The sequence below is a fragment of the Brienomyrus brachyistius genome, chromosome 5, assembly GCF_023856365.1.
Source record: "Brienomyrus brachyistius isolate T26 chromosome 5, BBRACH_0.4, whole genome shotgun sequence".
Taxonomy (NCBI): Eukaryota; Metazoa; Chordata; class Actinopteri; order Osteoglossiformes; family Mormyridae; genus Brienomyrus; species Brienomyrus brachyistius.
Genome location: NC_064537.1, coordinates 25362188 through 25506366, shown reverse-complemented (window position 1 = coordinate 25506366; position 144179 = coordinate 25362188). Strand labels below are relative to the sequence as shown.

Below are 144179 nucleotides of genomic sequence, written 5' to 3'. Positions count from 1 at the left end.
ACAGGGACACTATCCTATCCTCCCTGGTGTTAAATGGTGTGTGTTTATGTGCATGCAGTATATAGAAAGAAGCATGGGCATTAAGCATTATGGCATTTAAGCAGAAAAATACTCATAAGGATAAAGTCCTAGAACTTTTGCAAAATTACCCTGCAAATTACATATTATATACTTAATGTCAGATTTGTAGTATTATTCTGTGTTTTGTACCTCTATTACTTGGCCTTAGAGGCACATCCCCATCCTCTAGCTCCAGTGATTAATGATCTATGTCCCGGACAATCCTATCACAGAATATTCTTAATAGCCTGACCCAGAATATAGACCATGGTGTCTTTGATGACCTGCATCATAAGGAAGGTGATCCATCCAATATGGCGGAAAGTTCTGCATCTCTTAGGGATGGTTTAAACGTGAAGCTAAGTCTCCACATATATCATCTGGCCGGCAGTAGTCTGGTAAGTGTCCGCAAAGATCAAAGCTCAGGGTGACACTGGGAGGATTAGTGCTCATTGAATTATCTGCAGGAGTGAGTGACCAAACCTCCATGAGGGTTAGGAAGAAAGACAGAAAGTACTTATCAGCAGGAAATATGGTTTCTGGGGCATAGTTACATTTAGCGGTAATGTCTAATCTGTGCAAACTCTGAACATTTATCTAAGATACCGTTGATATACTGAAGATGGAAACAAACTGCATGGTTAGGTACAATTTAATAGGTTATTCAGTCTTCATCAGTGGCTGTGACTCAGAAGATTTCAGATAAAAAATTAAACGTTGCGTACATGGGTTTGCTCAGTTGCTATATGGTTATGTGTCATGGTTATGATCTATCATTAAATCATAGGTATTCATGTTAGTTGCTCAAAATAATAATTATAATAATTTTTCATGTACGGAGAAGCTGACAGTAAAAAGAATAAACAGCAGCACGCAAATGGACACTCTTGGCTTTTAAAAAGAAAAAGAAATGTCAAAAAAATGTTTGTGGTAGCCAGAAGAAAGGAATGGTTGATAGAAGGTCCCTCAGGAGCTAACTGATCTCCCATCATTACTTTCCCATCAATAGGGTTGGATATATGTCTCCTCCAAGCTGCTAGTCAACAAATGTCATAACATAATCAAAGGTTAAGCTATTAGACGAAACTAGGAGATCATAATGTGCCCTGACGAACTGCTGTATATGGAACAAAGATAAATTAATTTACAAGACATCTTATCTGAGTGTCCCATGATACTGAAAAAACACAAAACAAAATTAAGATTGTATCGTCTGAAATAGGAAAAATGAATGCATATCTGAAGTTGTTCACTTGTCCTAACACTCACACACCATTTCTGATGACATTTAATTTAAATTTAACTGTCAGTCACTGTCACTTGGCATAAATTTAACTAGCAGTTTATTTCATAAATGTCTTAATATAATGCGGAATGAAATTTTTACATGGAAACAGAATTTCCCTGAAATCAGATATAGTTTTCAGCTGAAAATGATGCAATAAGAATAAAAGGTGATTAATTGCTGAATAAAGGTTGTCAGAAAATCTTTTTTATTAATAGTTTAAAGAGGCTCTGAAGTTGACGGGAAACGATTGCACCTGCTGATAATGTTATGACTGCATGATGCTTGGATTATGCAGTGTTGTGTTCTGGTATTAGCAGGGACAGATTACGGACCGGGCCAGCGGGGCCGCTGCCCAGGGGCCCTTGGGGTGCAGGGGGCCCGTGGGGCCCCTAGCCCAAAACAATTTGCAACGCTTATCAACAATGTATTTTCGTTTGTCTATTTTAGAGGGCCTACATTCTTTGATCCTCTGCCTACAAGGGCCCCTGACCCTATAGGGAGGGCGTTTGGCTGCCAAGGGCCCTTGAATTGTGGTGGTGGTGGTGGTGGTGGTGGGGGTGACATTAAGCATTTGCCAGAATTCTCCTTTACAATGAATGACTGAACAATGCATTATAAAACAAAAATAAGCAGTCAGTAGTTCTTTTATAAAATATTAATTATTACTGCAGCACCTGGATCTTTAAACCAAAACATAATTTGCAATTCCATTTTTCTGCTGGGTCTGTTTTCACCGCGTGAAATATAGGCCACGCCCATACATACTAATACGCTAACTAATCAGAGTGAAAACAGTGCACGTGTAACACTTATGACCCTATTTTCCACGTAGTAGTGTTACTTGCCAGTTCTAGGTTCGATGGGAGTGGAAAAGATAAAGGGTGCGTTCAACTTCATGCAGCCGCTTGCAGCGCTGGTTAAAGCAATGCATTCTGGTCCTGACGCAATGCATCATGGTTAGATGTTTTTGTCCGACTTCAGCCGGCGCTGTAAAACGTCACCACGTGTCACCATGTCACATGGTACAAAAACTTTGCAAGAGCAAGACAACTTAAGACAGATCATGCAGCGCTGTGGCTGCCCGAACTGCGATCCTGGCCTGATCTGCGAACGCATGCGTGGCATCAGCTACCTAGCGTGGTAGTGAAGTTGTGGGTAAAACAGGAAAAATGCGCGGTCAGACTTTTTTCCAAAATCTTACAAACTATAGGTGCGGTCAACTTGGGCTTAGGTCTCTCTGCAGCTGACGTGACGTGGAGCGAGATCTGCCAGTGGCTGCTGGGGTGGAGCATAAACTGACTGCAGCGGACTTCTACTCCTCGTAGTGCGAGACCTGACTGCAATGGCAGCACTGCCAGAAGGGTGTAGATACATTTATAGAAATATCACCTGCATGCACGTTACTTCTTTTACAATAACCAACTCCTGATCCAAACTGTTAGCAGTGAAAAAAATAAACTATTGTGTATAGTGGACCTGTGTAAAAAGATAGCCAGATAACGCATCGGAACTTCCTGGGATACCAACATCATGCACGTAACTAAACTTTTCAGCTAATAAGGGCAAAGTTGTGTCATCACAGAGGCAGTTCCAGTTTGTGCTGGGAGCTGCTGCATGATCTGTTTTAAGTCGTCTTGCTCTCGCGAGGTTTTTGTACCATGTACCATAACATAAAAGGCAGGAAATGGAATAATAAATTTACCAGAATGCTACTGCATAACCATGTTACTTTACGGTCTAAATTATTTTGGAATTCCTAGTTTGAAAATATCAATTTAGGACTTTAAGCAACAAATATTGCGTAACTAACAAAATAAAAGAAATGCAATTTAAAATTTTACACTTAATTTATCCCACAAATAAACAGTTAAAGAAATACATAAATGAAATATCTGATCTTTGCTCCTTTTGTGGTATCTGCACGGAAACCGTTCCGCACTTGTTTTATGATTGTTTCCCTGTCAAATACTTTTGGATTGAGATAGAACATCTGTTTGAAACACTGTCTGGTTGTAAGAGTTTTTGAGATAGGAAAGATATTCTATTCTATTATGGGAAAAACAACATAAATAATAATTAAGTCTTTATTTTAAATCTGTTCATTTTATATGGTAAATGTTATGTTCACAAATGCAAATGGACCTCAAAGAAGCCTAATATATACTAGTTTAAATTGGAATTGAAAATTTATTTTAACACTTTAGATGGACTAATAAAAAACTGAAAAGCTGTAAAAACTATCAATTTATATAATGCCTTGAAGAATATTTTCTAAATGACAAAGGATATGTAACCCTCTTTCTTTAAAGTGTAATTTGTATCTGTTATGCATCTTGCATTATGTTTGTATATTGTTAAAAAATAATAATAAAAATCTGACCATGATGCATTGCGTCAGGACCAGAATGCATTGCCTTAAGCCAGCGCTGTAAGCGGCTGAATGAAGTCCAACGCACCTTATCTTAGGTCGAAAACTGGTCAGTGATTTCTCACTTAGGGACATGGGTGAACTGCACCATGTATCCCCAAACTATACAATCAAAGGTATTTTAATTTGTATCTGCTTGTGTCACACGGTGCGAAATCGAGTTAGGTACCGGTGTATGTGTTATTATTGAATCCGTATAGTTTTCTTGCATAGAAGTCCCTGCATAGAAGTACTGGTGTTTGTGCAGCCATGTCAAATTCGACATCGATCCATCCAATATTTAGGTTATTTTCATTTTTAATATCGTTGAAAATGTCTTTTACCATCTTGATGACTATGAAGTCAACTGTGTTGACTAATGAATTGCCATGCAATTCTTTAGAATTCTTTATTAAGTGCCTAAAAATTACAGTGGGTTTCTTGTTGATTACTAACAACAGCAGTCTTCATCAGGGACCATGTGCAGTTTGATCTTGATGTGCTATTCCTTGAGGTGAGATAATGGACTTTTTAGATTTTATATTACCCAGTGGACAATGTTTATAGCTCGGTTAGTTTTTTGTACTTCTCAACCAATTGAGCCTGTCCCAGCAATTGATAGCCACAGGCAGAAACAACTCCAGTGGAAACACCGACACGCATAACAAATGCCTTATTTTGACCAGTAACATATTTCCTCATGTCTTTCTCATTCATGATTTGCCCAACAGATCCGAAAGGTTGCCATATAAATGTATCTTGTACTGCATTTACTTTTAGTGGCCTATTAGTTCTTTCATTGAAATACAATGACAACCTTATGATTCTAGTACAATAGTGTTTCATAATGTATTTTCATTTGTTTTGTTTAGTCCATCATCTGTACTCTAGCTCAGCTGACAGGTGTGTCCACACAGAAAGCAGAGAACTTGTTCCTTGCTGGTCCCCAGCACAGCAGAAGGTAAGAGTTGCAGGAAAAGACTTGCAAGGTTAAATGGTGCATGTAACATTGTTACAGTAACTGTGTACTTTTTTGTCTGTTCTATTGAGATTGAAGACTATGACCAGAGAATAACCTGTCAAATGAAAAAGGATGGTCTGCTGTAGGACTGTACATTTTTGTTATTGCTTTTCACTTTTCTGAGTGTTTTTTTCCCTTTCTCAAAAGATCATTTTTACTTTACACTATTAGCAATAAATAATTTATATATAAAGCAAGTACTGACTACCCTCATAGTGTTTTTGCTCTTCACTTATTCTTCACTTTCCACAATAAATGAGTTGCACCCAACCTGAAGATAAACTGATCTTAAACTTATCACTGCTAATGCTATCTGCACACTGACCTAATATTTTATTATGTTCTTGTATTGTTTAGATTTGCATTTCCAGTATTTCTTTTCTTATTGTTTCATTACTTATATACATCTGAGCTATACATAATACACCATTTCAGGTTGACACAGTGATAATTTTGTTTTGCTTACACTATGAAGATCTTGATAACTTCTCAGTACATACGCTGATTTAGGGAGGGCCACAGTTCCCCGCAGCTTAAATACAGCAAAGAAAACGTGAGAGGAACCAAGATTCTAAGAAGCAGTCCTGACAGAGTGAGACTTTTAAGAATGGACACATGCTTAAATGACATAAATGCTTTAATAATACACATTAGTTGTTTATTTATTGTTAGTTACTGTAATGTTGTGCTGCTTTATTTGTTTAATCGTCAAGTCTTTGAAGAAGGCATTCAAGAAAGAATTGCATTGTACTCTGTATATGATAATAAAAACTTTAAATCCTTGAAATAAATGTATTTGATCTTTTCCTGTCAGCTATCTTTATACACAGGGCCACTATACACAATAGTTTATTTGATATCGGAACAGTCCGACAACAATCAGGAGGTATTTTTTATCGAGATATCATGATATTACGGTTATTGTTACATCCCTGCACCCAAAAAATAAGATTCAAAATATAAATCAGAGTATTCCGCATTCTAATGTTAGTTAACCGTATGCAAAATAAACGCATCAACATATTATACCTGTAGATGCTCTCACTATTAAAAGTACTGGCAGTCCCTGGTAAATGGAAACGGATTTGTTTCCAGTAAATACCAAACTGTCACTTTGCCCTTGGATTCTTGTTTCTGATGCACACAGACGAGACTTTGGAATATCAGTAATATAACCCCTTAAGTGTCAGGATAAGTCTCCGCCTTGTCCGCCAATTCCCCGTTTGGCCAGCAGGTGTCGGTGACCATCCCATTTCCCCTGTGTTTCCTTAAGGTTTTGCACTTTTCTTTATACCTCATGTTCCATTTCTCTCTGTGCTGCCATGTGGCTCGATGGGCTAAGCAGGCAACTGAAAGCTGTGAACTCTTTTGTGTGCTCAAGGCTAGCCACAGGACATAAATTAATTAAATTCACGAATTAATTAAAGATACCTTATCTAATTGGCCAGCCTCAATGTTGGACATTTTGAGTTCTGTGAGCCTTTTGTTAATCATGTTATCTCGTATATGTGAATTTCTATATCGTCTGTAGTGATGGTTAAATACCCTCACCTATTTCATGTTGTTCCTAGTTCCCAGTGTTTAGTTAACTGTCAATGGCCCACATCTGTTCCTTCTCTAGTACTCAGTATTAGTGGATATATCTGCCTGCCATTGCCCTGTTCCTGTCGATCATTGTGCGTTTGTTGCCTGAATGTGCTGTTAGCTGTTTCTCTGTGTTTACCCTATTTCTTCCCTGTGTTATTCCCCTGTGTTTCCTTGTGTGTGAGTTCTAGCCTTTGTTCAGACTCCTCATGGTCTCTTTTGCTTCTTGTTCTATAGAGTTCTGTGTCATACAAAGCTCTCAGTGCTTGCAAGCTGCCAATTGGATTGCCATTCACCTTGCCGAAACATTACAATGAGCAGCAAGAACCATTCTCCTCATTACTCCCCCATTGCTGTCCAATCCACAAGACTATTCATTCAAAATATTGAAGATAAAAGAGTTATACCTTCAGACAGTTATAAAAGTGCCAGGATATATTTGTACATGCCATCAAGAACAGGGCAGTAATGAATGACTGGCCTCCCTGACAGAATCAGACATAATCCATCCATCTTCTAGCTGTCTAACTGTTTGCTTGTGCTATATTTCCACTATTATGAATTTCAAACAGTAATGTTGTGCTGTACAGTGGTCACATGCCGCAATCCCAATCAAGTCCTTCGAGAGTCAGTGGACATAAAGTGATGTCAACGTTCCAGCAATTGGTTTCTAAAAAAGAGGGTGGTAGTGGACATTGGAGTGCACTCTGGCCCCCTTCCAGTTACATCTGCTCATCTCGTATGTTCTGCTGCTTTCGTTTAATTGCTGTCATTGCCTTTAAGGCTTTAATATTAGTACTAAACAAATAAGAGCTGAGAAAACAGATTACTCACTGAAAGGGCAACAGCCATGTCTCAAATCTTATACTATATACTTGCGTTTTGCTTCCACTTTACTATATACTTCCTAGTATAATACCTGTATACTGCTCTGTGAGTGTTTATAGTATGTACTTATAATTTTTTTCCAATACAAAAATAGAAAAAATTGTGGAAATATGTTTATTCAAAATATATGCCAAAAACCTATAAATCAAAACATTCCCAGAAAAATGTACTGTGAACTTTTACAGTAAAACGATAAACTTGTTTGACAGTTTTACTGTAAACTATTACAGTAAATTGGCATGCTATTCCCAGTTCTACGGTGAAATCTCACAGTAAATCTCTCAAACAAGTTTACAGTTTTACCATAAACCATGAGCAGTGTCCCAAATAACTGTCAAAGTTCACAGTAAAACTGTAACCTTGTTTTAGTATGAACTTTAACAGTTTGACCATGGATTATTTCACAATTCATGAAGTTTTACAGTGAATTGGCACACTTTTCATGATTCTACTGTGAACTTAACGGTCAAATTCAGTTTCAGCTTAACAGACCGTGTAACATAAAAGTTGATAATTGTATTGGTAATGGGCTTGGATGCCTTAAAACAAAACCAAATGATCTGTATAAATCAAATACAAAATATCACATAAAATGATCACGTAGAGGAATCAAATTTTACAGTCTTATAAATCATTCTATATGACTCAGCAAACCATCATTAGGCCAATATGAGCCCAGTGTGGAAAAAATATTGGCCCCAAATGGGCAGTAGGGATGGGCAATATTGTATCGGTTGTGATATACCAGTAAAACATTTCCCCACAATAATAATTAGTAATCCTGTGACAATAAAGATAAACTCTAATTGATGACGTACAGTACAGACCAAAAGTTTGGACACACCTTCTCATTCAATGTGTTGTCTTTATTTTCATGACCATTTACATTGGTAGATTCTCACTGAAGGCATCAAAACTATGAATGAACACATGTGGAGTTATGTACTTAACAAAAAAAGGTGACATAACTGAAAACATGTTTTATATTCTAGTTTCTTCAAAATAGCCACCCTTTGCTCTGATTACTGCTTTGCACACTCTTGGCATTCTCTCGATGAGCTTCAAGAGGTAGTCACCTGAAATGGTTTTCCAACAGTCTTGAAGGAGTTCCCAGAGGTGTTTAGCAAGTGTGCAAAGCAGTAATCAGAGCAAATGGTGGCTATTTTGAAGAAACTAGAATATAAAACATGTTTTCAGTTATGTCACCTTTTTTTGTTAAGTACATAACTCCACATGTGTTCCTTTATAGTTTAGATGCCTTCAGTGAGAATCTACGAATGGTCATGAAAATAAAGAAAACACATTGAATGAGAAGGTGTGTCCATACTTTTGGCCTGTACTGTATATGTGACGCGCTCACAGCCTGGCTCGCTGCAACAAGTATGGTGGGCGGGGGAGCAGACGCTGAGGAGGAGTTCATTGCTAAAAAAGGGGCTACTGTACCTCCATCATTTGGAACTGGTTTGGTCACAGAAAATTTGACGTGGAGCAAACAACTGTAATATGCAAAGTTAGCAAAAAACAGTGTTTACACAGGATGGTAACACATCCAGTTTTTCCCACCACCTCAAAACAAACTGGAATATGAGGAAAGCCAGAAGATGGTGAGGAGACAGCAAGGTCAAGTAACGTTACAGTTAAGAAAACTTCTACTTAGACGAGAATTGCTGACACATTATCTCACTGCATTCCTTATGATAAGCAGAGAAATGATGGAAAGAATTGACAGAGGCAGTGGCATTTTGCTTGGCTAAAGACATGTTGCTGCTACAAAAAGATGGTGTTGAATTGGAATATTTTTTATTGACATTTAAATCATTATCAAAATAAATACCAGAAAATATTGTGATAACATGCATTATGATAACAAAAGTCTAAATGGCCCATCCATAATGGGCAGCCTACAATGGCCCATTTGGGATACGCACATCAGGCAACTGCCCATAAAATCATTCATTCTTAAAATTACAAAACATAACTTATTTAATGGTACTATTTCAGCTTTTTTATGTACCATCACAAAAATAAGATCATATCAAAGACGAAAACACCATAAAATAAGTATAAAGTATCTATGACATAATAACTTGTGGGCACATCACCAAATAACATTTAAACTTAAAAACAAATCTCTTGAACTCACACAGGATTACAAGTCCTGAAATTTGTATCCATAGGCTTTCGGTAGAAATAGCTCATCCTCCTGGTGTTTACCTTTCTCCAAAGCAGAAATGAGCCTCTGCTTTCCTCCTCCAGATCGGTCTCTGGCATTGCGAAGCCATAGTTTAGCTGCATTTTCAATGGCAGAATCTTGTGTAGCTGAATTTAACTTTTCTCTTCGTACTGCATCTATGAAATGAGAAATGAATATGTGAAATGAAATGAAAAAAAAAATAGTAAAAATTCACAATACAGTCTTTAAGCAAATTTAAACAAATGTCAGCCACAGGGGTCACACACTACAAGATCTTTCACCAGGAGAAATCGCTGACGTGTCTGTCTGGATTCCAAACTATGTTCTGTCACGAAATCACACATTTGAATGACACTGGAAAATCAGAATTTTAGTGTAAACAAGTTACAAATTGTCTAAACAGAGTAATCAAATGACAGCACGTGTCATTTACACGTTTTTACATTTACAGCATTTACAGACACGTCGGGGCTAAAATCGTGCAGATTCTGTCCCTCTTTTCAGGACTATTTTGTTTTGTTTTTTTTTATATTCCCTCCACCACCCCTCCTCTGCGGAGGACTACTTTATTTCTATTTATTTATTTTTATTTATTTCCTAAAGAGAAGGTGAGTGAGAGAGAGGGAAAAAAGGAGAAGAAGGGGGATAGAGAGAAAGGGAGAGGAAAAAAAGGAGGAAAAAAAACAGATAATATGCTTCAAAACCTGCTGAAAAGAGAAAACAAGCAACATCTGTACGAATCACAATGAACATTAAATGTTAAATGTTGTTGAACAGTACATATAACTAGTATTCAGTACTATTTTGAAATACCCGGTGTACACCACTGTACAGTAAGACACAGCTAGCAAGCTAACTGAATGGATCAGATTGATAGCTTTCTGACATTTCAAAATGTGGCACGCAAAATCGTCAAGATTTTTTGTTTACGTGAAAATAAAATTAAAAATGTTAAATATGTGTAAATAGCTACCACAGCAAAAATAAAAACCTTATGTTACCCTTTGGTAATTCAGTTCTTGTCGGCCAATACTCCGTAGAAACCTTGTGAAAAAAAAAAAAAAACATTAGTGGTACTTTTTTGCAATCAAAAAATTCAATCAAAAATAAGCACATTTTGGACTGTCAAATTTATTATAGAATAGACGACTCAATTAAAATGAATTAATAAATTGTTAAATGCTCACTATTGAGAGGTCAGTCATTACATTGGCCCAGCACTACCAATACAAGATTGGGCCAATGAGGGAGCTCTTAACTTTGGTTGTATTTGCATATGCATGGGATGTCTGCAATTAACCCATTGTGGCCACTAGTAGCAGCTCCCACGTTGGGTCACTGCAGGATCTACTGTAAGTCCATGTTGCCCCAATCCTGGCCACATGGGGCCAACGTTGTGTGTTTGCTGGGAATGTATTTAGATCAGACCAAGTGAACCCACCACTTATTATAGTGATGCTAATTGGGAACGTAAAATAAGTAGCAGCTGTAAAGGCCATGTTGAACAACATATGCATTTGATGCTGCAGTAGAAAATCAACCATATGCTTAAATAATTAAATGTTTTTCAGACAGCAGTGTTGCAGAATATGCCATTTTACCATGAAATATCATTAACAGTCTGGTTCATTATACCCTCCTGTACCATGACTTAAAACTGACCGGGCAATATTACCATCAGCTCTTCCATTGTGGAACTGATGGAACTGGCACATATAAATACTCCTAGTTGGCTGTAAACTAGCTACATGCCTTGCCAATCTATCAAAACTTCGCACTTTGACAGTGAAATATATGCAGTTAAATTGTAAACATCATGACTAAGCTGACTGTAAAAAACTGTGAAAACTGAACTTTATAGTGCAGTGGTATCATGTTTATAGTTGAACTGTGAACTTCAATGTCAGAATTATTAAACACCAGAAGAGGAAAAATGAGTGTACAGTTCTACTATGAAACATCCATGGACAAACTGTAAACGTCATAGTAGAATTATGTATAATTAAGGTTAAATTGTAAACATCACAGTTTTACTGTTAACTTTCACAGTGTTTGATTTTCCTGAAACGAGAGTTCACAGTTCAACTATGAAAGGTTTATGGTTGAATTGCAAACTTTATAGAAGAACTATGAGTAATTAAAGTTTAACTGTAAACTTCACAGTTTCACTGTAAACTTATCAGTTTTACTGTGAACTTTCATAGGGCATTTTTTCCTGGGTTCATTAAATTTACCTAGTATCAGTTCAGTCAATACAATGATGTCCTGTACTGTATATTACTGCACGGCTCTGAAATTAATGCATTGCCTTGAATAGTTTCAAGTTTTATTGTTACATGGGGGAAAGGAGGCATAAGGGAATGATATCAGACAGCCTTGTTGCATCACTGTGACACATTTGCTCTTCAAATGCGGCCTTAGAAGGATGCAGCCCCTGAATTCAATCCCAGCTACAGAGCATCATGCACCAGATGGGAAACTATGCACCAACATGGCAGATGACAGCATTTGCTTAGGTTGTGTCCGAATGTAATGTAACGCAATGTAATGCAATGTAATGACTGACCTCTATTTAACAATTTATTCATTTCAGTTCTGTTCGATCTTCGAAGAACATACAAACACTACAGCTTTGCAGAATGCATGAATGATGCAGCCCCAGTGTAGATGCTACAGTGTTATGTGACATGCAACCCCCCTTTTCTTGGTTTGTAGGGTGGGGCGACGTTTGCTAGTTTTGCTAGTGCTTGATTAGAACACGCCAGCCCTGGGTCAAGGTTAGGGTGGGGTAGGGGTTAGGGTTGTGTCACTCATTGATAAGCAACCCCAGATTTTACATTTTAAGTTTTAATTTGGTTGTAGTATTCTTTAGAATAAGCATTTTGTGTCACCTGAGTATTGTGTAACCAAGAAGTTGACGCAGGGAGCCGTCCTGAGCTAAATGTTCCTGACACGCAAAACATGATCTGTTTCAGAAAAGATGCATGCATCTTCATAATAGCAGTTTTTTCCAATGATCATTTATGCAGAACATTGTTTTTGGGGTGACAGGAGCCTATTCACACAGAGCAGTGCACACGTGGATGAGATGGTGGTCCATCGCAGAACATGGAAACACTAACATAGTATGTACAATTTTACGTTGTCCATTCATCTTCTTTTATGGTTTTTACATACTTTGTGGAAAAATGAAACCCGAAGCGCCCCCCGCCACACACACACACGCACACACACACACACACACACACACACACACACACACACACACACACAGACACACACACAGCCAAAGGCAGGCTTTAAACATCAGCCCTGGAGTTGTGACACTACACTTATGCTGACTTATACACCCACATAATGTCTTTTCTTTTTTTCTTTTTTGGTCAACAAGTAATTTATGTTAGCCCAAGGATTCCTAGTCTATATCAGGTGTCAACAGACATTATGCCTTTGAAGCATCAAATGCAATATATTTTTGGATCCCTTGGCCATGATAATGTTTCTTGGAATGCATAGTAAATTACTCCTAAATTGCAGATTTAATTAGTCTTTTGACCTTTCAAAGTGAATTTGGCGTTAACCTGCAATTTAAGTTTTAGTTGGTATATGTTACAGTATAGAGTAATCTTTAAATGTGCATGCACACACACACACACACACACACACACACGCACGTCAAGACTGAGTAAGGTCAAACACATTACAGCATTCCCCCTGTACCCGTGAATGATATGTTCCAAGACCTACTACAGGTAGCTGAAACCACAGATGATAGAACCATCCATGGAGCATTTATATACATAATTTTCATGTATACATGTAAATTTCATTTACATATGGCAATGTTTAATTGATAAGTTACGCACAGTACGACCTTTGCAGCATTAAATACAGTAATAATAAAGTACATTGTATACATTGCTGCATAATTGTTCTCTCTCTCTCGAATTAATGAACAGGATTCTGACATTTGTGAAAACAAGAATGATAAAATATCATGCATCAAGGAATGACAGAGCAATGAAAAGTTTTTACACCACTCATAGGATGAAGGGAGAGTAAAAACTACTGCTACAATTAAAGACACCTTGCTTTACTTAATATAATTTGTTATATATATATATATATATATATATATATATATATATATATATATATAGTACTCTGCAAAAGTCTTAGGCACTCAAAAGAAATGTTTAATGCTATTTATCTGGGTAGTAAGTGCACATTTTCTTAGAGCAAAAAATATAATTTAACATAAGAACAAATGAAAATTATGAGCAACACAATAAAAACTAGTAAAAATGTCTTCTGTTCTCCAAAAAGTTACTGATATCTACTTGGATAGCTAGATGAACACCACTTCAGTTCCCAATCTTCTCCTCAGTGGCACCCAAACCATTCTATGTATTTATTAAATTTTACCACCAGCTCGCGTAATTAATTTACTTAATTAGTTAAAAAAGGGAACTGGTTATTGAATAGATATGTGAGGTGGGCAAGTGGTCAGGTCAAAAAGTACACGGGTGTGTTGTATGGTTGCTGGAAATAATAGGGTTATTTTAGCTGATACACTTTGCTAAGCGTAACAGCATAGTTTTACACCAACATGACAGTTATTTAAACATTTTATTTTTTTGGCTGCCTTGATGGAACTTCCCCTGCCTTGACTTTTGCACAGTGCTTTGTGTGTGTATATATATATATATATATGAACTTCACTTAATATATATGTATTATTTTCCTATTGTGTTTCATTGAATGGACCAGTTGTACTCTATAATAAAACACAAATAAACACCTTAAAAACTGTATAGATTGTGTTTTGTTAGAAAAAAGGTTGCACTTTTAGTTATATTTTGCAAACTGCTGACCCAAAATTACAATAAAAAAGAAAACACAGAAGGATAATTAAGCGAATCGATATCTATTGACATCATTAAAGCACTTTCAGCACTGAGCAGAGGATCTGTTGATGCCAGAAGATGAGGACACACTCGCTGCTACTTCATCCCACGCCAGCTTCACCTCGAAAGGCTTAGGTGGAACAGGGGTGATGTGGTAGATGATGTGCTGGTGGATTTTCATCTCGCGCATGAGCACGTTGATCTGGTTTGCCGGGCAAACACACCATCGTAATAGCAATCTGCCATATATCGTACGCTGCTGTCTTCTAAAGGTGAGGTGACACGCCCTTCCAAATGGTGCTGAAAGACGCCTTTCTAAGAACTAAGCCCTAGAACAATCTTTTTGAGCATTACCCTGACTTAAAGTCAGTTTTTCGCTGTCAAAATAGCTAACTGGATTTGGACACGCCCATAAATGTTAGTTGCACTGTGTGTTTTACGCTGTTGCTGGCGTACACTCCTTTGTTGGCATCGCCACATGCAGTTCAGCATCACATCTTCTATAGTCCTGTAATGTGCCCTTAGTTATGTCCAACAGACATCCCTCATGCATGGCAATGTTACGCAACATACATAGCACAAAGAATGGCACGAATTTCTAGTGGCTGTATTGTAATGTTCTCCCTGACTGATGTAAATATCTGAAACAGAGGGTGTGAAATTGAGGGATGCGCTGGGACCAAACAAGCAAAATAGGGCCCATCGATAAATTCAAGGCCATAGGTCATAGGTCTAGAAATGAACAAGTAATTTATCTTTTTCTTAACTGCAATCCCCACTTTTTTAGCTAACATCTTGTTAGCTGTCCAACAAGGATGGAAACTCCAAATGGATTTGTATGCAGTGCTGAAAAATGTCCATTGTCAGGAAATTCAGTTGCAGCCGTTCCAGAATTTATCGAGTGGGTTTTGTTGCTTTGCATGTCTCCATCGGTAAATGTTTACATTTTTTTAGTAATACTGCAAGGATACAGTAAATGTCATATTTTTGACCAGCACTTTGACTTTGTGCATTATGCACAGGATTCCTGGGTGGGCAAAAATTCATGTTCATTCGAAGGGGAAAAGGATGTTGTGGTTTGAAAAAAAGTTATAGAGTATATCCTTATTTACTATTTCCACTGAATTCTGGATGTGAAGGCTGCAAATGTACCCAAAACTCTCTGTTCCTGTTCACTCTGTCATTGACGCATCCTGGAATGAACTAACTTTTAGCCCAATGTCAATGTGATGTCAAAAAGAAAGAAGAAAGAACTGCTCACCTCTTTGCAGCAGCTGAGGAACTGAAAAATCACTACATCTTGAAATAAGTAAGAAATATAAACTAATGGTTTACTCAGCAGCCAATTAGAGGTGCGTTTCCCAAAAGCATAGTTACTAACTACATTAGCAACAAGCGTGGCTGGAGCTATGCAAGTACACGTAGGTGTTTCCTGAAACCATACAGTAGTTCGCACTTCAGAGGTAATAACGTCACAAACTTACGTAGTATGATCCATCGTTAATTGACACGGGTGAAGTAGTTTTTATGTACTTCTCTGGTCATGGATATGGTGTGATTGGAGAGGATGCTGTTTACCCACCTTGTTTGCGCTACCCACCTATGTTAGAATACATTACATAGATAAATATATATTTAGGGCTGCATGATTATGACATCGCAATATCACATTGAGTAATATTGCAATATGGGTCTAAAACATGGGCAAATTAACAGCTAATAATAATAAATAGCTTCATAATGTGATGCCCGGCTCGTCCGCTCCTCGTGTATGCCACGCCCCCTGATTACCCATGTGTACTTCCCTGATCATCTCCATCTGTGTCTGCTTATTTTGATTAGTCACGTCTTATTTAAGTCCTGGTATTACCTGTTCCCGTTGTCCGTCATTGTGGATCTACTGTGGTTAGGTATGGTGTCGATGTTCCTCGTTCCCAGTTACCAGAATAAACCCCAGTTTTCCCCGATTTCGCCTTGTTTGCCTGGTCTTTGGCCATCTACCCGCACGATCGCCTGTCCGCTCTTCCGCGATCGTGACACATACTAATTGACAGGTTTTATTGCAATATGAAAAACAGAACAAAACACAGAATACCGGTGTTTGGATATGAACCCATATAGTTGTGTAAGTATGAGAGCTGGTATACAAGGGCAGATGTTATGTGCACCTGTCAGTCCCACCAATTCACTAATAGACTAAAGGAACAGGGTTAGGGTTAAGAGTTTACAGTATAAGTGCATAAAGTGCATATAGTGTGATTAAAATAAGCGTAATTACAGATAGAGCTGATGTCACTAAATGCATTGTAGTCTAATACCTAACACATATTTTTTCTCTCTACAGGAAGCATTATATAAGTATCATATTATTATGATGCTATTACTATTTTTGAGTTTTTAATAATATTATTGTTATATAATGCAACAAATTACCAGTAAAAATGTAATATCGGCACTACTGTTGTATTTAGAAATAATATTACAAAGTCTGTGAGTTTTTGCAGGCGACCCGCTGTGAAAGTTAGACCAATATTGCAAGATTTGTTAATTTTGCACACGACCAACCATAAGAGTCAGACCAATCACCTCTGAAAACATTGTACTGTAGTTTTAACTCCGGTGATTCTAACCTGGTTCAAACTACTGTAGTACTAACAAAGTATGATAGTTTTGGGAAACATTCTTCGGTTGTTTGTTAGTTTGAAATAACATTAAGGATGCATCATACTATGTTAACTTCCGTTGTTGTTCGGAAAATGCACCCCAGTTTGGTTGTGTGCTGCATTGGATTGGTTTTCTTGTGCTGAATCTGTTTCAACTCTCTTGGTTTACTAATTCTATAATTTTGATTTGTTTGATTAGCACTCCGGTTTTGGCTTAGCGTCTTGGTTCCTCTTTGCTGGTGACTCGGCTTCGTTTTGTTCTATGACCTTGATCTTGGGTATGTTTCCCAAAAGCATAGCTGCTAGCAACTTACAGTACCTAGCTGGAACCATGCAACTGCATGGTTTGAACCATGTAAGTTGCCAATGGGAACTTTTGGGAAATGTACCCCTTGCTTAGCTGCCTCAGCTAGATCTTGTGCAGCCAGCAGCCCTGGTGCAGTGAAGACTTGGAAGCTGCTGAAGAAGAAAATAACTGATGAGCAGGTGCACAGTTTAGAGTGTGACTTTATGTCTGGGTGAACTGTTAATAAATGCATGTCTTAATGTCCCTTTGCTAGTTACTATACATCTTACAAAAATGAAAGAATTAAAGGGTTACTACTTATTTAATAAGATTGAACTCTAAATATCACGGACACAACATTTAAGACCTTGAACAGCCAGTGCTTTTCATAAGGAAATAAATATGTACTATAATTTGCATGCGACAAATCAGAAATTGCTATTACGGATATTGTTTGCTCATTAACACTGATGAAGCAATGGGTTTAAGATGGCCTGTTTTAGAAAAAGTAATACGATTGATAGAACTACAGAAGTGTTGTATATCTGATACATCATCTTTTCATGGGCTTATAAGGCTATTCTGGATGATGTAGTAGAAAATGCTTCAAGGCATGAGACTAAAATTGGCAATTTAAAATACAACGATGACAACACTATGTGGACCCAAAGATAGATCTCCGGGTCTTAATAGGATCTTTGGGATGGAAAGCAGTGATTTAGGCACTCATTAGAGAGTACTTCCACTGAACACAAATATTCCAGCCGCACTGGTCTCTTAGGTGCCTCCAGGATTGAAGTATTAGTGCTGCCTAAATTTTATTATACAATATTCTACCATATTATTTATATTGTTTTCATTATTGGACAGTTTGTTAATATTATAATATTAATATAATAAATACATATTATAATTTCATTGCAACAGTCACAAGAGAGGCCATTAATATATAGAATAATTTATATTATATGCCTCATTTGTACGTCACTTTGGACAAATTTCCACCTGCTAAATAAAAATATATCAAGAAAATAAATTTATAAAACTGATACGTGAAGCATGGCTCTTTGTCGAATAACTTAAATAGCTTATATATTCAAACAGGTAGCACTAACTAGAAATTGTCTTATTGGCTGCACTTAAAGGATTTATGCAGCTTTTGCATTGCATGTGAAATTTCTCTTTTTTACGGCTTTAAATTATCCTCCGTTACTGTCATACTTTGATCATTTTTTGGTATTGATTTATAATAGCGCCATCAAGCTCCAGGTTTCGAGGAATCTGTAGACCCTCCCCAAAAAATCGATAGATAAATTGTGTGTTAACCACTGATAAGGCTTCGCAGTATATTGCTTTCAGTTTAATTTATGTACATCTGCTCCATTAGTGAAGCGTTTGAGTGGCTCTTTGGGCATTCCAGCGAGGTCAATACTCAAGGAATCAAATAAGGCTGCTGGCTTCCCAGATGGGCTTTTATTTATTTCCCTTTGAGAGGAGAAGATGACACTATCAACAGCTGCCTGTGTGACCAAGACATTTTCCTCTTCTTTTTTGAAGAAATGTGGGGAAACATTGCAGCTCTCTGATAACAACTGAAGCAAGGAAATAATACTTTTGGGAACTGGTTTAGCAGACCATTGCTAAGAGCTGTACAGTTTATACTGGCCACCATCTCCATAAAGCTATCCAACAGTAACTGACTTTCTCTGAAAAGGTTTGCAGTGGCAGTTTTCTTGTTCACTTCCTTGTGAATCAGTCTCCTTAGATAATACTGTGCATGAGAGGATTCACCTGCCCATTTTTGTAGAGATTGGCATCTATTACACTTTTTCTTTCGGAATAAAGGCATTAGGATTCAGTTATTAGCCAAAATATCTTGATTGCCGTGAGCCTTTCTAAACAAAAGCTGAAGAAATTGTGGACATTGTATTTGTTTCTCAAGTGATCCATTTTCTATACCCTATTCTCCTAAGCGGGGTTGTGGGGTCCTGAGTTAATAATAATGCTAATGAATAGAAGACATTTTATACTTTGGAACACGATTAAGTGAGGTATGTGTCGTGACCTGCGCGTCCGATCCTCGTGTGGCATCACGCCCCCTGATCATCACGCCCCCTGATCACCACTCCCCCTGATCATCACGCCCCCTGATCACCACGCCCCCTGATCACCACGCCCCCTGATCATCACACCCCCTGATCACCATGCCCCCTGATCACCACGCCCCCTGATCACCACGCCCCCTGATCATCACGCCCCCTGATCACCATGCCCCCTGATCACCACACCCCCTGATCATCACGCCCCCTGATCACCACACCCCCTGATCACCACGCCCCCTGATCATCACGCCCCCTGATCATCATGCCCCCTGATCACCACGCCCCCTGATCATCACGCCCCCTGATCACAACGCCCACTGATCATCACGCCCCCTGATCACCACGCCCCCTGATCATCACGCCCCCTGATCACCACGCCCCCCTGATCATCACGCCCCCTGATCATCACGCCCCCTGATCACAACGCCCCCTGATCATCACGCCCCCTGATCACAACGCCCCCTGATCATCACGCCCCCTGACCACCACGCCCCCTGATCATCATGCCCCTGATCACCACGCCCCCTGATCACCACGCCCCCTGATCACCACGCCCCCTGATCATCACGCCCCCTGATCATCACGCCCCCTGACATGTGCTTCCCCAGCTGTTTCCTGTTCTTTTCGACTTGTCTTGTGTATACCAGTCCGTGTCTGAGTCAGTTCCCCAGGTCTGTCATTAATGTTAGTACGTCGCTGTCTGCCCGGTCGCCCCAAATAAACCCTCGTTTCCCGCAATCCTGCCTACCTGCCTCATCCTTCCCTCCTTCCTGCTTGCTCGTCACAGTATGCAGATAAATATATGTTTAATGACCAATACTTTGAATGATAATTTAATTAATAATTAAGAGGTGCAACAATATTATGAAATTACAAAAATTGAGAATATTGACATGACCCCATTTAGATAAGATTTGTTCCATTTATCACACCTGAATGTGTTTTCAGTGTTCACAGAATCAGGAGATCATAGTTCTGGTTTACACTTTGTGTAAGGTACGATGTAGGTGCTAATGAGTTTAGATAGTTAATTGAGCTCTTGTAAAAAAATAATTCTAATAAAATGTCAATCCACAGTTAGTCAGAAGCAGTAAAAGAACATTTTGACGTAATTTTAGTAGACCTATCACTTTGATATCGTCTTATGGAATTCAATATTAATTAATCTACTATTCATTCAGCCTTGTCTCTGAACAATCAAACTATATAAATGTGCTATGCTGCTAATTTTCATATCTAATCACTTCTAACCATGAATTCCTAAGATATATACACAGATTAGCAACTGTAAAGCATATAAGGGGTATTGGTATCTGGCTCAGCTGATTAAGCCTCTCTATCTGTGACTAGAAGGTTGCCAGTTTGAATCCTATGCTTGGCTGACTACACATATCCTCACTGGGCCTGGAACCTGGCGAATGTTTTGAAGGTGCTGAAAATACAATTCACCCTGTAGGCCCACCATGTGTCTTGCTACTGGGGATGATCTCCATGGTCCTAATCTGCCTTTACGTCATCAAAAAATGCAATAGTGACATACCCGCAGTTGATCTAGTCTTTTTGATAACATAAATCTCAAGTAATAATAGATATGAAGAGAAGCTCAGTAAGGCTGGTATACATGATCCACACTCATTACCAAGTTGTCTTTTCAACTATCTAGTTCACTCTCAGTCAATACAGGCACAAGCAGTTTAAAGCTTATAAAATTTTAGATGCAAATAAGTATTTTCTGGCTGGTCAAGTACATAGGACTGGCATATGGGAAATTCCCAGAAGTGTTTGCTTCCTAATCATAGAAGGTGAGAGTTTTATCCTAATTATTAAAACTGCAATGTAAAACAATTCTGTATATGACTATATACACTATTACAGTTTGATATCAGTCTAGGGCTGGGTGATAAAATATTTTCTCATGATTTTTTTCATATCAAATTATATTGATTATTACCACAATACTATAATTCAAGTCATTATTTATTCACTTTGATACGCCATTTAAAGCATGGATTCTGCACAAATATAGTCAGGACCATAAATATTTGGACAGAGACAAAGTTTTTGCATTTTTAAGTTCTGTACATCACCACAATACATTTTAAAAGGAACAAGTCAGATGCAGTTGGAAAGTGGAAAGAACAAAAACATTGTATAAAAATGTGGGGAAACTAAAGTAATTTTTCTACACAATCCCCTCCTTTCAGGGGCTCATAAGTAATTGGACAAATTAATATAACTGCAAATAAAATGTTCAATTCTAATACTTAGTTGAAAACCCTTTGCAGGCAATGACTGCCTGAGGTCTTGAACTCATGGACATGACCAGACGCTGGGTTTCCTCCTTTTTAATGCTCTGCCAGGCCTTTACTGCAGCAGCTTTCAGTTGCTGTTTGTTTGAGGGTCTTTCTGTTTGCAGTTTAGTCTTTAGCAAGTGACATGCATGCTCAATGGGGGTGAGATCAGGTGACTGATTTGGCCATTCGAGAATATTCCACTTGTTTTAATAAAGTCCTGGGTTGCTTTTGCTGTGTGTTTTGGGTCATTGTCCATCTGTATTATGAAACACCACCCAATAAATTAGGCCGCATCTGGCTGGATTTGACTCTGATTAACTCAGAAGACCGACTGCTACTGGCAGCCATGCACGCCCAAGCCATCACACTGCCCCCACCATGTGTTACAGGTGATGCGGTGTTCTTTGGATCATAAGCTGTTCCAACCCTTCTCCATACTTTTTTTCTTTCCATAATTCTGATAGAGGTTGATCTTGGTTTCATCTGTCCAAAGAAAGCTGTTCCAGAACCGTCCTGGCTTTCTTAGATGTTTTTTTGCAAAGTCCAATCTAGCCTTTCTGTTCTTAAGGCTTATGAGTAGCTTGCATCCTGCAGTGAACCCTCTGTATTTGCTTTCATGCGGTCTTCTCTTTATGGTAGACTTGGATATTGATACGCCGACCTCCTGGAGAGTGTTGTTCACTTGGTTGGGTGTTACGAAGGGGGTTCTCTTCACCATGGAAATGATTCCACGATCATCCACCACTGTTGCCGTCTGTGGACGTCCAGACCTTTTTGCATTGCTGAGTTCACCAAAGCTTTCTGTCTTTCTCAGGATGTACCAAACTGTGGATTTTGTCACTCCTAATGTTGTGGCAATTTCTCAAATTGTTTTTTCTGTTTTCGCAGCCTAAGGATGGCCTGTTTCACCTGCATACTGAGGACCTTTGACCGCATGTTGTATTGTGAACATCAATCTTCCAAACGCAAACAAGACACTTCAAATCAACTCCAGGCCTTTTATCTGCTTAATTGATAATGATAGAACGAAGGAATTGCCCACACCTGTCCATGATATAGTTTTTACATGAATTGTCCAATTACTTTTGGACCCTTTAAAAAGAATGTGGCACATGTTAATGAGCTGAAACTCCTAAACCCTTCATCCAATTTGAATGTGGATACCCTGAAATGAAATCTGCACTTTATATCCATACCCATTGTATAACTTCAGTTGGAATATATATCAGTAACCAGGAAAAATAGTAAAATTTGTGTCAGTGTCCAAATATATATGAACCTAACTGTACAGAATATGCGTAGGAAATTTTTTTTACAAACACATTAATCAGATAAACTGCACTTTGAAAACTTGTGAAGTCTATAAAGATAATTTTTCTTTGTCCTCTGTGCCTGTGTCAAATGGAAGGGGCCTGAGAGCATTCTCGCTCTCAACTGTGTGGGCCCATGTGGATATGGGCTATGAAAGCTAAAGAATTAAACTGTACATGTGCAAATGGCAAATATAGCGGCATTTTATTAACAGAACTACATTGATTTAAATAGTTGAATTGGTAGTATATTACTTATGATTTACTACATGATTGACAAATTCTGCAAAGGTGTAAAGCTTGGGAGATCTGGGATCCAGGTGCAAGAGAGGGGAAATCTAGTCTAGGTATGAGCTGGAGCTGGTAGGCCAAAAAAAATCTCTCCTGGGGAGCACGGAAAGACAGGTACACGTGCAGTTACTGGGAAGCAGAGACACACGTGCGGGAATCATGCTCAACGGGCAGGGGATTGGGTATCGCAAGGACACAGAAGTACATGGTAGAAAACTCAGGCACTCGAGAGAAATTGGGGAGATAGAAGAACACTCAGTAATTGCAAAGGGGCAATTCCACACAAAGGGTAGAGTGGTTTGAGTAGTTATATACAGAAGAATCAGTACGCCGAGCCTTACATTTGGCACTAGTGTTGTAGTACTTGAGACTGGTCTTGGTCATGAGACCACTTTTTTTGCAGTGTCGGTCTTGTCTCAGTCTTGGACATATAGGACTCAAGGTTTTATTTCAAGACCAGTGAAGACCATTCATCAAAACACCTCAATATTTATCACGAAGGCTTTACATTAAGCATACCTTCATAATGCATTCATAGAACATTTAGGCCACCTTCATAATGCATTCATAAACAGCATGCAAGTACACCTTAACAAACATTAATAACGATTGTAATTTTTAGATCATGGTAGACACACCACAGCACAACATGTCATGTCCTTTGCATTCAATGCATATGTGACATCGCGACATAGCAGGGGACAGCTAATTCAGTGCCCGGGGAGCAGCACTTAGGGGCTTGTCCAGGGTACCTCGCTGGTCAGGGATTCGAACCTACAATCTTTCAATTATAAGTGCAGGTCCCTAACCATTAAGCCACCACTGCTAACCTCAGTCAGTACATGATTATACAATTATAATGTTCCTTATAGTTACAGTATATAATGCTTCTTATTAATATATATTAACGTAGTCTCGTCCTGCCTTGGTCTTGGTCTTGTCTTGGTCTTGATACACCCTGGTCTTAGTAAAGACCAGGTCTCGGTTTAGGTGTTCTTGACTATATCACTGGTTGGTGCCCTGTACTGCAAAATTCATTGCCTTGTGCCCATTGCTTCCTTGGTAGGTTCTGGACTCCTGCCACCCTGCACAGGACAAGCTGTTAAGGAAGATGGATGGATGGCAATATTAAGAAGCTGTAGTAAACAGTAGTCATTTTCTATATCTACATGTAATTCCCAATTATATATAAACATTTATTAAAATCTTAGTTTCATGAAAAGGTGGTCCAAGTATCCATCAAGTATGAAAGCAAGGTGCCCTTAATTATTAGTAAATATTACATCCATCCATCCATCCATCCATCCATCCATTTTCCAAACCGCTTATCCTAATGGGTCGCGGGGGGTCCGGAGCCTATTCCAGAATCAATGGGCACGAGGCAGGGAACAACTCAGGATGGGGGGCCAGCCCATCGCAGGGCACACTCACACACCATTCATTCACACATGCACTCCTATGGGCAATTTAGCAACTCCAGTTAGCCTCAGCATGTTTTTGGACTGTGGGGGGAAACCGGAGTACCCGGAGGAAACCCCACGACGACATGGGGAGAACATGCAAACTCCGCACACATGTGACCCAGGCGGAGATTCGAACCCGGGTCCCAGAGGTGTGAGTCAACAGTGCTAACCACTGCACCACCATGCCGCCCCTAAATATTACATATTAGCAAAAAAAAAAAACGTACACATCCTTAATGATAAGGAAATCTATCAAATAGCATTACATTTTTCAATATTCTGATGATGAAAAATAGCACTGACCCATAGGGGTTTATCATGTTTAACAATTCAAATTATGTGCTAATGAAGTAATGGTTTGGAGGTGATTATTCTTGCTCCCTAATTACATTTGCTTATTTAGCAGACATTTTTGCCCAAAGCAATATACAAGCTTGGGGTCAGAGAGCAGGGTCAGCCGGCCTTCTTGGAGCAGTTGGGGTTAAAGGCCTTATACAAGGCTGTAGTGCTGATATAATTACTCTGCCAGACCAAAGAATTTGAACTTGCCAGCTTCCAGGCACCAATTCCTAACCTGTGGAGCTGCACAACACTAAATTAGTATTTCCAAATAGTTTTTTTTTTCTTAATTTTCCATTTTTATTGTAGACAAAACTCAAACTTCCAAACAGCCTGAAGAAAAGAATTTCTTATATTTTTTAAGCTATATAAGTGTTTTTTTTTAAGTAGGCATCTTCATTCCCAACCGCATATTTATTTTCTTTGAATGCGTTAATGGTTAATCGCACCTGCAGAAACTATTAATAACTATTATAACTATTAATAACTATTATGTCAGCATATATACAATGAGATAAAACAAATTTCTGATGTAAATTGTTTATTCTTATTAAAAACTTATATGTTCTCTATAGCATTTCTTCATTCCAGCAACAAAATTGGACACATTGAACTGAGACTGCTCTCCTAGCAATTTCCAAAGCTCTCCACTGCTTTACAGGAGCCTCTTGGGCAATCATGAACTCCAACTTCAGCCCTCTTGCTAAGCCTGGAGTCAAAGGAATTGCCATGACATGTAATGAATCCTCAGGTAAGTTCTACCAGGTGGTCTAGTAGAATGTTCTGCATGTTAAAATTCTCCCACAAGAATCAGCAGAAGGTCCTCTATTTTATTCATTTAATACTACTTTTTTGGGTTCTGTCATCTCTACCCATTTTAAATTCTACTCTTATAAAATGTGACTCTTATCCCCTTTTCCAGAATTGTAACATGTCTTGCCAACATCTGTTCCTGGATACTAGACCAGCACCTCCAACTTAATCTGTCAAAAAATATTCCAGTCCATCATCCTGGAAGTTCACTATCACACCACACCACATAAGCTAATGGTGTCACGCCCCATTCGTCCGATCCCCTCGTGTGCCACGCCCCCTCGTTAACCTCACGTGCAATCCCGATGTCACCAGCTGTTTCCTGTTTTGTCCATTGAGTCCTGTGTATTTCAGTCCACATTCGAGTATGTTTCCCCTGTCCTGTCACTGACGTCTCTTGTGCTGCCTTGACGTCCCGACGTGTTGTGTCTCGTCTGCCTGTTTTGCCCTAATAAACCCCTCATTCCTGGATTTCTGTTTCCCAACCCTGATTCTCCGCTCCTTGCACAAGCTGTGAACGTGACAAACAGTGACAAAATGAGAGCTGTCAAAAGTATTTTATCATCAGTGATAAAAAGCTTACTTTCTTCAGAAACATACAATATTTGACAGAAGGTGCCCATCAAACCTATTCGGCTAATCAAAAATGGTTTGTATTCAACCTCATTATATTTGAATAGTCTGCATCTATTGGCTGCCAGTTGGAGGTCATCAGACCTCACATTAAACCGAAAGAATCAAAACATCACCCATTTTCAGCTTTCACTCTCTACCCCACCTGAACTCCTGATTATTTAAGAAGGCATATTCTTACATTCTGTTGTACCAAACTGAGTCACGTTTTAACCTTGTCATTCATCATTTCATTTTTGCCTTCCACCCCTTCCGGGGTATGGGCCGCCAAAGGTAGATCTCCAGAGGTTTCTGTCCTGGGCCATTCTTTCTAGTTGACTCCAGGTGTAGCCCATCCTTGTCATTTCTGCCTCGAGGTCTCGTCTCCAGGTGTTTCTTGGACGGCCTCTTTTCCGCTTGTCTTGGGGGTTCCATCTGAGAGCCTGTCTGGTGATGTTGGTTTGTGGTTTGTGGAGGGTATGCCCTATCCATCCCAATCTTCTCTTCCAGATTTCTGCTTCTACTGAAGGTTGGTAGGTCTTTTCCCATAGGTTGGTGTTACTGATGGTGTCTGGCCAGCGGATGTGGAGAATCTTTCTGAGACAGGTGTTGATGAACGTCTGGATTCTTCGGATGTTGGTTTTGGCTGTCCTCCAGGTTTCGGCCCCGTACAACAATACTGACTTCACATTGGAATTGAACAGACGGATCTTGGTGGTCAAGGTCAGTTCTCTGGAAGCCCAGAAGTTCTTGAGCTGGATGAAGGCGGCTCTTGCTTTGCCGATCCTTGCCTTGACGTCTGTGTCTGTTCCACCGTGCTGGTCGATGATGCTGCCCAGGTAGGTGAAGGACTGTACCTCCACCAGGGAACTTCCATTCACGGTGACTGGGTTGTTGCTGTTGGAGTTGGTCTTAAGAATCTTGGTCTTCTCCGTGTGGATGTTGAGTCCAACCTGTGATGATGTGGTTGCCAGCACATTGATCTTCTCTTGCATCTGCTGCTGACTGTGGGAGAGAAGAGCGAGATCGTCTGCAAAGTCTAGGGCTTCCAATTGGCTCCACAAGGTCCACTGGATGGTCCACTCATATGACCTCTTTATGAGCTCATATGAGTTTTAACCTTGTGCTTTTGGGAAAAATGCTATGCAAAATCCATATACTCACTGTTTGTTTCTGGAGAATATTTCTAAAGGGGGTTAAAGAGCTCTTTATATAAATATTATGGCAATGTTTAATGTTTACCTGTTCTCATTTTAGATTATTTCATGTTCTTCTGTATAAAAAGGTCATTATGCAGAGTAAATCTTTTGCACTTTTGAACTCTGTAATATACATTAATGGAAATATGCATTGTTTCTTGATAACAGATGGTTGTGCATTGGCTTGCAAGTTTGGGCATCCTTGCTTCTTTTAATTTTGGTATTTTGTACCTTTGACTGATGGAAATAAATATGTAATGCTGCTTAAAATATTAAAGATATATGTCATCTTTAACTTTATGCCTTTTGGTGAGCCAGACATTTTAAACAAGGGTGCGCAAACTTTTGCATTCCATTGTATCTATATATTTCAGACCACAGGATTCATCCACTGAACAATCCATCCAGTACAGGATTTTGGGGCGATCCTGGGGCCTATAACAGACATCATAAGGCACAAGGCTGGGGAACAGCATGGATGGAATATGAACAATTTTTGTTTGCTTAATAATGCATGTAAGAATATAAGTAGACGTTCATGCTGTAAGTATGTTTTATTGAATCGATTGTTGTAAAATTCAGTTGAAGGATTTCACAGTAACCTATTTTTCACTGTCTCTAGTTATAAAATAATAACCAGGGAATAATACATCTTGAGCATTTCTTGCAGAAATGACAGCCAAGAAACTCAGACGGTCTATCGGAATGAGGATTTCTACGTGATTTTTAAAATGTATCTCTCCATCACCCTTATTAAGCGAGCCATGAGCAGTCATATTACTGAGGTTCTCTAATCCACGTATCATTGAGTAATACGGAAGGGCAGGTGTTCCATTTTCCTTCTAAACCCCATCCATTCCTTATCACTCCTTATCACACAGAAGTTCCAAGAAGACAATGATTTGTACCTATCAATGGAACAGAATTTTCTTTCATAACGAATTGTTTTATTTGAAAGGATGATGAATAGATTAGTCCAAGAAGATGCTGTAAGAACATTTATCTGCATGTTTTTAGACTAAGACTAGTAATCAGTACAATAAGATTTATTTCATAGGGAGACATCAATTGACACTTCCATTACAAATGAAATGAATTATAACTGATTCATTTTACATTTTTAATGAGACTTTAACAGTCATCCGAGTTGGTTGTGATCATAGCTGTGTAGCTATAAAACTGCTACTACTGCACATAAAAGTCTCTAGTGGTAGCTATGCCAGTATTTTCTAGAGATTAGCAGTGGGAGATGAGTGCATTATCCCGAGCCTTATCCCTAGGCATAACCTGACACCTGTGTAACTTGGGAAAACTTTCCTTAAAAAAGGTCCTTCCTGAGGCACAGGGCAGGGTTACGAGCATCCATGCACAAACAGATTATAAGCCAACAAAAACTGCAGAATAATATGTTGCTATGTAGGTAGTACATGATCCATTTGCCTTTTATTCATAACATTAAAATCCATAAGCATGATATTAATATATTAGTATGTTATTATATGGTTATTATACACTTTATTATACACACAGTTCATTTGGTCAGTCAAGCTTGATTTCCTCTCAGTTCAATTTGATTAATAGCATTTTTTTATAAGACCATTAAACTGAAACATTTATGAGACGAAAGCACTTGCTCCATGAAGACACACATTTGATTGAGCATATTAGGTAAATATACATCCCAGCATGTGTTACTACAAGATATGAGAGAAAAATATCATTAGCATATTTTATGCGGGGGGGAATAAATCTGACTTTTGAAATGCTGCCTTAAATAATATTATTTTCTTTAAAAATGCTTATTCAGACATTTTAAAACACATGTGCAACACTTTGGACAATATCCTTAGCTCTAGTCCAATATGTGATTGCTGACGAATCAAGAGTGACAGACATTATTTAAAAAAACAAAAAAAAAACATAGAACATATTTTAAAGTGAAAATAATTAGCAATTGAATTCTGATTCTTAAATTTCCTTTTCTCTTTTTTTCAGTTCGTGTTCTGATTTCCTGAGCACTGAATAATATTCTTGCAGTAGAATGCACTATGTAAACTCTTACATTTCAGAAACTGAACTGAAACCTATTAGCTGTGAGTCAAATAAGAAATAATTCTGTGCTTCAGTTTAGATATGTTAACTGTGTACTGTTAAGAAATAAACATATATTGATGTTTTTTGGTCATGTGAGGGTTTATGTAGTACAGTGGTTACGTTACCGAGTTAAACACATTGTAATATATCTGGGGGTTCCATTAGTACTATAGACATAACATAAACCTTGTTTTAAAAATATATGTATATATTTAATATTTTATTATAATCTGCAGTTTAATCAATATTTAAATTAATAAACATCTGTTGAATCGCTTTATTCAGTGTCCATGATCTGCTTCCAGTACTGCATGCAACTTTACTGCAGCGGTAGGCTTACAAACAGAAATATAAATTTTCTGGAAATACTAAATAGAATACATTAGACAATTCCACAGCATATGTGTCTTACGGTTGACTGTACAGCACTGCCTTGTGATGTAAAAGGTGGGTTTCTGGCATTCAGATGCTCTCAAGGGCAACGAGAGCTTCTGTGGATTGATCTGATTCCTTGCAGTACCAGCAGACTGACTCGACACACCTGAGTAACAAAACATGGGGTGCCACAGTGAGCCGAATCAATCTCGCACGGCCAAGGCAGAGGCATCGAAGCCAGGGCCACCATTGACAAACATTACACCAATATTGATTGTCTCACGTTGTGCAGAACTCAGAGACAGTTACCACATAATGCGCTGTAAATGAAAAGCGATAGTATGATCATTAAATGACACTCTGAGTATTCTTAACCAGTGCAAATATGAAATACGCAATTACACATTTCAGTCTTAAATGACATGCCTCAAATGAAATGCACATTTAACCCCATCATTGCCTTTCTAATAGAAGAACAGTTGACAAAGCAATGTTGTTCTTTTCTTGGAATTCATTATGTTCAAGAAGCAAATCACTTATTAAGGACACTTAGCATGAACTGTTGCACATTTTTGCCTCGATTTTTGTACCCCTAAATATTTTGAAAATGAAATATAAAATAATCTTTCATTTACAAATATTATTTACAATTATGGATGCCACTATGGCCACTGAAACTACAGTGCAGATTACAGGTTTGCTTTTGACATGGACCGTTTGTGTAGTGAGGGATGATAGTCAGATTCTTTGCATCATGGGAAATCATGGGCCAGTTGGCAGTGCTGAAAGTCTTGCTGGCCTGAGAAACACTCACTGCCTCTCCTCTTGCTCCCACTGAAAGTTCTGCCCTGTCATTTGATAAAACATCATATTAAAGGGTTTGTAAAACTTGTGTAGTCTGTATATCACATCGGAGTCTATTTTGGGATGAGTTCTGCCCTTGGACTTGCCGAGGCACCGTGGTGCACTGCTGTCCTCTGGTTTCTTCAAGCATGGGAATCCCTTGGTTTTGTTGAAATAGAAATGTTTATCTGTCACGATGCGCTTCAGTCCAAGAAAGTCCTGCACTTTGGCCAGTTCCCCACCTGGATCAACAATAAGCCTCTCTCCACTGACGAAGTGTATCTGGGACAGTGGAAAATACTGCATCCAGCTTTCCAGGTGCAGTGCATATATTCCAATTCTCAGGGCACTCCATGAGGCATCAATCAGACCCAGGGTCCTGTTCTTAAAAGCCAGGACCTCAAAGGTCGGGATCTCTGGTCTCTTGGACAGAGTCTGCGTGTAGTCAGATATGGCTCTAGTCACAGGGTTGCGGACCACGATAATGAGTTTGGTGTCTTTTGCCATAGAATGGATGCGTTTGGGGGCACTGTTAGTCACAAAGTAGCTGGGTGTCTTCTCCATGGTGATCTGGCCCTCCAGTGTCGATGGCATCAGGTCCCTGAAGAGACAAACGTTTGCAGCTAAGATCACCACTGGCAATAAAAAGCAACATTCTTTGAAAAAAAAATAAGGATGATTTGAGCTTAAAAAAAGACAAGTTACAATCAAAGGATATAATGTAATTTCACTGATAGCATTTTTATCTCTGGAGATGCATATAAGAGATGAGCGATAAAACAGCAGAAGATGTTATCTGTGTCAGAATACAAGCAGTGATTTAGAAATTTCGGTAATGAGTTCACAGTATATCATGAGGCATCCTCTGTGGGGGCATTTATAATTACTTTAAGGGAATGAAACTTTCCCTGCCGGCTCTGATATACCAGCAAGGCTTTATTCCTTCGCATAACATCACTGACTTTCATTTATGGAGAAAACAATGTTTCTCCACCCTCTGTTTTAAAAGGGGTGTAGATTAAAAAGCATTTTTCGATTAATTATAAAATGCTCTTTATTTGCAATTCAATTAACACTCTCCATCGGAAAGATGTGTTCAAAAAGAATCCTGTCAATCTTTGGTGTGCTATTTTTAAACTTCTGTAAGAAGTAGATGTCCTGACAGATGTACTGGCAAGTGTACCTTCTATTATCTAAATGCAAATGAGTAACAAACACGACTTTTTGAAACATCAGAACCATGACTGTATTACTCTCCTTTCAAAAGATAACTGTTATTTTGTAGTCATGTGTGTCTGATATGCTGCATTTTTCAGACAAAGGTTACTGGGGGAAAAAAACAAATATTTAAATATATTTTCATGAAAGGCTGCAATGAAAGTAACAGTCTGTACTCACATTTTTTTCTTCACTTTTTGTTCTTTTGAACCTTTGATCATTTAAATTCAGGAATGTTTTTGCATAATTCCCTGACATACATCACCCTGAGAAGCCCACTGCCCACAACAGCACATAATGGAATGGAGGCTATAAAGCAATTTCATCTATTTCCAACGAGTATTTGTTGTCTAACATTGAATATAAAGGTTTTTTTTTCATCAGAATGCCACCCCCCCCCCCCCCACCAAACACAAATTTACACACATGTGCAACCAAGCCACTACCTTTCTTGTATCCAACAGCTGCTACTCTAAGAAACTGCAGAAAAAGCTGTGCTTTCATAACATAACACACACACACACACACATACAAATATATATTTGGGGCGGCATGGTGGTGCAGTGGTTAGCACTGTTGCCTCACACCACTGGGACCCACGTTCGAGTCTCTGCCTGGGTCACATGTGTGTGGAGTTTGCATGTTCTCCCCATGTCGTCGTGGAGTTTCCTCCGGGTACTCCGGTTTCCCCCCACAGTCCAAAAACATGCTGAGGCTAATTGGAGTTGCTAAATTGCCCGTAGGTGTGCATGTGTGAGTGAATGGTGTGTGAGTGTGCCCTGCGATGGGCTGGCCCCCCATCCTGGGTTGTTCCATGCCTCGTGCCCATTGCTTCCAGGATAGGCTCTGGACCCCCCGCGACCCAGTAGGATAAGCGGTTTGGAAAATGGATGGATGGATGGATGGATATATATATATATATATATATATATATATATATGCTGGAAATTGTCCAGGACAGGACAAGAAAACTAATGGCAAGAATTTGTAAGATGAGAGTAGGAGCACACAGCAAATATTGTATGTGTGAATATGCACTATTTGCTGCATCGCTAATTCCCAGCCCTACCCCCACCGCAGTCTGCTTGCCTTTTTGGGGTTAGGGAGAATCTGCTGCCACTGCTGCTGACACAGATTTCTCACTTCTGGCCTGCGCCTCCTCACTGCAAAAATTTACAGCTGAAAATCTCATTCTCATTTCTTGTTTCTCAAGTCCTCATTAACTGCCTATTTGGAGGCCAAATGTAAATTTAGATACTTCAAAGTTTATTGCTTACAAGGACTAAACAATGCATTGGGTCATCTACTTTCAAACAACAGGCTTTTTTACTGCTATAGAGTGACACCGATGGAAAATTCTTTGTGTATTTTGAGTGAGTCTCTCAAAATGAAATGGTCCTCGATTTGTGTGAGTGAAGAGAGCACTAGTGAGTAAAAATATCAGGGTATGGCTTCATCCTGATCCATCCTGACCACAGATTACACTGACGTTTTGTCTACACCTCGGGGGCATTAATGTGTCAAGTGAGCAATTTCTTGGGCCATTCGGGAGCCTCAAGTGCGACTCAAATTTCCTTAGTGAAGGAAATCAGGAATAACAGCAACTGAAGCCATACTGCAGAGGGCTGGAGTGAAGCCAGAACTGCCAGTGATGTTAGCATCATTTTGCAAGAAACACGTACAATGTCTGTAAAAGGTGGCATGCCATTGGACGGTGAATTGCAGCTTAAAATATCAAATCACCTAGAAAAAAATACTCTTGGTATACCCCACAAGTATACAACCTACAGTATAAAGTAAGAACCATTTTTGAGAAATACTTAAGTTGTAGAAATAAAAGCAGCAGCAAAATAACAAAGGAAATACAAATAAATAAATCCACCTTTATCAGATTAATATTTTTAAAGCTTTTTTTTACATGTATATTTTACATACAATTCCATCCATGCATCTTCTACCTGCTTATCCTTGATAAGGTCAAAGGGGCATTTTTGGTTTTAATTTTTAAATTTAAACTTTCCAGTCAGCATTAAAAATTAAAAACTGCACTGAAAGAGGATTCAGTATTGGAATACTCTTTCAGAATACTCCGGCTGGGTGAAAATAAAATACAAAACTGGTAGTTAAATATGAATAACAATGCATACCTTTTTGATCTGAAATGATCCAACAGAAAGGCAGTCCATTTTAGAGCATGCTTGCTGTTACCTAACTAAATGGCAAAGATTCTGAGATGAACCTAACACTTTATAAATATTGTACATTATGCAACCAGCAGGTGGAAAAATGCACTTTGAAATCCCTGCTTGCCATATTTCTGGTACTTAGCTCTACGGCTAAATGAAAAAGACAGATTCCTAGTATGTTAAAAATTGAGCATTTTAACGACACAGGCAAGCTCATCACTGCCTCTTAAAATCGACTCGAGGTAAAAGAATGAAATGTCTGCAATGAATATGTCCAAGAGTTTTGAGACCTTCCATAAATACCAGCTCTCCAAATCCGCATCCTGGCACTGTTTCCAGAGAGAAGGACCAACTGTATATGGATGAACAGTTGCTGTGTGAGCTCCAAAAACTGCTGGCCAATTTTTCTCTTTCTGCCCATATTTCCACATTAGCCACAATGCCTGGGTAATTATTTTATCTAGGACTGGGCAGGTTGCCCAACTCAGCATGCAACCACCTGAGGAGACCTTGAAATAGAGATTGAATACAGTTGAAATGAGCATGACTGCTTATTAGACATACTGAAATGCTCTTTTAAAAATATTTACTGTGCTCCAAGACTTTTCACGGTTTACCTTCCAATCTGAATGGGTTTCAAAGGAAAGCTTCAGCTATGGTCATGCTGTCAGAGCAGTGAATGAGTAGTCGTCAGTGGTAGGCTGCATCAGATGAGTGATCAGGCTAATTTGTGTCACAGCTCTTCTCACAGACCAGCTGGTGTGAGAATCTTAGCGACTGCTCTGTTGACAGGGTGGACTGTGTTTGCCCAAAACAGCAGTGCTGAAATAAATGCTTGTGCTTCTCCCCCTTGGCGTGCTTACAGTACGCAAACTGGGCCCCTAGCTGGCCATTATATCTGATGCAAACATCATCTACCCTCTGGCAAAACCAAAAGCTGGCCACACTAGTAATGGTAAGACATTGTGCTATAATAGAAGTTGTGGTTCTGTTCAAACGAAAACTAATCCAAAATTCGACTGCAGAAATATTAGCCTTAAACTGAGTGATACAGAAGGGGGTTAATATCAAGTCTAAATATTTTATATATATAGTCCTACTCATTATTATATGTTGGATACGTAGAACAGTTTAATTTAGCAAACCTTCTCTTTATTGGCATACTCTATTGCGAAAACCATCATTCTAAATCGGCCAGTTATTATTGCGGAGAAATCTTGGCAAGATGATATTTAAGAAATGACAGCTGGTCCGATAGTCTTTTGTTTATGCTGTTTTTTTTTTTTATTCCTCAGTAGACATCCTCAATGCAGGATCCTTGTTGAAAATTCTTATTAGGTCCTATTTGAAAAGCCCGGTAACGTAACTATAAAAATGACACAAGATAGAAAACTCAAAACATTTGGAGCGGATATAGAATCTTGGAATTCTGAAGGGAGCCTGGAACAGGATAATAGTCATAATAAGCAGCCTTTTAATGTGGTGTATCGTCCTTGAAGACCAAACTTTCAAGGTTGTTGATTACCAAGCAGAACTGGAACAAAATAGAAGAAACGACAGCAGGGTAATTTCTTTCCAAGGCTCCCACTCAGATTTTCGGCCTGGTTTCCTTAATATGTCAAATTGTTCCTTTGGGGGTTCAGGTTGGCATCATGAAAACATCTCATCCACAAAATAATTTCGAACGGCAGTATTTTATCCCTCGATAACCAATAAAATGACACAAAATATTCATGCACATACTTTTAAACTTGCCATGCAACACTGTTTACTGCTCTTTTGCAAGCAGAGCCTTTGTTTTAAAACACTAACTCTTACTGTAAATAAAGCCCTATTGCTTCTGTGGTTGAACTGAAATTAGTCATGGCTATAGACCAACAGCGTCTTTTCATGAATGTTGATGGGGTTTTAAGGTGAAAGGAGAAAAATAATGTTCTTTTGTTTATGAGAGGCTTTACACAATTACTTGCATAAAGCTTTGGTGGAAAGCTTTCAGAATTATAAAAAAAATAAAAATAAAAAAAACTTAATTGTGCAGTCACGACAAGTAAATTAAGGCTCATAAACAGCACTGATGAACATAACCTACTGGAGTCCATAGTTTTTTATAATTATTATTATTTTTAAGATTAAGACTACACTTTTGTTCTGCTTTGACACATTTGTAACTAATTACCCATGAACACTGCAAAGACGCTAAATAAAGACCTCAGTGCATTTGACAGGACAGACAGTGGCTAGCTTCCACCACAGCAAAGGTTGAACATCTGGACATAAATTGGCAAGAGATAAAACTACATTCTCAATCAGGAACACAAAGAGAAAGCCCAAGCTGAAAAATACATCCGAAATATATAAACAGAGTGTTTAAAGCATGTGAGCCTGTTAGGTGCACCTAATGAAAAATATTTTCATTTGTAAAATCCATATATTTTAAGTAACATGCTAATGCTGTTAGCTTAATATGTACTTAACAGTTTGTGATTTAAAAGCCAAACTAATATAGATATTAAAAAGTATAGAATATAATAACCCTCTGATCCTATTTCCGGGAGAAATTGCAGTGCCCTGTGTGGTGAGTTAAATTATTATTATTTGGGGTTTATATGGTTTAATTCATTATCACCAGGTAAAATTAATAGATACACATTAACATAACATTTCATCAGTAATTTGGTCCCAAATGTGTAAACAGATCTTCAGAAATATGAGAATGAACATCAGCAAAAAATATTATTTTTAACTTCTAGCTATCTACACATAATCCCAATGCAGTGAATCGTCTTCCAAGCTTGAGACTCTATTGCTAGTATCAGATAACCAACATGATGTAAATATCATTAAAATCAACTCATCTTTGCAACAGAAATTACACAGCAGTTGAATAAAAAAAGTACCGGTATTCTGATGAAGCATCCTAAGAAATACATGAATTGAGAGAAAGATTTTATTGACAGTACTAGTAAAACCATTAAGGAATGTTGTCTCTGCACAGCCAGACCGTGGGGTAGGTAATATGAGGAATATCATGAATTTTCCATTCCTGGAGTCCCTATGTGAATGTCACACTAAATTTTGCTAAATAAAATAGTGTGTGGGGTTTAATCATTGCTGTATAGGCCTAGGTGGGTAATGCTACACTTCAGAATGTTATACGTTTGTTTTCATAAAAGGTGCCAAATGGACACATACTGTTACTATAAAATATATTTTTCCCAACTTTCATTATTTAACAGTGCATCTTTAAGGTGAGTCATAATATATACAGGCAAAAATCCATGACATTTGACCCTGAGTATTAAAAAATGTTTACCTCCTATAAAAACAAAGTTGGCTTTCATGAACTGGACTCATCGTTATCAGATTATGGGACACCATAAAATATTCTGATTCCAAAGCCAACTGTGAATTAGGCAGTTCAACGATAATGTTATATTGTCGTTTGGACAAAGACGTCATCGTACCGTGTATTACTAAGTCTGGGAAAAGCAGATAAACGGAATATTTACCATGAATTCTAACTAAGGGGTTAGTGAAAATATAGCTCGATTACAAAAGATAATTAAGAAATCAATATGAGCTGCATGACTGCGATAATTCTCATAAAGCAAGAATAATTTTCATGTTGTAATTATGAACTGTCTATCTAACCACCTTCCATACCAAGGTCAAGGTGATGAGATCTCCAAGTCCTAAATTCACTGGTCATGTCAGTGAAGATTCCATGTTCTCTCCATGTTGTGTTCTACCCTAGTTGTTCCCCTGGATAATTCCCTAAACTGCCCGGGGTGGGCTGCAGGTCTGCCTATGACCAACAGACACCGATCGACTGTAGAAAAATGGTCTGGATGGATGGATGGTTGGTATTAGCTAAGTCTGGGTAGCCTGAATCACTTACAGTATCTGGGAAGATAAATGCATTAATACACAAGCATCGTTATGTAGCTCATAAATGCAATCCATATTTATTTATACATTTGAGCTTCAGCTTCCAACTTCATCCTTCTCATCTTTAATTTAATTTCATGTCACGGTGTTTCAGCGTTTTGAATCCGATTTTTCCTCCACTGCTGACTGAAGCAAAGGCACTTCCTTGAAGTACAGCCTCTTGTTGACTTTCTTCAGAAAAGAGAAGTGTGTTTCAAGCTCAGATTAAAGCATAAAACCTCTCTCTTTTAAGGTTCTTATTTTTAACAAAAAAATAAACAAAACTTTATATCACCTTTTCTGTCACGGTTTTGTATGCCCTAGATTTGTTTATCCCGTTAATAACGTGTTTTCTCCTGAGTAATACTGGTAATAATAAAGAAAGCATTTTAATATAAGAAAACTTTGAGCATTTAATTACATTATGGCATCAGTGATATTTATTGAATGTTTTTTGTGTTTGTTTGACTGGTAGGGGTCATTACTTTCTGGTTTCATCTAAATGCATGTACTCCTTGCATAAATATGAGGAGGACGTCTTCAAGCCAGGCCTCATGAATTTTCAGATATGAAAAGCTTTTTCTTTGCATGGACCCGGAGAACTTTCCAGCATACCATAGCTCTTAAGTTAGACATCAACAATGAAATATTACGTTCTGTAGATGGGTAATACTGCAAGCTTTCTGAAATAAATGTTTGATTATACTACAAAACAATAATATTGCTAGATAAACACAGATAAAATAAGATAATATAGAATCTTCCTCATTCATATAAAAAGGTATTAAGATATGAAATATCCATTCTTTCACAAGTCCAGTAAGAACCCCTCACTTTGCTCTCACCTACATTGTGTTGTAAAGGGTGTTAAGAGAACATACTGACAAAGCAGAAATAAGTGAAAATGCAGAGCCTTTTTTCCAAGAATGAAAGGTTAAGGCACTGGTGAAGGACAAATCTATTCAGACTGAGCTGAAACCTTCAGTACTCATCGAAGTTGGTAGGGAAAGTTACTGAAAAAGACTATGCAAATCTAACAGACTATTATGAGAAACATATTAAATATTTACATTTTTCATCCATATTGTCCTTCAGTTTAAAACCCTAAGAAAATGGTGAAAGACTATTTGTTTTTAGTTTGTGCTAAAAATTCCTGTATACCGATTTGCATTCTACATAGACAAGAAAGTAATAAAATGTTTTAAAATCCTTTTTGTAGCTTTTGCCAGTAAATCTAGCGTGACAAAGCTGCCCTGACGTAAATATCATGCAATAGAAGAAAAATAGTCAGTGTTACTGAAAGTAAATTTGCCAGTGTCAGCTGGGGAGGCTAAGACCTGATTTTGCAAACTATCATGAAGCATTTATTTGCAGGAAATAAGACATATCTTCAGGCACTGATGGATGAGACTGTCGTTTTTCAGTCCCATGCTGTACATTCAACCTTGAAAAGGCTTAATTTAGGCAGCCAATGAAGGGAATGAAAAATTTTATTCTTAAGCAACATTGCCATCAGCGCACGCACATGTAAACAAACCTTGGATGTCATCCTACTGAACTGCAGCGCCTCAGGAAAAGGAAACAGGTTGATCTGTACAGGCTAATGTGTGTGATACAGGGGAACTGGGCCCTTTCACTGATAAATCCTGTTCCATACAGAGACAAAGGACCTGTTTTTTCGTTCTAAGCACTATAGTGGTTCAAAAGACAGGATTACAACCTTACTAAAGGACAACAGCTCAATTTCATACCAGGCACAATAAATAAACAAATAAATAAACAGCCCAGAGTGCTCATGCGGATTGCAATCTCCTTAATATATTTGCTAAGACACAAGAACATCAGGAAGTAATCACATAGAGTAGATGATGTATTAAATGCTCTGGGAAGTTTTTTACCACTATTCACAGTTGAGAAAGTTTTTTTTTAAATTATTATTCTAATATGAATCTACATTTATGACATTCTACACTAATTGTTTTATTTTCCCCAGACTCTTAACTACCATAGACTTCTCTGTCAGGAGGGTTATGAAATCAGAGGTGAAGTATTTGATTAGATTTCTCACCCACGTCCACATCCTGCCAAATCGCACAGATCACATTGCTTGTATAAGAGTCTGTCTCCATACAAAACCAACAAGCTTATTTTTTAAAAGAGGGTATAAAATATTAATAAGATGTATTTTATTTTGCTATTTGCGCAAGGTGCAAAGGAAGTCTTTGGTCTTCGAATACCCGATGGTGAACTCCATGAGAGAAATAGTTTTTTGGGGTCAGAGCACAGGGTCAGCCGGCATCAGGTGTTCCATGGAGTAGTTCAGGTTATGAGCCTTTCTCATGGGTCTGGTGGTGATATGATTAATCTGCTGGCAATGGGACTTAAACCCACAACCCTCTGGACATGAGCACATGTACCTAACCAGATGAGCTGCACGCTGCCCCTCAGTATGACATTATGCAAATCAGGATTCAGCTGGCCATTACTCCACTTTCACTAAATATGTCAGCTTCATAATAAATTAATAATTAGTGAAAAATGTAATTTCAGTTATAAGGTAATTGAATAATGGCTTTTGGCATCACTGAGACTATGCCAGATTTCTGAGTTTAATAAATGTTAATAAATTCTACATCTATACAAATCTAATTCTGTTTTAATTCCCATCTTTGTCTTTGAGTATTCATCAGATTTTAACATCCTGCTTCCAATCCAATCATATCATGATACCCTTTATGCATTTCTGCGGCTTTATTTTATATGACAAACACATTTAGACAAACACATTACAAGCCTTTCATGTTGGTGTGGGGGGTCAATCATTTGAATGGTGTATACTTTCATGTTATCAACATTAGCTGACTGCAAATACATATATTGGGTGACAGTTTGTTCCCCACAAAAACTATTGGGGGGTACAGGTGAATAATTATACAGCTACAATATCTGTAACACTGGCAACAAGGACATGTTTTTAGCGATTTATAAACACATTCATAACAAATAATAATGCATTCATAAAGCCTTATAAGCACTGAATGTCATATTAGCGACAAGCAGTCTTCATTATGGATATATCTAAAACAGCTGAAGAGTCAACACAGGTGTCCCCACTTCAGACCAAAGAGATGCAGTTAGACTAATCAGCATCCTAAAATTGCTTATAGTGCATGTGCTGCATGTGTTCTATCATTGACAGGCATCCTGTACAAGCTATATCCTAGCTTACTTGCATCACTGACAAAATCATTTGTCAGAAAACTGGGGATCACTACAGATTTGGTTTAATGCATAATATCTTTTATGTGTTATGATATCAGGGTCGCCGGCAATGCTGGAACTTTTTATAATTGCTATTAGGTGTCACAAAAATACCTCCACTGATAGGTATTAATGGCTGTTGAGTTCGTTATCGACAAGAATGCCCACGGTCTTCTGTACATAATAGTACATCACCGTAATTGGGAGTTCTACTCCTGTACACAGTAGTCAGGATGAACAAGAGTAGCACCATATACCAATTGCCGAAAAGGCCTTTGCCCCATGCATGCATTAATAACATAGTTCTGGCCATGGGCACAAGCTCTGGAGTTCATATATCACTGTTGTGTATTAAATTGGGACTGTGGCTCCCCTACAGGAGTTCTGACTACACCTTCAGGTAGTGGAAAGGATTTTATTGACTCCTGGTAAGATCAGAGTTGATATATGTGTCCCGTAAAGCGGATTGTCCCCTGTAGCGCTCTACACTAGATGCTCTAGATGCTGCAACACCATTTGGGATCAATGTCTCTCCTGTTACATTTAGCTACAGGCGAGTGGCATGCATTTGGGCAGTGGCACTCCAAATCTGGAAACAACTGTGTCACTTTGGGATCTGCTCTCAGCTTTAAAACAGATCAGAACAAATCAGAACAAAAAATCCTACTCTGCTTCACCATCCAGTGTTCATATGTAGGAACTTGTCATGAGTGACTGCAGTGTTACTCACACAATTACAGCAGATTGCTGGGTTTTCCCCACAATAATGCCTTTCCCGTGTGCTTTTCTGAGTATTCTTACTAGTTAGTTAATCACTCCTGTATTTTTGTGATCACTTTGCTTGCTTTACAGCTGTCACAATAGGAAAAGCAGCATTACACAATGAAACCATCTACATGTAGCACTAGCCTTGTGTCCTTAGTGTTGCACTGTTACCATATTATACACACGGTTCTGCTAGACTGACGGGAAGCAGTTTTGAGTGACGTAAAGGCCAAGATCAGTTTGAATTTTATTCCGTCTGGTTAGAATGCAGTGATGCCTGAAAAGTTACTTTATAAAGACAAGTGAAATATAATAGTAATTTAAGGAATGTGGTTCAATTAGTTACTTTGCAATACTGACCAGCAGGTAATCCATAAGCTAAATGAGCAATGAAAAAAGAAAGGAAGAAAAAAAGGCGTGAGTTGCTTTCTGCTTCATTGAAATTGGTGTGCACTTATTTCTCATTACACTCCAACAGAGCTCACAATCTCACAAGCTGTACTGTAGACCACATGGGTAAAGCAGGTGACATTTCTTTTTAACACTACTATACAATCACTTTCAAATGTAGAAGTCAATTATGGCTAGTGCAATTATGAAATGATTGCATTTTTAATTGCACAGTGACAGTAACTGTATTCATTTTTATATTGCTATATGCACACACAAAAGCAATGTTCTTGGATAGAGTGGTCAGGTGACAAGCCTCATTCATTTGCCAGTATAGTATTGTTACAATAGTAGTTTTCTATATGCATAAATTGAGGATTGTGCACATAACAGATGAATAACATATTTAAATATATACACATTATAGTGATGTGTGACTATTTAAGAATATATGCATTTGAAATAAACTTTGACATACGATGTAGGAAGACCTTACAGAATAGCACATGACCTTTTGACATTTCTTTAGTAATCCATACGAATTAGTACATTATCTAACTCTCTTCATGCCTGTCTTGTAATGTGAGGTTGGTAATATTTCAACAATGAACCAATCACTCCAAAACAAATAAATATCAATACATGATTTAGGTAGTTAATGTATTATTCCAAATAATTAACAATGATATATTATTTGTGATAGCAGCTTATTCGTTACAGTGATGACAGAAATCATGTTTCGGGAGTGGGGTTTTATTGATCTATTCTCTAAGCACTGGCTTTTATGAGTGGTAATGAGGTTTTGTTATTTGGGGAAAATGTCTCATTTCCGAAATGTCTGAGGAGCTCTGGTGATTTGCACTGGCTTTTTCAGCATCTCACCACCAGCCATATTTCTTAACTACTGCCGTCCTGCTTTCATCAGCCTTAGATTCATCTCAATTTGCACAGCAGAATAATCCATAGCCACCAACCTGGGGTACAGGCAGAGTAGCACGGTGTACCTCATTGTTTCTGACAGAGTAATTCCCACAGTCCTGTCTTACACAAAATCCACATCCATTACTATCACTAGGCTTCAAAGAGTTCCCAATTTTTCACTTACGTATGTTTCTGTTAACAGACAAAATGGGGTTTTGCAGTACTGTCCATTATTGTGGGGTCATCTGCTATATATCTCTTATTATTCTTACCCATGCATTCATACATCATCCAACTGCTTATCTAGTACATGGTAACGCATTTTGTTTGTATTTCCATTATAAGCATGTAAGAGATGTGGGCAAAATGAAATACAGGTAGAATTGAGTTATGTTACCATGCAATTGTCTCATTTTTCAGTGAAAGGTAGTAGAATTTAACAATTTTCCTGAAACTTATCTGTGATAGTATTGACTTTCCAAAAATGTTTTTGTTCAATATAATTAGTATTCATTTATTCATACTGATGAAGCTCATTGTTCAAATTCAAATTTCAACAGACTTTTTTGTCTTGTTTAGAAAGGGAAAAAAGTCATTATAATATGGATGACATGAATGGTATTATATATAAAGATCTGAGATATATTAGACTGTAACAAAACATTATTGAGTACTCGTAGATCGGTACTTGTACTGTAGATCAGTACTGAATACGGGAGTAATGTGTCATGACACACTGTGTATCCACCTGCATTGTCTATGGAGCTCTGCAGCCACAGGCCAGTTAGAGTAGCCATGCTGACCCCTGTCTAGCGGCAAAAGTATCTACTGTACAATGGGCATGCAAGGGTCTGAACTGGACCTTGGAGTAATAGACGAGGGTCATCTGGTCTGATGAATCCCATTTTCTGTTGCATCATGTGGACGTCCACGTCTGATTCATGGCTACGTAGCTCCATATGCAAGGGGCTCGTGACACATCACTCCCGTTTCCATGATGAAAATGATCTGCCATTTGTGCCACAGTAGCCCTTCTGTTGATGTGTACTAGATGGGATAGCCTGCATCCCACATCGAGGAGTCCTGGCTTTTGGCTGTTCATGGCTTTTCCCTCCTCAGACCGCAGTCAGTAGGTCCTCACCACGGCTGACCATGATCACCCCACAAGTCTGTTTCGGAGATGCTCTGACTCAGCTATCTGACCATAATGAATTATCCCCTGTCAAAGACCCGAATCCCTCCCTTTTCTTCACATTCAACATGGCGACTTCAAGAACCCATATGTCCTCTAATTTTCCTTACACATAATACTCAATTGTAGAGTGAATTAGGAAAAAAAACTTTCAATTAATCAATCAAGCAGACTTTATTTATGTAGCACTTTTCCTACAAACACATTGTAACACGAAGTGCTTTACATAATAACATTAAACTTTGTCACAACATTGTGTGTGTGTGGATTAGGTTGATATTACATTGTGGGGACCAAACTTAGCGTCACCACAAACATGTGAGCAATGTGTCACGCTACAACGTCTCTAGTGTTTTTTCATCTTTGTTTTATTCGCATAGGACCACTGTAGTACATGCAATCTGTCTAAAACGTCTTTATTTGGTGTGTGACAGTAGTATTATAGTATAGTATTACTAGAGGAAACCAAAATATTGTGGCCCAGATTATAAATTGTTAGAATTTTACCTTTCTCACTTAAGCTGAGTCAGTGACCATGGAGAAAGGAGAATGAATGATAGAAACCCTTAAAAGGGCCAGAACAGAAAACAGGATGGGGTATCGGCAGGTTAACACCACTAACAGGAAAGTGAGTCATTTCCAAAGAAGTTTGGAAGGCAAAAGTGTGAATCCCATAATCTACTGAGGGCACAGCAAAGCACAAGGGTTCGCCTGATACCTCTGGCAGAGCACAGAGATAAAACCTATAATTATTTAAACTGATTAAGTGCTTTACTCAAGCAGGAATAATTCCAGATTCACCTCCAAAACAGAATCCAAGATAACTTCTCTAATGTATGAACTGCTTTCAGAAAGTGTAATTTTGTAAGTAGTAATTCATATAATTAAGTAAGGTTTAATTATTAGGGACTTTTTTCAAGACTCTTTATATTTATATCATGTATAGGATATATTGTTGATTATTTAAGTTTTATTAGTAAAATATAGTAATTAGGACAGACATACACTAAAATAACTTTATTGTTCATCCATCCATCCATCTAACATCACATCCTACCTCCACTCTCTAACTTATCCATAATGTATGACTGTCTACAAGTCACATAATGAGCTGATACCCCAGCTTTGTCTCCTGTTCTGCAGGTTTTCCCATAACCCTGCACAGGGTTGAGTAGATCAGTGGACGGATGGATGGATTTCCACTTACAAAGTTCACACTTACAAAGTCGAAGCCAAAACAAACAACATTTTACTAGACGCCACCCACCCTCTGCACATGCTAAAGGTCAAGGCTGCAATGAATTACCATAATATTACCATGTTCACATCAGTTGCTATTGGAGCACAATTGTATTCTTAAAGTGTATTTCAACATCAGGGCACTGCACAATCATATTACAAGCCATTATTTCATTTAGCTAATATATTTTAAGAAGCGGAGAATGGAAATCGAAAAATAAAATAAAGAAATCAAAATGTGCTTTGCTAACCGGGTTACATTTTCAAATGTCAGTGTAATTAAAATGCATTCAGTGTTGCTCTATTGAGAAGACTTTGCATTTTAGACATATCAATGAAAATAAATCTGAAAGCGATTCTTAGCTTATACACAAGACATTAAGGTACAGACAAACAATCAGAATTTCTAGAATAATTAGAACTTAGCTGCTTAGTACAACCATGACACCTTGTTTTCCTTGCTTAATGTCTGTTGCAAATCACTGCAGTATGCTCTAAAGCACAGGTGTTTTCGGGTAAGAAAATGAATCCTGGAATAACCTGTGATCCACACAAGTAAAACATGTTTTTATGCCTTATTACCAGGCAGGACAGACAAATGTAACATATGAAGAATTACAGGGTCCAAGGAAGATCTCAAACTGACATTCAGAAACCATTACTAGTCCTGACAGTACATTTAGATGTACCTGATGAATTGTGTGGAATTTAATTAAGAAACTGCATGTAGAAAGCAGAACAGAGTACAGATCATTGATATATTTAAAGATTAAGTTACATAAATAACTAGCTACAGTATATCCAAGGGTGTAACAATGTATCTTCAGTTCAGCTATTCAGACTGGATCCTCAAATGCACACACCTCAAACTCATGGCCCTAAGAACAATCCCATACAGCCTGCGAAATGATTTTGATATTCTGTAAAAGAAAAAAAAAGGGCCTGGGAATAGGGATACAACGGTACACAAAAATTCATGTTTCAGTACAAAATTCGGTTTTGGGTTCATGGTTCGGTGCAATTTCTTTAGCTGTAACCAGAGTTGTGTTTTAACCTATCAGTTGATTAATCTGTGACTGTGACTCTTGTACATACTCAGTTGGTGGGTTGAAACAAAATCCTGGCCTGGATCTTTACTTTCTGAACCTGAACATTCCACTTCTGCTGTAACTGACTGACAGGCACAATCAGCATAGGCCTGATGTCTTCCACGGTGAACATCATCTTGTCAATTTAGGTTCCATCTGCGTCAAGAAATCTGTTCATTAATTTCATTATGTGCGCTGAAACAAAAATAATGTAACTGAACAACATACAATAAATACGTGTACTGGTACAGCCCAACCTGGGATGTAGGGACCATCCTGACTGAACCTGTGAACCTCCACTACACCATTGCTCATCCCCCCCTCCCCCACTGACAAACTCAACAGCATAAAATTCAGCGAAATATTCTGCTTGTAATGTGGTTGGTTTGATTTCTTGGGACTAAAAACTAATTATTAAAAACTCACCTATTTCTCATGTAAAACAAACATCCAGTGGACAATGGCAACTAAAAGCAGGTGAATTAAAGTTCATCAGCCCAGTAGATGCATTTGATTTTATTTGATATCTTCTGAGAGGTTGTTGTATATAATTGTTCAGTTATATTTTAAAAGACAATTTTAAGGAATAATGTTTATTATAAAGTGCATATTTGTAAATGTTATTTACATATAGTAAAGACATCTACCAAATAACTGCAAAGCTTGGTTTATACTGTACATTGTCTGCCCCCAAATTCACTGGCAGTTTTTAGTACAACCCTTTTCCCTCTTTTGGTTAAAATAAACACCTTTTAATTAGCTCATACCTATCCAAAGTCTTAATGTATTTTTAGAGCTGATAATTTGGGAAGAACTGAGATACACCTGCTAACAACTGCTAAGGACAGGCAACTTCCTGTCTAAGGGAATGCAGATGGACGCTTATGAGGAAAAAAAACAGGAATACTGGTATACCTGTGCTGTGTGTACTCCATAATGCACGGTTCTGTAGTTCAGTACAATTGATTTCTGTTTCCTCTTAAAAGGCGACTCGTTTGCCAAATAAAGGTCCCATTCCCTGTATTTTGGCCTCTCTTGCTTGAAACAGCAGTGTTTCCATTTACAGTATGTGCTCAACAGCATAGATAATCCTTTCTGCCACTTAATCCGTACAGGGAGCCTTGTTCTGGAAACACCCTAAAGGGGATTCCAGGCAATCATAGGGTGAGGAAACACACAGTACGGGCAACTTAGAAATGCCAGTTCATTTGTTTTTTTGATTGCAGGAGAAAACCCCATGCAACATGTGGAGAACTTGCAAAATGAATACACACACAGCCAGCAGCGGCCGAATACAGAGACATGAGGTGGCAGTGCTCTCCAGGGAGCCACTGTGTCACCACAGTTAATACAAAAAAGTCTATTTTAGCAAAAAGGGCTCGTGGTTTTTTTCTAGCAAGAAAAGCATTTGAGGGAGTATCAATCTGAGGCAGCTGGGTACACTAACGGTCCATTGCTTTAAAACTTATATGAGGGACAAGATCTCTGTATCAGTTTTCAAAACAAAGATAAAAGAATGCAATAGAAGCCATGAAAACGGTTCACTTTGCCTAGGGACATTATCAACATGTCAGAAAGAAATAAAAGCTGGATCAGATCTTCTGTATTCCTATATTCTTTTTGTTCTTGGGGTCTTCGAGAAGGTAACCTGTACTTTGCAAAACTCCAAGAAGCATCACCAACTTTCTTCAGCGCTAAGGCGGACAGGATGAGAGACAGCTTTTAATCTAGACCTGACCGATGACCTTAAACTCCTGGGAGGACCTTACGGTACTACCAGACTCAACTAGCTGATTGTGAGTCAGTGCCATTAAACATGGTTGATGTGACGCCCGCTCCGTCCGCTCCTCGTGTGTGCCACGCCCCCTAATTACCCACGTGTGATTTCCTGATTGTGCCCAGTCGTGTCTTGTTTCCTGCTACCTTGTTTCATGTATTTAAGTTCCTGATTTGTACTAACCCGTGTCTGTCATTGATGTTACCCAGCGTTTGTCCGTACCTGTACCCAGTAAAAACCCTGTTTCCCGAACCTTGCCTGTGTGCCTGCTTCCGCTCGCTCGCCTCTCTGCCCGCTCACCAGGCGATCGCGAGCCGTCGCGTGACAGTTGAATCCATCAAGTACATTTTGAATGTCCACTTACTACACTGAGCATTTTCCTCTGCTGTTTATACAATATGGTGGCACAGCATGACTGCAGTCAGTCACAGGGAAAAATCACAAGGCATACCTATGGACATGGTTTACGAGCAAGAGAGGAAAACCGCGCAAACACAGGGGACCAGTGAAAAATGTGAAGCTACTTCACTCTGGCTATGTGGCTCCTTGCAAACCCAACAAGGAGAATATGTACGTTTTCCTATTAAAAATGCTAGTTGCGCATAGGCTTAAATAAACAGCAGCTTTCATTTGAGCTCATTAGCTGTTCCTTTTAAATAAAAAATTCAACAATGTGAACGATTTTTAATTTCAATGAGTTACATTGTAAAATCAAAGAACAACTGGGAAAATTCTGAAAATGAATTAGTTCTATTAAAATACAAAGAAAAAAAACACCTTGGGATTTAATTTATTCATGGTCCACTGTTCTCAAAGGATGTGGAGAGGACAAATGTGCAAGGCTTAATTTAATTTTCTCAACCAAATAAATTATGAAAGGTGTGTCATACCAGAGGTTGATCCGGTGGTAGCTATCTGCTTAACAAGCTCCACTGTTCCTGAATTATTTCCTTAGCTCTATTATATCTGAAAATTAACCAGTGATGAGTATGGTGAAGATGATTTTTTATTAACTTTTTTATTGTGATTTTCACGACCATTTAAATTTTATATCCACACAAATACAATTCCTAGTTATAATATTTAACTAAAACATAAAAATACATGGAGTGGACGGTAATTTTAATAAGGAAAAATGCACTTTTCCCCACAGATGCATAGCAATAACTTTATAAATGAACCAATGGTTGAAAGACTCAAAAATGCACCTTTTTTGTTAGAACATTTATGCTGACATGGTTTGACGAGCAAGCCATACACTTTTGTTTTTTTTTTAAGATTTGCTTTCGAGTACGTTCAAAAACATAATTAGCAATAATTTATTATTTATATTTATATTGACAATCTATCTGGCATTAAATTGCATAATGAACATTCTAGAAGCCATTTTTAGACCCTGTACTCCTGCTTTAAAGTGGATTTTGCACAGGTACCCAAATCTCATTAGTCCTTCAATAATTTTTTTCACAACTAAAATAGCTAAAAACAGAAATATGAATTTAAAACGTTCTATAAATGTTTATAGAATGTTTCTGTAATATTTCCTATAAATGATAGCAGAAAAGAGCGAGAGCCAAAGAAAAGTACAGCATCTGCCTTAAAGTGGCCTTGGAATCAGCGGCCGTTTGAAAAATAAGCCTTACAGTTGCCAAACAAGACAGTCATGTGGGGAAGGCTTCTGCTGAAAACTTTCATCCACTCGTCATGGTAACCAAGGTAACGATGAAGGAGACCGATATCAGAGTATCCTCAGCATGAGGACAAAAATCTGATTGATGTAGCCAGGAAATTGACGTAACTTAATAAAGTAAAGCAAACTCAGAACGCAGAAAGAAGCAAAACAGAAACCTGATATGTTCATTTAAACGTCAAGCCAAACAAGTTCTTAATCTGGGTTCTTGATCAATATTTTTCTATGAATTGTGCCATTATTATACTCTAGGTGTGCATGTGTGAGTGAATGGTGTGTGAGTGAATGGTGTGAGTGTGAATGGTGTGTGAGTGAATGGTGTGTGAGTGAATGGTGTGTGATTGAATGGTGTGTGAGTGGATGGTGTGTGAGTGAATGGTGTGAGTGAATGGTGTGTGAGTGAATGGTGTGTGAGTGGATGGTGTGTGAGTGAATGGTGTGAGTGAATGGTGTGTGAGTGAATGCTGTGAGTGTGAACGGTGTGTGAGTGAATGGTGTGTGAGTGAATGCTGTGAGTGTGAATGGTGTGTGAGTGAATGGTGTGAGTGTGGATGGTGTGTGAGTGAATGGTGTGTGGGTGAATGGTGTGTGAGTGAATGGTGTGTGAGTGAATGGTGTGTGAGTGGATGGTGTGTGAGTGGATGGTGTGTGAGTGGATGGTGTGTGAATGAATGGTGTGTGAGTGGATGGTGTGTGAGTGGATGGTGTGTGAGTGGATGGTGTGTGAGTGGATGGTGTGTGAATGAATGGTGTGTGAGTGGATGGTGTGTGAGTGAATGGTGTGAGTGAATGGTGTGTGAGTGAATGCTGTGAGTGTGAACGGTGTGTGAGTGAATGGTGTGTGAGTGAATGCTGTGAGTGTGAATGGTGTGTGAGTGAATGCTGTGAGTGTGAATGGTGTGTGAGTGAATGGTGTGAGTGTGGATGGTGTGTGAGTGAATGGTGTGTGGGTGAATGGTGTGTGAGTGAATGGTGTGTGAGTGGATGGTGTGTGAGTGGATGGTGTGTGAGTGGATGGTGTGTGAATGAATGGTGTGTGAGTGGATGGTGTGTGAGTGGATGGTGTGTGAGTGGATAGTGTGTGAGTGTGCCCGGTGATGGGTTGGCGCCCCATCCTGGGTTGTTCCCTGCCTTGCGCCCTTAGTCTGTGGCATAAGCTCTGGAGCCCGAATAGTGATTGCAGAAAATATATGGATGGATTATTAGATCCCCATTATTTGCCATTAAAGTTGTCTGCAGATTTCTGTATCTCTAACAGCTGTATATGTGTATGTATGCTGATGTATATGATGATTTGTGCATATTTTAATTGACAGACAGAGTAACATGAGATAAAATGTTCCACAGCAGTGCTTCTCAGTACATACACTTGCCTAGAGTGTTAGATAAACAAGTCTGGTCAGGAGCTCACAGTATCTGGACCCGCTTAAGCTGGAAGTAGATCATTTAACAACAACAAAAAAGCAAATTGAGAGGTTCGCAGTGCAATAAACACAAATACACAAATGAGCCATAAAATGGCGGGGAGTGGGTGAGTAACAAACCTGCTCACCCCCAGTCCTCAGCCCCACCAAGCAGGTTTGGTATATCTGCCTTAACTTCCCACCCCCATTCCCAAATTAATCTCTTGTCCGTTCCCCTGACCCCTGTTTCCATTTGGCTGCAATCTCCATCCCACCTGTATGAGATTTTTCACTGGAGCAGGATATGCCACCTCACTGCCATGGTAATCAGCCAGGTGACCTAAAAGAAGAACATTTCCATATGCACAGAAACAAATCCACTTGACACAGGGGCGAGAAGGATATAATTGAACATTTTATCCGTAGTTTAATACTTCACCTCACCGCAAAACCTTCTCTTTCTAAGAATCATATATCCATCTTTCAACCAATTATGCTGGTCAGTGTCATCTGGGCTTTGTATTATTCAGACATCGTAAATGCCCATTGACCAATCCACTGTCTAATAACAATTAACTGCATGCAGGTTAGAGTTAACCCTCTGGTGTCAAGGGGTAGGGGGCAAACTTTCACTAACTGGGGCATGGTCACACATTTCATTCAATATCATAAACTTAATTCATGGCAAATATATTATTTCTTATATATCTGGCTTGGCATTACATCGTTATTTTAATGTACTTTGTAAATATGTCAGATTTATGCTAAGTTTGTAATTTGACATCACAGTATAGACATTGCAAAATGCAGTTTGGAACACTTGCAGAAACATTAAAATACCGCTTCAAGAATCGATACAGTTATGAAATTCTAAAAGCTGTGTATTTTTGCAGTGAAAGTCTAAATCCATTTGTGTCATCGTGGGAGGCACACATTTCTTAGTTTGCCTGCAGTCATTATTTTTTGAAAGCAGAGTTGCCTGAACTCTTCAGATGTTGTTATCTTATTAGTGCCAATTAAAGCACTGTATGCCTACTTATCTGCTGTCACTCTGTGCTGAGTTTTTGCCTGCCATTAAATACACATCGATTTTTCCACTGTAAACAGAAAGCAACCAATACAGGGCACTTTATAATACTGACTTTTCTCAATAGCTATCCTTTAATTAGGTAAACAAACAAAGGTCTTTCCAATGCTTGTATAAACAGATACACAGATATTCATAGGCTAATTATTAAACTTCTCTCTCATGCATACACATTTCTGCAAGCTTTTTTGGTAATTTTTTCATACATAGCAATTACACACCATCAGGAAATTTTCTATATGGCAATGTTACTGATATATAGGCAATACCATAAATATTAGGACAGATACAAAGTTTTTCCATTTTTAAGTTCTGTACATCCCCACAATACATTTTAAAAGGAACAAGTCAGATGCAGTTGAAGTGCAGACTTTCAGCTTTAATTCAGTGGGTAGAATAAAAATATTGCATAAAAATGTGGGGAAACTAAGTAATTTTTCTACACAATCCCCTCCTTTCAGGGGCTCATAAGCAATTGGACAAATTAATATAACTGCAAATAAAATGTTCAATTCTAATACTTAGTTGAAAACCCTTTGCAGGCAATGACTGCCTGAGGTCTTGAACTCATGGACATGAGCAGACGCTGGGTTTCCTCCTTTTTAATGCTCTGCCAGGCCTTTACTGCAGCAGCTTTCAGTTGCTGTTTGTTTGAGGGTCTTTCTGTCTGTAGTTTAGTCTTTAGCAAGTGACATGCATGCTCAGTGGGGTTGAGATCAGGTGACTGACTTGGCCGTTTGAGATGTGAATTGTACTATTTTGCTTTAATAAAGTCCTGGGTTGCTTTTGCTGTGTGCTTGGGGTCATTGTCCATCTGTATTATGAAACGCTGCCCAATCAGTTTGGCTGGATTTGAGCAGACATGGTGTCTCTGAACACCTCAGCATTCATTCAGCTGCTTCCATCCTGTGTCACATCATCAAGAAGACCCAGTGCCACTGGCAGCCATGCACGCCCAGGCCATCACACTGCCTCCACCATGTGTCACCTGCATACTGAGCTCCTTTGACTGCATGTTGTATGTTCACACCTCAATCTTCCAAATGCAAACAAGACACCTCAAATCAACTCCAGGCCTTTTATCTGCTTAATTGATAATGAAAGAACGAAGCAATTGCCCACACCTGTCCATGAAATAGCTTTTAAGTGAATTGTCCAATTACTTTTGGCTCCTTTAAATAGAGGGGGGCACATGTTAACGAGCTGAAACTCCTAAACCCTTCATCCAGTTTGAATGTGGATACCCTGAAATGAAATATGAGAGTCTGTACTTTATATCCATACCCATTGTATAACTTCAATTGGAATATATTTCAGTAAACAGGTAAAGTAGTAAAACTTGTGTAAGTCGAAATATATATGGACCTAACTGTATTTATTTCAAAGTTAACCTATTTAATCTATTAATCTATTTTACAGTTCACATACCCAATTAAGGTATGCTGTCACTAGATTATCTTGAACTGTTAATTTATCTAGTAATATAATATATATTGTGCACCCACAGAAAGAGTATGTGGGTGTGTGTCTTTTAAGTATAGTCAAAAATCTACACTGTTGAGAAATGTATCATATTACAGATTGTTGATGGTTTATAATTATCACATCATAATATTTGTGTAAAAAGCTGTTCTGATCTCCTTGTGAAATTTGAATGAAAACAATTTCCTGCAGGATGACACTGGGGTGTGTCATTAAATTTAATGTAAAAAATGATTAATGTTGCTGCACTTTTAAATGAAATTCAATCTGTTTTCTTGAACACCCATTAAATTCAGCTATTAAATCAGACATGCCCTGTGTTTGGTAAAGGTTATTTATGTCTGATTTCCTTTATTTGTTTAACACAGAAAATGCATCGGCTGACGCCTGGTTCACATACACTAAGGTGTAAATCTGATATCTTAGTTGCATGATATCATTAAATCTGATATCTTGGTTACATGATATCATTCTCGGTCTTGCCATATTTTTCCCCTTATCCTCTATATGGCCTTTAATTTAATTTAATTTTTTTATTTGGTGATCTTTAACTTTCTATAAACCATAACATAAAATGATACAGATTTACCTTTGAAGATATGTCTGGCATGTATCACTCATATGTTGCATTTTGTTATTTCTAATATACTATTTTCCATTAAATGTACTATACTGCAATTTACTAGTATCCATTAAACGTTTGCTTGACCAGCATTTGATACATCCAGCCTGGAGAATATCCCAGGATGGGAAGGCAACGGGGCTGGGGTCATCTGGTACATAACAGCATGTACTCACACAGAACCACACACTGTGAACAGCTCAGGCACTGGCTCACCTAACTACGTGCTTTTGGATTGTGGGAGGAAACCAGGGTAAAAACGGGGGAGGGACACGCAAGCTCCACACATACAGAGCGGTGGGTGGGAATGGAGCCCACAAATGCTGGAGGTGTGAGGGCGCTGTGTGTCACTCCATGGCTTATTCAGACTGCGCATACGGTACCTCCCCTGAAAGAGCTACAACGTTTCATGGACTACAAACAACATTACACCCTGTTTATGAACAATATCTGGTAACACTTTACAGTAAGAGCACCTTCATAATGCTTTTATATCGCATCATAAAATAAAGTATTCATAAATCATTCATAAACATCATGTATGTACACCATAACATCATAACATCCCTTAACAGCTGTAATATATCTTAATAACAAACATTATACGATAAAAACAAACATTATAATTGTATAATCATGTAATGTTTGTTATTAATGTATATTAAAGTTGTTAAGGGATGTTACAGTAGGATGTTAAGGTGTACTTGCATGCATCTATGAATGTTCTATGAATGCATAATGAATGCATTATGAAGGTGCACTGAATGTTCTATGAATGCATTATGAAGGTGCATCTAATGTAAAGCGTTACATTTGTGAGACAAATGAGATAAACCACTGCGTAATGATGTGTGGATAGATGTGACAATCTGATGACCAGACACTATATTCTTTACGAAAAACTCAGGGTAAGTTATGACAGTATGGAAACTTTTTTCGTTACGGATTCTTTTGCATTTAAACATGCTGTCTAATTCATCTGGGTCCTTCTTTGCTTCGTGCTTATCACCTAAATAGTACTGCACCCCCTCTCCCCTTGTGGGTGGTGAGCCCACAGCATGCCCCCTCTAGTCAGGTTACATGGGTGACTTGGCTGCCAGAGGCTCAACAGCAAACCCTCGGGTGCTGGTGACGCAATCCTGCATTTGGGAACTCTGATTCCTCTTGGTATGTTTCATTGGGGGTCTTTGTTTCATAGCTTGTCTGGCTTCTGCTCACAGATCTGTTCAGGGAGGCCCTAGCAGAACCTCAGCCTGAAGACAACAGAGCTGTATGGATCAAGTTAAAACGAGTTGAAGTCTCAGGACAGAGAGGTCTGGTGTAACCTGCTCAGCATGATACCAATGTGACCCTCACCAGGACAAGAGGTACAAAGATGAGATGAGATGAAACCACCCAGAGAAGTACTGGAAATATAGATGGATAATGGATGCCTCAAGTGGCACAAGATGTTTTTCGTTCTTGATGCATGGATTCAATTCTGAAGCAGTTCAATGGCAATAAATATCAGGCAGGCGTAATACATAGAAATGTTATGAAATAAATGTATCATTTTAATTATACAATACAGCAGTTAGTCTATAAAACATGATTTTTTTTACATTAAAATTTATAAATAACCCACCCAGTCTAAATACTTATTGATCTTCAATAATAAGTGAAGCATCTTCACCTATCATCTGGAAGTGGTCATACTCTTTAAAGTTTGTTTCATTTCACTAACCAGACATCATTTGTCAAATAATAACAAATTACTAGTACAGGAAACTGGGTGGCTATTATCATTCATTGACACATTTTACAATAACAGCTAAAAGCTATTTTTGATCATTTTCACACTGACATTTATAATTAATTGTACATGAATCACAAACTAATATAAATCATGTGAAGCAATATGTTATAAAAAAAATAGGCATTATTCTGCCATATTTTCATATGCAGCTGGTTCATGGGTCAAATTAATAAAATGATTGTTTTCCTTAGTCTAACCCTTGTAAAACTGTAAATATGTACAATATTACGCAATATTAATATTTAAATTGTCCACATTAGTGTCATGAGAGTACAATCCAGCTCTAGTTCAGAGACTGGACAAATTGCATAAAAATTGATAATTAGCAATTATCTGACCACAATCTGTGAAGAAAAAATACTTTGCACCGTGTATTAAAGCTGAATTAAATTACAGATGAAGATATATATTAGATATACTGTCTTGTTCACTCCCTAAAATGCTGCTTAAAATTCACATGCAGAATCCAGTTTCCAGTGAAAAGAAGGATCTAATTAGTGAATTCAAAATGGATGGTAGCTATTCGTTCCTTGAGTGCAAATTTAATCTGAAAGGCAGTACACACATCCATTTAGAATGATGCATGTTATACATTAAAAGCCAAAGCACTTGGCTTATACTTGGAATCGGATCCATTCTATTTATTTACATAAATAATCAAAGACAAGCACTCCTACGTACTATGTTTTGTAGCTATATCAGTCCTACAGTATTTCGATTTAAAGTTCAACAGCCAAATATGTTTAAACATTTCAGAAAGCTATGGAATCCATTTATATTATCAGGGAAATATTTTGGCTGATTTTAGTTTTTCTTTGCTTTCTGACCAAGTAAACAGTTTGAGTATTTTTAAATATAAAATATAGAATACTTGTAAAACTGGCGAGATACCCATTCTGCAGACTGCTGGGAAGAAAAAAGATTCATTACAGATCATTATAGTGTCATCATTTCTGAGCCCCTCAGAGGCTGCCTTGAGAGCCCTTGGTTCGTTAACTGCTGATGATCAATTGTGGGATTGATACAAAGCACATCTACTAATGTGAGCAGCATGGTCTTGGGTGACTGTACTACCGTGCATCTGGATCAGCATGACTTTCATCTGAAATGGATCCACGTGGTGAGATGCCAAATGATATTTGGCAGTGGCAGCAGCACTTTGTGGAACATAAACAGCCTCAGCTCTCAGTAGAAAACATTAAAGCTTTGCACTGCAGAGATTTTGTACAGCTACTTGAGAATTATGCACAGTTTTTTTTAATTGATAGGAACGACACAATTGTTACAACTAGAATAACAACAAAATCAACAAACAACAACAACAATAATAATAAGTAAATTATGTTATTTAAAGCAACAGAAATGAGCTATTTCAAATATTTAACTCCGCCCCCCATCTTCTTCCACATTTAAAAACAGCCACTTTAATAATATTATTGGTTTCTTAAATAATCTACTGTACTTTCCCTAGGCAGAAAGGCATTTTTCTAGCAGTGTGACATTAAGGAAAAGAGTAAAGTAAATATCTAGGACCAGCAAGGGATATAATGCTTTACATTTATCATGCTTTTATCAGCAGCGGTTGAGACCTTCTCTTCTTCTACATCATACTCAGTTGTGCTCTTGAAAAGCAACTTTGGTAGAAACACAGAGACCGCTCACGTTACGAAACATCAACCGTTACTGCCTTTCCCTTCTCGGGCCCTGGTGTGGATGTTAATGTGGAACGTGGCCACAGACTTGCTGGTAACACCTGTCAGGATTAAACAGTGGAGATAAATAGCTGCCAAGTGCGGCTGCACTGTGAGCCCAGGAGATGTACCCTAAGTATCCTCAGAACCCAATGCTCGGTTTAATTATAAAAACAAGGCTCACTCACCCAAAGGGGTTCTTTCCTTCTCTCTCCATATAAGTATATTTGAGATGTGAATTGTACTTTGGGACACACCAAGCCGCCTACAAAGGTGAGCGCCACCTGACCTAAACGCAGTAAGAATGGTTTCGGAGGACCAGAGAGCGAAGGAAAAGTGGCCAATGAGAGCTCGGCATATATGTGGAGCCTCTGTCTTGACAGCTGAAAAAGCATCAAAGGAGACCACCTCATGAGACTGGCATAGAGGAGAATGTTGGGTCTGCCAGTCCCAAAAGTTACTTTTGTTTAATAATTCTTTGGTTAGTGCATAATTCCATATATGTCATTTTATAGATTAGATGTCTTTATAATTATTGTAAAATGTACACAATAGTACAAGTAAACCTTTTTATGGGTAGGTGTGTCCAAACGTTTGACAAAATATAAAATGTATAGAATACTCAAAAAATACACGCAAAGTACAATGGATAGGTAGTATGTGGTGGTGGGGTGTTTGCAGGGGGGTGAGAGACCCCAGTGGCCTTTAGTGCCTGATTCAGCCTGGATAACCGTGTTGGTGTGAAAACTGTTCTTAAGTCTGGAACTGTCGACTTTAACTGCCCTGTACCTTCTACTGGATGGCTACAGTTTGAACAAATGGTGATACGAAGCAGCTGTGAGAAATCTGCATAAACGAAGATCACATGCAAGCCACAAGGCTGGTGAAGCCGCAGTCAGCCATTGCTTCACTGAAGGTAAGCATGAGGCGCACTTCCATTTTTTCACTCAATTTTCCAGGTGGATTTACCTTTTTCTTTTCCTCACATGCCTTTTGATCCGCCTTCGACACGCGAGTTTCGATTTATACCATAACATTTACAATCTTTCTGTTGCAGCTGTCATTCCAGTTAATCATACCTCTGAAACCCAATTAATCAATTATGTGCAGGCGAAAATTGACAGTGATATTTATATCTCTTGAAACCTCCACTTTAATCAGTGCAGGAACAAATTAGATGCCCACAAAATACATTAAACAGCTTTTTGCGGAGGTGTTAACTTAAAAGAAAATTCTGTAAAATATTGTGTGCAGAGGAAATAAACTGTTAGCACTAAATACTAATATTTTGTGTTATGAATTAATTTGTCATTGCCAAAGGACCATCAATCCACTATTTTAAAATGTGTGTGCTTATCAGGTAAATGGTGACAAATCATTTGGTAATATGTTAGTAAATAAAAAGATTCACTTACAATCAAGCTTAGAAATGTTATAAAGATATCTTACTCCTGTTTCACAAAGGGTTTTTTATTTTTAAATTTTTAAACATTTTCTAAGCTTGAAAATGCTCAGTTCTAGCATATCTGGGTATGCTTGCGAACCCATTATTTTATATCAGCAAGTGATTTATACATTGTAAATACTGTTCCATGACCAAGATAGGATTTCAATACATTTCTTCATTTTTTAATGATGCTTTCTATCGTTTAATATCAGATTTATTAATATCAAAATCAAATATCAAAACGTATTCTAACAGTTCAGGCACAGACATTTCCTATCTATAGGAAATGCCATGAAAAAAACTAAGAAATTGTGCAATTATCACAAAAATGTGTAGCTGTGCAGTGAAGACTACAGAAAATCAAAAATCCAGAGACACATTATACAGTGATAAAGTAAACACTTCATCCTTGCCTAGACTGCTGCAACCCAACCTTGGATAAGCGGCAGATAATGGATGGATGGATGGATTGATGGATGGGTGGATGGATGGATGGATGGATGGATGGATGGATGGATGGATGGGTGGGTGGATGGATGGATGGATGGATGGATGGGTGGATGGATGGATGGATAAAGACTGCAGAGAAGGAAGCTACTAATTTTATTATTGCAGTCTGGTAAGTGCTTCAACACACAGAGAAGCATTTTGTGCAATATGGGTTCTGGATTGCTATTAATTAGGGGTGCAAATTGTTGCTCCTAAGGTGATTCAGTGTGATTACGATTATTTAGGAAATGATTCGATACATCAAAAATTTTCAATTTATATCATCATTTGATTTAATTAACCGATTATTCAATTATGTCGATTACCTAAATTCGAACCTTTTTAAACTTCAATAAAAAAAAAATCACAAATGTGACCACAGAAACTTAAATACATGGACTACAAAGAAAGTAGAACGTCTTAATGTCCATCTCAGAAAACGTCATTTATATTATTTATATGTTTAAATATTTACACTGCACATTTCTCACTTGCCTTAGGATCATCATTTTCTGGAACATAACAGTAACAGTAACTACTTACAATTAGCATGCATGCAAATGGAGACAAAAAATGCCAATGATGTAATCCTTGGACAGCCGCGTCACCCCATGCCCCCCCAACCACCACAATAGGCTTGGGCAGTATGTAATTTATTTGTCATCACTCCGTTCATACATACAGGGGGATGGGGAACTAAACTAAATGGGGAAAATATTACTCTATTACCACCTAAGCCTACCCTATTAGAAGCCCAACTGCAATGAAATGAAAATGAAGTGATTTGGGGTATACCGCAGTACAATGAAAATATTGCTGTAGTGCCGCCCAAACTACCTCTCCCAAGAATCCTTATTTAAACTATATTTAATTAATCCCCCCCACAATAAATTATGACAAGTTCCCCACAATACATTGTGCATGCCACTGGATTGCTGGTGGCAGAATCTGCCAAGTGAGGGGGGGGGGTGGCGACAAAAAGGGAAAAAATTTACACTTTATTTTACACTGTTCAGAAAATCATGTTGCGCAGTATGAGAATCACTGACCTGTACAATGTTCCTGCAAAGTTTGGAAAAATCACTCTGATCACAAGATGGCAGAAAGGCTCCATTTATGCCCCCTGCTGCCACCTATCGCTGCTGTTTCCGTCCTTTGCTACCACCTACTGCTGCTGTTTCAATTTACGGAGATTTGTATCAGATTTACATTTTCAGATGTAGGTTTTCATCCGCATAATGTTTTTGTGAAGTGGTATGAAGATCCATAAAGGAACAAATAAAGTTATCCTGTTCACACAGTCAAGCATTTTATCTGTCACCCTTCCTTTTGCTAGCACTAAGCATCCTTTCTGCAATTTCATGCAATTTACCTCAGCTTCTGAATAGGTCTAGTTATTCTCCCATACAATGTGTTTAGAAAATTTGAAAAAGACCAAACAATATATGAATAAGATCCATTACATACTTTTTGACTTGTCACATTCACAAGGTCAAATGTCATCTACTTTCACCCGTCCCTTTGGTGCCCCTAAGTGGCATTGCTTCAACTACGCAGTAAGTTGTCTCAAAATTTTATCAGTTCCAGTTTCTCAGCCATACAATGTGTCTACAAAGTTTGAAAAAGATCCATCAAATACTTTTTGAGTTATCATCTTAATGAGAAAGTGCTTGTGGTGGTGGCCCGATCCCAAAAGCATATGTATTCCCCAACATTTATGAATTATGAATGACCTTTCGCCTGCCTCTCTAAGTGTTGGCAATTCACATGCCCGCACTGCTACTTTATGCATCTACATCAATGCAGATCAGCTGCCACCTTAATAATTGATTCATCACAATGTATCAATTGGTCGTGAAGATTTCAGGTCCAGAGAGTACAAAATCCAGACCAAGATTTTGTTTCAACCAATCATTTGAGTACTCTGTGACTGTGACTCTTTATACTCAACTGGTTAGTTGAAACAAAATCTTAGTCTGGATTTTGTACTCTATGGACCTGAAATCTCTACCTCTGGTATCAATATGTACAAATATCAATATTTACACCACTATTAATAAGTAGCGATATATCTGGATGTTCAGTCAGGTTGGTTAAATACTTTTGTATTTAAAATATTTTTTCCTAAAACAAATATATGCAGGGGAGTAAGGAGGATTTACAGTAAGAAAGCCACAGTGTGTATTTGAGGTTTCAAACTAAAGTGCTAATCAAAACTTGCCTCAATATACTGTAAGTAAACACATTAAAAACCACTGTGGTGAATCAAATATAGTATCACAAAAAGTCTGGTAAGTGAAATATAAAACAGTGCATTTAGGTTACACTCCTGATTTTCTAATATATTTAAGTGTTCAGCAGAAGGTGCTTCTTCAAGCTTCCTCAAGTGAGCTATTTCTGCAAATTAAGCAAGTCATTTTGAAAAGCCATGTTGGAAACCATTTTAAACTGCTGATTTGGCTCTGTGGAAGCTCTCCTATCCAAAGAATAAGCCTGCATGGAACAGGCTGATCTCCACCAAAGGACAAAGCACGCAAATGCAACAGAGGCTGACCTGTAAGTATGTTAATACTGAAACTCAATTCCGAAATATCTGAGCACAGCTGTTCCTGAAATCCCAAAGGACCAGTAGCTGGCTTCCTTCTTTAATTGTGTATAAAGTTTGAGCCAAAATAATTTTTTTTGGGCCGTAATTTATTCTTTAATGGGGCTTTTGATTCTTCCAAGCCCGGATTACATTTTAAAAATCGCAATGCATATATATTAGGTAGTTTAAAATTAATGTTTTAAAAGGCAGGTCTTCTGCAGCTTGTTTGATCTGAAAACAATTATATTTGACTTTCAAAATGTTCCCTAAGGGCACGATACTATGACTTTCTATTTTTACTCTTCTGGTTATTGTTAACACCCCATAACCATCACTCAAAACAGGAGTCTCGAGATTAATCCTCTCAATGTCTCCCTGAGTCAAGTCCCACCAACGCCAGTTGGAGCCCATGTGAAGCCTTAGGAAAACTTCACTGCTGACGCACCCCGCCCCCCCTCCCCCTGCTCCTCGAGGTTTGTCGGGGGTGGGGTGTTAGCCGTAATTGCTAAGTCGGATGATGACGCCTCAGATGATGGCGTCCCATGTCACCTAATGGTTGGCCCAACACCGAGTCGCAAGCCAGTTCTTCCCTTTCAGGCATTAGAGACAGCCATTTTACTCTCTGCCAATTCACTCGCTCAGCCATGGGTTGCCCCCTCACACGACACTGTCCTTCTTAAGGATCCATTGCTTTTTTGCATTTGAGCCAGGGGACAAAAGCTTCACTTATTCATGCTGGTGTTTTGGCTGTTAAGGAACATGAATCTTATTCACAGCAGGGGCTTAAAGTAAAAGCTGAAACTGACGGAACTCCTTGGGCGTTTCTTTTTATACAGATATTCTCTCTTCCACGATACAAGCAAAGGGCCCCAGGTGAAGGGGAGCTAAAAGCTAAACAAGTATAGTCTCAAGTAAGTATGCAGTAGAATGTAGAAAATTGCTTGTTAAAATATATGGCAGTAATGCATTTATAAGGACACTCTGTGCGATGCTGGGGGAAGTTAAAAGAGTGTTGTGTGTCTAATGTAAAAAAATTCTGTTTTCATTTTTTCAAAAGGTATGGGAAAGCAACACAAGTTTAATGCTCTGTGAGAGAGCGGATATTTTTTCCAGTAAGCATTCGTATGCAAGTACAGCAAAGTACAATCAACTTCACAGAAATATATTCCATACCATAGATATTCTTCATCGTGTTTGACTTTAAAAGCCAACATGGATAAAACAACATTCTGGAATGTGTTGGCCGACTTCTGACAATTTCATAGTAAAAATATAAGCTGTACTTTGCATGTGTAAAACAGCCTCCGTTTATGTGGGATGATTAAAAGGTATTCTCTTCGTTTTTGAAACCCACTAGTAATCGCAGTAGACAGACAGTTGAGGTACTGTACTAGAAAGAAATTTCACAGCTGTCCTCTTGTTAATTCTAACATTTCACAGAATAAAGGAGCACCAAGTCTGAAGCATCTTCTTTATTTGTATTTCTTTTGGAAGATCAAAGGGTTTTTTTGTATTGTACTGGAACAAATAGGCAACAATGATAATTTGATATCCATTTAAATGATTGAAAATGCAAGTTACTAAATATATCAAATATGCACTTCACATGTATTTAATTGCCTATAAAATACATTGCAGTTCAGTACAAATATTGACATGGGGCACAGCTCCACTTTTAATCTTGACAACAAAATCCAAGTTCAAAAATAGAAATTGACAAGCATAAGAAAAATGATGGGGGGAGGGGCACGATCATATTTAGAAATTAAAAATATACTTTTCCCAGTTTAACCATGGACATACATATCAGTGCTGTGAGTTCACAAAATCAGCCATGACAGCTGCGTAAAATAAATTTCCACGATCAAGAATTTTCTTCAAGATTTGTTTCTACAGTGATCCATTATCCCTGACTAAATGCATATTATGTCATTATGTCAAGTGTCATTCATGAAATGTTCTGCAGTCATCAGTTTACATATATTTACTAATGTTCTGTATGTATTTATTATTTTGCAAAACACAAGTGTAGTAGAAGGAGCATTTGTAACAGTGTTTGTTTATTAATATCAAACGCACACTAAAATTAATTTGAAAAATAAAACACTGGCACCTCAAAAGATTCTCATTAAGGAAAAGAATAAATAAAAGCCTGAAATAAAATAGCATACTTTTAAAAAAGCAATGTGCTGATAGCCTGTGCTTGACTTTCATTAGAAACTGCTAATGCCCCAGCCTTGAAGATCTGAAAGGGCAGTGAAATGAGTGACATTGCACGTTCTGATTGGTGGAAGATTCTGATCATGTTCCCCGGCTTGTTTATTTCCTTCTGGTGATTCGAATGGGCAATCTGCTACGCTTGTGTCTTCGTCAAACCAACAGAACAGAATAACAGAACCATCTTCATATGAAGGGATATGGAAATCTAAAGATGGAAATACAGAACCGTCTGCATCAACAAAGCAAAGAGATGGCAGGCTGTCAGCTGCCGGAATAATCAAAATGGCTCTAGGCCTGGAAGATCTGCGGCCACTCAAATTCATTACATACATTCAGTATTTTAATTCTGCAGATTATCCAGATTACATGACCAAGTTGAAGCAGAGGTGTACATAAGTCTCTCTAATTAGATGAAATTACATACATACATGAATAGGTTTGTCGACATCGAGCAGGATTTATAAATAAAGGGAAAATAAGCTGATACTTTGTGGAGAACAGAGAGTGAATCGCAAATTGTACCCATCGTCATGCCCGAGGAGTCATACCACATAATTTTAAAAGAGTTCCTGTGATATACAATCTGTTTGATGTTAAAAAAGACAAAGATTGTGACTGTTAGAGATGCATGCCACAAATGGGTAGAGATATTGCTTCTCAAGTACAATCGTAGTACTCACGTTACGCCTGGCAAATGTACGTTCAGAAGATGCTGTCTCTTCAGGCAGCAATGAACATATAAGCCCACAAAATATGCAATAAAAATTTGTGTTGCATGTCATGAAAAATGTAGCTATCTGCAGAATATGCAGGTCTTCACTGAAAGACCATCTGGGCCAGCATCTGAGTGCAATTAAGAGACGTACGATGCACAAGGTCATAACATAACACAGCGTAAGGTAACATAGCATAACATGAAACGTCTGCACGCGCTACCACTCTCAAACGGAGCCAGGAAAGAGGTGCGGTGCTGGAAAGAGTGAAGGAACATAAGCTGAACCTGTGCAATGAGCATCGAAAGAGGCAGATGAGCTTTGTGAATCACTCAATATCTCCTTTCTCTGAGAGCAGAAAAGCTAAAAGGAACGAGAACGTCCTTGTTATGAGCGTGACACACGACGACGCATCAGTGGCCACAGCACCAGATAGGCCACAAATCATTCTGGCCTAAAATTCCAGCAAAGGAAAGGCCAGCATCTCTGATAAGGTGACAGCAAAATACAGCCTCTAGTGCATGACTGCTTGTTGGCCTCTAGTGATTTTCCACAAAACGTTTGAAGTGTTTAATAGGTACATTCTCTTGACTGAAACAAACCAACTATGGAAGGGTGGAAAATAACATCAGTGCTGGCTTTTCCATTAGGAACCTGGCTGGGCTCTTGTCAATGACAAGATCTGGAGATGAGACTGGCTACATCAACGTTCTCAGACCCTTCTGCAGTGGATAAGGATGGCAGCAAGAACTGTGTCCAAAGGGCTAACTGAAATCTTTTGAAATTTCCGAATTGAATGTAAAGTTAGACCATTTCATAATACATTTCTTTTAACATAAAATGATATAAGTTTCTGTTACTCATTTTAATACAACAAACCTGCAGGTCTTGGAATGGAGGAGGAAACCCCCCCACACACACATGGAGAACATGCAAACCCCACACACTCACACACAGGTGGGATTTGAACTCACAACCCTGGATGTGTGAGCCACCCTACCGCCTCAAAAAAGGAGACATAGGGTGGATTTCAGTAACATGTGGAGAATCTAATGGATGTATTTGCACCCAGTTGTTAAGCATGGTGTTTAACACCTTACTGGGCAGCTATAAAAACATAGCAGCTTTAAAACAGTATGGCTAAACTCTTCCTGCAATTATCACACACAATGGTTTTACCACAGCTAAAAATGACACTTATTAAAATAAATAAATAAATACATAAACACAACTTTAGGCTCCGTTCTGAACCCTGTGCTCACATTTTCCATAACAAATGTGATTCTAGGAGAGCAATATCCCGTCAGATGTAAGTGTAAAGCAATTGTTAAAAAATGGCCAAAATATTAATAACATCAAATATAATTACAAGGTATTAACATAATTACCTGTCAAAGAAAACTGCCAGTTGATCTACTATAATGTCTTTGGGGGTAATTTCAATGAAAAGCAGAAATTAAATCCGTTTACATTTTAGAGTCATTTAAATTATTAAAAATGGAAAATGGGTAAGATAACAGAAGTCATCTATGGAATGATGTTTTACCATTTAAAAGTAACGAAAAACATGGGTACATCAATGCATACAAAACTCACTGCACAACCTTAATGGTAATCAAATATATTTTCAAATGGGATGCCTGCTAGCATATGAACTGCACTTGCACACGGCACTTATTATGAGTTTTGTTTAGTGCCATTTTTATTGAAGTGAATTTAATTATATATCGAACTATAAAGCTTTGTGTTAATTACACCTTTGCGTGCTGCTGGGTGCATTATTCTTCTTTTGGGATCATGTACCTTGGCTGTAACTTCATAAATTGTACTTAATTAAAGTAAGAACATCTACTATAAGTAAACATCTTTATTGCATGCATCAGTACATCCTTTCTGTCTTTCACAGCATGTTAAAACTATAATTTATATTAACCGTTTGTCTATATATTTACACATTTTGCTATTAAATCAGTAACAAATGGCTACTAATCAGACTATATGGTTTCTTAAAACCAGTTTAATGTTATTAAGCCATGGAATACTGCAGGTCTGATTCTTCTCTTCTCTGAATATGTTTGCGGTGTGGCAGCTAGGTATTATGTTTATATATATATAGAGAGAGTGATAAAAACATAAAGCGTTAAGTGCTCGGTGGTAATAATTTCAGTGTTGGTGTGGCTGTTATAAGCTGCAGTTCCGGAGGTGGCAGTTTAGCGATTTCATGCACAATTTGTACACAATTTACTTAAGAAAATCCCTTTTTTATTGAAGACAGACCCTAATCCAGCATGCTTAAGAACTCTGGCTCAGTTTCGTGCTCACTAAAGGTGGCTGCTGATACCTCTTTGGTTATTTGTAATCGAGCTTTTTTTATATATTACCTTCTTTTCCTGATTTTTTTCCTTTTATTTTTCCTTCTAGTAATATAGATGCACAATGTACTATTGCTACCCACATTGCTTAGTATTTTTATTTCCTGTACTGGCTAGAAGTTGAATTCGGACTAGTCTTGTCTTTATATATAATTTGTGCGTATATAACATGATTACATATGCTAGCCTCTTCTTTTATATATTCAATTCCATTTAGAAACTGTGTTATCCTCCACTTTAGTTCCCTATTCCCTGTGAAATTAAAAGGTACCTATTTTATTGGTCATTCTTGAGACATCGCTGACATCCCATAATGAACTGGCAGCTTAAGCTGTAAGCAATGCTTTTCCATAACTTAGGTCATCCAGACAAGCCTTTAAGCCTGAACTGTAGGATAAGATGGATGAAGGCACAGTCTATGTGTGCCGGCGTACCTCGTCAGTGCTGTGCCGTCTGTGTCTGTGCTGTACATCATGTCATCTTTACCCAAAGTGAGTACTGTGTATTCTGTACACGGAGTGCTTCATGGTGCCCTTTAAAGGGCCTTGGAATATCATGTTATTTCAATTTAAACATGCATCACACAGCAAATACAAGGAAAACATGTCAAAATATACACTGCATCTGAGAAATTAAGCAAATTTAACTTTAATTAACTTGTAGCTACGTAACAATCAGATAAATTCAACAGCCAACAATAAACAACCAAGGCTAATAATAATAATAATAATAATACATAAATATCAGTCAAATAGCTACAAATGATAACACTAAAGGTAGGATAATTGCTAACTAGCTAACTGTTTAAATAAGTAGCTAACTGTTTAAAAAGCTTATCACCAGTTATGATTTTGACTTTGAAATTGATGCTCTTCAGCTAAGCCTGACAGATTAGTTTGTGTAAAATAACTTTAATCTGAAACATGTGGTTTTAACCTCAGTCTTATCTATATTCAGCACTGTCTCAGAACAAAAGGCAGAAGGACAAGAGGCTTTATCTAATATCCAATAATAGACAGCATTTTTCAAGATAGACTTTTCAATTAACTGGATCGGGTTTCATTTTAATAGCTATTGGGGGATTTGGATTTCACTTTCATTGTGTGTAATCATTGATTGTTCTAAGAAAAGTAATGAGCCTGTAATTAGTATTCTGCAACAAGTACTGCTAGCTCTGCTTTTCATTAGATGGTTTGAATATGCATGCATGGCATGCAGACAGCTAATGTACATGGACGAGGATGACTCAGGTCTTAATGATATTATATATCAAAATTGTCATTTTATTTTTTACTTTATAAGGGAAAATTACATAGGTGGTATAGGTGGCACTGTGGATACGCAGGCAGCAAAGTTAGCGGTTCAATGGCTGCCTCAGCTCACATGTACTCCCTATGACATCTGTAGATTGAGCTTATGGTGGAGCCTGTTTTGGCAGATGGGTCTGCAGGGAGATGCCAGACAAACTCCAATCTGACAAAGACCTCCAATGAATTGTACAGTACCATGAAGAACCAGTGTTCCCAGTCCAAGATAGGGCTACCAGGACCATCCCCTCGAGCCGGATCTGGGGGTTTGCTGGTGAGCCTCTGGCAACCAAATCACAAATGTAACTTGGCGGACTTCTGCCTGAAATGGCAATGGGGGGGGGACATATTGTGGGCTCACCCCCCACAAGGGGAGGTGGGGGTGCAGTACTATTTGGGTGGGAAGCAAGAATCAGGAAGGACACAGATGGATTAGATAGCATGTATAAACAATAAAATACATAAAGAAAAAAGTTTCCATACTGTCATTATTCAATATACGTTTTTGGACAAGAATATGGTGTCTGACCCTCTGATTTTGATATCTGAACCTCCAGAGCATGGCGAGGAACACACACTGTTTTGTGGGTCAGCGAAAAGCATTCCAGCAGGGTGGATTTTGAAGGAGGGAAAGACGCATATGAGCTCATAACTATTAACCCCTAGGAATGCTGTTGATGCGCTAAACTGGCAGTACAGTTGGCTATGAGAAGTGCGGGGGTACAGGGAGTCATTTTGCTTAAGCTCTCCCTTCATCCATCCTGTCAATGTGACAGTGTGATGAGCATTGTGGGACACTGACACTATTTGCAAACACTAATAATTGCCTTCTCAGTATTTGTAAGCACTGATTGCTACATCTACAGATAAGTACTTACCACAGTAGGAAAACTCTAAGTAATCTTCTCATTATTTCGCCATTATGCTGTTCTAACAGTATGACCTCATTAAAGGGCAAGTCCTTACCCCAGCTCATGACTGTGGTTGGAGGAAATCTCCAGATCGCCATGCTTGGTAATAACACACAAGACCTCATGGCTCGACAATTCTTGGTCCTTGAGTTCACTCATCTCACACGGAGGGAAATGGATGGAAATAGTTACAGCTGACTCACCGCTGAGAGGCCCTGTTGCTAAAGGCTCTGATCCACGTATTGAAATTGTCATCTCCACCAGCTGCCTGACACTCTGCTTGCACCTGCCCCCTTGGTGAGAAGCCCCCTGCCATTGGACCCAGCCTACACCTTCTGGCCCAGTGCCGGGAGCATCGCTGTGTGAGGAGCACGATTCAGGTCACATTGCCGTTAAAGAGAGATACACTTCCAAAAGCTGCTTCAACCTCTGAACTCAGGTAAGTGTGATTTCAGAAGCATCATATACTGCCCTCTATATATGCCTGATAAAGTTGTTTAAATAACTGATATGTTGGTATACTAATAGAGACACAATTTGCAATTTTTTCCAAAAAAAGAAAGTAACCTTATATAAATTACTGATCTTTCCACATTACCGTTCCAGATTATCATACTGCTAAAAGTGTAGATTCCAGGCCAATGTCTTGTAGGCTTTAACTGGTTATAAACATACAAACAAAGAAACAAATATCAGAACAACATTCTTTTAAGTGCTGCTAGGTTTTCTGCAAATTTAAAGGGAAGAGTAATAGTATAACATCTATTAAAATATCTATACTTTGGTCAGATACCTATTAAATTAAAAAATATCTACATTTTGTGTTCTAGTCTTTTATTTGATTTTCGTCTGTTTATATGGTTGTCTATTTATTTTAAGATAAGAATTTTGATTGGTTGGCATGGTGTCCCCTGAAACACACTTTATTGGGACAGGTTCCAGGACAGGTTCAGACTCTGCATTGTATCTTGTTTTACAAAAGGGAGAGGTTATGATGTTTGTGTGCTACAATATATTTTTATTCAACATATTTCTGGCACACTGACACAGTGGGTAGCACTGTAACTGCACAGTGGGTCCAATTCCCAGGCTCAGCTCGCTGCACGCTCTCCCATGGGGCACTGGTTCCCTCCCACAGTCCAAAAACATGTGGTTCCGTGAACAGGTGTCTCACAATTTTTCTTTAGTATGTGAATGTGTGACCTGAGATCCCATCCAAGGTGTACCCCAGCCTTGTGCCCTATGCTTCCAGGATAGGTACCAAACCCACTGTCATCTGGTAATGGATAAGCAGTCATAAAAATGGATGTTGTTTTGATTGAAGTATAAATCATTTACTGTATGGAGGCTGTGCCGATATTCAATTATTAATTTTGTTTTTGGGGAGAATTATTGAGTGAATGTTGAAATCGGTGATGGATCTAGTGTTTTGGATGCTGCCAATCTGGAAAAAAATGTTTCTTCAAAGGACAACAAGCTGGGTTCTACATGCCGTTTTGGTGCAGGAGCGGGAGGAGACTGGCTGCCTGACAGGGAGGTTGGATTGAGTGCCTTTCTTGAAAGCTGCCAATAACACTATTAGGAGAAAGACAAGGACAGGACAGCCAAGAAAAAGCAGCAGTCCTATGTCAGGAATGTACAAGCAGAACTGGCCTCTGATTTGGTATGTCAGCAGGACAGCTTAAGCAATGACAGGAAGATAAGATGCATTTCTCTTAAATTTGGATGCATAACCATCCAGTGACATGTGAAGACTAAAATTGTCAGTAATTTAGTCATGCCTAGCTTTTGTAAAATGCAGTGTTAAGTAGTGTTACAAAGATCAATAAAACAGTTTTATGGCTACTAATGACACTGCATTGTGTTATGTTGTGTTTACATGTGATGAGTGAGAATTACCAAAATAAAATTAGTTCCATTAAAGAACACGCCACAAGTTTGGAATGTGAAACTCGAAACTGGAAACAAACTGCACCAAATACAGTATTTTCTCAAGCATATTTGGATAAGTCTCAGTGAGGAAATTGCCATATAATTGCATACTAAAAGTCAGACGATTACAGCGATACTCTCTCTTTTCAGAGAGAAGGCTGCATAATCATATGCAAATGAGCCAGAAAGCAGTAATCTGCTACTTATATGAGTGGCATTTTGCAATCATGCTGGAATCCTTTCTGCCTTATATTGCTTTTGTCTTTCTGGAATACAGAAAAAGGACTCAGAATATAGCACATCTCTGTCAGTGGTCTGTGTGTGTGTGTATGTATGCATGTGTGCATATATGTGTGTGCATATATATATATATATATATATATATATATATATATATATATATATATATATATATATATATATATATATATATATATATATATATATATATATATATATATATATAGTATGTATGTATATATATGTGTGTGTGTGTGTGTGGATATGTGTGTGTGTGCATATATATGTTTGTGTATATATATATATATATATATATATATATATATATATATATGTATATATATATATATATATATATATATATATATATATATATATATATATGTATATATATATATGTATATATATATATATATATATATCGGCCCTTTATAAAATGGTCAGTAAGACCATTATAAACAGGGGAAATTTCCTCATCGTTAATGATAATGATGTCAATGATAAATAGATTTTTCCCCCAGGTCGTCAGCTTAGATTCCGCCCAGCAATGTTGATATTTTCTTGATTCATGTAGCTACTGTTACATCTCCTGAAACATCCAAGAATGTCTGTGTCTAAGTAGCCTGATTTACTATTCCACGCAACAATATGCAGTTCTCATTAGGGAAATCAATTCTAGTCTTTGACCTGTCTTTCTTGGCTTTTAGGCCTGCATCTGACAATGATGAAGGAGTAGGTTTACAGTAAATACTGAATGTTGGCAATGGGATCGTCAAGGTCAGTGCCGGCAGCTGATACGGTGCAGCTGCACATCAGCGCTCTCATGTATCACTGCGCCAGGAAGTCTACATACCCATAGAGATAAATTCAAAGTTAATCCTTTAAATTAAAGAGAACAAGCTTATAAAGATGTGTCCCTAGTCAGAGCCATAAACTAGAGTGTTTGAGTTTAAATTAACCTCTGGTGGTCAGGCTTACAAAGCACCCTGGCACTAGTCTGTGATCTGTGAATAAGGATTTGTTTTAATGCTAAGATGTAGCTCTTCATGCATGTTTTTTTTCTTGCCATTTTTCTCTGGCTTTTGAAACGATTCAGCATTCTGAAAACATGCACTGGATTAAATGGCACATTATAGCCATGACTGCATTCTTTCACACACAAAGGCAATTATATTTCCCAAGAATTTAAAATACACAACTACAGATCCCCCTACCAAATTCAACTTTCTTTTATATATTTTATATATTTTAAGGAAAAAAAAGATGACAAATGTGCAAAAGGAATTTCAGCACAGGGCTGACAAGAAAACATGTTTGACGTCAGCTTGTTATTTTTATAAAAAGCCTGATTAATATGACTAATCGACTCCTATGTGATAAACCTTTGAATATCAAAAGGAAAGGACTGTTTTTCAGACACAATGGAGGGAGCAATAGCCTTTGACAAAGCAAGCGTCACTTGACTTTAATCAACATCTTCAAGCTATTATCTCCGATTGATGCACCGTACTGCAGGAGAGGGTGCAAACACTATGTTTTGTCATCCTGTTAATTTCATGCACTCCTCCTTTAAACTGTACATGCCAGTCATCAAACCATGTCTTTCATTTTCCAGCTCTGGGAGGAATGGCTTATTATGAGCTGAATAAATTAGATCAATTTTTTTTTCTTTTTGGAACCACTGACAGCAGTTGCTATTTGGTATTGAACAAATACTTTGCAGTGGACAGCATTTTTTTTCCTGCTTAATTCTTACAGATTGCTAACTATTATTAGTAAGTGTAAGTGTTTTTTTAAATTATATATGGGGGTTCGCCCTTTATAAATTTTGCCAAAGGTGAATACCACAGTACACCAAAAATATTATTGTAATACCACACAAGCCTACACTATACACTCTTCCCACAACCACAAAAATGATCATTAAGAGGCCGACTTTGTGCTACTTGCCTCAGTTTATAAAGCTCCATCAGATCTGTGCTTGTTCTTTCATGTGCCCCCACTGACTAGGACTTGGGTTACAGTGATACAATTAAATTCTCCATGGCAAATTTGCCAAGTTTGCCACTATAAATTTATTGACCAGCTACTGCATTAGGGGGAGGCTGGTGATGAAAAACACATATAAGTATAAAAATATAAACTTTACGATTTGTTTTTTTGTCTCAGGTGTATAAGGGGTAGATTTTCATCAATATACTGTTTTTGTAAAGATGTAATAGGATCTATCAAAGGTCAAATAAAGTAAATAAAGATCAAAGTTATAAAATGACAAGATCGACTACAGTTATCATGATCACATGGTCAAGTGTCTTCGTCACCCTTCCTTTAACTGCCATTAAATTTGTTGATTTAAAATTGTTGAACTAAGATGAACTGACAATATCCTGTAAGGCCTTAAGAGAATCAGTTCTTTCACCAATATTTTTTAGTATTAAAGACAGGAAAACGAAGAACAGGAAGAACAAGTGTCTTTTAATGAACATAATATAAAGCATCAAAAATTTTGTAACATTTAGTTTTCCACTATAATATTATGGTCTACGTTTCAATCTAATTAATTTCATAATTAACGACCATGCCTCCTACTGTACACTGCTATTGTGTATTGCAACATCACACATAATAACAAGACAAGGTAGCGTCCAGACTCAATCTACACACAGCAGTCCTCCTCCAAAGTGACCTTTCTACCATTCTACTTTTATCTTTCACCTCACAGTTGCAGTACAACTGCCCGGAATAATAATTTACAGACTTGGTATTCTAGGACCACGGGCCACTGTCAATGAGTATGATTCTGACATGCAATTAGTCAGAGTCACTTTACAGGTTACTTGGGTCAAACAAGTTGTAATTATGCTTAAGGTGTAATTCTATGACTCAAGATTCAGAGCAGACCTTTAGAACATGTCAAGACTGCCAGCATATAGCAGTCTACTCTTTCCCTCAACTATGGTATGACATTAATATACATTATCAAGGACAAAATATACTCACATGCAGAGCAATATAGCACTTACTGAAGCCTCATTTAATCTGTTAAATATGGGAAATTCCTGGTTTTCTGGTACTGGATAAACAGATCTGGAAAAATGAAAGGATGTTTCCTCGTAAAATTTTAAATCACCACTCAGCTTTGTTATATTGATCATTTATATTTATGTCAACATGTACTAAAAACAAAAACTAAGGGAATGGTTTTTAAGGATTTAATTAGGATTTCAAAAATAATTTTTATGCACAGAATGTGTGAAAATGTATAGCATGTGAAGGCATTTTTTACTTTTTTTGTTCTCTATATTGACATGGAAAAGAAGTACAAGAGAATCTTGTGAATGAAGCAAAATGTAGGTCGGTGGTCTCAAAGAGGGGATTGGACACCCTTGTGTATTCACATGCCAAGTCTGATTGCCAAGAGAATCGGACAGCTCTACCATGAATCCCTGTATTTCTATTGTAAAAGTATAAATAGTTTGCTAAAGCCTCCATCTTTGCTATGATATCCCAAATCCTGGGTAACACCATATAAAATGATATCTTATTAGGTAGTTATGTTATACCACTACTGTTTATGATATTGTGTATGGTGTAGGTATTTACACCTAATAGTATTTAAAAAGCAGGATAAATGCAGGCAGAGATAGTCATGCTTGTTTTAATCTGATTCCACTTTTCAGGATTTTTTAAAGAAAATTAAGATTTGTTAAATTGTATATTTTCCTTATTGTGCTCAATAGCAGCAGAAGGGGGGGGGGCATTCCTTAGTTGCGTGCATGAAATATTTGCCATACATTGACAGGAAAGTATTGCTAACACCATTATTGTCTCCTGCTTTCTAAGAATGTACCTACAGATGTATTCAAGGTACTTCCACGTCTGTAAAAGATCGGACTTTAAGCAAAACTTAAACAAAAACAAAAATGATATAGTCAGATACAGGGCTGGCCAGATTCCTGACTTATCGCAGACCGATTCAATAGAGCACATATGTGAAACTCAAAGCCCACAGGGCACATCTGGCCTGCAGCACAATTCTTTACAGGCTGAAAAAATGTCAAAAACTATGCGGGAATAGTGGTGTAAAGGTACACATCATTCATGGATTGGTACAAGCCTCAATTTAGGGTTCACGGTTCAGTACCATTTCGGTACTGCAGAGAAAAGTGAATTCATTTTGAAATTTCTTATAACTAAAACTGCTAATACAAATACAATTAGGAAAAACTATAAACCAAAGGCAATGTGTCTGGCATAGACATTCCCGAATTAGACGAAGGAGCTCTTATTTGCATATTTAAAAAATAAATATGTACAATAATTAAAAATTCAAACTGAATAATAACAATCATAAATAACTAAATACTGTGTTCTGTGTTACCGTGTATGGATGCATACATGCAGGGGTGGACTAACTTCTCTGGTGCCGTAGGCTGACATGGGTAAGGGCCCCCCTAAGGCAGCCGTTACAGAGAAATGAGAGGCAATTAACAACAATGTAACATCAATAATATGCTAATCAAAGAGCAGGGTTCCAGCTTTTAAATTTACAAGTGGGGAGGAGGAGTGCTGTTGGGAAAGTTTTCCGATTGGGGGGAGGGTGGTACTGCACTGGCAAATTGTTGGGTAAAATTTAAGAACTTTAACTGTTGCTCTTTTGCAGTGGCCCTAGGTTATAGCCGATACTTTATTCCACCCATGAGGCTAAGGTTAGTCTTCAGTTTTTTAATACGTTCATTTAATTGTGTTCTCTCCATGTCTGATTTATCTACCACTCCAGTGTGATAAAATGATAGACAGGGGAGATATAATATTAGTTTTCTATCTTTGCGCTATTTTCTTCTTCTGATAGGCTATTTTGTGCCCGTTCACTTGGTAATGAAACAACCTGTATCAACAATACTAGACTAAACAACAACAACACTCAGCGACCACTAGACTCTAGAATATTAGATACTGTAACATTAAGTCTCAAAGTAGTAATCGTCCATAACAGCTGGGACGGGGGGCAATTTTCTCTATCTGGAAACTCTCACCAATAAATAACAGACATTGTGCTAAACAGAACTTATCTACCAATATTGTAAAGTCTATTATAAGTTGTTGGTGTGGCCACATGCTGTGCCAACAGACACAAAGCAGATGATGCACTTACTTTTGCAACAGTCTTCATGGAAAACGAAAAACAGAGTGAAAAATGTTTCAGCATAACTTCTTGGTTATCGGACCATGTACATAAAACAAATTATTGTCACGTACACAGACCGGTCTCAACCCAACTGGGTGTCCTAGTCAATGTGATATAGAACATGTAAATTGGTACATCACTGTATTTTACACAATAGCTTGTAGTCCAACACCGAAGCGTACAGCACATATACAGGCTTACATGCATTATTAGGCAGACCACTGCATTATGCCAACAGCAAAAAAAATCATGCAAGTTCATGCACTAATAGGTGGTAAAGTAATCACTGCAGGTTATTGAACTGAGATAGGTAGTTTAGGCAGCAGTAAAAGATGCTTTTTGAGGAAAAGCTACAAGACCTATGAATCACTATGAATCATATCATCTGATACAGCAATTTAACATCACTTTACCTTCAACTTCATTAATTAGTCATAATTATTATTATTACTTGATTTCTGTTTCATCATTGCTACCTATACCAGACCTGAGAACCTCATTCCCTCCATGGACAAGATGTTTTGAATGACAATAAAACATACTTTATCCTTTATTAAATTACAACTCAATACAAATTGTATATTACAAATGCATTTTGATACCTTAATACCACCCAAGCCTAATACGGTATAATGTGGTGTTTTGGGTTTTCTAGTACAATGCTACAATGTGGGGAACCACTCCGCCACTTGGATGATTTTATCGTGAAGATCTCAAAATATTGTACACTCAAAATACATTTCAGAATACTGGAACAGCATTGTACAAATTGCTGTACTTTCAAACATTGCTTTGACAAAAATTATATTTTATAATGTAAATTAAGTCAACATAAAGTTGTGTTTTATTTCCATTGGTTCATACAGTATATGATAATAAAAAAAAACAAATATTTCAATAAGTTAAATAAGTTAATTAAAATGTTAATAAAACTGTTTCATAATAATCCACGTAAGTTCTTTAAATAGCATTTTGTAATAATGTTATGATTTTCACTAGACAATCATTATTATTAAATATTTTTTTACAGAATGCAAATATGATTACTTAAATAATTCAAATAAGATTCCACAATAAAGCTGAGCTTTTCTCATTGATGTATTTCTGCATGATCGTTTTCTGAACCAAGGAGCTCATTCACAAAGACTTTGTACAAACAAAAAGATGAGAAACATTTCTGCACATATTTAATGAAAACTTTGGGATTTATAAAGAAAAACTTACCCTGAAAAAGTTTGTACATTTATGAACGGTACAGAGCACATAAACAAGCATTTTGGAGAAAATTATAATAAGCAACAACTAGCGTTCAGGATACATGCATTTAGGATACACGCAATTTTAGCTCTTGGTGGAATATGTGTCAATAGATACAGAAACATTTGAACTATATCTGATAAACAACCAACATTCAGCATTTGTATTGAGTGAATCAAGATATTAATTGTTGTAGATAAATGACATTACACAGACCAAGATAATTATTGCATATAGTCCATGTTACAGTTGTGTGTACTGAAAAAAGTAGGCAGCATCCAGTAGTAGAAAATTACTCAATTTTCATGCTTAAGTAAAAGTACAGATACTGTACAACACCAAAACACTGCTGAAGTAAAAGTCATCCAGTGAAATACTATTCAAGTAAAAAATCCTTTGTCTAAAAAAGTATTCAAGTAATAAGTACTATATATTCAGATCTTTTTAACTTACAAAAAGCAACATATCTTTTTAAATTCACTCAAGGCAGGTTTGAATATAGCATTGTAAATTACAGTGTATCAGAATAATGAAAACTGAATCGCAAGACAACAATAGAATTTTTTTTCTTTTTATTCGGAAAAAGCAGCCAAACCTGCCGATCATGCCTGACAGATAAGAGGAATGACGTTTGTATCCTGTGGAAAATGATCGATCGATAAATGGGATATACAGTACAGATTTGTTAATTAATTATGAACATTTTGCAGGCTGGCACATTCACCTCTTATAAGTGGCAAACGAACTGACAGAAGCTCTCGTCCTCCACTATGGAAAATGCCTGAATGTCCAGTGGAACTATTACCATCATTTCACTAGTACATCAAATGTTGCTAACTTTGAATATTGGTAAATTCAACCAGACAGCACTTTTGGTATAGTAACTTATATATCATGCATCTCTGCATATTGTTTCTTCCAAGTTCATAAAGACAATATGTGATGCAAAATAATAATAACAAAGAGAGAAATATATTGCTTAACAACTGTGAGAGAAAATGTGATTCATACTGTACCCAGAATTGTACAACCCTAGTCAGGTGCCCTGCATGCAATAGTCATTTTTTAATCGCCTGAGTAACAATGGTCTTGTGCAGAATGTATCTGAATAAAAAGTCACTGTTTAGCTCAGAAACGTAGCTATGTGTGGTAGTACGGCATGGCGCAAGCGGGGAAAAGGTGACGATCCACAGGGGTTTATTAAGGAAATTGAACAAAACAGGGAAGACCACGAGGGGTCAAAAAAGCAAAACTGGGAAAACAAAAACTCACTACAAGAAACCATAGGATAACACCAATGGGGAACAACACTGGGTAACGTGAGAGGAACAACCACACAATAACATAACTCAGTGACTGACTGAAAAAAGTATGAGGGCAGGCACTTAAATACACACAGGGAATCAGGACAAACAAAGGACAGGTGTAAATCATAGTCAAATTAACTAATCACCAAAGGAGGACGACAAGTAACAGGTGGAAGAATTAACAAGCACTGAACTACAGAATTCTACAAACACTGAAACCACACACACTGGGAATTACCACACTAACATAATTAACATGGAGCCAAAATGCAAACAGGACCAGAAGGGAAACGGACACAAGAAGAGCAAACCCATAACCATTAAACAAAAAATAACAGATACTGGTGAACAGAAAACTAATACATACAAATAAACAGATAAGGCTGGCCTCTAGCCAGCCTCAAACCCATGACTGGAGGATTACCATCCTCAGAGCTGCACATACCTATAGAGTTATGCAACAGTCCAGGGAACAGGGAAAACACACTAGGGCTAAAAGACAAGGAGGGGAAAAACAAAATGTTCAGTGGTGCCTGCAGGCCATACAGGGAAGGGTGGGGTCGGATGGCACCAACTCAGGGACTAAGTGAAAGTAAAATTCGCAGCAACTTGGAAAGTAAAATACAGTCGTGGCCAAAAGTTTTGAGAATGACACAAGTATTGGTTTTCACAAAGATTACTGCTTCAGTGTATGTAGATCTTTTTGTCAGATGTTTCTATGTTATACTGAAGTGTTTTTACAAGCATTTCATAAGTGTTAACACTAGAACTGCCAAATCTACGCAAATTTGCGTAAATTCCCTGGGCCTAACACCTACTAGCATCCCTGCTGAGAGTTTCTTGGGCCATTGTCCTCCTGCTTTTGTTGTGCAAACACACCCATTACCTGTGAGGCCTGGCACATTTGCATTTTTTTACTCAGAGCAGCTAAAATCCAAGGCAGGCTAAACCTCTGTGTGTGACATGGAAACCTTCACAAAAGTCTGCCATATCTATACCAAATATCCCACATGCTGACTGACCTGCAAATATGAAAGACACACATTCACAAAATATATGGAAGCACAAGTCTGTTTTATTTATAAAAAAAATTGAGTGTTTCAAACTTTGCAGTGTTTGCAGACCCAGTGACGATCATCCCTGCATTTGGCGCAAGTGAATTTGTAACACTTTGCACTGGTAAACCTGCTGCGGTTTCTGTTGCAGTTCTCCTGTACCTGACACTGAGTTGTCCATACAAGTCCTGGCACAGCAGCAGCCTTCCTCTGTCCCCATAGCCTTTTGTGGCATAAATTGGCAATGGAGTTCCTTGGCTAGATGACTCAAAAATAATCTTCTTTTGCCTTCCCACCCTGTACATGCCTTGTACAGAACGTAGGAATTTGCCACCACCAGGTCCAGCATGTTGTAAAATACAGCTACTGGCCACCTGCATGTGGCTGCTCTTACGGAATACATGTGCGCCATTTGGTCCAACACATTTACACCACACTATAACAGCAGAGAGAGAGAGAGTCATGAGTGTATTTGCTTTTTTTCTACCTTCTTTCTATATAGGCCTGTATAGTACATATCAGAAAACATTGTAGCACTGATGTAAAATTATACACACATTCACATACCTTCATGTGGTTATAGTCTGTTATCGTGTTGGGTTTCCTCTTTCTGCCTTCACAGATCGCCACATCTTGGTCCAAGGAACTCAGAACACACACAATCTTGTTTTTTTAGGTGCATAAATTGTCAAGGAGACACTGCCACTTCTAAGCACTGACGCGGAGAATTCCTCTTGCTGTGCAGTGTCCTTTGAAATTGGAGGAAGTTCATACCAAACTTTATTCCCTGTGCTCAGTAGTGTTGTTTTGCGCTGAAGCAGTCTGTGTGACAGTGCCAGTGAGGTGAAGAAATTGTCCGTTGTGACATTTCTCCCGTCATCCAGAAATGGCTCCATCAGACTCATGACCATGTTCTCTGCCAGCCTCTCCCTTTTCTGGTGACTGGGGTCCTTTCCCAAGTTAGGGGACACGTTGCAGACGTATTTGGTCTCCAAATCCGTGGCCATCCAGAACTTGATCCCAAATTTGTCCGGCTTGGATGCGATATACCAAGTGACATGGAATGGATCCACATCTACTCCACGTTGTCTTTCCACCGGTGTCCCTCAGGGCTCGGTTCTTGGCCCTCTCCTATTCTCCCTCTACACTAAATCTCTTGGCGAAGTTATATCCTCACATGGCTTCTCCTACCACTGCTATACCGATGACACTCAACTCATCCTCTCCTTCCCTCCCTCAGACACTCATGTCTCCACTAAGATCTCTACATGCTTGGCAGACATCTCATCTTGGATGACCACTCACCAGCTAAAACTCAAAACTAGTAAAACTGAGTTGCTTTACATCCCGGCTGACTCATCCCCCCTCCAGGACCTTGCGATCTCCTTTGACAACTCCCTGATCCGTCCTTCGGTTTCTGCTAGAAACCTTGGAGTTACCATAGATGATCGGTTGTCATTTTCCTCACATATCACCAGTCTTTCTCGCTCTTGTCGGTTTCTCCTCTTTAACATCAGGAGGATACGTCCATTTCTTTCCACCCAGGCTACCCAGATACTCGTCCAGTCCCTCGTCATCTCACGCCTTGACTACTGCAACTCGCTTCTAGCGGGTTTACCACTGAGCGCCATCCGTCCCCTCCAACTGATTCAGAATGCAGCTGCTCGTCTTGTTTTCATCCTTCCCAAGTTCTCCCACACCACTCCTTTGCTGCGCTCCCTCCACTGGCTTCCTGTAGCTGCACGCATCAGATTCAAAACACTGATGCTCGCATACAAAGCCAAAAATTCTCTGGCACCATCCTACCTAAAGGACCTCATCACACCCCGCTCTGCACCACGATCTCTCCGATCCTCCAGCACTGCTCGACTGGTCCCACCTCCCCTCAAGGCACAAGGAAGACACGCATCTCGGCTCTTCTCTGTCCTGGCACCTAATTGATGGAATGAACTCCCCCTAGATGTCCGAACAGCTGAATCCTTGAATGTCTTCAAGCGACGACTCAAAACTTTTCTTTTTCAGAAATACCTGACGTAGAACTTCTATATTCTTACTCGACTCTTCTTCTGGTGTGTGTTTTAAAAAAATAAAATAAAATAAAAATTCTGCACTACTCAATGGCGTTCTCAGAGATAGTATTCGTAGCTGGGGTCCTTATTGAGCTAGCATCGGAAATTCATTGCAGAGTCTCAAAGCACTTATGTAAGTCGCTCTGGCTAAGGGCGTCTGCCAAATCCTGTAAATGTAAATGTAAATATACTGCATGGACAATGAACCTTGGTCGAGAACAGCTGTACATCTATGTTCATGTGTTCTCCTGGAGTGAAACTTTCAGCACAGTTCTTGGTGAAGGCTGGCAGAGAACGTGGTCATGAGTCTGATGGAGTCATTTCTGGATGACGGGAGAAATGTCACAATGGACAATTTCTTCACCTCACTGTCACTGTCACACAGACTGCTTCACTTTACTGGGCATGGTGAATAACGTTTGCCATGAACTTCCTCCATTGGCAAAGGACACTGCACAGGGAGAGGAATTCTCCACGTCAGTGTTTAGAATGGCGCGCATGTATTCAGTACGAGCAGCAACAAGCAAGTGGCCAGTAGCTGTGTTTTACAACATGCTGGACTTGGTGGCGGTGAATGCCTACGTTCTGTACAAAGCATCTACAGGGTGGAAAGGAAAAAGAAGATTGTTTCCGATTCTTCTAGCCAAGGAACTCCATTGCCAAATACAGGGATGATGGTCACTGGGTTTTCAAACGCTGCAAACACAGACTTTGAAAGATAGACAGACTGTGTGGGACAGTAACCACTGAGACAAAAGGCAGAAAGATGACGAAGAGATGAACCTGGAACTGAGGCACGGATACATCAATTTTTACATGAACAGCCAAACATGCAAAGCTGGAGAGATCACACAAAAACAAAATTCACTTTTGGTGTTATAATTCAGTGATGGCCAATGAAAATGAAATGACATTTTATTCTGTATGTGTATGAGCATGTCAAAAACCATGGACCATGACTTCACTCAGCTTATGACATTTATATACAAACATGCATTGGAGACTGAAGTGTTAGCATGTTTTCATTTTATTCATTTCATTCTATTAGCAACTTTTCATTCTATTTTCACTCAATTTGTTTTATAAATAACACAGACTTGTGTTTCCATATATTTTGTGAATGTGCGTCTTTCATATTTGCAGGTCAGTCAGCGTGTGGGATATTTGGTATAGATATGGCAGACTTTTGTGAAGGTTTCCATGTCACACACAGAGGTTTAGCCTGCCTTGGATTTGAGCTACTCTGAGTAAAAAATGCAAATGCGCCAGGCCTCACAGGTAATGGGTGTGTTTGCACAACAAAAGCAGGAGGAGGATGGGGCTGAAGACCTGCGAAAATCACAGCAGGGGTGACAAACACCTTGGGACTCTCAGCAGAGAATAAAAACTCGGTAAATCTAGTGTTAAAGGATTTTTATTGACAATTACATTAACTTCATGCAAAGAGTCAGTATTTGCAGTTGTTGGTCCTTATTTTACAAGATCTCTGCAATTCACCCTGACATGCTGTCAATCAACTTCTGGGCCAAATCCTGAGTGATGGCAGCCGATTCTTGCATAATCAATGCTTGGAGTTTGTCAGAATTTGTGGGTTTTTGTTTGTCCACCCGCCTCTTGAGGATTGACCACAAGTTTTCAATGGGATTAAGGTCTGGGGAGTTTCCTGGTCAAGGACCCAAGATGTTAAGGTTTTCTTCTCCAAGCCACTTAATTATCACTTTTGCTTTATGGTACGGGGCTCCATCATGCTGGAAAAGGCCTTGTTCGTCACCAAACGGTTCTTGGATGGTTGGGAGAAGTTGCTCTCGGAGGATGTTTTGGTACCATTCTTCATTCATGGCTGTGTTCTTAGGCAAAATTGTGAGTGAGCCCACTCCCTTGAATGAGAAGCGACCTGACACATGAATGGTCTCAGGATGCTTTACTGTTGGACTGACACAGGACTGACAGTAGCGCTCACCTTTTCTTCTCCGGACAATCTTTTCTCCAGATGCCCCAAAAAATTTAAAAGGGGATTCATCACAGAAAATGACTTTACCCCAGTCCTCAGCAGTCCAATCCTTGTATCTTGTGCAGAATAGTCTGTTCCTGATGTTTCTTTTGGAGAAAGGTGGCTTCATTGCTGCCCTTCTTGACACCAGACCATCCTCAAAAAGTCTTCACCTCACTGTGCGTGCATATGCACTCACACCTGCCTGTTACCATTCCTGAGCAAGCTCTGCACTGGTGGGGCCCCGATCCCACAGCTGAATCAACTTTAGGAACCAGTCCTGGCGCTTGCTGGACTTTCTTGGGCACCCTGAAGCCTTCTTCACAACAACTGAACCTCTTTCCATGAAGTTCTTGATAATCCGAAAAAATAGTTGAATTAGGTGCAATCTTACTAGCAGCAGTATCCTTGCCCGTGAAGCCCGTTTTGTGCAAAGCAATGATGACTGCATCATTGCAGGTAACTATGGTTAACAGAGGAAGAACAATGATTTCAAGACCTACCCTCCTTTTAAAGCATCCAGTCTGCTATTCTACCTCAATCAGCATGACAGATCGATCTCCAACCTTGTCCTTGTCAACACTCTCACCTGTGTTAACAAAAGAATTACTGAAATGATGTTATCAGGTTCTTTTGTGGCTGGGCTGAAATGCAGTTTTTTGGGATAAAGTTCTTTTTCATAGCAAAGAAGGACTTTGCAATTTATTTCAGTTCATCCGATCATTCTTCATAACATTCTGGAGTATATGTAAGCTGCCATCTTAAAAACTGAGGCGGCAGACTTTGTGAAAATTTAAATTTGTGTAATTCTCAAAACTGTTGGCGACAGCTGTACAAATCCAGAAAAAACCTACTTAAGTGCATTAACAACAAATTTTTACTTAATTAATTGAGTGGTGATCAAAATTAGAAAACAAAAGACATTTTTGTAATTTCCAAAGTTGCAGCTTCTCCGAATTCGAAGATATTCTACCATGAATAGAGATGTATTTTAATCATATTCCATCAGAGAAAGCTATGCCATGTCAAAAAGTATTGTTTAAACAACAAATTTGAAAGTCTGCAATCAAAATTACATAACAGTAATTTTTTTGTATAACAAGCCTACAAATGAATCCTGTCAATTGTTTTTGATGGTGAATGTTCAGAAATGAAGAGGAAATGCAGGGTTTTGCTTTGAGTGACTGACACATCAATGCCAACAGGACATAAACTATTTTTTTGCACTACTCTGACACAATTCAGTAACTGTAGTGGGTTTGTTCGCCATAATTTTGTCACCAATTCCATCACCTTCCAGAGATTCTTAACAGGGTTCAAAGCCATTTCACCACCTCCATGTTGTCAGTTTTGAGGAATTGCTTCACCCATTTTGCTATATGGTAGGGGGCATTGTCTTGTATAAAAATGGATGGCTAATTGAGTAATGCTCATAGGGAAAGAACCCCATGTTGCTGAGAGGTTCTGATACCCTTTAGCATTCACTTTGCCATGTAGCCATACAAGAGGCCCCACTCCTACAGCAAGGAACATGCCCCGCAATGACACTTATCTCTCTGAACTTTACTGACTTCTTCACACACTTTTGGTGGAGACTTTCCCCAATTCACTGCCCTAAATAATGTTTCCCATCTCATCCACCTGAACAGAACTTACTTTCATTACTAAAATTACAGTTGGACCGATCCTTCTCTGTCCTCATCAAAGGGCTAGTCTGGCTTTTTCATTGTTCTTGCCGATGAGTGGCTTAGACAATGAGGAATGGGCTTTCAATCTATCTTGTCCCAGGCAACAAGACCCTGTAAAGACAAGTTCTTGCCCTGCCTAGCACTAAATTGTTGGAGAATTCCAGCTGCAACGCTGAACAGATTTCCCGCCAAGAGTGTCCCAATCATCCTGTTCACTCGCGTGCTCATCTTATGTGGGAAACTAGCCGTTTTGGGACTTGAATTACTTTGTTTCCTTGTACAGCTTAAATATTCATTAAATGAAGCTATTGGAATGATTAACTTCTAAATTATTAAAGGGGGGGGGGGTGGCATGGTGGTGCAGTGGTTAGCCAGGTGGAGACCCAGGTTCGAGTCTCCATTTGGGTCACGTGTGTGGAGTTTGCATGTTCTCCCTATGTCGTCGTGGGGTTTCCTCCGGGTACTCCGGTTTCCCCCCACAGTCCAAAAACATGCTGAGGCTAATTGGAGTTGCTAAATTGCCCGTAGGAGTGCATGTGTGAGTGAATGGTGTGTGAGTGTGCCCTGCGATGGGCTGGCCCCCCATCCTGGGCTGTTCCCTGCCTCGTGCCCATTGCTTGCGGGATAGGCTCTGGACCCCCCACGACCCAGTAGGATAAGTGGTTTGGAAAATGGATGGATGGATGGATGATTAAAGAGGGTCATCCCATTAGCATTAATCTGAACAACCTGACATCACAGGGCTTCAGGCAGCTTGTAGAGGCCCACCATTTTGAAAAATGCCTGCCAATGTTGCCAAATAGATTGGAGTTGCCAGATATTTCAAGATATTTCAGATTAGAACCAAAAACTGTCAACAATACCAGATTATTCTGAAATATTGATCGCAGACCATCTCCGAATTTCTTGTTTGACCCTGTTTTTTATGATGTGTCATACTTTTCACTGATGAAATATGATTAAAATATACCTCATCTATTCATGTTAGAATAACTTAAATTTCAGATAAGGAGTGACTTTGTAAATTATAAAAATGCCACTCCTCTTATTTTGATTGCACTGTACATCTTACAATACAGAAGTCTGTAAATATTGAGAGTATGCTAAGATCCTCAGTAACATTTTACCATGTTTTTAGTAATTTATAAACACATTCATAACAAATCATATTACATTCATATAGCACTGTAAATATGGCTATAACTATTTTTCAAAAGGCATAAGATGTTATAGTCATGTGTATTATGCATTTGGAATGTTTTATGGAGCTGTCATCTATAATGCATTATAGAAACTGTTATAATGCATTATAATGGTTGGGATAAGCACTAAGAATGCTTTGTACTGCATAATAAATGTATCTATGGTGTATTACGGATGAGAGCTTCGAGACAGTCATAATGCATAATAAACATGGCCTGAATGCATTATAATGCATTATGAATGTGTTTATACAGTAAATTACTAAAAACACGGACTAAAAGAAAAGGTTACCAGATCTTCATTTTAAGGTATTTCTACAAAATAAAATTAATTGCTGGGATTGCTGCACTGTGAGATAGTGATGTAGACGCGGGGTGCACTTGTGCTGTGCTGTGTGTCTGTTGAAGCGGTTGATTGGAATTATTTGGAGGTATACTTCAGTGTTTGTATGCCAGTACAGTTACTTGGGTGGGTGTTGTTACATATATCCATCCATTTTCCAAACCGCTTATCCTACTGGGTCGCGGGGGGTACGGAGCCTATCCTGGAAGGTTTATCGAGGAATTGGGTGTCGTGCGAGCGGCGTTTCTGTCCGCGTACCTTTGCATCAAACACCCACGTGGTATAATATCTAATACCGGTCCCCTTAACTCAGAAAAGTACAGTTGCTCCTAAGCTTTACTCGGTTGCCAGTCGGGGCTGGGAGGACATTCTCCACTTTTTCCCGCTCCGGCAGTAGCCTGCTTTGAGAGGGTTTTCAGCTTCCCAAGAGCAATCTCGCTTTTTTTTTCTTAATTTAATTTAAGCTAAACGTGGTTCAGTAGGAATTTATTCTCGGGTAAGTAATTGTTCATTTGGTTATTTTAAAAGTTTAAGGTTGTTATTTCTGACCCTATCGGATACTTAAAAAAGTTTAGTTTTAAACGCAAGTCTTAATTGTTTTATTGTACTCGGCACTTTATTATATTAACTATACGTTAATTAAATTAAGTAAAAGTTTAATATGCTATATACATATACTGGGCTGGGAGTAAAGAACGGGATCACAGTGAGTTTGGTAATTATGGGGCCGGCTCAGTGTTGTGTTTGCAATATGTTTGCCCTTCTGGATGCTTGTGTCCAGTCGGACTTCATTTGCCAGCGACGTTAGTGGACTCACTCATGGTCAAGGTTCGTGACCTAGAGGAGCAACTGGCTCTCATCCAACACAACAATGAGTTAAAGGAGAGAGTTACACCTTTTAGGGAGATGGTGTGTACATCACAAGTGGGGAGGGGGGAGAATGATGAACAGGTAGGTCGAGAGAGCTGGGTGAACGTAGGTCGTAGACGTAGAAAAGGGTGTACACAGCTTACAGAGGCGGCATCACCTGAAGTGACGGTATCTAACCGCTTTTAGGTGCTTCCAGCTTTAGTGCCGAAAGAGATTGGGAAGACAGGAGGGTCCTTGGGTACTGAGGAGCCCCCTGCCCCCAGGAAGAGGGAGGTTGTGATAGTTCTTAGAGGTGTAGACAGTTATGTGTGCACCCGTGATAGAGGGTCCCGTATGGTGTCTTGCCTGCCTGGTACCCAGGTAGGGAACCTTCCGAATCGTGTGGACAGGGTTTTGACCCCGGGGTGGATCCAGTGGTCATGGTGCATGTTGGCACCAATGACATAGGAAAGGGCAGGAGGGCTGTTCTGCAGGAAAAATTTATAGAAGCTTAGAAGCAGAACGTCCACGGTGGTATTCTCATATATGACAGTATCAAGATTATGAATAATAAAAATGATGTGGTGGTTAGGGGTGATTTTAATTTACCTGAGATACAGTGGGACACAGTGTCGGGCTCTTCTGTAAATGAACTTGAGATGGTGGAATTAGTACAGGATTGTCTTTTTATTCAGTTTGTTAATAGCCCTACCAGGGGAGAAGACCTTCTTCATCTTGTTTTCTCTAACAACCAGGATAGGATTGGACAATTAGAGGTTTTACAACCACTGGACGGTAGTGATCACAACATGGTTAAATTTGAGGTTAATTTTAGTGTCCGAAGAGCAAAGTCCAAAACAAAAATATACAATGTTTGGAAGGCTGACTTTAATGGAATGTGACTGAAACTGTGAACTTGATGGAGTTAAAGAGTAAAACTGTTAAAGAGGCATGGGAATTTTTTAAAAGCACATTGTTGAAAGTGCAAGAGTCTTCATTCCCGTTTCCAGCAAAACTAAATCTAGGAAACTGCAGCCAAGGTGGTTTACTAAGGAAATTAAGAATGAAGTCAGGGGGAAGGGCTCTCTTCCACAAATGGAAATTAACTAACAGTTTCAAAATAAAGCAGGAGTTTCCAAGTCTAAAGGTTCAGCTACAAAATAACATTAGACTCGCTAAGAGGAATGTAGAAAGGAAGATTGCATTGGAGGCTAAAGATGTTTCTTCCAATACTTTAACTCCAAAAGAGCTCTAAAAGCTGAAAAGACTAATCTGCTGGATAGTAAGGGTCTTATAATATCAAACTGAAATTGATATAGTAAATGAGTTTAATGATTATTTTACACGGGTGTTCACAGAAGAGGACACAAGTAACTTGCCAACATTTAGAAATATAGCGTCGTCTATGACCAATATATGTATAACTGAGGCTGATGTGGTACTAAGCTTAGCTAAGCTCAAAATAAATAAATCGCAGGGCCCTGATGGCATCTTACCTATAGTTTTAAAAGAGATTAGAGAACCTTTACCTTTACTATTTCAGAAATCTTTATTTACTGGTGTGGTACCTTCTGATTGGAAGCATGCTAATATAACACCCATATTCAAAAAAGGGGACTGAAGTAATCCAGCAAACTATAAGCCAATCAGTTTAACTTGCATAACTGGAAAAGTAATGGAAGCTATAATCCAAGTGAAAATGGTAGATTACCTGGATGCAAATAACATTCTGAGGGATAGCCAACATGGATTTAGGAGAGGTAGATCTTGTTTAACGAATCTATTTCAGTTCTTTGAGGAAGCTACAAGAGAAATTGATCACAAAAAGGCCTACGACATGATCTACTTAGATTTCCAGAAGGCCTTTGATGTTGTCCCCCACAAACGGCTCTTGTTTAAGCTCAAAGCTGCAGGGGTTTTAGGAACTGTAGTAACTGTAGGAACTGTAGCAACTTGGATCGAAAACTGGTTACTGTAACTGACAGGAAGCGGCGAGTAGGTATTACAGGCAGAATGTCACAGTGGGCCTGTGTTCATAGTGGGGTACCGCAGGGTTCAATTTAGGACCACTACTATTCCTAATTTACATTAATGATATTGACACCAATACATACAGTAGACTGGTAAAATTTGCAGACGACACCAAGGTGGGTGGTGTAGCAGATACTAAATTAGCAGCACAGAGGCTACAATGGGATCTTGAATTAATTAGCGACTGGGCTGATACCTGGCAGATGAAATTTTACGTAGATAAATGTAAGGTAATCCATGCAGGGAGCAGAAATATAAAGTACAGATATTTTATGAGTTCCACTGAAATAAAGATATCTGATTATGGGAAAGACCTCGGAGTGTATGTAGATGTTTCCATGTCCCACTCTCGCCAGTGTGGGGAAGCAATTAAAAAGGCCAATAGGATGTTAGGTTTCATTTCTAGGTGTATGGAGTTTAAGTCAAGAGAGGTGATGCTACAATTCCTTGGTAAGACTCGACATAGAATATTGTGTTAAAGTTTGGTCACCATACCTTAAAAAGGCATTGCTGCCTTGAAAAGGGTACAATGTTGGACTATAAGAATGATTCCTGGTCTTAGAGGAATGACTTATGAGGAGAGGTTAGCTGAGCTGAATCTGTTCAGCCTCAAGCAAAGGAGATTAAGGGGGGATATGATCCAGGTATATAAGATTCTAACAGGTCAGGATGCTGTTCAGCCAAATGGCTACGTTAATATTAGTTTAAATACTAGAACTTGTTGCCATAGGTGGAAATTAGCGGGAGAATATTTTAAATTAAATTTGAGAAAATATTTCATTACACAGCGTGTAGTTAGAGTATGGAATAGTCTTCCTGCTAGTGTAGTGCAAGCTAAAACCCTGGGTTCCTTTAAATCAGAACTAGATTATTTTTTTAACAACTCTGAGCTATTACTAAAGTTCTCCCAAAACGAGCTTGATGGGCTGAATGACCTCCTATTGTTTGTAAATTTCTTATGTTCTTAAAATAAATGTTGTATATTACAATATTTTTAACATGTGAGCGGTTTGGCAATGTTTTAAAATGAAATGAACCAAATAACAATGGTTCCTCAACCGCTTCCCCCATTAAAATCCCCATGAGATGCTAACTGAATGGTTTGATCATTGCTGCCAGACATTTCACCAGAAGTCACTATTGGCTCTCTGAAATGACGCTAGATTATGCGAATGCATCACACAATATGCAATCAAATCTAATGTGTACACATCACATTGCTGAATGACATCTTGTTCTCTATGTTCGCTTAGAATTGGCTGCTTGAGTAAATGCATAGCTCAGTTACGTTAATGCATCAGTTTGCAATCATTGCTGGAGTAAGTATTGCATCATTATTAGAAAACACTACATGCTTGGATTGTTACTATTGCTGTGATTGCTTCAATTGTAATTCATTATAAACAAATATACTGCACACTATGCACAACTCTTATTAGGATTATAATTACATATGCAATGGTCGTAATACTTTGACAGCAAAATGCGATGTGCAGAGCGTAGGACAGGCCGCTGCTCCTCCAAACTGAAAGGAATCAATTGAGGTGGTTCAGGAATCTGACCAGGATGCCTCCTGGACACCTCCTGCCAAAGGGGACGGAGACTCCAGGGCAGACCCAAGATAGCCTAGACAGATTACGTCTCTTGACTGCCCTGGGACCACCTTCTGAACTCTTCAGAATGTCCCATTCTGTTAGAAATGTTTGTAAACCTGACTGCATGGCTAGGTATTTTATACACCTGTGTCAATGGGTCTGAATGAAACACCGCAATTAAATGCTGGAGGTGTGTCCTAATACTTTTGTCCATATTCTGTAGGTCTATCATTACTTTTATAAATGCGAGCAACACTAGACGGCTAAGAAAGCCAGGTGTGATGTCATTCACAAATTGGTAACAGGTGATTTTTGGTGTTGTTCCACACAGAGAAAAGTGGTTGCTAAATTTGTCGTACTCAGACTCAGAAGGGTAAAAGTCATTGAATCTAGCGACAAAGTCACTAAATTGGCAACACTGAGTTGGATTTTAGCTGTGAATACTGGGATTCTGTACAATGTAGCGACCAAAGCTCTCAGGTTGCTTGCAACCAGGAAGTAATATTGGTCACTTCAAAATCTTTAAAAGCCATAATTTGAACACACGTTAAAAGTAAATTGATATAAATGGTATCAATATAAATGGTAATCATCGTATATCTTATTGAAAAATATATTGATATAAAAAAATCGATTTACTAGCCAGCACTAATGATCTCTCCTGATTCATTGTACCAGGAAACTTCCGTAGAATTGTGGGTCCTTTACATTGTGCTGGGAGCGAACTTCTTTTTGTCTTGTATGTATTTTCAGGATTTCCACTGTGTCTATCAATTTACAGTATTTGGAACAGGTAGTGTGTGTCTTGTCATTTTGATTGAAGTGTTTTCTGAGTTTGCAACATGTCTATTAATGTGCCCAATGTTTGTAAATGTTGATCATGTTTTGCCATTAAATTATAATTTAAATGAAATTAAACTGTAGTATGTTAATACTAATTGGCCACCACACGTATGCTTAATTGCTAAATAAATAAGCCTTGGTTTGCCCACAGATTCATTGGTGGTTCTAATAAGACCCTGTCGGTGACTGAGTTTTACAACCCTACAGTAGAATATTCCAGAAAACCTGAGGAAAAATTGGGGCTCTGACATTGATGGCGTGCTTTGAATTTTAGGGCTAGGAAATTTGCCAAAATATGTAATCATGATAATTTTTTGGTATCAAACAATATTGATCGTTATCACAATATAATTGAAGTAATTAATTCTTTACTTCAATGCTCCAAAAAAAAAGGCAAATGTAAATGAACTGCCACTTTCCTGGTCCCCATAAGGGAAAACTCAATTTTCAAAAGACCATTGAATGCAATCAAAAACTAAAAATCCCAAAATTCTTGTATTTTCTTTGGGTACTTATGGTTAAGGTTAGGAATGGGTAGGGGTTAAGGCTGTCATAGTTAGCATTAGCATTTTTCCCATTTTTCCCAGTGACGTTTAGGCTATCTGGTATCACTAAGCATACAACTGTTTGTGTATTTGCTCTATGATGGACTGACATCCCTTTTGTGCTGTTTTCTGGGACGAGCTCCAGGTCTCCTCGTCACCCTGATTAAGATAAGCATTTAGAAGATGGATTATGTGGAATCTACAACTACCTTTCAAGAGAGACTCATCTAGATTTTTTTACTTTCATGCATAAACAGGTAATCCAGCACTAAATGAACTTAACAAGTGTTCAATAATTCAATTATCTCAATAACAAAATGAAATTATAAATATAAATATATACTTATATATATATATTTGTGTATACATTTGTAAATTCTTTGAGACAAGTAGCACTGGCATTGGTTAAAACAATACACTTGTCTGGTCTTTGCCTTCAGTTGTAACCTGAAGGTTGCCACAATATAAGAAATCTCACAATCTACGGGAGTCAAAAACAGCTATGATTAGGTATATTTAAATGGACCAGGCTCAGCTGTAGCAAGAGGCATGGGGAATACAGTATGACTAAACATGTTTTAACATGGATAAAGGCATTAAAGCCTTTAAAATATTACAATACAGTAGAATCTTGGAACTCTAACGCCTCTTAACTCGACCAACTCGGACATCGAACGGGTCTGTTGATTTTTTTTCGATTTGTAACTTGACTGAAATCTTTAAACTCCATAATTCCTGATAAAACTTGTATGGGTCGAGATGCATCTCTGATGGGCTGAAACAAAGGCAGGCGGATCTACTGGGATGCCGATGCCTATGAATCGCTCTCAGTCTCGCAGTGCCTCTCGACCCAGTTCGACATGCGAAAGCTGTGTTCCTGTGTTCGGTGTGAATTTTTTCTGCTTTATCCAAAGTACATTTAGTGATACAGTAATCAGGCCCCTAAGAATGTTTGCAGAAAACCAAAGAGTAAAGTAGCGAGATTAACTGTAGAACTTAAAAACGAAATTATAGTGAGACTTCAAGGTGGTCCACCTGTGTCTGCTCTCCCATACTGACAATCCCAGTATGGGATTGTCATTTATTTCATGTTGATTGTATGTGTGCTTTTTCATGTGTGTAATAGTTTTATATTGATTGTCAATGCTTCTTATCTACGGAAGCCTTAAATAGGCGATTATTTTGGGGTCTGGAACGGATTAAATTCATTTACATTATTTCTTAAGGGGAAATTCCACTTGGACCTCGAGCAAACTTGACCAGCCTTCTGGAACGAATTAAGTTTGTGTTCAAAGATACCACTGTATTTCTAAAAAGCACATGAAACATCAGAATGAAACCTAGCATTGTGATTACAAGGCTCATTCCCCTTTATACTATCCTTTTCAGCATAGCCCCTACCCAGAGGCGTGAATGACTGTGAAGGATGATTACTATAGACAGCACACCAGAACATTAGAGTAGATAAATTGCCATGACCTCTTTAAGCGCTTTGCTCCATGACTTGTAAAGTCTGAACAGTGGCTAAAGTGCCAGGGCTTCATATGGTATCATTCAGGAACTTTTTAAATACCATTTGATTCATCAGTTTATTTATCAGTTACAGATTTATCCCAGATTGTGCCATCTGCTCCCAGAAGATGATGACACAGTGAGCACTTAAATAATGCAATCATTAGCATAAACTCTCCATTCACCACTTTATTAATAAAGAAGCCCTTATAAACTAATCTCAATATGTTGACAAAAATAGTTAAACAAAAATACAAATATAAAGTCTATTCTGTGTGTTATGGCACTAGTTATATACTACAGAAGATATCCGCTTGTTAAGTCTGACGTAACGCATGACAAACAAACCGTACTGGTGGAACTGGTAACATTATTAACCATAGCTTCTTACTCCAGCAAGGCATCATTAAGGGGGAAGGGGGCTAAATTACTTTAATTCAAGTTTTTTTGAAAAGGGGGAAGATAAATGGATGAAAAAATGGCTCAATTCCTTTAATTCAAACAAAGTGATGAGCGTAGCTGCTCTCCAAGGAGGAATTATCAGTACGTCGGTGTATGATCGCTACATCATATTCGCTTCAGTACACACAATGAAACGAATGAACAGATTTCTTGAAACAGGTGGAATCTAATTCCCAAGTAGATGTTCTACACAGAAAAAATTATGCTAATTGTGGCTATGAGTTTGTTACAGCTAATCCTGGTTACAGTCAGTTATAATCGGCAGTGTGGGAACATTTTGGTTTCCCAATAAATTACACCAACACTGAAGAGAGAGTAGCCGATAAAACCAAGACTGTCCATCGCCTCTGCTATACCAAATATGAATATGTTGCTGAAAACCAATCCAACATGCTAACCAATTGGACACAAGATCTAAGTGAACGTTTGTAACAAGGCAGATACTCTATCTGCTGCATCTAAGAAAATTCAGCTACAGAGAACATCTGATTTAGTTCATTATGATTATGATTTTGTTTTTTATTTTTAAAATTTTATATATTTTTACAATATGCTAATAAGCATGCCTTGTTATTCAGACACATCAATGGACATGTTGCCTTTGGTTTACACTTTTTCCTAATAGTTTTTGCACTTTTAATAATAAATAATCTCAGAACAAATTCATTTTTCCCTGCTATACCGAAATTGCACCGAATCATGAATCTAAAACTGTGAATTGTATGTACCATTACACCTATAACACTAAACATGAAAAAACTGCGGAAAATGGTTAATTAGCTTACACAGCCACTTCTTCTCCTCTTTATCGAGAGAGAAGTTTTTTTTTTGTTTGTTTGTTTCAGATCGATGAAAACACTAAGGCACATAATACCGGAGCATATTGGTTTATACCTGGCTTGGCCCCAGAAATTGTCATGTGACTAAAACATCATGACTTAAGCGGACAGGCGGCATCAAGATTATACTTACAGTTTTAGAGTAATTATACCTTTACATTTATGTTGCTTTTCTTGTATATATAATCTGACCTATGAACAATCATATAAGCATTACGTAACAACACAATAGCATGGGTCTGGTTTCAACACTGGTTAGGACCAAATCGGCCCCAAACCCCCTGTTCCTCAAACTGCACATGCTACTCCCACAATATTGGTATTACCATTCATATCCAAATCTACATCTTTATTAATGTGCTTTTTCCCAATGGTCCAGCATAAATGTACAATTCTCAATTGTTAATAGAACTTGAGTTTGTATGTACTCAGTTCTTTGATTCAGCTGTGTAGATGAGTTCATTTCTGTTACCAGCAGAAAACTAAAATATCTCAGTTCTCAATAACATCACTCAATCTGTATTGATTTTCTTCCTGAAGCGCTTCCTACACTTATCAAAAATATATTTTCTCTCATATACCGGCATGCAATTTGGTTTTTAGGACAGCATATAATATTTATTTATTTGTTCATTCATAAACTCATAAATCTGAATCACCATCAGGACTCGTGAAACTGTTGTATGCAAAAAGCACCAAAGTACTTTTTAAGCACAGACTCACGGGCTTTACCAATATTTCGCTGCAAGTGTCGGTAGAAAAGCAATAAACAAAGAGAATCCAAATAAGCATGCATACCATTTCATATATTATTTAATTTAAGACAACTCTGTATGCAAAGGCAGAGTACCCTCGAGTGGAAATAGATACCGCTTTCTCCTGCAATCAAAGATGAAAAAGAATCTGAGACTGAATTAATCATATGGACGCAGTAATGATTTCGGATCACGATCGACATCAAAGCGAGGTGAAGACTTAAGCAATACCCTTGGAGAGTGTGTAGTTTTGCGTGGGAGACAGAAAGCAGCATCACCAATTGGAAGGGGTAAGCCTGTACCCCCCCCCATGGGCAGGCAGCATCATGTCAGCCTACCCAGTGACGGTTCAGTATCATTATACATTCTGTTTATTTCCCCTTGCTATTAAAAATTTACTTTCTTCCCATCTCTACACAACCAAGCAGAACAGAGCCGATACGACTTTATTTGAGGCAGCCAATGAAATGATCCGTTTCGCTGGGGCATTCTTTCAGATGTAAGTACTGTGAATTATGCAGATGCCAGCAGTATCTAATATTTATGGTGTAGCACATCTTAGCCCTGTATGAATATCTCGGAAGCATTACAAGAAAGGTGGCCTTTATGTAAGTTACTCATTATACATGCTTGATGAAAGCATCAAAGAAAATTATTTATATTGTGTGATATTAGCAGAAAATTCACAATACATTGTTACTAAAATATTTCATTTAACTTAAGTGTAGAGCACAGGTACAGTTATGGTAATCATAATCCATGTTAAAACGTCTCCAGTTATATTCCCCATGCCTCTTGCTACAGCTGATCCTGGTCCATTTAAATATACCTATTCATAGCTGTTTTTTTGACTCTCATAAATTGTGAGATTTCTTATATTGTGGCAACCTTGAGGTTATAACTGAAGGTTGTGAAGTAAGGCTATTTAAACACCCACACTCTATCCATTAATGCATGGATAAGTGCTACTTGGGGTGTTTTTTCCACAGATGAATAAGGTTGTATTAGGAAATTGCAAGTTAATGTTTCTTTTTTCTTGTGACTATTGCTGATCTTTCATATGACTTTTTTTTACAGACCTTTCCTAAAGTTCCTCTATACAGTTTCAACATGACTTGTTAATATGATCCATGACTTTTTCTTCTATGTAATTTCCATTCATTTCTCCCTTTTCCAGCTGATTATCCTAGAGAGAGGTAGTGGGTGTCGGGGGGGGGGGGGGGGGGGTATCACAGGCACCATAGGGCTTGAAGCTGGTGTACACCCTGCATGGGATGTATAATAATAATAATAATAATAATTACTCGCACATTTTTACCCTGCTTTTTCCTGTGCTACTAACCATCAAACAATAATTTATACTCTACATTGAGCTGACTTTTGATCAAAGCTTCAAGTTGCATTTCAGGCTCCATTACCAAACTATCTAATAGGACAAACATGTGGATGTAAGCATGCACAGACATTAAGATTACAGACAAAGACAATAATAAATAGCACCGAGACAACAGAATTACAGATTAGTTAGCCTTCCTTGAATCAAATGAGAATAATGACACAGTTTGGAAACAGGGAAAACATTACAGACTCCAAGGCAAAGCATGTAAACACTCAAGGGCACTCAGCTTTACATCTAGGAAGGCGCAGGTCAGCTACTATTTATTTCACTTCATTTTACATTTTCCAACAGTTCTCGTCTGTCTCCCTGGCAGTGAATAATTCTCCTTATTAAAGGGAAAATGACACTTCATCCATATTAATTTCAAACATATCTCTGCTTTCATCCATAACCTGGCTGTTTCTCATGTTCCTATTGTAACATCTATGTAAGTATTTAATATGCTGTACATGTCATCTTCCTGTTAACAGACAGCACACTCAGTCACTGTCTGTCTTGCTACTGTAGCTACTATCTAGCACTGTCTTTATTCTCGTTGATGTTGTAGACTATAAAGAGATCTGTGCCTATATGTTGAAATAAATGCCATTACTGCTGGTTTTTCATTAGATTACTTGATAATCCCTTTGGTCGAAGCGGAAACCATGTAACTTGGGGATTAGTGTAATTAGTGTTATTTAGTAAAAAGCAGGACAAAAATTAAGTGGATTATGATCATTATAGGTCTTAAAATTATATTTTTAAAATATTTTCTGCTCCATTAGCTTCTGGCTGATTTGACTGAATTTTGTCAGCTCAAGGGACACTGCTTTCAGCGAACATAAATTGTTAAACTCATCGCAGCCTTTTCCAATGTCTATGCATTCAAGCAGCACTGCAGTGATCCCAAACACATCCTGTTAATCACGGCGATGCCACCAAGACATAAAGTGATATTACAAAGTAGCACTAATCAAAGCTGGCATACAGCATTCAACTTGATGTATGCTCCTTAAAATGTAAAAAGTAAAAAAATCTACAACGCACATTTAGAAATTTTATTTAAGTCCTTTTGAAAATCCTTTTGTGGGGTTTCTGTGGGGTACTATGTTTTCCCCCCGCAGTCCAAACAAACGCTGAGGCGAATTGGAGTTACTGAGTAGCCCATAGGTATGAGTGAATGGTCTGTGAGTGTGCCCTGTGATGGGTTAGTACCCCATACTGGGTTGTTCCCTGCCTTGTGCCCTGTGGTGGGTTAGTACCCCATACTGGGTTGTTCCCTGCCTTGTGCCCTGTGATGGGTTAGTACCCCATACTGGGTTGTTCCCTGCCTTGTGCCCAGTGATGGGTTAGTACCCCATCCTGGGTTGTTCCCTGCCTTGTGCCCTGTGATGGGTTAGTACCCCATCCTGGGTTGTTCCCTGCCTTGTGCCCTGTGATGGGTTAGTACCCCATCCTGGGTTGTTCCCTGCCTTGTGTCCTGTGATGGGTTAGTACCCCATCCTGGGTTGTTCCCTGCCTTGTGCCCTGTGATGGGTTAGTACCCCATCCTGGGTTGTTCCCTGCCTTGTGCCCTGTGATGGGTTAGTACCCCATCCTGGGTTGTTCCCTGCCTTGTGCCCTGTGATGGGTTAGTACCCCATACTGGGTTGTTCCCTGCCTTGTGCCCTGTGATGGGTTAATACCCCATCCTGGGTTGTTCCCTGCCTTGTGCCCTGTGATGGGTTAGTACCCCATACTGGGTTGTTCCCTGCCTTGTGCCCTGTGATGGGTTAATACCCCATCCTGGGTTGTTCCCTGCCTTGTGCCCTGTGATGGGTTAATACCTCATCCTGGGTTGTTCCCTGCCTTGTGCCCTGTGATGGGTTAGTACCCCATCCTGGGTTGTTCCCTGCCTTGTGCCCTGTGATGGGTTAGTACCCCATCCTGGGTTGTTCCCTGCCTTGTGCCCTGTGATGGGTTAATACCCCGTCCTGGGTTTTTCCCTGCCTTGTGCCCTGTGATGGGTTAGTACCCCGTCCTGGGTTGTTCCCTGCCTTGTGCCCTGTGATGGGTTAATACCTCGTCCTGGGTTGTTCCCTGCCTTGTGCCCTGTGATGGGTTAGTACCCCATCCTGGGTTGTTCCTTGCCTTGTGCCTTGTGATGGGTTAGCACCCCATCCTGGGTTGTTCCCTGCCTTGTGCCCTGTGATGGGTTAATACCCCATCCTGGGTTGTTCCCTGCCTTGTGCCCTGTGATGGGTTAGTACCCCATACTGGGTTGTTCCCTGCCTTGTGCCCAGTGATGGGTTAGTACCCCATACTGGGTTGTTCCCTGCCTTGTGCCCTGTGATGGGTTAGTACCCCATCCTGGGTTGTTCCCTGCCTTGTGCCCTGTGATGGGTTAGTACCCCATCCTGGGTTGTTCCGTACCTTGTGCCAATAGGCTCCAGACCCCCTGCAACCCTGAACAGGACAAATGGTTTCAGAAAATCAATACAATCCTAAATAATTTTACACCAGCACCGACAAAGCAAAAGTTTTGACACCAATTTGTAAGGTGATATCAAAGTAAAATTCCATGACGAATTTCCTTTGTGATATTCAACTACCTTTTAAAATGCACATATGCTAGCTAGAGCAAATTTTTAATCTGACTGCACATATTTTACTTAAATGTAACAGTAGTGCTTAATATAATGACAAAGGTAAAAATGATTCGGAAATAGAAAAATATCTTTAATCATTAGCATATTCACTATGTATGTATCTAATAATGCAAGTTTTAAACCAGTGGTTCTCAACCGGGGGGAGCGTGGGGGGGATTGGGGGGGCGGCATGGTCCACAAAGGGTTCTTACTGAGGACCAGGGAGAGTTTGTTTTTTTTTGGGGGGGGGGGGGGGCGTGTGCTATTGCTTTTGAATAACATTGACAAAGTTGGGACAACAATTTATTAACAGATTAACAATATTTTTTCAAAATGACGTATAGAGTGACAATACCGTTCATACTGGTATACTTACATCATGCATTACATTGAATGGGGAATGGAGAGAAGTCATTGATTGTTTTGAAATTAAATAAGAACTTAAAAAATATTGTCATTTGCAATATTTGCTTTATTTTGTTGAAGGCTAATACCTTAAAATGAGGATCTGTTCAGTTATTAAATGGACATTCAATGGTTGTCAGGCTTCTAATTTTAGAGCCATTTGCCAAATAGGTTTTAGAATTAGAATTTTGTTCATAAACATCCACCTACTGGGAAAAAAAGGAGTGTTGGTGGACATAGTGGAGCCAAACTTGGCATTGTAAACAAATTAATTCATATTTGTTTTAATAAACACTGGCAGTTTTTGTTATCGTTGCAGAACGCATACTAAATAATAATATCATAATATAACCTTTGTGGGGGGGGGCAAACATGTTTTCCTGGACACTTGGGGTCCTTAGATAAAAAATGGTTGCCAACCACTGCCAAAAACAATGATCAACATTTCTAATTAAAACTTTTTTTTCCAGTAAAAGGTGTTAGCATGTGCTTCACCCTCATTTCACAAATCATGACATAACTACCTTAGATGATCAGAAAGTGTACTTCACTTACTGATACTATCCATTGTACCATCATGTGGTAATGCTGTAAGTATGTAATATAAATGTTATTTGCTTAATTACAATCCTATGCTTATACCCATTTAACATCTTCATACTGTTTATCTGCGCATGCAAATCCATTATGATTTAGTACTTCCATATGCTGCATTTATTGGGTGGGGAAGTTATACCCTAACCCCACATAACCCTGGACTGGATAAGCAGTTAAATGGTGAAGGGATGGATGGAGGAAATTTATACCTTAATGCATAATAAAATCAAATGAAAGCTTTCTACACATTACTTTATTGCTCAGGCACATAGTTGGTAGTATAATGTAAATCAATTTCCTTTCCATTTCCTTCCCACATATAGTTTTATGATTTAAAAAACAAACCTAACATCCCTTTTTAGTGCAATTCAAATTCATATTACACACACACACAAAGAACACAGAACAACCTCCTGTGCAACAATACTTTCAATACTATCTGTAATTTCACACAGCTGTGTAGGTTTTAATTTGGGGGAAAAGACAAAAGTTTAGCACAATTGCATGACTGATTACATTTCCATAGCAAATTACCTGAACTAAATTCCAAAAAAAAAAAAAGAAACCCAGCCATGCCTTTTTAAGTAACACTAGCTATGATTCTGGAAATCTTCAGTTACTGTGAGCATTTGGCAACTAATTGGTTGCCTCACACCTCCAAGGTTGGGGATCCAAATCCCACCTCCAGTCTGTATGTGTGGAACTTGCATCTTCAGACATGACAATTGGCATCTATAAATTCCCCACAGTGCGCAAGTGTACGCAGTGCACACTGGCGTCCCGTCCAGGATGTACCCTACCCTTGTGCAGTATGCTACCTGGAATTGGCTATAGGCCACCCTAAGAAGCATAACTGCTTTGAAGATTAATTGAATATTGATAAGGCTTTAGGTCCATGTACTCTTTTGTGACAGCAGTATCTGAATTTTAAGTGCATTAAAAAGATGCATATATATACCTACAGCGCCATTTTGTGATGACCTAGTCCTACCGCAGCATTTTCATCATGACCCAGTATAACAGAATACGTAACTAAAAGCATCTTGGACCATTAAGTAGAGATATTTCCGTTTGTTATAGAATATTACCATTGCTGCCACAACAAAGCTGACTTCTAGATTCAAGAACAGTTTCTTCCCCCAAGCCATGTGCATCATGAATAGCTAAGTTCCACAACTGCAATATTACTGTACCTGTAGTAATCTATCTATCTATCTATCTATCTATCTATCTATCTATCTATCTATCTATCTATCTGTATGCTGTTCTTTGTACTGGGTGTAGTTGAACATGCATGTATTCCAATGTACTTATTGTACGTAGACAATGAAACATCTTGAATTTTGAACCCTTAAACTTGTGTTTGACTTGCAAATGTGACATTGCTGAGTGATTATAAAAGGAACTGATTGACACCATACTGACCAAATGTTTCCTTCTCACAGATATGCATATAAATATGTATACTGTATATACACATAAAATCAACACTGGTTATTGTTTATTAAAAGCAACAGTCCAAATTATACTGCCAAAGGGATCAAGTCCCATTCCACCAATTCCTGTCATATCTGTGCATTATTGATTTGTATATCTGTAAGACTGTAGCATAGCTTTTTTTTTCTAAAATAAAGTTCAATAAACTACAAGACTATGCTCCTGTAGCTCAACACAGTAGCACACTGCAAAGACTGTGGGTTCAAATTCTATGGTGCACATATAATTTGTAACCATTCCGTCTATTGTAAATCACTTTGGATAAGGGCATTAGGTGAAAGTATGGTATATATACTGATAAATATATGTATGAATCAAATTACTGACATCTACGTCAGAGCACCCGGCAAGCAAAAGAAAATAAATGAGGTTTCCTTATCTTTATTCATCAAAAGTATTAACTGACTGTCTCAAGCAAGGCCATCACTTGCAAATTCCAACGGTTGATCTTTGTGAAAGAAGAATATCCACTGCAGCGTAGATATCAGTTTCTTGGCTACTATATTGCATCACGCAGCTCAAAAATCATTAGAATGCAACACTACATATAAAATGGACTTCAGGTGGAAGATCCTGTGGTGATTTTCGAAGGGCAAAAAGCAACAGCACTGAGCAAGAAACAACAGCACAAACAATTGGATAATCACTGCAAACAAGCTCCCGGAGGTGAACTAATGCATTTGTGTTTGTTTAACGGAGTGAGTCAGTTGTGAAAGCCAGAGTGTTAGTACACACCTATGGAGGCACACCACAGTGCACAGCCGTAATTGAATTAAGCCTATCAGCTTGTGGTGAACTGCGTGTCACAGAAATGGTGAGGGGTAAACAAGAAGTCGACTCACCAGACTGAATTCATCAGCGGGAGAGTCACACTTCACTCGCCCTCCATCAATGTGTTCAATTAGTTAAGTGCATCTGCAACTTTACCAATGCGAACTACTTCATTTTGACTTTCACCTCTCGGTGGGCACAAGCGCCATCTTGTCATAGATCCACCAATAGATTTCACACACAAAAACTGTTGCATACTGTGTGTAAATTGCCAAGGGTGCAGGACAAGCATGGAAGTTCTTCATTACCTATCTCTGACAACTGTTTTGTTTCTCTTGGGATAAAAATAATCATGCTACCTCTAGTCTTTGGAGACAGTGGAGTGCCCATAAAAGGGAAGAAAAGGCATGATGAATTAAAGTGAGCTTACTAAGCAATAAACTCATATAAGCAAAGTCAATAGCTTTAAATCTCTCTATAATAAATTCTGAGCTCCTGCATGGTATTTTTGCCATGTCACACCCTTCCCAGGTGCCGAACGTCCTCCCCGAGACGATACCCATAGCTACATACAGGTAGACATCTACAGTTCTGATAGCTGATATTTTAACTTGACCAATCACATGGATTCTTTTCCTTTTAAAAAACAAGATAAAATATGGGCTGGTTTATTCCAGTTTTTGTCACATGCAGTTACTTTGCGTCACAGTATGCTCTAAGCTTTCATGCTTTTTGCACCTTTGTTGAATTGAATCTCTAAAGTCATCCAAGTGGGTGTATGTATGAATCGCAGGATAAATGTGTGTGTTTTAGCTAGATCTTTCTAAAATGAATCAGAGAAGGCAAACCCTTTTCTCAGTTGTAACTTCACAGTAAACAGATGTTTCAGCCATCGGAGCTAGCTTCCAAGATAGCAAATCATCAAATGAATGTCAAAGGATACTATTCATATCAACTGATTATATTTTTTACTCCTTTTCATTACTGTGATCCTGTTAATCTCCAGTTATGTGCTTTAGCACGCCTTTGGATAATGATCATTGTTAAATTAATACACAAGCCACTATACTCACAATATAATCCATCCATCCATTTTCCAAACCGCTTATCCTACTGGGTCGCGGGGGGTCCGGAGCCTATCCCTGAAGCAATGGGCACGAGGCAGGGATGGGGGGCCAGCCCATCGCAGGACCCACTCACACACCAGTCACTCACACATGCACTCCTACGGGCAATTTAGCAAGTCCAATTAACCTCAGTATGTCTTTGGACTGTGGAGGGAAACCGGAGTACCCGGAGGAAACCCCACAACGACATGGGGAGAACATGCAAACTCCACACACATGTAACCCAGGCGGAGACTCGAACCCGGGTCCCAGAGGTATGAGTGCTAACCACTGCACCACCATGCCGGCCCACTCACAATATAATTCAGAGTAAAATTCAAGATGTAATTGTCCCATCATTTTTCAAAACTTTGTGCTTTTGCCACTGTTTAAAATCAATGTGTTCATTATTTTAAATAGTTAATGGTTACTTCATAATAACAAATGGAATCATTGTTATTACTCAGCTACATGATATATGTAGAGAAAGTAATCATAACTATCCATTTGTTTTTGCATAAAAACAAAACTAATACAGGGTTGTATTGAAGCCTCCCTCATCACCCTTGGGCAGGACATACTGTGGTCTGCTGCCACTTCATCACAAGGTTCATGCAAACAATGTATAAAATTGCCACATGGGGAAAAACATGCACACTGAGCCAGGCTGCAAGGCAAATTCCACAAACTTGGCAGTGCCAAGACTCAGCGCGCCGCATTAAGCCTCTATCATAACTAACCGCTTTATATTAGTACCAGCCTTGTGTTCTTTGATGGTAAGGAAAAGGGCACATCTTCCGCCAGTCGTCGACGGTTTGGGAAACGGCGAGGTGCGGACGGCATTTTGGTTTTATCCACTTTGCTGCTATTATATCTCTGCCGTCTGAGGCAGTCGGTGAGAGTGAAGTATGAACTCGGCGAGTTTGCTTTCAGAGCTTGTTATGATGGAACATACATACAGACACAGACATTTGTTTGTTTCGGAAAAGTGCAAAAGTCTTAGGCAGGCAAAGAAAATGTATAGTTATTTATCTGGGTAGTGAGTATATATTTACTCCCCCCCCCCCCCCAAAAAAAAAAAAACACATGAAAAACAAATATGGGACATGAAAGAGAAACATCACCAAAGTTCCTTCTCTTCCCTAAAAATTCCTGATATCTAGTTGGACGGCTAGATGAACACTTCTTCAGTTCCCAAACCTCTCCTCAGAGGCACCTCAGCCATTCCATGCATTCAATAAATCTCACAACCAGCCCGCATAATTAATTCAATTAATTAGTGAAATAGTTTGAAAACAGGGTATGCCAGTGGTTAAGTCAACAAATACATGGTTATATTGGATACTGCAAATACCGGGCTCACTTTGGGAGAGGTTTTGGCTAAGCTAACAGTCTTTGACAGACATAATAAACAAGATATTATATCAACATGTAGATCATTTCTGCATCATTTTCCTTGACAACCTAAGCCTTGCACACAGTACTGTAAGTAAAACATTACTAGTTAATTGTTCATACTTTATATTATGATGTGCTTGTATTTAATTCAGGAAATATACGGAGGCTGCAATGAAACAGACAGCAGCTATTACTGTGATTAGATGGCTGCCAATACAAATTTGGGTCCAATTACAGGGAATCTGATGGCGTGTTTGCAAATCTATATAGACCCATATTTCAGAGAAATTAAGTTAGATAAAGCACAGAATATTTCAAAAACTGAACTGACCAGTTTCAAAACTGATCATACCTGGGAACAGATGGAAATAAATTGAGCAAAATTTATAAAAATTACCAAAACCAAATGTTTGAATTATTCAACATAAACATGATCACGTTTTACTGTGTAACAGAGAGTATCTTACCAGTCTTTAAAATTGAAGCAGGTTTTAAAGGATCACTTAATGACATTTATTTTTCATTCTTGTAATACTGATATTTTGGCATTTTTGTCTCACATCTGATATATATATATATATATATATATATATATATTTAAACACGTTTAAGTTCAAGAGCATTACAGCTCCCACTTGAAAGCATCAGTTTTCTAACTAATCATCCTGGTCGGGGTCATGGTCAGGCTTGAAACCAATCCCTGGATTCACAAGTCATAAGGCTGGGGTGCATCCTGAATGCAATGGCAGTCCATCACAGGGCCCTCACAATCATACTTGATGGGCAGAGTCACTAATCAACTTATCTGCATGTGTCAGGACTACGTCACACAACTCAAAATGACACGGGGAAAGCATGCAAACTCCAAAAAGACAAATAGCATGAGGCACTCTTCAAACCTCCGATCCAGGAGGTGAAAGTAAAGAGTGCTACCCACCTTGCCCCTGTGCCACATCTCACGTGCAGATATCATAGGTCAAACGCAGTGGCACACCACATGGGACTGTGTCAAGTGTAGTGTTATAACAACAGGACTTCATCGACATTAATCTGAATTATAGTGTTCATTAGAGCAGCAAACGAGCTAGATGTTAATATTAGCAATCAAAAGAAAATCACAGTAAAACCAGTAGATTTTTGCAAGTTGATTTTTCTAGAATTTTTCTAGAATTTACAATAAATCTTTAGTATTACAGTATTGCCCTGCAATGAATTTCAATATTTAAATATATATTTAAATATACTTTTGTTCCTAGCAGGTACCGATTTTAATTTAACACTTAGTGTCATACTCTGCACAAATCTCAAATACTGACTTTCGAACAGGAGCAGAATACACAACATTGCAAAAAAAGTTCCAGTCCTTCTGCCAAAGAGTGAGTGATCGTCAACATTTCGTGGATAATGCCAGCATAACGTGCAGACTCATTTAAATATTTACAACTTATGCAAAGAAAATGGTTATGTTGTTCTAAACAGTATTGAACCAAAGCTAAGACAATGATTTATATAGCCAGTGAAGCAGTACCATAAGTAATGCACACAATAAGCACAGCAAAATTGCATGTTCAACTGCAGCTTACACACTTTAGGTAGTGCGGACATTTTCATAGCTCTTTGATGTTTGTGATGAAAAATACGTTGTGGAACTGAACTAACTATAGTCAGCAACCCTTTAGACGGGTATCAGGAGAGCAGTGCCTCGGTGCTCCGAGTAACAGGCTCAGCACTAATTAAAAACTAAATTCCATAACTTCCCACACTGGCACCGGGGTGCCCCAGGATCTGGCTTGCCTGCTGTGCTGTGGTCTTATCTCACGCATGCAGATTTCACCGCAGTGGGTAGAGGTGAACGCGTGACCTGGCAGCAGAGGGCTCCAGGACCTCTGCCTGCACTGGTGTGATCCGTTTGTCTCCTGTCCTTCTGCCAGCGAGATGCTGGGGCCTTCAGTTCAGTGGTCATCCTCACACCTGTGTGGATGAACCCTGTATGAGTGATAAGTGAACTTGCACTCGGCCGTGTATCCATGTGTACAGTAGGTTAAATAAAGCTCTGCGCATCCCCGAGTACCTCAGTGGACAGAATTGTTGCTTCTACGGGTGGGAGTTTGGGTTCCACCCCATAATGCATCTGGGTTTGTGAATGTTGATGTCCTATGCATTCCATCCAGGGCTCTCCCCGATCTTCAGCACTATCCTGCTAAGGAAAGACTACTTACATTTATCAAATATATGTGGACAGGTATCTCTGAATAGTGTTACTATATGATCATTCTCCATGTGATCGACGGGCAGCCTGTATACGATCTGCCCCGTCTTTTACTCTTTACTTCTGGGATATGTTCCAGGTCACCCATGACCCTGTCCAGGATCAGCAGTTGAAAGACACATTGTATACGCATTCATCGTCTGTCAAATTACTTCTTTATTACGTCTGTCGCACTCACAAATGCTCCATATTTTGCCATATTTCACGAAAGTAAACTCTCAAAGTGTGTAGCGCAGGCAGTGTTGGTTCCAAACCAGGTTCTCTCTGTGGTAGCCAGCATGATGAAAGCTTGCGATTTTTTAGGATTCTAGAACATACTCGATAACATGCCAAATAAAAACAAAATGTACTGGCAATGATACACAACAGCAATGCAATGTGAGAGTTCGAGATGGGTCAGTGTACATTGTGAAATGGTACATAGTTCAGTGTTGGGGCTTTACCGTCTTGGATTTTTTGTAATTTGTGTGTTAGCCTTGGTTGCTCAAAGCCAAGGGAATTATGTTGAGGCTATGCAATGCTGTAGGCCTTGCCTAGACTATGGAGTAAAGCATTAGTAAACTCACATCCAGATAACGATTGCTGTTTTAAAGTTCAGCAAAAGGCACAGGGTGGTTTCTAATTGCCATATACAAGGAAGCCCTTAATCCCTTTAGTTTTAAGATTAGGGTATGGAATCATGGGATAGACAAGGTCAGCCCATAATTCTTCAGAATGCCGAATCAATCATTTCCAAAAAAATACTCTCCACCAGAGTGTTATCCTCATGAGATAGTTCTGTAATTCCACATGTGTTAAAAAGTTTGCCAATATTTTTATGTCAATCACTTCTTCATGCAGCTGCCAAAGTCAAAGACAACATGCATGGTAAATGTTCACATTCCATTGTTCGGAATACATTAGGGGAGAACTGCCTGGCACTGCCCTGTAATTTCTGCTGTATTTTAATAAAATGCAAAGTACTTAGCATGATGGATGATATGCATATTGCCCATACCATGGTGTGGGTTTCTTCCAGGGTCTTACAGATGGACCCAAGGTGCCTTTCAGGAGTTTTATCCAGTTTCTTACTCCTGAAGCACATGATGCAACCGGGTGGAAAGAGGTTCTCAGGGTTACAAAAAAATTAGCAGGAAAAGTAATTAGAACGTCCAGCAATGCCAGATCATTTGTACATTCATTAAGCATTAGTTTGAACCTGACTTGTGATACTGATGACACCCATCTATATTGACACAGTATTACAATTTGGAAAACATTGTATATGTGGAAATGTCATATGCATTTTTGCAATAAACATAATAAATTACTTTTGAATAAGACATTTAAGATACTATGTGCAGCGTTTTTTAATCATTATTACAAAACTGCATCTCAAACTTGATGATTTTAAATGTATGTGTTTGCAAAGAATGTTTAATCACTTGCATTTTATTTTATTTTTGTTTGTTAGTGTTTGGTAGTTAATTTTATTGCATCTAATTGTAGGTATAAGACCTTTAAGGATATATGTATAACAATCAAATTGCTGGAGTATGTTGAGAGAAAAAGCTCCCAGTGTTTATACTGCCTTTGTTTGACACATATAAATAAGTATTGCAAACAACAATTTGACATCAAAGATAAATACAGAATGTAATTACTCTAAAGTAACCTATTTATTTCCAGAGATAAAGGCATCATTGATAACATTAACAGGTATGTAACAATGTTTGCATTGTGCTGGAAATTCCCTAACCGTTGCAGCTTGATCTAATACAGAGAGAAAACAAAACCCCATACAGGTAAGGAGCCTTCCAATGCGGAGGGAATGATGCACAGTAACTTAAAATGAGCGCCTAGGTGTACTTGCGGAACAAGAGGTTCTGTGTCTTACAAATTTTCTCTAAACGCTGCATACAACTGATATTAAGGCGCAAATTAGCCAAAAATTCAGAGCGTAACGAAATAGGAAAGACAAGAATTATTGAACAACAATAGAAAATGCAGAGTATTACAATCATATATAATGTTGTAATGAATTAATACCTATACAACTATATATTTTCCTGTGCAAATTAAATTTTACAGTGTTATGTTTCTGCCTGTCAGAGTTATAAAACAAAATATATGGGGTTAAAAATAAAGATATGTACATAGATTTATGACGGCAATAAAATAAAAGTTTGTACTTCTACAAATCACGGCCGTGAATTTTATTTCTGCACAGTAAAAAAAAAAAATTGTCGGTGGGGAATGGAGAGTACTTCCTTATCCTACTATCAAAAGCATATAAAAATCACACAACGGAACACGGCCAGGGTCACACCTGTATCGGCTGATCCTTCATTTTCATTTAAAGTGGACCTCAGTCACAGACACACAGCATGTGTGGTTTTAATTTCCTGCCAAGAATTACTCTTCCGTAGAAAGAGCTAGAGTTATTCCAAATCCTTTTAATTGTCCAAAGAGCCAATTTAATAATAATAAAAATTAAATAAAACAAGCATACACCACAAGTGAAAAACCTAGCCGAATAGTTATATGAAAGGTTCATGTACTAATTGTGTTATTTAAGTAATTTAATTTGACTGATATCTTTGTTGTAAAGGTTGGGCCTTGGTGCAAAGGTTATCATTATCCAGAAGAATTGATTCCATAGTAATAAGGTATTACTGATATTATCTTGTGCCATCCTTCCATTATGCATACTGCATATCTAGCACAGGATCATGGTGAGCTTGGAACCTCTCCAAGGCAGAATAATGCAGAGGGCTGGGGACACCCTAGACAGGCTGCCAGCCTACTGCAGCACACATAATTATACAGTCACTTGCTATGGGCAATTCAGAGACCCCAATTCACCAAACCACATGTTTTTGGCCTGCGGGAGGAAATGGATCACCCAGGGGAAACCCAGGCAGAGGAGGAGAACAAGCAAACTCCACAGATACAGAGCCAAGGGCAGGAGTCAAACCGCAACACTGGAAGTACGAGGCTGCGATGCTACACACTTTACCTGTCGTGCTGCTCATATCATGTGCCAGTGTAGTAAAATCTCTGCTTTAAATATGTATATAGAATCTTTCGGCTAAATTACAAATGGTCTTTCATAACCGGTCTACTGGCGGTGCTCCATTGAAAAGAATTCCCTGTTTTAAAACTGCTATCCATACTGGGTTCTTAAATGGCAAGGAATCATTTAGAATTAAGGTAAATCAAACTCTTGACAGATGCTGTATGGTTTCTGTCTCCTATGTAATCTTATTTTATTTTGCATAGTTTGTTTTTCGTCCCAATCCTGGATCAGTGAGGCTGCAGCGTTCGATTACACTAAACACTTATTCATTACAGTCTCACATAACAGAGCTGACAAAGAAAACAGGTATTTATATTAAAGGCTTTCAACACAGAATTCCACTTATCCTAATATTACATAATTCAGTTCTTGAATTACATTGTTTCTTCTTCTTCTTCTTCTTCAATATTCAGAACATAGATTTAGGAAAGATCTTTAAAAGGGATTTCTTATATATATCAAATTGAAACCTAGACTAAATAAAGCGGAAGGAATATGGCTATTGGGGGGTTTCGTAATATTGAAAATTTGCAGCAGGATGCCTTTCTAAGATTACGTACGTCGTTCAGCTACAGCCTCTGGGGGAGCCATAAGCACTTGAACACCAAAAAGCCAATTTCAGTACCTTCCTCAAGCATCTATGCATCTACAGAGAAGAAGAAGCCAGCAATTTCAGCTGCTGTGACTTTTTTGCACATAAAATGCTCTGACTACAGGCATGTGAGGTTCTTTCACACAAACAAGAAGACTGCGCTCAGAGAAGGCACTAATATCGAATTTGAACCTGTGCTAATGGTCCAGTTACACCCTTTTGTCACTACACAACACAGGAAAGAAGTTCTCCTTAGATAATCTTAGTACCATCAGTAGTGTCCATTGCTGGACTGTGTCAAAAAAGGAACCTCAACTAAATTCTAGCATTAAAAGTCTAAGACCAAATTTCAAAATGCAGCATGACTAAAGACCTTATGACAGGTCACACACAGATCACATACATACAGAGATCTTAAAGGCCTCAAAAATACATGATAATACTCTTTCAATACTCTTTCCGTGTGATGTGATTTCAAATAGATAAGATAACGCATTATATTTCTACTAAACAAATTAATATATAAATATTAAATGAATAAACAAATCGATTAATAAATATTACTCACTGTATACCACCAAAAACCTACAAAGATAAAATAATGCACTTTCTACACTAAAAGCAATGTCACTGACATCTGTCACAAAAACAGCTCGATTCATAGCAATAAAGAAATTTGTGATTGAATTATTATAGGTACATTTTTATTTTACATATATTTGAAAAGGCCAGCATGCCATATTTCTGAAATATTCACATTTATTAGACTTACATGATGACAGCCAATTAAAGTGGCTCTTCATCAAATCTTTGACAGAGTATTAAAATCTTCCCAACTCAATGGATGTGTTAAACTGAGGTACTAGACATAGGCCTGGAAAAAAGGGCTCTAACCCAGTGTTGTATATTTCTGTTTATAGTCAGCTTTGCTATAAAACTTCTGCTGATGTCAGAGCTACAAGTCCACTATATCCATAAAAGTAAATTTAGCAAGGACCATCCCTGCAGATGTTGCATAAACAACAAACCTGCATATAATCATAGTTATAGATACACTTCTTCCCCTTCTATGGACATGTTAAGATCAGAAACCCTGAGCATGTCAATACAGAACATTTGAAAAGGAAAACCATTTTCAGCCACATTTATCACGAACAAAGCCGTTCATTTTAAGTTAAAAACATCAATAACTCTTTCCTGTTGGTCGAACTATCGCCCTGAATGATTTTATGTCAGTGAAATAAACATTCGAGTTTTCATACTTAATCATTAGGTGGCAGCAGTGTGCCACGTGTATCTTATATATTTTTAAGGATCAAAGAAATTGAACAGATGTCTGTTAGCAGACAAATCATGGCTAGAAATATATAATTGCCATGTCATCTCAGTGGCGATATTATGTAATTTAGATAGTGTGTGTGTGCCAATAATTCATTTTCTTCTAAAAGACAATTCTGCTGTGTAAACAGCAGCGACTACGTATGCATTTGCATTTAACATTTTAAAATATTTGAATGTTTTTTTCTTCTATCAATTTTACGTCACAAGGTACGTGAACAAGTTCCCTAAATGTTTTAAATCATAGTTAATATATACGGCCTGTATGTTATCCCTTATTACTACAATGAAAGTCATCGATTTCCATCTGTGGCTCAGGATCGCCTCTGAGGAATGTGATTGAATGCGTAGTAATGCCAGTACTCATAATACATATTTAATTTTAGTGGGATGTAGCTGGACGGACGCATTTAGTTCGGAGATAAAGACGTTATTATCCATAATACAAATTATTTCATGCAACAAATCAAATTAAATAAATCGTTTTACTGAACACTTGTAAAAGTGCAGAAAACAAATTGGGAGTCCAAAAATATGCTGGTATTCTAATATAACCCGGTCATTCAATAATTTTTCATGGTTCCCTCTAAATTGGTGGAATATGTTTCATTTTCTGAGGCCTCAAACGAATCCATCCTCTTACAGGCTTCTTTGTGGTCGGTTTGTTTTTTCAGCACCGTGCATAACAGAACAGTACGTGTTTTTTAAATAATAATGATGATAATACACCTGTAACTAGAAAGACTTACAATTTACGTTATCATACCTGAATTTCAAAAACGTTTTATTCTAAAAACCTGCCTCAATCTCGGCGTTGTGAAAAAGAGACTGCTAAATCCATCTAGCCCTTCCACAGGTGCCTCCCAGTAAGCAATTATATTCTCCATTTCTGTACATGTCATTCACTGTGCCTCCACACACATAAAACATAACGACTGAAGGACACATTATTCGTTTTAATAAACACGCTTAATATACCTAACATACTTTAACTCAATTAAACTGGTAATAATTTTGAAATTATATGGTCCAGAGTAAGACTAGTGTGGGTGCATTTAGTGCCTCCATTTCATGGGTAAATTGTCCTAAATCAAACGTTAATGTGCTATATTTTGGGTCAGCGTTTTAAATAACGTGGGCTCTGTGAATAAGCCTATTCAATTACATGGATTTGCGCGTAAAATTCAAGTCGCAAATATTCATGCACAGTTGACCACCTTGGCGTGAAATCACCAAGAATTATTTACAATTACATGCTTGCTTCCCAATTGACTTTTGGTCAAAACATACAGGAGTAAACAGGACAGTAACTTTACAGTAACTTTCCTTGTGAGCCACCTCAGCTTTCATCTAAAGGAATCGGTGCACTAGATTTGAGAAGTTTGCACAATGACCTACAAGTTTAAAGCTTGCAAGGAAGTAATGAAAAGGGAGTAAGAGGAAAGCGCGCACCTGTACCAGTCGAGTCCTTTTTCGTAGTTCCTATCAAAGAAATGGGGCTCAACACCAACCGCCCTGACGTCGGGATGCACCCTCAAGGCTTCCAGCAGAGCTCTCGTGCCTCCTTTCTTCACCCCTATTATGATGGCTTGGGGCAATTTTTTCACTCCGTAATCCGGGGTGCAATTCACCCTTCTGCTGAGATCGTCGTCTATGGTGCTGGACTCCTGGTGCTCCCTTCCTGAAACTGCGTTCAGACCCCCCGCGATCATTTCGGTATGAGCAAGCGGGGTCCCGACCCACTCCGTTTCTCTGCGCTTGCTTTCGGCATCTTCTGAATGGTCAATAGTGGACACCACATACCCGGTAACGGTCTGCACAGTGGAGGTCTTGTATATTAGATCTTCATCGATATAAGCATGTGCAGTGGTGGAATAAAGTTTCTCTCTAAACGCGACGGAAGTTGTCTCTTCAGTCACCACCCTTGCTTGGTACACATGGTTTTCCTGCAAGGGGAACTGCAACGAGTTGTAACAGCTCATCAAGCTATAAAACAAGTAAGTAACAGAGAGGGAGAGAGTAAACATGAACAGGATCTTCCGAGGCACTTTAGAGGTAAAAGCTGAAGTGCTGGACCAAAATGCCATCTCTGATAGCAGTGATCCTCACAGAGAAGTGGCTAGACATGTTTTCACCTAAAGTCTCGCATGAACCCTCAACAATAATAATCTGTCACTATCAGCACTGCTCCGGCTGAAGATGCAAGTAACTAAACCACTCACCTTAAAATAAGAAAGAAAAAAAAAACAAAACAAAAACTAGAATCCCAATTAGAAAAGGATGGGTGGGGGGTCGTTAAGATTGTATAAGAATATTCCCTCGCATTCTTGAATATCGATTTCTGATTTCAGTGTTGACAGCCGTTGTCACAATTTATACAACCGGACCTTTAGACTGCAAAGGCTGGGATTTTTCATCCCTCCAAATGAGCAGCTTGACCGGTATCGGACACACCGTGCTGAAGGAAGCCTTGACATTTTAAAAGGGAAAATATAAGTCGTAGAAGTACTGGCCAAGGCACGTCTTCATTTTCCGCACGTCCCACGCAGCTCCCTCGTCTCTTTCTTACTACAGCACGCAATGATGCGTTGGCTTCAACATCACCAATCCCTGCCCGACGGAGTCCAAATCCCAAATACGATGCTGAAAATCTCGTGGTCCAGAGTCGCTCGCTGACAGGCGTCCTCCCTTTGATAATCCCCCTAACTTTATGAGTATGAAAGTGAGCGGCTTGCGTATTAATATTCATTCAGTCTCTCCACTAGTTGGAGGGTTGCCTGCTGGACTGACGCTTTTTGTTGATTGGTAGACAAGATATGCGCATCAGCTATGCGAGCTCATTAGAGCCCCGGCGCTACATCAGAAAGAAGCAGCTCACACTCGCACGTCTTCTGCTATATCGCGCTTTCAGACAGTTGCAGTGTATGAGAATGAAACTGAGAAAGCTGGGAACGCATCTTGCCTACAATGAACGTTTGAGTGCCATGAATATATATATATATATATATATATATATATATATATATATATATATATATATATATATAGACAAAGCTACACGTTACGGAGGATTAATAATGTTATACTTAGAAAATAAATGCACATGAAAGGATTTGTAATGTTCGCTTACTTGAATAGAACATTAAGATTATTACTATAATTGTTATTATTATTAACCATCTCCTTCGAAGTGTAATTGTTACTCGGCTGAAACGGGACACCAAATGACTTTAATACCAAGCAGAGTAACCTGAAGCTCACTCCTGCACTCTGCTGGTGATAAATACATTTTAAATAAATAATGTGTCATCCCCAACGATTTGGTTGTTTATGTGATTGTATCGGTTAATTGTTTTTTTTCTCACGATTATAATATGCAGCCCGTGAACCAAAAGCAATTTCGTATTTTTATATTTTGTACAACGATAAAGTAATTATGTGATGGGTTGTATCAGTCACTGAGGTCAAAGTGAAAAGATGAAATTGCCTGTGGAGGTAGAATTTCTACTTTGAATACACAAACGAAGGTATAACATATAAATTATGTTGCGTATAATGTTTAATATACTTAATACATAACCTATGGATAAAAACTATTATTCTATATTAAATTACCTTAAGATGTATTAAAGTGAAATTCACTTACACATATATGTTCGTTCAGACAGTAGCTCGTTACATTCTTTTAATCCACCCACATAATTTCCCAGCCATTAAATGATAATTGCACTTGGATAAATTATTATATGGAATGTCATTTTAAAAGCACTTAACACAGACTCGTCTTTTTAAATGTATTCACTTCAGTTTTTTTCTTTCTCTAATCACTTTTTTCCTGCTGCATTACGTGCATCAACAGCAAATGAAAGCTATTCAGGAATGCTTAAGAGCTCATTTTCACCCACTGTTTTGCAGCAATATTCATGATTCATCCCAAAGTCTGGAGTTGTAATTATAAGCAATTTGTTTATGCAGCAACAAAGAATAGGTTGGCCAGAACCAATCCAGGGAATTATGTAACCACGTTAAGTGTTTAAGGCAAAATGTTTTATTTTCTATTCTTTTTTAAATCAAATATTTCTTACCTATGTATGATTTCTTTAAAATATATAACCCGCAGTGGTAATGTAATACTGGACTTGTCTATTCCATTGTTGATTATTTCTTTTTTCTTCAATAAGCCAATGAAAGTCTACAATGGGCAACATTTTTATAATCATGAAACTGGTTTAAGGTGTTATAAGGAGCCTTTATTCTTAAGCAAGATACTTACTGGTTCATAAATAAACAGATATGTACGATGTACATACCTTCAGATAAAAGCCCTTTCCTCAGTACCAGTCTTAGCTGATGTGGTGAACATCACCACCAGTGCCCCAGCCCCAGAGGCGAAGTGAAATTAGCTGTCAAGTTGGCACCCCCTCAGAAGTTGGCACTTTAGGTAGCCACCTGTGTCATCTATAGGATTTTTCTGCCTTCGCGCAGTAAGGACACATGTGGTTTGTTCATGTTTTTCTATGTTAAATGCCTGCTTTCTTCCCTCACAAACTCAGTATGAACATAGATATTACAGGTTGCATTATTGAGTTAAATATATACCATGCCCCTCAATGTACTTCCTATTTCTTGGGCGCTATTGGTTATAAATTACTTACATAGCTGGTACTCGGTACTGCTTGCCATGCCATCAGTAATAGTCAGCGGCTAACAGTGAGGCAGTATTCCGAAAAGAAGTGAGCTGAAAGCCAGTGCTTGTTGATGCCCAGGCAGAGTTTCCGTGTGTCTGAGGAGTTTGCATGATCTCCCTGTGTTCATGTGGGTTTCTTCAGGGTAACGTGAGTTTTCTCTCACACAGACATCGGTTAGCTGAATAGGTGACTCTAAATTGTCTTTAGTATGCAAGTGTGTGTGTTCTCTGCCGAGTGGCCAGTTTCATTTATTTATTTATTTTTCCGGGAAAGAGTCCAAGCATCACTCGATTAGCTGTTCTGGAAGATGGAGGGATGGAAACGAAACCGCTAGTTACCATAAATCAATTAAATTACCAGAAGTAAAATATAATTAAAGTAAAAGTTATAATAAAGAAATTTAATACTGTTTAATAAATCAGCCACGAATCCTGTGCCTTAACTTTTAACTCCCCTGTGTCAGTTGCAAATTGTTGAGTGATCAGCATTAAACAGCATTCAGCATCAGCAAACATTCAGCTAAGAAAGAATGAACTTCTGTGACCAAGTTTTATATATAATTATTTACAGTATATTCATCCATCTACCGCATGCTGTATAAAGGCATGGGCACTTTGCGATATGGTGGTAGATTATTGGTTAACATTAGATCATCTTCAGTTTCATTGTGGTTAATGTCTGTGATGTCAGATTCATCTGGGGGATTGGGATAAATGATATGTAGACTTGTGAAAAATGAGGTATTTCACTGCTTTTGTTAAAGAAAGCTGATTTAATTTAAGTGCAATTTCATTTTGAGGTGTCTCAGCAGGTAAGCATCTTACCTTATACCTCTGGGATTAGGGGGTAAAATGTGGAAGAAAATTTTGAAGGAAGGCAGGAGAACAATGTTATATGATATAAGAATGTTATTAATGAGCAAAATAATCAGCTTTATATATACATGTGGTGAAGTTCATTGATTTGAAATATATCGTAGAGTATATTTCCCCTTTCAGGAAAACCATGTGTACCAATGATTTACTAAATATTACGAGACTAAGATGATAATACACATAGGGGTGCTTAGGCAAGAATGATAAATGGCTGAGATTGATAAATAGTCTGGACAAGTCTGTGAAACACAGTGCGGAAAACAGAAGAAAGGTCAACAGAAGGACAAGATCGATCTTTAGATAACATTCTGGGTCCAGAGACAGAAGTTGCAAAAGTCCGGTTCTTTGGAGAAACCGGGAAACATTAGTATGCTTGGAAAAGTGAAAAAGTCTAGAGGTGAATCACAGTGTATGTTGACCTTGGGAGGAGCAAATAATTAAGGAGTCAATATCATATTAGCTGAAGTAAGCAATTTAGTTGCTAAGGGGAACAAAGCCATGACATGAAAGTGAAATCATTCTTGACCATCCTCCTCTCTTTTGATTTGTTCACTGTTAACCTGTTGAGATGCGATTTCTCCACCACACAGATCCCTCCTCTGCGCTCTATGTGTGGGGTTTGCATGATCTCCCCCTTCTTTTCATTCAGGCTTCCTTCTGCAGTCCAAAGACTGGCAGTTGGTTGAACTAATGTCTTTAAGATGCCTATATTGTGTATGATTGTGTGCTCTATGATGGTCTGGCATCCTGTCCATGGTGCCCCCTGCGTTGTGTCCTTCGATGCCTGAGATAGACCTTAGCCTTCCCTCTCTCACCATGACTCATCCTGGACAAGCAGTTGGAAGATGGATGAATGTTTTTCATAATTAACATTATTATTATTATTCCCTCGTAACAATTGTTTTGTTGTTGTATTTTCTATGGTAGAATATTGTCCCCATATCTCATTGTTATGCAGATATGGAAGGGCCTCCTGGGAAATAGCCAACAGAGTTGAAGCACATGCATCATATGTTGGGAATATTAAATAGTACAGTTAAGGTATAGATTTTAGCCACATGCTGCTGACTTAAATGACTCCTAATTTATCTGCAGAAATAGATCAAAGACCATTCCTTCAGTACTAATACGTAAGCAACACCATGACACAATATATGTTCTCTGCTTTATATTTAGAGAAGACTGGGTATGGTTGTAACATGGGGAGAGTTGTAACTCCACCAGTTCCACCAATCAGGGATTAGACTGGAGTCATACTGTATGATCATTCCACTGTCTACCCGCTTGATCCCCGATCTCACAAGGTGGTTGTCAAGGCAGGAAAGAAGCACATACAGAGTCTATAGAGAAAAAAAGATTTTGCGATAAGAAAGTACATTTTTTGATCAAGACGACAATTTGTTTAGTAATTATACAATTACAGATATAATCAAATAACTTATATTTGATGATATCGTTCTTCTTAGGCAATATCAAACCACTCTCTTAACACAGCTAGCTAAACAGGAAGAAGAGGCGGTGAAATCCTCACTGATACACCAGTGAAGCCAGCACTGAAGAACAGAACAAGAAGAACAGAGAAGAGGAAGCAAAAGTACTGTATGAAAGAATGAAGACAAGCAAAGGATAAAAGGGAGAAAACCCACAAAGAGAACATTCACAGCCAGCACTGAGGTTTCTGGCATCTCAGATGAAGGAAACGTGTGTATCGTGTGCATGGAGCCATTGGACAGCTGGAGGCCAGAGGACGTGTGGGTGAAATGGGCCCTGGTGGCGTCTGGGTCCACCAAGCCTGCACTGCAGGGTTACCAGTGTTCATTTCTCACCAGTGTGACTCTAATTAAGAACATACACTCACATACACACTCCTTAGTTAGTCAGACAGAATGTGGATTTGAGCTATGGCTTGTCACAGAGATAGAGACATTGTCCTGGATTGTTCTTTCATTTCAGTAAACCTCTTTCTGAAGCATAACACATGGTGTGGCCTCTGCTTTCGTTTCTTTTATGTAATTGTTACAATTTACTCCTCCTGGCTGTAACAAAGGAGCACCATGTACTTAACATCAACTCACGAGGTCTGTGATATTGTTGCAGAGATTTGAAATGGTGCCATTTGTAGTAAACAAGTGTGGGTACTATGCATGAAAGTTTGAGAACTACAGGGGTTACAGGGGCTGAAGCAAATAGTGCTAAAACCAGTCTCTCTCTCTCTCTCTCTCTCGCTCTCTCGCTCTCTCCCTCTGTGTGTGTGGTGCAGGTAAGGTATACCTTACCTTGTTCGGATCAAATGTCCCCACAATATGTTGAATGCCCATTTCCTTTTTTTTTGTTTTTTTTACCTTTTTTTACCCAGTTTCGTGGTCCCCATATGGAAAAACTCAATTTTATAAAAATCAATGACTGCAATAATGAAAAAACTAAACATGCAAAAATTTTTGTATTTTGTATGGTTAAGGTTTGGGCTGAGGTAGAGGTTAAAGTTGTCATAGTTAGCATTAGCATTTTTCCCTTAGAAATTAATGAGCGGTCCCCAAAAACATATGATTACACAACTGTGTGTGTGTGTGTGTGTGTGTGTGTGGGGGGGGGGGGTTAAGGGTGTCATGTTTTCCCTATGTTTTCCATTACAGTTTTCCCCATATAAATCAATGGAGATATACAGTAATAACAAACCTCTGTGTGTGTGCATGTGTGTGTGTGTGTGTGTGTGTGTGTTTGTGTGTGTGTGTGCTTCTCATTGATGAAGGGCTTCTTCCTTACTTTATGGGCCTTCTGTCCTGCTTCTACAGTAGGAGCTTGTCATGAATTGTCCTTGCAGTCCACTTCAGACCACTTTTTGAAGGTCACTTGAGATTATCCTACAAATTATGAGCCACTGCCGGATATGTTGACGGTCATCTCTGACGTTCGAAAGTTGCTTCTGCCCTCTACTTGGTTGTATTTTGTTATTGTCAGTGTCTCCTGCTTCACCTTTTTCTTGTGTACTGATGTCAGGGAGCAGAACCAGGATCAAACCAAGATATAAAAATTCATATTAAAAAAATAAATAAATAAAAATAAATAAATAAATATAATAAAAAATAATAAAATAATAAAATTATTAAATATAATATATATATATATATATATATATATATATATATATATATATATATATATATATATATATATATATATATATATATATGAATGATTTTTATTAATAATACAAGAAGGTCCATATCTGTAGCCAATGAGCTGCTGTTGTCATTTTTAATTCCATGTCATTCTTAATTTTATGAATTCTAATTGTTGCTGTAATTAAACGTCTGATGATCAGTGAAGGCAAAACATCGAAAACAGATGCTTCTGTGAAGTATTTAACTTTTAAACGCATGTTCTTACTACTTTGGCCAAGTGCCAGATTCATTTCTTAATATTGAATGCAAATTAGGATAAAGCTTCAAAGGGATGCATTTTATTATAATGTGTTATTATATTCTTAATCACGTTAATGCACAGGGTATTTTGTTACCCAAATAGGAGAATAGTATGAGCAAAGATTCTTCATAGAGGCCTATAATATTCCTTCCTTGTATAGAGCAATAAATATTACTTTTACTAATAATATTGTGTAATATTACTTTTATGTTTATTAAAATTATGTAATTTATTGCTCTGATGTTGCTGTGATGACTTAAAAAAAAATTCCCCAAATATGTAGCCAAAAATCAAAGCACATAAAACTAGATAAAATGTTTTTAAATCTTTCACCTTTATAGCATTTAATCGACTATAAACAATCACTCTGTATGACAAGATGCATTTCTGTTCAGTATATGAATACTTACACTTTATGGTAACTTTTGCTCTGGATTTGATTAAATACTTTTGTTTACTACAGAAATAAATGTTAATACAACAAAATTGATTAACTTCCCCAGAGGAAAAATCGACAGTTTAAAAAAGATTGTATAATTTGAGTCTTGTAAAAAGTAGAGAAAATTGCTATGTTGCATACTCACTGTGATGCCTCCTCGTGTGTGCCACGCCCCCTGATTACCCACGTGTGCCTCCCTGATCGTCTCCAGCTGTGTCCGATTACTTTAATCAGTCTTGTCCTATTTAAGTCCTAGACTTGCGTGTCTCCCTTGTCTGTCATTGTGGTTTGGTGTGATCTGTACCCTGTTGATGGTCTCAACTCCTGATTCCCCGATTAAACCCTTAGTTAACCCCGATATCTGCCTGTCTGCTTGCTCCTTGCTCGCCTACCCGCACGATCGCCGCTTCGCACGCCCAGGATCGTGACACTCACTTAATAAGAATGATCCAAATACAGTACTCGCCTTTGTGTTTGTTAGTTTTAATGTTAGTTGCAATTGATTAATCACAGAACACTGTGCAATTAATTAGTTGATTTTTAAAATCAATTCACAACCCTACTTTTAATATAATGATAATATGATATGATGATGCCAGTGGCTCATTCTCCATTTGGAGTGAGAATTGAGGTGAGTAATTCAATAAATAAATATTTCATTAACCACAAATGTCAGCCACCTTAATATCTTTCAACATATCCTATTATCATACAATATGAGTTTAATTCCAAATGTGCTTTGAAGCAAAAATGCAACATTTTACACTGTTATAATATCATAAGGCATTCATTTTGTCATAAATTTATTTTCAGTTTATATTTTAATGTGTCTGTATTTAATGACAGATCAAGTAAGAAGCTCATAGTAAGACAATATTTCATCCAAAATAAAGACCTTGTCATAACTGAACTATAACAACAGTGACACCAGGGTAACACCAATGACAGAATTAGCAATTTCATTTTTATTGCAGGAAATATGGGTGTCCCAAAAACACCAGTTACCGAAATCTCTACAACAAAATGTATCTCTTCAAATAAATATTCTTCTGAATATAATGCAATGTTAATGATATATACAGTACAAATGGAACTCTTTTATAAGATTTCATAGGTTAAACATTTTAAAAATATTGTTTTACATGTAAAATTGGCTTGTCAAGTGTTAATATTGAGTTGTGTGACGAGCTCTGTTATGGGTGTAGAGCAACTTTGAAACAAGATAGAAATTGAAAAATCGAAAAATTGATGATGGAAATGTTTTATTTAATCATACGTCAGCTGTGTGAATGTCCATGCTGACTCTTGGAATTGTGCCCAATATCTTAAGCATGTTCTCTATCCATACTTGCTGTTCATGGGAAATAATACTGCTGCTTGTTCTGTTTAAAGTGCTTTTGTGGTTCACAATTAAATGCCTTGTATGTGGTGAATGCAGATTTCAAAGCACAAATTACTAAGCCAGATACATGGAATTGGCTACTGCTACAATGAATCTCTTGACTTTTTATGTAGCAGTGCCCCTCGTAGAAGTCAAAGTTTCTTCCTGTTCTGTATTTAAGCAGAAACTGCACACTTATATATCTTTTTGACTCACATAAGAGGAATCTAATGGGGCAGGTTGTATCATAGATGCCCATAGAGCTGCATGTTAGATTCCAGCCTCGGAGCAAAGCAGGCAGAATTTTCGATTATTCTTCCCATACTCCAGATTGTTCAAACAATCCAACAACACAGAAATGTGTCAAATGTTTACTTATTTTAATTTTATTCCATTTTGTTTTACAAAACGCTGTAGGTATCTCAACATTTCTTCACTGTTTGTAACACCATACTTTCTAAAGCTTAATTTATTGACTTGAATTCTTAATAAAATGTATCTTTTTACATGACACTTTAACTCAGAAAAGTATGTTTATACTTATTTATAGACTGATACATTGCTGGGTAACTACCTTTGTTCTTGGTTTGGATTTTGTAATGTTACAGTGTCTGACCTGAGTCAAGATTAATTTGTAAAGTTGTAGCAACATATAACACAGAGGTTCCATTGTCGTGTGACCTGTTAAGCTGTGTGTTTTTTTTTCAAGACCTACATACTGTCTCATTTTTTGAATAAAGCCAATATTGTTCCAGTTGCATTATAATTATTTGATGCCCTGCTGGGTTACAACTACAACACCCACAGAATTGATGCAAGCAGCAAAGAGGCACAATTAAAATAGCTATTACTCTCAGTAGAACTAAAATGTAGCCAGAAGACGGAGATTAATATGGAAAGTTCTTTATTAACATGCAAACTGCATAATAAAACACAGTATTAAATGAATTAATCTACAATAGCAAGCCAGATCATGTACGGTATGAAAAAAAAATGCAGAAGAAATTGAAATGGTCAAAAATAAAGGTAAAATTTAGCATTATATACACAATAATAGAAAGATAAGGGCAAAGTATGTAATGAATTTTACCAACTAACTAGTGCAATTATTCTTCAGGTACAGGGATCACTTCCCTGAACAAGAACAACGATAATCACCAATTTAAAGCGGAAAACTTTACAGTATAATAAATTGACATATTAAACATTACAAGTTGATTTTAATGTTTATTCTCTACTTCAACCTGGGAAAATTTATCCATCAAACTTCACAAGTAAAAGTTTATCCTAATGCAAAATACAAGATATGGAACCTTCTAGCACAATGAAAACATAAAACCTCCTGTAAAACGCCACTTTCATTAGTTCCTATTATCAGTGGCTTGTATATACAATAAGAAATGCAGAGCAACCTCATATTTGTTGGAGATACAGGGGGGTCGTCTATCACAATAAATTACCAAGGTCTAGGTGCTCTACATTTGCAAACTGTCTGTCTTGAACAGAGTCTGAAAATCAGATCTGGCTAAAATGCATATAGAAGGAAATCCTACTTGAATCTGAGTAGGGATATGTAAGCTGAAATTGCATAAGTTTTATATGAGTCATCCTTCTTGATGTTATCTTGAGACTGAACTTTGAATGCCGATATCGTCAAGCAATTTGAGTTGCATTTGCAGTGGAACTCGGGAAGCTTATGAAAGCAGGACAGGATAATGAAAGGTAGCTGTCTTGACCCAGAGCAGGCATTCAAAATAATTTTATAATGTTATTTCATCTCAACAGCTTGGAATGTGCCCCCCCCCCCCCCCCCCCCCGCCCCCCAGCCATCACAACATAAATTGGAGCCTTATGCTAACAACAGCGTTACTAGGGCCTTCCACTTTTGAAGAGGCTGTGAATCACTTTCCATACACCATCAGGTTCAACAAACCCATATTCAATGAACTAGGGTGAAATGATAGCTCACTACCCATAATAAAAGTAGTAAACACTTTAGCACGACATCAGTGAAGCTGAATTCTCACAGGCATTGGTGTTCTAAAGAAATACTCTGTAGTGGCAAAGGTCCTGCACTAGCTGTGGCGGGTAAATGAGAGACCAGCAAAACACACAAGCATATACATGAAGGCAGCTACATACTTGTACTCATGAGAATCCTACTGAATGGAAGCTAAAAAATGTTCCTCACAGCACTCCTAAATTTCATACAGCCACTGGGTTGGTCATTACAAAGTGCTGAGTGATATTTGAGTTATAAGTGTGCTTGTTTTCTATTCTTTATCCAAACTGCAACTCCATGTGATTTATGCGTCCCTTGGCAATGAGAAGTGCTGTGTTTAGATATTAACTTTGCATAAAAATGAGTTGAAAACCCCTGGAAAAGTTTTGGAAAACAAAATCTCAGAACTTTACTTTTGTTCATTAGACTGCCCCATCTGATCTTTCTACCTTCCCAACTAAGGGGGCGGCCATAAAGAAACAAGGCTCCACTAAATAAAGTTCTGACACATAAATGTATATTTCACATCTCAAAATGTTAGGAATATGTATGAATGTAATTCTCTCATCATTTTATTGCCACATCATTCAGGCTTACTAATAGCTCCTGTTCCTTATTAGAATCTAATTATAGGATGGTGCTTTGCCATGGCGACATGCTATAAGTTGCTCATTCCCGACTTTGTATGTTTTTGTCGTGCTTTATCATTTTTACATGTGTGACTTGCTGTTGTCTATGGCTGCCTCTCTCTGCTAAACAGAGGAGGAGGCAGGGAAATGGCGTTTTAACCAGGCTAAGCCAGCATTCACCCTAACCTTCAATCCCCACTATCCTGCTGGCAAACCTGCAGTCTCTGGATAACAAGCTGGATGAACTACAGTGCTGCATCGGCTCTCAGAGGGACCTTCGAAAGTGCAGTGTGTTCTGCTTTACTGAGACTTGGCTGGGAACAAACGCTCCAGACAGTGTTGTTCCACCCCAGGGCTTCACCACAGAAAGCACCGACAAGACAAAGCGTGCCAGTGTGTTCACCGATGCAGAAACAGTCCTGCTTGCCAGTGCTGGAGTTCCAAATGATCATGTGCTGGTCATTATATCAGCTGAGGGAGTCTTCCTCAGTGCAGCTCAGCTGCTGCTTACATCCTGCTGTGCTGGAAAAGCTTTACGCTGCTATATGTAAATAAGAGAGCCAGCACCTGGAAGCGATCTCTATTATCACTTCAACCCCTGTAGCATAAAAAAACTCCCAATAGACTACTAGCACATCACCTGCCTCACCAGGGGTAACCAGACCCTCAAACTCTCCTACATAACATTCAAGGGCAACTATATGTCTTTTGCACATCCACACTTAGGCAAGTCTGAGCACTCGTCAGTGGGTCTGCTCCAGTCTACAAACAGGAACTGAAGCCTGCCCTCTGGCGACGAGGAAAGTACAGTTCTGGACACCCAAACACAAATTCAGACTTCAAGGCTCCTTTGGTTCGACTTACTAGTCCATCTTCAGGGTTTCCTCTGTGAGCTTGAATGAGTATCCCAATTCAGTGATGGACTACGTCAGGTTCCAGAAGGACTTTTGTACCCTCCTGGACTGTCTGCTCTTACCCCAACAAGAATCCATGTCACTGTTCACCTGGCACTGTGGGAAAAGACCATGGCTTTCACTTCACCCAGCAAGGACCAGGACAAAAATGCCAGATACAAGACATGCAGGACTACTAAGGCCGGAAAAAAAAGAACCGGTATGGACAGATGTTGGGAAATGACTACGATCTGCACCCTAACCCAGCTGATCAGCTTTTATGCCTAGTTTGAGTCCCACGGTTCAGACACAGGGTCCATAGAGCCACTATATGAGATTAAATCTTGGCAAGTCATCAGCCCTGATAGCATCTCAACACGTGTCCTGAAGGCATGTAATGTATGCCGACATCTTAAACTTCTTCCTGTCTTTGTTCACGGGGCCGGTGTGCTTTAAGTAGACCACAATCATGCCTGTGCCGATGAAAGCTACTGTGTCCGTTTTAAATGACTACTGTCCTGCTTTTTTATCCTCTATCGTTATGAAATGCTTGGAAAAATTGACAAGTCGTACATCATCCTCAATATCCCCTCTTTGGATGATGCCATCTCCCTCGTCCTACACACCGCTTTGGAACATTTATAAAAGAAGCCCTACATCAGGATGCTGTTCTTTTAGCACCACTAAGCCATACAAACTAGTGTTGAAGCTGAGTGGCCTCAGTCTAAGCAGCTCCATCTGTAACTGCTTTGGTTCCCTTAGCTAACTGACCCCAGACAGTGAGAATTTAGAAAAGGAAGGCTTCCATACTGATCGTCAGCAGTGACATTCCGCAAGGCTGTTACCTCAGCCCATTGCTGTACTGTTTAGTCACTTACAACTATTTGGCGAAGAGCGAGGGGAAACAGCATAATTACGTTTGCGGACACGGCTGCTGTGATCGGCCTCGTCAGTGAAAGTGATGAGGCTGCCTACAGGAAGGAAGTAAAAGAGATGACTGTATGGTGCCATGACAACAGCCTCTCCCTGAACATCAGACTTCATAAAGGTCAGACTCCTCAACTTCCTACTATACATCGTTGGATCTCCCATTGACACAGTCAGCAGCTTTGGGTTCCTGGGGCTTTCAGATCCCCGACTCCCTTCCTTGTTGTCTTAGCATCAGTTGCATCCTCAAGAAGACTCAGCTGAGCCTGTTCATCCTGAGGAGGCTAAAGAGGTTTGAATTGGGAACTGAGAGATCTTGGTGAACTTCTACTGCTGCACCATTGAGAGCATCTTGACTGGATACCTCACAGTGTGGATGGGAGAGATGACTCACCCTGCTGCAAAGGACTGTCTGAACAGCCCTGAAGATCCTCAGCACAGATCTTCCCCAACCGGCAATCCATGTACCTCTTCCTCTGCCAGAAGAGAACTGAGTCCATCATCAGGGACACCAGTCACCTAGCTCACACCTTCTTCACACTCCTGGCCTCAGAAAAATTGCATTACTGCCTGCGCCACAAATTTCAAGAACAGCTTCATTTCACAAGCCGTCAAGTTGCTAAATGACCAGCGACCTGCATCTGTCCCTGCTGTGTTGAATTGCACATTATTGTCAATTCCACTTCTGCACTTTTTATAGCACTGTCTACCTCAGAGGCTGTCTGCACGTCCTTCCCTGTTGCACTAACGATTCATTGCATATTTATTATTGTCTTTTGTCTTGCACTGTCCTGTCTTTTATTGTACTGCTGTTTTTGTCCTTTATTGCAGTGTTATTTGTCCTGTTGACCCACTAAGCACCTGTTCCCCCTCTTGCAACTGTGTCACGAGAATTTCTGTGTGTCCCTAATGTATTTATGAGATGACAATGATGGCTAGTTTGCTCAAAGACCTGTCGCAAAGTCCCTTTTATGTTCTAGTAGGAGAAAACCAGTTTCTTCCAAACTTATATTCATTCTTCTATTCAGTCTTTTGTATATATTCCATTAACTAAATATACATAACTATAGGCTTCCTAACCTACCCTCCTGCCACCCAATCGCTTTGATTAAATGATCAGTTTATTTGCAATCTTTGTATTGGTTTTTCATTTATATTTTCTTTTGTGCTGTTTCCAGCTTTTTCAGTAATTTTACTTCCATTTCAGTTTCATTTAGATACAGACATTACTTCTGCTGTTTCTTCACAGTGTTGTTTATTTGTAGTTGGTAGTGTATGCAGAGTAATACTGAACATGCTTTAAGAATGTGTTCTGTTTTATCACTTAAATAACTTACTAAAAACTAAAAAACTGAAAACTAGATTACCTAAACAAAGCTATTAATCCTTTTAGGTTCCTTAATGGCGAAATTCCTTAGATGTCGTGCTTTTCACCTAAAATGACATTTACCCTGCTGCTGAAACTTTGGGAAGTTGCTAAGAACAAAGCTAGATTTAAAAGATTTTGAGATACTGCTGGGTATTGGGATATAGTTCTTCCTATGTGAAAAAAATAGGCAGAGCTCAGATAACCCATATTCTCACTATTTCCACTTTATATACCTCTCTGGATTCACAAAGTAAAATGTAGATATTCTTGCCTTGCCAAGGTCCTGTAATGAACATCAATGAAAGTGTAGAGTTGTGATATAAATAATAATGAAATTTTCAGACATACTTAAAGGCATATCTTATAAATGGATAAAGTAGATAAATTCATGAAAAAAGCAAACCTTGCTTTCAAAGACATTACAGAAGCCAAAATTGAAATTAGCTTTTGCCGATTTTGCTGTTGTTGAAAAAAAGGTTTAGAACAACATTTAACATGCACAAAACCAGCTCTGCTTGAACTTTCGAGAAAACCCCAACCCTCTTGTTTCTGATTGCAAGGGCAATTATGCATTTCTGAAGTCCTCCTCAATTGGATTGCTGAAAGCCACATGCAGACAATGCACTTAATTTTCCCTTTGATTTGTTTCTAGTGAAAGTAATTTCAGTGATGTAAAAATGTATAATTGCCTTGTTCCATAATACTTCTTGATTAGTCAGGTAGCATGAGTCCCACAGCAAAAGAAAGAAAGAAAAAAACTTCAAACAGAACTATGAAATTATTGTTGTTAAGGATATTGAATGTGGTTTGAGGTAATTGAAATAATTACTAAATACATTTCATATATCAGGCCAACAACACTTTAAAATGTGATTATATAAATTTTAATAAGCATTGAATCTGATGTAGGCAGCCAACTCTCTGTTGGCATGCATTGTCAGAACTGATCTTTGCAGAAATGAATCTTGAAAATACTTCTTAGTTCCTATCTCTGGGAAGAGTGCCGTGGATTCTGAGACAGCTCTCTATCCATCCATCACCCTGATGAGCACAGAGAGGTCCACAGAGTTTCAGAACTCATGCGTTTCCATGGAAGACACGTGCCCTATGTTATACAGAATGAAAGGTTTTAATGAGAAAAATCTAAAAATGTTTATGTATGATATTATGAAAATATGAATAAATACGTGGATCATATGCTTTACAAGAAAAATTAACCAGAGAGGTTGCCTTTCACTTTGATTAACAAATGGCCAACACTATGAAAGATTCATTCCTTTTTAGATGAGATCTTTTTTTGTATTCAGTGGGGTGACTCAGTAACAGACAAGCCATTTTCCAGTTCTTGTAGATGTAACTGGAAAAAGAAACCGTTATAAAAACAGAAATATGAAAAAAAACAGGGAAACTACAGATATTTCTGTGCAAAAAACGATATCTTAGAACTGAAACACCAGTCACTTTTTATTTTACAAACCCTAAGCTGCCCCATAATGTATCTCTGGATGACTCATGAGAAATAAACAATGTAAATGTGCACCTGGGAAGCAGGAAAAAAAAGGAGAATAAAAACACAAAGGCATGGAATCGGGGCTATGAGGCCCACTGTGGGAGCAAGACCCAGGTGCATGTCACCAGAGGCAGAGCAAAACAGAGCACACATTTATAAACGTCACAGAGAAAGAGGGACACATGGAACGAACCGACATGAACAGGACTGCATTCTCACATATGCCTTTTCAATGTACCATAGTGCCATACAAACGTATCGTATTGACGAATTTAATATACATTTTTAAGTTTGAAGTTTTATTTTAATATTCTAGCTGTCGCTGGTGGCAGCCTCAGACAAACCCATATCAACAAAGGTTATCCAACTTCACAACAAAATGTCTTTGAAGAATGGACTTTGCAATGTGCAATCTTTAGTAATCAAACTGACTTGGTCATTGGCTGGACAGACACATGAGTGACTGACATATAGGTATATAATATAGGTATGTAATGTGAAAACTGTCAGCTGTGGAATTTCAGAGGTTGTAGAGCATGGCTGTGATGAAAGTTAAAAGCCTTGAACAAGCTTCTTGAGCAAGGGCACCTCAAAAGCCTGTCTGAAATGCAAAGTTGCATTGATAGCTCGGTTCTGTAAGGATGCTTTGTTCCCCTGATCGCCCAGGAGACCAGCATGCCGGACAAAGTTGTAGTCCACAACTTCTGAGGCACAGCTGAAATTGACTGGTGACCCTGTGGTGATATAGCAAGAAGAAAGACTCTGTGAGAGAAGTCTCAGCATGGAGCTCAGAATACCATTCGATATCTTTGACTGTTTGACATGACTGTTTTCAAAAACAAAAACAATCAAGAAAAATCTATGTAAGCATGCAGCACTGAATGAGCAGTGTATTTGTGGAATGTGATTGTCTTACTGACACCTAGTTTTAAAATTTCCCCAGAAATAAAACTGCAATGAAAAGCTACAGTGATGCTGTTAAATAGAACAACTGATAGGGTTAAAACAAAACAAATTTGTTTTGCGTTTGAAGAGTTCCAGTGGCTGACGTTGTATTTTCATTGTGTCAGTTTCCTTTGATGGGAATTTGTTTTACTTTAATCACAATTCTGAATGGTGCATGATTGTGGACACTGGGTGCAGAACAAGCTAAGCAAAGCATTTACTTTTAATCAAGCTAACACATTTTAATTGAACTCACATGTTTTAATGCCAGGAAGGGCATATTTAACAATTAGGACATGGGGTATCGTAACTTTTTTTTCTTTAATAACAATCTGTAAAAAAAAGGACTGCAAACCAAAGAAGCAACAGTGAAATCCACTAGAATAGAATGAAAGAGATACAAATTAATAAGGATCCCCTACTTCCCCATTCACAAGCCCTGTCAACTCCAACGGTGAAGCCAGTGTTTCCAAATCTCTGGTGTAGAACGGCGTGCACTCTTCAAAAACCATTTTATACAGAATAAGGACTTAAATTCAAATGGTTAGAATTATATTATTGCCTATGCCAGTTGCAGCAGTTGCAGATGATGAAATTTAAGTAGCCTCCAAATATTGTACCCATCATGCAATGCAGTAGTTTTCAAATTACACAAATGTGCTTTTTTCGTTAAATACACACCTTAACAACATAGTTTGACTGCAAAACATTGCAAACTATTACATTTCAGAATTGTTTTAAGTATTATACCAAATATTGTTTGTGCTATGGCTCCCACCATAATGAGACTGTATATATAAAAATGAGAGATATAAACAAGGTATGTCAAATGTTTGTAGCCCAAGTGATATCAGTGTCACAATCCTCATGAATGCTTTGAATACGTATGAGATTTCTTGTAGGAGGGGGGCCGCCAATTCACCACAGCTGTGGAGCAACCATGCTGCTATGCTATCCCACCTTTCCATCTAGATATTTCATCAGAATCTATGAACACAATATAAAGCATTATAAATATAGCCATAAATATTTAGAAAGAGCAGTAACAGAATATATCCATATTTATCATGCTTTGTGAATCCTTATGAAGCTCTTGTCTATAATGCACTACCTTTATAATGCAGCATACACTGACCTTTATAATGCATCATATAAGCATCTATAGTTCATTATGGATGACACCTTTAAGAAAAATATTGCAATTTTACTTAAATACATATACATCTCTTGTATATGTTAGCTTTTTGTACTTAGTTTTATAGTTTTATATTTTTGTCCGTAAGCCATTACAATGTAATGGAAATCTGACTTTTTCCCTCAACTTTATATGTGATGAAATAAGCAGGTATAACATCACTTAAAGTGAATAGAAATTGTGTGGAAAGTGCAAAACTCAGTGGCTACTGTCAGCACTTGAAATATTACATTTCGGCAGCCTAAACAACTGCGTCCACACCTGCAGACAAATGAAATTGCGACCACCGGGGCGTGTGGCAGCGCCGTCGCCAGTGCCGAGCAATGCGTCGTTGCATTTACAAAACACTTAAGTGCTACAGTGCTGCAATGTGATTTGTTTACCAGGGACAGGATTTGCCAATACTACACACTGTAGGCAGACAAGTATTCTATAAAGGAAACTTTGCACAATGTTGGCTCTTTACCAGAAATTTTTGGACAGCAGTCCTCAAACCCCTGTAAGGCTCCTGTACATATTACCCCAGAGCACCAGCAGCGATGTTCCTCCACAACGAATAGATTTTTTCGGAACTTCATGACCCAAGATTGTATTGGCAAGACTTTTTTTGTAGAATAGATATAATTGACACAATGCGATGCTTCTGAAAAAGGGTCACTGTAAAAGTGTATAATGGTCTGATTAGTAGTCTGACTCATCCTTGTCTTTATGAATGAAGTAAAATAACATTGTTCAGTTAAATATCCTCACAAATGTTCAAGCATCTTAATATTGGTATGAATAGTCTGACATCATGTAAGGAGTATTAGAGTGATTCATAAATGATATTGACAGACCAAGAAATGCACAGATCGTCCCCATTTTACAGCTGGTCGTTTGTCAAAATGGACGCATGTTGGAATAGGATAATCGCACTGACTTTTAGGTGTGAGAATGAGACTGGGAGATGTGTGTGAGATTGGGATGGTCTCTGCTATTTCAGCAAAGTACTTTCAAGCGGCACCTACCATACAGTGTAGAGCTAGTGTAGCGCTGTCAGGCATGCAGCCACCCGAAATGTATTTGTTTGTTTGTTTACTTTTTGTTTGTTTTTCTAGGCCTCAGTCATAAGTGTGAGTCGGCATAACTTCTATGGTTGTAAATCAAAACTGTATAATGTTGAACATTTTTTCTTTGTTCTTTCTGCATAATGCATTTGACTTTTCATGTTGATTGTATTAGCTATTCATGAAAAGCTTAGAGTACATTATGACAAAATGTAATTCAGAAAATATGAGGTTACACACAGAACTGTAAGTATGCACAGTTATAAGGTTAAATTTAGAGCTGAATTTATGCAGTGTAAGTGTCCTGTTATGCACTGCCATCCCATCCAGGGCATCCCCTGCCTTATGCCCTGTGCTTTCTGGGATATCTTCCAAGCTCACTGCAGCTGTGATTTAGATAAGCACTTACAGATAAATGGAATACATACAGCGATGTACAGTGTAAAACTATTTACATATTACTACAGTACATTACATAAAACTATTTACTGTATATTTATGTATACAGTTTACACGACTATTCGACGCATTTTTACTGAGGTTTTTATTTTCAGTGGAGAGAGCTGTGACAGCAACATGAAAGCACTAGAATTACAATTTGATGTATTGAATTGAAAAATCTAATTCCATTACATAAGCAAAAAAACACAATTTAGGTGAATGATTGTTCACAGCAAAAACCGCAGACCCTATTGGCACATCCTTACGTACTATACACTAATTACATTTTCTGTATGCCTGTTTCACTTTGTTGAAATTAAGGATGCAAAAAAAAACAGGTATTTTTTTTTCAAGCAGTCTTGACCTAAGTCTGTATCTAAAAGTTAAACAATGTTAATAAATAATTATCAAGTCCCACACTAATCCCAAGAATTAACCTAGCAGAGTATTCCATTGCAGGTTCTCTGTAGTAGAAGCTTCTGCTTCTACTCTGTTCCCATGCCCTCCCCCATCCTGAATAAGCAGCTTCTTTCCTGGTCCTGGCCTTATCCCTGAAATCCTGCCAGGTGCACTTCAGGCCCTAGGGTCCAAGAGTCTTCCACTCTGGTTCCATCATCTTCCTTTTTGTCCAGTTACTGGTCTGACACAGCTGCTGACACACCTGCTCCCCCCTACTGGGGCCTTAGCACAATCTACTCAATGTTCTCGCCCTACTTTCCACCACTTCTGAAGCCTTGTCTGTGGCACCTTGAATGTTCTCCCAGCCTTTTGCTGCCTCCCTGTATACTTTTCAGATTTTTTAGCTATTTCTTGCCCCCCCTTCAACCCCCCGCTGTACATATTGAGGGGGTGTCATTTTCTGTGTGTCGCACATCTCCAGCATACTCCTGACAGCAGTGGCAATCAGCTGCCATCTCCTCCTCCCACATTTCCAGTGCATCTGCCTCATTCTAAACCTAACCTTAACTCTTCACTTTCCTTTCATTCAATTGCTTTTTGTTTCAATTTCATATAAAATGTCAACTGTGACCTCCAATGACTGTCACTTCAGGTCACATAACCACTGGTGTCATGAGTGCATAAGTGTTCATAAGACAGCCCCTTAATTATGTGTATTAACTGAAACACAACAGTTGTACCGCCTTACTGATAATAGATTGAAGTAAGTATTGCAAACAGGACTTCGGAAGCCTCTGCTGATCTAGCCCTTCAGCTGATTTAATCCTGTTCCCTGTTCTTACCGGCATGTGCCTATAGATTTGTGCTTTAACAGGACCTGTCTGGATCTAACTGACGCCTTTGTATTACATTGTAGTAAAATTACGCTTTTTACAATGAAGTGTTTTTGTTGTACGACGTGACTTTGGCTATCCTTTTAGGATTCATCCTTTCATAAGGTGAGCCAGTGCCTATTGATTTTCTTGCACTGTGCTATTTCCAGCATAATCTAAGGTTGAGGGAGGAATAAATATAGTTTTCCGCATACCCATTTCTATTTCGGTCGATCCACAGATGTATTTTGTGGGTGTAAAACTTTGAAGGGAACATAATCAGTGCATTAACACCTGACAAAAAAAAAAAAGCATCCAGACAGGACAGTAACATCAAATAAAAGCATTGAAATGACATTTATAGCAGAAATTTGAAATGCCAGATTTTAAAATCCCCCCTCAAATTCATATGTATAAATAACACCACTACCTTTCCCTCATGTTTCTGTCACATCTATCCTATACTGGCTGTGTTTATGTGAGTAGCAAGATAATAAAACACCCAGTGAATGGGTGTGATTTGAGGCGGTATTATTGTTTGAAAATTTGTTTAGTTAATATTGATAAAAAAAAATCTCATTCTGTAGCATAATAGTTTATTTGGCAAAAATATACAATTACACTTTACTTGACTTGACACTGTCATCTATAATACATTATGGATACCTTAATAATGCATTATGATGGTTGATATAAGAGTTTGTAAAGCATTACCACATCTGCTACTGACAGTCATAAGGCATTATAGTGTTGATTACAATACTTCATAAGCACCAATGAAACTCTCATCTATAATGCACTACACATACCTTCATAATACATTAATATGGACGGTATAAGGATTAAGGTTGCTTTGTATGGCATTATGAAGGTAGCTACAGTGTATTATAGATGGGAGCTTCATAAAGCATTCATAATGCTTAATAAAGATGGTTGTAATGGGTTATGCCTTTTTTAAATTTTTCTAACCATGTTTATAATGCTTTATTAATGCATTATAATGTGTTATGAATGTGTTCATAGATTGTTATAGACATGGCATTCATAGAAATTGTTACCAAAAACTGCTTTGGTCTTAAAAAGTGAGGTCTTTTGTATTGTTGATGTAATACATTTTTATTGTTTTTTTTTCATTTTACAAGCATAGTTGTTGAAGATTGCCTGTAATTTTTATTTTGTTGTTAACTTGTTCTGATGCCCGCACAAGATTCAATGCTCTATTACACACTATCCTTGTACCTGACAATGATTTCTTTATATTTCTTAAATGACTAAATTAACTGCCTTTTACTTACTCTTTTTTTATTATTAACAAACGTATTAATGACCAAGAATAACCACCTCTTAGTAACGCCATTCAGATAGAGACAGCAGGATCCACAAATCCTGCTCAGGGTCTTAACAAGTGTAAATATTGCACTGTATCATTCTTATGATGCGGTATTTATATTCTTGCAACAAAATGCGTGACAGTGACATCATGCCCCCAGTGCCCCCCACCTTGTGGCCTGTGCCTCCAGGATATGCTCCAGGCTCAGTGAAGCCATGTAGCACATAAACAGTTACGGGGATTGACTGGCTAGGTGGATGGAGGCTCCGTCTTTGTTTTTCTCCCATTTAATAAATAAATTTTTGAGCAGCGAGATTTAAAATTCAAAAATGGTCATAGACAATTGTTCATTGCATGTAGTGGGCCCTGAGGACAGATTCGATGTGGTAAAAGCCTAAGTGATAATTTGCCTCCTAATAATCTTTTATTGCATTGTAACATAAGTGGATATCCATACAGCTTGAATGCATATGGGGTGGGGGGGGGGGGGGGGGCGACCACCTTTACAGAGTAATTTTCAGTTCAGTTGTGCGATCAGCCATTTTATTGTGTATAACTTGGGACACATTTATACTGTATGTAAAGTAAAAAAATGCAAAAGTTGTATTCAACAAAATAGCCAGTGTAAACAACCACTGATTGTCCATGTAGGACTACTGGTGAAGCTCTCTGTACATGTCATTCAGCGTATGTATCAATCATTATGGAAAGTGGATATATAACTTGAAACCTGGGGATTATGGACTGCCAGCTATTAATTGAAGTACAGTGTTAACTGTACTGTGTAGTTACACACACACACACACACACACACATATATACAGTATACGCAACAGCATCCTTTTATTATGGTCTTTGGTGGTGGTTGACAGACTTTGATTCAAACAGGTCTTCTGTTTTTAAAATGTCTTACAATATTTTTTGCAGTTCCTGCTACAGCGCTAACTTACACTTCCTCAGCTACACTTTTACAGTATGCTTAGTTGATTGCCTGAGAGCTTAGGTTTGTAATGTACTCTCCGACTCACTTGTATGTCACTTTGGGCAAAAGTATCTTCTGAATAAATAAAAGTAAATATAAAATGTAAAAGGGAAGGAAAGAAGCATACAGGCACACAAAGGTAAAAAGGTGTCAGACCTTTCATTTTTACTTCTTTGAGTCCCTATATAATGCAATAATAGAACAGACACGTACCATATATTTAGCTTACAGTTTGGAAGCATTGAAAATTCGGCTGAAAATCTCAGGAAACCTGTCAAGTAATAGCTGAATATGACTATTGATCATTTTAACAAGTGTAAACATAATTTTATAAATATAGGCTATTACTCAGGTTAAGTATTTTTATTTATTTACTTGAGGAGGCAGTGTCGCAGTACATGCTAACTTGATGCATTAATTAACCAGTAACTAGTGTCTTAGTTACATACTGATCCCAAGTTCAGTCATCATTAATCATTCATGATGGCATGTTCTTGCCAAACGTTAAGTCCTTTGTGTCAACCATTCTGGGGTGTTAGGGTTACGTACATCATGCTTCTGCACAGTAGCTCACCCTGACACCCCAAAGGAGGGGACTGACAAGTAACGGAAGCAGAAATTGCACATGTGACCAACTGCAGCATCTGCCTGCTGCCATAACAGCCTTGTACAAAACCTTTATTAATACACTGTATGCTGAACCCAATCTCTTTAATGAGCTTAAAGTGTATTGTGCTTGCATTGCCTGTTAGCTCCTGAAATGCAAAAGTTAGCTTTGAAAGATATGTAACTTTAGAATTTAGAAAAGTGTTTGATACTAGACTTTTTGACCGTTATTTTCATATATATTCTTCACAGTGTGCAAAGGAAGGATTAGCCAAGAAAATGAATGTGATCCTCTTCAAATGAGTTTTTTTTTCTAAAAAGGTTTACAGACAAGGCATGCAATTCAATATTTTCCCCAGGATAATAAAAATGTTCATATTTTCCTTCTGCATCTAAGAGAGCATTAATATCTTCACCGTTAAGTACTTAGTTCAAAGTAAAGAACATTTTATATTACGTTTACTTCCTTTGTCAAAAACACTTAGCGGTACGCCTTTGCCGGCCACCTAGACTGCAAATGTTGGCATTTAATGGTGAGGCATGTCATTATTACAAGAATAAATCATCCCATTGATATTCAGGCAGAAATCATCCACACATTAAATGGTAGCTGTTAAGACATATTTGACTGACTAATTACCTTAAAGAGGGTATGTATTTAAATGTGGTTGTACTTAGTTTTGAATCGCTCTGAAAAAGGTCTAATCCATTATATAAAAAATTTAAGGGATATCCAGTTATTTGCAATAAACAACAACAACAACAACAACAATAATAATAATAATTATTATTATTATAATTATTATTACTATTAGACTGACTAGTAAATCAGATTAATTTCTATGCTTTCTCCTAAATCTGCCCCACTGTCTAGAAACTATTTGTGAGAGGAGTACTGCAGTGCGGAAAGAAACATTTAAAGTGGTAGAGAATTATTTAACTAGATAAGGAAATTTACACTATGGTACACTTTCTTTGCAAAAAAAAGGAAAATACAAGCAGGCAAGACAAAATGCCAAGTCCTACTTAAAAGTGATGCATGCTGGGATATATAAATAAACATAAAGGAGGCTGGAAATGTAGAAGCAATTTGGTAAGAACTGGAAGCTAACGGACAGTAAACAGAGACAGAGAGCTTCTACAATAAAATATGCAGTAAGCAAAATCAGGCCTGCTAGCAATAATGATGAGCTTATAATTAATATGGTAATCAGCTATTTTAAGCTACATGATCTTTATCTTAGGTGTCGTGGACAGTCTGTGTAATGATTTCATATAAACAATTGATAGACAAAGTTCACTTTATTTAATGCATCCTTAGGGTGGTATGAGTCAATATACTGTATCTTCAAAATCATTGAAAAGGACTAGAGTTACCTCCATGGACTCTGTAGTACAGTTTATCTCACTTGGTTGGCAAGTGACAAATACTACTGTCTGAGTTTTGCTCATTAAAAAGTATGAACGTTGTGTACTTAACTGTAAAATTCACAAATCTTCAGAGAAATCTGGTAAGTGAAATAAATAATAATAATAATATAAAAAACGTAAATTTCATCCACCTTCTAATCACTTATCCTGGTCAGGGTCACAGGGAATTTAAAATATCAAATGTTTTAATTAAGGTATATAGTTCTATATTCAATGTGACCTTGCCATTTGTAGTATAGATTGTAAGGAGTAAATATTGACTGTACCCTTGTTTAGTGTAGGAAACTGCTTTAGAGAAAAATCTGTAATTAATCCTGTTCTCACACATAGTATAGTAAACAGGCCAAAGTTGCCTCTGCAATAAATTAGAATGCCACATAATATTTCTGCATGGGTAATACCATTATGCATACTTTATGCATCATAATACTATTATGCGCTAACTAAGGTGACATTTAACATGTATACACACAGCGTTCATGATTGAATTATAAACAGCAATAAAAGGGTGTCAGATTGAAAACAAACAACAGAGCCAAACTGCAGGAGCTATTAGTGCTGTAGTGAAATGATAGATCCCAGGCTAATATCTAATCAATAGCATTGCTTCACTTCTTCTGCTTGGTCTGCCATCCTGCGGACTAATTAGATGAGAAGGCGTGATGAATGTGTATTAAATTCAGCTTCCCCATACCTATTCCTTAGGGCTTTCTACCATTTTCCTGCTGACCTTTTAGATCCCAGGTTTATTGTATGTGAATTCAATTAAATCAATTTGTCAGATATTTGTTATGCAGCAGTTAGCTTGGAATTTAATTAATCATGGTAGTTTCCATTGAAGAACGAATCCGTGCCCAGCAAGGTTGAAAATCTTTTACAATAATAGATCTGTATAGAATATTATCTAAAGGAGTCATACCATATAATAATTTCTAAAACCATGGCCACAGGATCATTTAGATGTGAATGTCACATCCTTCCTGCCACGTCTGCCTGACCCTCCTGTCTCCTCCCTTACGTGGCTCTGATGGGCTACACCTGATGCTTGTTGCCCTTCATCGGTCCATGTATTTAAGTAGCTGTTTGCCTCGTCATCGCTAGTCCAATCATTATTGTTGCTCCTCCAGTCAGCCTGTGTCCTTCCTCGTTTTAGCCGTCTTGTTTTTGATTCCTTGCAGTTCTGATACTTTTAAGTTCCTGTTTGTTTGTTGTGACCCAATAAAACCCCTTACGTTATGCCATCAG

At 38.3% G+C, this 144179-nt stretch overlaps 1 protein-coding gene across 1 annotated transcript; it reads right to left on the bottom strand.

Moving 5' to 3' along the window:
* Nucleotides 1-30109: 30109 nt before the first annotated feature.
* On the bottom strand, nt 30110-118411 carry LOC125741949 (heparan sulfate glucosamine 3-O-sulfotransferase 4-like). Its single transcript, XM_049013515.1, has 2 exons — nt 117004-118411; nt 30110-31634 (listed from the first exon to the last, which is right to left on the bottom strand). Exons 1-2 carry the CDS (start codon nt 117636-117638, stop codon nt 31001-31003), a joined length of 1269 nt encoding a protein of 422 aa, XP_048869472.1. The 5' UTR covers nt 117639-118411; the 3' UTR covers nt 30110-31000.
* Between the last annotated feature and the right edge of the window lie 25768 nt (nt 118412-144179).

Coding starts and splice junctions, on each gene's coding strand:
- LOC125741949 (XM_049013515.1), bottom strand. CDS start 117,638: ATGGCATTTTGGTCCAGCACTTCAGCTTTTACCTCTAAAGTGCCTCGG. Junction 31,635..117,003: donor AAAGGACTCGACTGGTACAG/GTGCGCGCTTTC, acceptor TTGTCTCTTCAG/GGACCTGATGCCATCGACAC.